The sequence below is a fragment of the Poromitra crassiceps genome, assembly GCF_964638095.1.
Source record: "Poromitra crassiceps genome assembly, chromosome: 2".
NCBI classification, from domain to species: Eukaryota; Metazoa; Chordata; class Actinopteri; order Beryciformes; family Melamphaidae; genus Poromitra; species Poromitra crassiceps.
The window spans coordinates 109,629,539-109,773,717 of NC_139624.1; positions in this window are offsets into that span (position 1 = coordinate 109,629,539).

The following is a 144,179-nucleotide window of genomic DNA, read 5'->3' on the forward strand; positions in this document are numbered from 1 at the left end:
CCACAGGTAAGTTGGCCGGCCACAGTAAAAACGTCCAACTTTTCTTCCTCTCCTTTCCCGCACGACATACAGGGGCAGGAGGGAATGACACACGCAACATTTACGCGCGGTGCGACATTTTTTCCTCACATCGCGAGCAGCGCACGGCTTCTCTCCAAACATGTCCGCTTTCGAGCCACTGAACCCTGAACACTGAGCTGTGTTTTCGCCACATTTCTTGACCCATGTGGTAGGCTATAAACTTAGATTTGCAACTGTTCGTTTTTAGTCATTTCACCAAGTAAATGTGTTGTGTTGAGAGCATTATTGAGAGAGATTAAAAGCAGCACAGAGTAGTAGGCTATCAGGGCTGAGAAGTAAAAACGGCTTTCAGTAAAAACAAGTTTGGTGAGTCCTTCATGTGCTGATGTGCGGTCGTTTGAGAGTGAAAGCGCACTCAGTACTGCACAGAGTTTCATTGCGACTTTTCACGGGCTGTTCTCACCATTGTACAATACATGCTGATCACTTTCTGAGTATAATGGCATCACCCCCAGCGCGAGTCTGCACGGAGACTCACGGAGACTCGCGGGGCCCCACCCCCACGGAGCTTTGCTCGAGTATAAGAGCACCTTAAGGCGAATCCAGGGAGGGGGCCCTCATCAGTAGGGACCCGGAAAAAAATCTGACCTTTTTTGGACGTATTTTAGCCATATTTAGAGGCTGTTTGAAGTGACATGTCCCCTCAGAGTCAATGGGCATGACCCTCTGCATCCATTGTTCTCCCCATTTTTAAATCCTTATTTATCTAAGAAAGACCTACTTGTAACTTCTTCTTCTCCTCTCTTCACCAGTACAGTCTTCACCACACCAATGATGTCCTGTCCAGATATCTGGAATCACATCTGTAAAAACAACACAACAAAACATATTCAGTTCAACAAATGCACCCACTGTGAAATCTTATTTTCATAAACAATATGATCTCTGTAGGGTAAGATTGTACTTTATTGTCCATTCATGTGGAAGATTATTGGTTGTCATCATTTACCTTGAATTTCAAGCAGGTTCTCTGATAGTTGAATTTAGCATGGTCATGTCTTCTATCTTGTGACACACAAGATAATAAGAGGTCAATTATGGAGACACAAAAACAAACAAAATATACTGTTAAAAATGTTTACCTTTTATCTTTGGCTTTGGCTCATCCTCTCATTCTCTTTGTGACTGTCTCTGTATCCTTCCTCTTATCTTTATGTCACTATCCTTCCTCTTATATTTGTGTCAGTGTATGTATTCTACATCTTATCTTTGTCTCACTGTAGTCTTCATATCTTTGTGTCACTGACTGTATTCTACATCTTATCTTTGTGTCACTGTATTCTACATCGGTAACGCTTTATATTAAGGTTCTATTAATTAATAGGTAATAAGGCTCTTATAATGTGCTTATTAACACTATTATTATGTTAATAATACTATATAAGTGTTAATCACGTTGTGTGAGTCAGTGTTTGCTCGTCGAAATGAAGGCAGCTTCCCAAGCGGGCGGGGTCAGGCGTATTGAAACACCCCCCCCTTCGGGAAACGAGAGTGAAACTCACCGAGTGTCCCCGAGAGTGAAGCGTCCTTTTCGTTCTATGACTGACTGAGTGTGAGTGATCCCATGATCCTCATTGAACTTCTGGCGAGTTGACCAACGTGCGCTGGCCCACGTGGTAACTATGGGAGTTCATTACATGGAGACTTTACACCTGAACTCCCCAATCTTCAATCTTTTCTTTTCTCTCCCCTTTGAAATTTATTTGTCTTTCTCTCCCAAATCCATGGTGTTTTCATTATGTATCTTAAGGACATGCAGCAGGTTTACAGCAAGAAAAACAAAAGATGGAGGGAGAGATGCAGACTTTGTTCCTATTACTTTGAATTGATCTCAGTCAAAGATTTAAAGAACATTCTGGTCCGAAGCAAAACTCTTTCCACAGTGAAAAATGTTAGGGTTGTGCTACAACCCAGGTTTTACGAGTGAGAACGAGGGCTCTCACTATTGCCATATAGCAGCGCCACTGGATGAACTCATTTTTACTATTTTTTTTTTAAATAAAACCAACCATCCACCAGTAGGTGGCATGGTATGCATGAGAATGGCGCGGCACCCACTAGCAATCGCTGTGATTGCGTCAATATCGCCCAGCTGCCAAAGCAATCGCCTCCACTATCCAGTGTGATAAGCGATCCTTGGAAAGGATCGCAGATACCCTGGGCTATCTGCCCGAAACAGACCAACAACTGGTTCGAAGTGTGTAACGAACGCGTTCTCGCCACTGTTGCGTGTGGCCATGAAGATCTCACATGGCTGAACACCTGCAGACCTGATTGCTGATGCAGCTCTGCTTGGTATATAAGCTGGCTTGCTGCTGGGACACGGCAGTCTACCTCTGAATCCAGCCCAGCAGCACCTGCAGTTTGCTTGATCTTTTTTGCCCATACCTTTACTTTCTTAGGTCCTGGCACAATAGGTGCCAGGCTTTATTGTTTTAGTTTAACCTGGTAAGTTTGGTAGTTATGTTTTCGTTCTTAGTGTTAGTTTAGTTTTCCTAAATTATTCTTTAACATTTTGAATTGTTAGTTTAAGGAGAGGGGCTGGCTTCGACGGCCCTATATGGGCCAGCCCAGACCCCTCTCCCTTTTGCTTATTTTGGCCGAACTGCCAGGTTTTCTTATTTTATGGTTTGGGCTGCTTTTTCTTTCAGGAATTGGGAAATAAATAAAAACCCTATCCTTTTTGATCTTTGTGTTGGCGTCCTTTTATGTTATGTTCTCCACTTGAGCCTGTTTTGATTTATGTATTGTGGAGGCCGTAACATAATGGGGGCTCGTCGATCGCGAGGTTTTTTTTGTACTGAGAGTTGTGTGTTTTGACCACCTCAGTAGTATAGTAGCGTGCTTTGAGCAGTTTTTTTCTGTAAGCACGTTTACTTTATTTTGATCTATGGCACTTTAAAAATTTTGGATTTGTGATTGAGACAGCAAGTGCCTGAGTTTGGTGCGGTGTTTTTGCGCACCTGTTTTGGACGCCACAGTTTGTGTGCTGCTGAGTGGGCAGTGTGTTTTTCTAGTGCGTGGTGCTGCGCTTTGGCTGTGAGCTTTGTCTGTGTCGTGTTTGCGGCGGACCAGTTTTTTTGCCTGTTGTCGCGTTTGCGATATTTCTTTTGTTGTCTATTGGCAATTTGATTGACATCTCCCTTTAAGATGGAGTTTAAAATAGAGGATTTTGTGGCACATCCTTCTCTTGAGGTATTTGATAAATGTACAAAAGAGAACTTGATTTCCATTGCGGGTCATTATAGTGTAACTGTGTCAAAACAATCTAAAAAGCAGGAAATTAAATCTGAAGTATGGTCTGCCCTACAGGAGAAAGGAGTTTTGTTCTCCGATGGTGGAAGTGCGTCAGAGTCAGCTGTAAAGCAGACTCCAGAACACTTGATTAGAATGAGGGAGATTGATCTAGAGATGCGACGTATGGAGCTCCAAGAGAAAGAGCTAAATGCAAGGATGCGGGAAAAGGAGCTTGATGCCCAAGTGAATATACAAGAGATAGAGGAGAGAACTAAATGAGAAATTCGGCTAAGAGCTGGAAGTAAATCAGTCTTCTCCTGACTCTCAGAATGTGGCTACTCCCCGCTCAGAATTTGATGTCACAAAGTGCATCCGTATGATCCCTCCATTTAGTGGAAAAGATGTTGATAAATATTTCAACTTGTTTGAGCGCGTGGCGACGACCTTGAAATGGCCAAGGAATGTTTGGCCTTTGCTTCTCCAGTGTGTGTTGACTGGGAAATCCCAGGAAGCATATGCTTCTTTGTCAACAGATGCGAGTCTGGACTACGATCAGGTGAAAGTCGCGGTGCTTAGGGCCCTGGAATTGGTTCCGGAGGCCTACCGGCAGAAGTTTCGTCGGTTTAGAAGGAGTGATGATATGACTTATGCTGAGTTTGGCCGAGAGAAGAAAGCACTATTTGATCGCTGGTGTAACTCTAAAAATGTCACTGATTTTGACCAGCTGCGTGAGTTAATTCTTATAGAGGAATTTAGAAACTGTCTGCCAGATAGAATTGCAACTTACATTAATGAGCAGAAGGTGGGTAAATTGTCTGCAGCTGCTATCCTTGCTGACGAGTACGTCCTCACTCACAAGGACAGTTTTGATAGCTTTCATTCATCTTTTTCAGAGCGTGGCTCTCATTCCTCATCCTGGCGCAATTTCCACTCCAATTCGGAGAATAGTGTCCCGGTCAAGAGTTTTACTCCACCCAAGTCAAGTGTTGAAGCGGAGGAAAAGTCTGGTGGTGATGGGGCTAAGGAAAGGCCCATTTGCAATTATTGCAAGAAACGTGGTCACACTATGAATAATTGCTTTGCTCTAAATAACAAAAATATGTAGGTGTTTCTTTGAATTGGAGACGGTGGTCTCTTTTGCTTCAGGCTTTCAATTTGGAAGTCAGACATGTCCGTGGAAAAGACAATGTCCTGGCCGACACTTTGTCGCGCTCTTTTTTCTGACGACTGAATACCTCATGTTGCACTCCCGGTATTCGCCATCATAGGGTGGGGGTGTTGCGTGTGGCCATGAAGATCTCACATGGCTGAACACCTGCAGACCTGATTGCTGATGCAGCTCTGCTTGGTATATAAGCTGGCTTGCTGCTGGGACACGGCAGTCTACCTCTGAATCCAGCCCAGCAGCACCTGCAGTTTGCTTGATCTTTTTTGCCCATACCTTTACTTTCTTAGGTCCTGGCACAATAGGTGCCAGGCTTTATTGTTTTAGTTTAACCTGGTAAGTTTGGTAGTTATGTTTTCGTTCTTAGTGTTAGTTTAGTTTTCCTAAATTATTCTTTAACATTTTGAATTGTTAGTTTAAGGAGAGGGGCTGGCTTCGACGGCCCTATATGGGCCAGCCCAGACCCCTCTCCCTTTTGCTTATTTTGGCCGAACTGCCAGGTTTTCTTATTTTATGGTTTGGGCTGCTTTTTCTTTCAGGAATTGGGAAATAAATAAAAACCCTATCCTTTTTGATCTTTGTGTTGGCGTCCTTTTATGTTATGTTCTCCACTTGAGCCTGTTTTGATTTATGTATTGTGGAGGCCGTAACAGCCACGTAGACCGAGAGCGCCCTTACGGGACACAGCATGTGCAAATGTCGCTCCTTGTCCGAACTGAATGGCGGGGGACAGAAAGCTGACAAGTCTATGACCATAGACCTAAAGCTGGCAATAATATTCCTAGGTTGGTACGCAGGGTTAGGCCGCAACGTCACCCTGCGTCCATCACCAGCAAACACCATGCCGGACTACTGCACCGAGAGGGCAATCTTTTTTTTTTTCTTTTTTTTTTACCAACCCTCTTTCCTGACGACAAGGCCAGCAGCAGCGCACTCTTCAAAGACGGAAGCTTCAGATCGACAGAGTCCGGATGACCCGAGAGCTCGTCCAACACCGTCTCATTTGGGAAAGACGCACCGCGATGGTGAGCGCAACCTACGCCTTCCATGAAGCGCAAGATTGGTCCAAAAGGTGGCCACAAAAAAGAGCCGCAGGCGCTGTTCCCTCACCCTGTCCAACACCTGTCGAATCAGGGAGATTGGGGGGAACGCATAGACCCCATCCTGGGGCCAAGAAGCGTGCGCCTGAGGGTGGAGGCATCACTCTGTCCGACACGGGTTGCCCCGAGACAGCAGGTCAGCCCCGAAATTCAGCCGGCCTGGCACATGAACCGCTGACAGCGAAAGGAAATTGGGATATGCCCACAGGTGAATCCCCGGCGCTAACTGGTTCAGCGCCGCGGACCATGGGGGAGACATGCCAAACATCTCCCCAGAGGGAGACATGCAGGACGCAGAACTCGTAAGTATTTCCCAGGAAGGAGAACCTCAGGTATTTCCTGTGCCTCTGAACCACGGGGACATGGAAGAATGCATCCTCCAGATCCATGGAAGTAAAGAAATCCCCCGGCCTCAACGCATTGAAGGCGGGGAAGGGAAAGCATACGGAACGGGAACTTCCTCAGCGTCCCGTTGAGGCGCCGAAGGTCCAGAATCGGGCGCAAGGAACCGTCCTTCTTGGGTAAGGCAAGGTAGAACCCCGAGCGCTCCTCCACCTTGGGGACCGAGCGTATCGCCTCCTTGGCGAGCACTGCGGTTGGGGGGAGAATTTGGGGGGAGCAGGGTGTGAGAGGCTGCGCCCACCTGTCACACGGCTAGCTCCGCAGATGCTAGGCATGCCGGGGGAAAGTCCTTCACGCAAACTCTGACTATAGACGCACCCCGGGGACACGCCAGGTCGGGCTGGTCCTCGCGCCCTGCGGCTATCGCGGGCCGGGGAGACTACGGGGACAAAGGCCTCTTTTGAGGCCGAGTCCGAAGACGGGCGTCGTACGCCATCGACGGCCTGCTCGCAACTCCACTCGGCGGCCTGAAGCGCCGTGGAACACCCTGGAGGCCGCACACGGATCCCATGAAGGCTCCCAGCCGAAGTCGGGCCCTGGGCCCCCGACGATGGGGAGCCGGTGTCCGGGGGCGTGGTCCACAGGAGAGCTCCCGCACGGCGCCGTCAAGAGCTGGGCGGACGTGATGCAATCACAGCGATTGCTAGTGGGTGCTGCCCCATTCTCATGCATACCATGCCACCTACTGGTGGATGGTTGGTTTTATAAAAAAGTTAATTTTTGGAGTAAAAATTTGTTCATCCAGTGGCGCTGCTGTGTAAGTAAAACACACCATCTGATTGATCAAATCATCTGATAAAACACAGTGAAAAACACACCATCTGATTGATCAAATCATCTGATAAGACACAGTGAAAAACACACCATGTGAGACAAACAAAGAGGCTCTCCTCTACTGCCAAACAAACCGGAAAGTAATGGGAGTGATGTAACTACTGTAAGTAGTATTGACAGCAAGTTATCCAGGACATGTAATTAGTTACTTATTACTCATTTAAAAAGTAATACAATTACTTTACTTAGAGTATTACTTGGTATAAAAAGTAGTTAGTTATGTTACTCATTACTTTACTATTACTTTCGCTACCCCCCTTCTGAAAAAGTGTTTAGCCAGCTCCTTTTAGAACTGAATCCATTTTATTGGAACAATAAATTTTAACCTTACAGGAGTAGTCAACAATCAGCCAAACTGCATACTTCTTATTATGTAGGACAAAAAAACGAATCACGTTCTGGCAACACAGTAGTCTTGAATACCCAGACCTATCTCCACTTCATTTTAGCACTGTGCCGGTTCTGGAGAAAGTAATGCAGTAACTTGAAGTAACTGTAATATAATTACACATTATGTTACTATACTGCATCACTAATAATTAATGCTCCTGAGTAATTAAAAAAGTGATGTGATTACTATTTAAATTAGTAAAATAAAGAGTAACTGATGATGATGACTGAGCAGCACAGGTTGAGTCTTGCTCATGGATTCATGCCTTTTACAGTCAAACACACAATGTTTTATTATTATTATTTTTAAAACTGCGATCTCCCTCAAACCACTAGACCACCCTGCCATGTTATTACAGCCTCCCCACCCCACCCCTCCACCACACCACCTACACGCCCCACACATGTCCCTCACTCCAGAATCAACCCGATGTGCCCCACTCTGAATGCTCACGCCTCTTTGGTCTGCCCAGCTGCTGCTAGGGTATTAACTGGCAACCCTGGGTCAAAACAGTGTGTTGCATGGAGAGACTGGAAAAACAGACAGACTTCTGAGAGTGTGGCTTCTGAAGGGCCGTTTTGAAGCCTGAAGATGGTCGCCGCCATGTTGATTTTTATTTTTTTAAGCCAGCACAGTCAAAGTGAGGCAGATAATCATCTGCAGAGCCCTGGCTTTGCCTGCAAAATGATTGACTTTATATTTTTAGCAGAATTTGGGTTGTGGTCCCATTGACCCACATGGAGTTGGGTGGTTGGGAGTCTTTTTGGAGCTGGACTTAGTGGTTGTTAGAGGAACTGCTGCCACTTCCTTATTGGCTTCAAAAATTCACCCGTTGTTTTGGCCTCTTGATTGCATGTCATTTTCAACATTTGTTTTGTCAACATTTATCCGATGCGTTGGGTTTAGCGAATCAGGGCAATTTAGGCAATTCCAGGTGCATTGTCAATTAGGATTAGGCTGATTCATCGGTTTGCTTTTTAATTAAAATCAGATATCGGAGTGGGTTGGTGTTGTCCACTGGAGCGTGATGAAGGTGAGGATAGGATGGAAAATTCTGGATCTTTATATTTTGGGGGATTTTTTTGATACCATGAAAGTAGTCAAATTTAAAGATACTGAATATTGGTAACAATTTCTTGGCAGCAGTTTCAGTTCAAAAATACAAAAAAACAACTCTGTGTAAATCATCCTATTGCCAGTCACACAAAGGTATACAGAATTGTCTCACAAATACATTCCTGCAATAGTGTAAACAACATTGTGTGTGATAAACCTTAGCATTCTGACATCAGCGTAGGCCACAACAAGCTATGGAAATATGTGCGGGTTCTATGTGGCAGATCTGGTATCAACATACAGGTAAGTACGAGACATGTTGACACCCAGGACAGGAGGATATTTTTAGGGGGAAATAAATAAATATGACATGGTTCAGTCTGCATGTCTGGATGATGTGGCAAGCTAACAGGAGGATGGGGTAAAGCCAAGGTGGAGTGAAATCTTCTTGCCTCCTACTTTAGATGAACATATTCACATCTCACACAAACATGCTCACACCTGCCACACTCTGTATTATTTTAGATGTGATCCTGAGGCACAAATTATTGTAACAACATGTCACAGGAAATAGCTACACCTGCTGAAAATAATGCTTTTTCCAAGTCAGCTGACTTACATGCCTCAGTACAGGGGTGCCCAATAGGTAGATTGTGATCTAACGGTAGATCTCGGCCATCAATAAGTAGCTTGCCAAATAAATCCAAAATGTTTTTTTTTTTTTTTTTTTTTATTGCATAAACTAAATCCCATTCATGTAGCTAACTCGGTATCTACAGTATTTTGTTTACATTATAAACATCATTAAATAATGTTAAATAAATAATATAATACTATTACAATTGCTAAATATACTTCGGGGGGACAAGGGAAAGAGGAGTAGCTCGCGACTAATAAGCTCTCATTCTAAAAAAGTTTGGGCACCCCTGCTTCAGCACATCATGAGGAAGAAGCGTGTCCAACTACACTATATTTACATTTGTCACTTTGATGATGTCACAAAGGAAGCAGGCCAGCACTCTAGATGTCCTTTAAAAGGAAGCAGGCCAGCACTCTAGATATCCTTTAAAAGGAAGCAGGCCAGCACTCTAGATATCCTTTAAAAGGAAGCAGGCCAGCACTCTAGATATCCTTTAAAAGGAAGCAGGCCAGCACTCTAGATATCCTTTAAAAGGAAGCAGGGCAGCACTCTAGATATCCTTTAAAAGGAAGCAGGCCAGCACTCTAGATATCCTTTAAAAGGAAGCAGGCAAGCACTCTAGATATCCTTTAAAAGGAAGCAGGCCAGCACTCTAGATATCCTTTAAAAGGAAGCAGGGCAGCACTCTAGATATCCTTTAAAAGGAAGCAGGCCAGCACTCTAGATATCCTTTAAAAGGAAGCAGGCCAGCACTCTAGATATCCTTTAAAAGGAAGCAGGGCAGCACTCTAGATATCCTTTAAAAGGAAGCAGGCCAGCACTCTAGATATCCTTTAAAAGGAAGCAGGCCAGCACTCTAGATGAAGCAGGCCAGCACTCTAGATGAAGCAGGCCAGCACTCTAGATATCCTTTAAAAGGAAGCAGGCCAGCACTACATGTCCTTTCAACATTTAATTTGCATCTGGGACAGACAGCACAGTACAACAGATGCATTTCAGCACGACGCCTACATCAGCGTTACTCTTATATGCAAATGTCAACATCATAGAAAAGCAATGGTCCATCAGATTTTTAAAAGGCCCATCACCTACTAGAAGAACCACTTTATTTAGTATGTAGTTATTTATGTTCCTCATAGTTCTTTTGGGATATTAAAAGATCAAAGGTCTTAATTCTTATTTATTGGGTGTTGGCATAAATGTGGAAAATAACAAACTCCTCCATAGTATATTGTACAATTGCAAATAAGGCTAGGGCCGATAAACAAAAACACAATGCAGGAGTCTAAGCAAAGTTGTGCAGAAATGGTTCTTTAAAGGGATTAAGTCTAGATTACAGGAGGAACAAAGCCCCACCTTCCCCCATCACCCTGGGTGACTCCCCAGTCAACACTGTGGAGTCCTTCCGCTTCCTGGGGACGATCATCAGTCACAACCTAAAATGGGAGCTGAACATCAGAGCTCTCACCAAGAAGGCACAGCAGAGGATGTACTTTGTGCGGCAGCTGAAGAAATTCAAAGTGCCAAAGGCAACGATGGTGCACTTCTACATATCCATTGTTGAGTCCATCCTCACCTCCTCCATTACCATCTGGTATGCTGCTGCCACTCTCAAGGATATTAACAGACAACAGTGCATCATCCGCTGTGCTGAGAAAGTGATCGGATGCAACCTGCCATCCCTTCAGGACCTGCATGCAGCCAGAACGCTGACGCGGTCTCATAAGATCATGGCCGACCCCTCCCACCCTGGCCACGAGCTCTTCAAAGCACTCCTCGGCAAGAGACTGAGGTCTGTGAAGACCATAACCTCTCACCACAAGAACAGCTTCTTCCCAACCGCCATCAGCCTCACCAACAAGGCCCTTAGCCCCTTCCACCAAGGACCACCCACACCTCCCACAAACCCCACTACCTCCTCCTGAACTCAGCTGAATCCCCCTCACTGACATGAGCCCCACCCAACAAACGTCATTTTGCAGCTGGACTGCACTCGTCACTTACAGCTGCTGCTTCTAGCAGAACTTTACACCATTAGATTATTATTGCTAACTACATTGTGCACCGCTCTTAGACTGTAACTCATATTTAATTTAATGCCTATTTGACTCAGACTCTAAATTCATGTAAATTCACTGCTTATTTAACGCCTATTTAACTCGGACTGTAAATTCATGTCAATTCAATGTAAATTCATATTTATGCCTACTGAACACTCCTCCACTCGTGTATATAGTATATTATATAATGGATTGCACTTGCAATGTTGTGATTGTCTTTTTGTTGTTTTTCCTATTTCTTTATCTCTGAATATTGACATGACCGCTACGCTGCATAATGGCAAATTCCTCATATGTAATCTTGCATATTGTGGGATTCTGATTCTGAACTAACCCCTAAAACAATTTTTTTCAGCTTTTAACCAAGGCTATTGCTTTTCAGGTGGTGTGTGAAGGATTCTGGTCAAAATCTCCACATTTGAGACTAAACTGTTAGAATTCTACTGTATCATTTTCAGGCAGCGAGAGCCGAAAGTGCCCTCTATGGGTTCAAACCTGCTTTTTTTTGGCCCTCCAAATTGGCAGATTTGGTTCACCATCACGGTGAACCCCCCCTTTCCCACTCATGTGATTATTAGCTAATGCCAGAGCCATATAATAGAAGAGTTGTAACATCTCCATTCACTCCAATGGACCCGTTTTTTTTTAGCGAGGATTAAGCCCATTTGTGATGTACTTTTGAAAGGTTAAGACGTTTAAAGAATGAAATTGTATATTCTCAGCTTTATTTTATGCATTCAAATGTAGCACAAGCCCCCTTCCTGGCTAATAGAGCTGGGGCAACGCAAGGCATTGTGGGTAATCATGATCCGCTCTGGTACTGTGGCTAATGCTAGCTGTTAGCTGTGGGCTAAAGTTACTTACATGGCAGTAAAACGCCACTGAATGACCAATTGCAATTTGATATCACTTTTAACCATTTTGTCACACTGTTTCCATACAGCCCACCAGCATTGGCTAGTTGTTGATATTCATAACGATATTGTAGCTCTAATATAACATTGTTCTCGATTCGGGCAAACTGTCATGTTTGGCGCTGTTTCTAGTAAATATTTTCGGTCTGAGCGCAGACAAAGAGTATAGTGAGACAAGAGGAGACGCTCTTCTGCTTCTTTCACAACTGTGCGCCTGCAGTAAATTTGCATTGGAACAAATTAGCGAGTGGAATCTGCTTCCTTTCTTTTTTTAAATCAAGCAGCATGCCGTTTTGCCAGAGATCTGTGGGGTAAGTCCCCTTTAAAGAAGCACAAAGAAAGCTCTTTGTGGAAGCAGAAAAGGCTCTTCTATGGCATTCGCACCTTTATTACCTCCCCCAAGGAGGTATGTTTTTCGTTTGTCTGTCCATTAGCAGGATTATGGGGGGAAAAAACTACTCCGCCAATTTTCATGAAACTTATGGTGGAAGGGTGTAGCATGGGCCAAGGCCAAAATGTAACCCATTACATTTTTCGAGTGGCTCCGATCCAACTTACAAAATTTGCATATCAGTATTGGACTATTGGCCTTGGCAGAGGTTTGCGCTCTCTGAGTGCACTTCTAGTTTTTATGTGTCAGTAAAGGATAGTGATAGGCTATTTGCTGCATGAGCTTACAGCGAAATCGACAAGCTACAGCAAAACACTCTCAACACAAAGTGGCATCGTCGATAGCCTTAATGTCTTCTTCGTCCCATATGCATGAGAAAGTCCTCTAAAAAACATGGATCAAATGCACAGCCACAAGTTTCCACTACATCGCCTGCACTTCCCCTGCAAACCGAGATCCCCCTCTTTGCAGGGTCGCATCATTTGAAATGTTGTTGCTGTCACCAGTGCTTTAAATGTCACCCGGTGTCGCTGCCTAGTTGGGTGTCAGGCGAGAAAGGGTAGCAGCAATAAGAGCAGAGCTACCTGCCAGCTTTCCATATACATTCTCCTGCAACCAAGCCCCAAAATAAACCTTTCGCTGATTAATCTTTGCTTCACCTCTCCAGGGAACTATTGTTTTGAACTGTTTTGAAATACCTGAAAATGAACCTGCCGCGCCTCTTCTTTTAGTGCTCCTGCCAGTGTGTGTGTGTCTGTGTGTATATGAGTTTAACAATGCGGGGGCTGCGTCAGTTATCGTTTCATTAATGCCAGACGGCAGTGCACGCGTTACTGACACAAAAACACACACACACACACACACACACACACACACACACACACACACACACACACACACACACACACACACACACACACACACACACACACACACACACACACACACACACACACACGTGCATTTTGGCAGGCTCCCTGTCTGCGGAGCTGGGAGCAGGCCCGGAGCTCTCACCTTGGCTGCTCGCTCACTGAGGCTGCTTGTTAATACCGCTCTTGGGACGCCACCTCCCCCCTCCCCTCCCCTGCCCCCCCCCCCTCCCCTGCCCTCCTTTGGTCCAGGTGATTAGGAAACTCATAGAAGTCCCTTGTTCTCTTGACACTTTCTCTTCATTCCCTCACCTCTAGGCATCAGGGAAACAACTGACTGACTGGATCCACTGACGTTTGCCAGGTGAGGAACAATGGGGGAAAGGAAGTAGCGGGAAGGTGGATGCGATTCATCATGCACTTCCTTTCATTTTGCAGGAGTGCGCCTGGCACAGCTGTTTGAAATGGCACCCCTCGCCTGCAGACTTTGGGGAAAGGGTGCGTTATGAAGATGCATGAGTCGGAAAACAGACTATTAAAGTTAGTGAGAGTTCATTAACCTTGTAAAAGTAGGCTCTGGCTCCCATAAAGTGCCATATTTCAGGCTTTTGCCCATCATTTTTTATCGTAAGTGCTCTCGATAGCCTTATAGTTCATTTCACACGTGACAAGCATTAAATGAGACAAAGACAATAGAATTTGGGGCTCTGCACGCTGCCGGGTAATGATTGATTTTGTGGTCCGTTATCCAAGAGGAATTAAACTTGGCTGCGGAGGTTTTTTTGACACTATCCTCTGAAAGCGCATTTTTCATTCCCACACAAACCGAGCGACACCGCAAGCTGTGTGTAAATTAGAAAACACAGAAGGTAATCACAATTAAGCGGGTTGTTTCTGTGCTCGCATGCGTCATCGTGGACAAGGCGGAGGGGGTCCTAGCCTCCGTGACGCGGCGCTATCGGTCCACAAGGAAAGCAGTTCAGAGGAAATGGAAGCAATGAGACAGCCAAAATGGCAGCTTTGACTCGGAGACAGAGCGATTATCGTTCCTCTACCATCTGGGTGAGTCATCTGCTCCCGCCCAGCACTTTATTCCAGGTTCTCATAACCATCATCATCACCATTCACACCGTTGGATGTTTCCCTTTGGGCTGACTCGTTGTCTCACGTCCCCCCTCACAACATCGCTGTCACTGCTTCTGCTTGACATGAAATAGTACACCATCAAAATAAACATGGATGCCATAGACGCCAGCGGGCCCAGAATTTCCCAGAGCTTGTCTGTGCGTTCGACATGATTGTTTTGAGGTTTGGCATTTGAAGTTGATTCTTATCTGGCTGTTTCTACTCTTGTCGTCACTTTATAATGGGTGGGGGTAACCCTTTCTCGTTGTTTTTTCACTGAGAATGGTTACGATTTTTCGCAGTGGGAATAACGAGATTTCCGCCTCATCGCCCGTTCGCTCAAGTTGAAACTTTTCAAGTCGAGTGAATAATACGCGCGCAGTTAGGGTGAAGGGTGAGATTGGCAGACCTGGTGTGTGCCTTGCAACTTTGTCATCAGGCGGGAGCCGGTTTAACTCCTACCATGTGCCGGTTTTTGTCATTTTTCCCCCCCCCCGCTGTGTCCATTTTTTTAACCCAAACCATAACCCTAACCTTAACTTTAACCAAGTTGTTTTAGTTGCCTAAACCAAACCAAGTTGCTTTACTTGTGGCACAGTGTTCTCTCTGTGCTGCTGTGCTAAACACTCAGCCGGCCCGGTCTCTCTCTGTGCTGCTGTGCTAAACACTCAGCCGGCCCGGTCTCTCTCTGTGCTGCTGTGCTAAACACTCAGCCAGCCCGGTCTCTCTCTGCACTGTGCTAAACACTCACTCAGCCTGGTCTCTCTCTGCACTGTGCTAAACACTCAGCCAGCCTGGTCTCTCTCTGCACTGTGCTAAACACTCACTCAGCCTGGTCTCTCTCTGCACTGTGCTAAACACTCACTCAGCCTGGTCTCTCTCTGCACTGTGCTAAACACTCACTCAGCCTGGTCTCTCTCTGCACTGTGCTAAACACTCACTCAGCCTGGTCTCTCTCTGCACTGTGCTAAACACTCAGCCAGCCTGGTCTCTCTCTGCACTGTGCTAAACACTCACTCAGCCTGGTCTCTCTCTGTGCTGTGCTAAACACTCAGCCAGCCTGGTCTCTCTCTCTGCACTGTGCTAAACACTCACTCAGCCTGGTCTCTCTCTGCACTGTGCTAAACACTCAGCCAGCCTGGTCTCTCTCTGCACTGTGCTAAACACTCACTCAGCCTGGTCTCTCTCTGCACTGTGCTAAACACTCACTCAGCCTGGTCTCTCTCTGCACTGTGCTAAACACTCACTCAGCCTGGTCTCTCTCTGCACTGTGCTAAACACTCACTCAGCCTGGTCTCTCTCTGCACTGTGCTAAACACTCAGCCAGCCTGGTCTCTCTCTGCACTGTGCTAAACACTCACTCAGCCTGGTCTCTCTCTGCACTGTGCTAAACACTCACTCAGCCTGGTCTCTCTCTGCACTGTGCTAAACACTCACTCAGCCTGGTCTCTCTCTGCACTGTGCTAAACACTCACTCAGCCTGGTCTCTCTCTCTGCACTGTGCTAAACACTCACTCAGCCTGGTCTCTCTCTGCACTGTGCTAAACACTCACTCAGCCTGGTCTCTCTCTCTGCACTGTGCTAAACACTCACTCAGCCTGGTCTCTCTCTGCACTGTGCTAAACACTCACTCAGCCTGGTCTCTCTCTCTGCCCTGTGCTAAACACTCACTCAGCCTGGTCTCTCTCTGCACTGTGCTAAACACTCACTCAGCCTGGTCTCTCTCTGCACTGTGCTAAACACTCACTCAGCCTGGTCTCTCTCTGCACTGTGCTAAACACTCACTCAGCCTGGTCTCTCTCTCTGCACTGTGCTAAACACTCAGCCGGCCCGGTCTCTCTCTGTGCTGTGCTAAACGCTCACTCAGCCTGGTCTCTCTCTGCACTGTGCTAAACACTCAGCCAGCCTGGTCTCTCTCTGTGCACTGTGCTAAACACTCAGCCAGCCTGGTCTCTCTCTCTGCACTGTGCTAAACACTCAGCCAGCCTGGTCTCTCTCTGCACTGTGCTAAACACTCAGCCAGCCTGGTCTCTCTCTGTGCTGTGCTAAACGCTCACTCAGCCTGGTCTCTCTCTGCACTGTGCTAAACACTCAGCCAGCCTGGTCTCTCTCTGTGCACTGTGCTAAACACTCAGCCAGCCTGGTCTCTCTCTCTGCACTGTGCTAAACACTCAGCCAGCCTGGTCTCTCTCTGTGCTGTGCTAAACACTCACTCAGCCTGGTCTCTCTCTCTGCACTGTGCTAAACACTCAGCCAGCCTGGTCTCTCTCTGCACTGTGCTAAACACTCAGCCAGCCTGGTCTCTCTCTGCACTGTGCTAAACACTCAGCCAGCCTGGTCTCTCTCTCTGCACTGTGCTAAACACTCAGCCAGCCTGGTCTCTCTCTGCACTGTGCTAAACACTCAGCCAGCCTGGTCTCTCTCTGTGCTGTGCTAAACACTCAGCCGGCCTGGTCTCTCTCTCTGTGCTGTGCTAAACACTCAGCCAGCCTGGTCTCTCTCTCTGTGCTGTGCTAAACACTCAGCCAGCCTGGTCTCTCTCTCTGTGCTGTGCTAAACACTCAGCCGGCCTGGTCTCTCTCTGTGCTGTGCTAAACACTCAGCCAGCCTGGTCTCTCTCTGCACTGTGCTAAACACTCAGCCAGCCTGGTCTCTCTCTGCACTGTGCTAAACACTCAGCCAGCCTGGTCTCTCTCTCTGTGCTGTGCTAAACACTCAGCCAGCCTGGTCTCTCTCTCTGTGCTGTGCTAAACACTCAGCCGGCCTGGTCTCTCTCTGTGCTGTGCTAAACACTCAGCCAGCCTGGTCTCTCTCTCTGTGCTGTGCTAAACACTCAGCCGGCCTGGTCTCTCTCTCTGTGCTGTGCTAAACACTCAGCCAGCCTGGTCTCTCTCTGCACTGTGCTAAACACTCAGCCGGCCTGGTCTCTCTCTGTGCACTGTGCTAAACACTCAGCCGGCCTGGTCTCTCTCTGCACTGTGCTAAACACTCAGCCGGCCTGGTCTCTCTCTGTGCACTGTGCTAAACACTCAGCCGGGCACTCCCATCCCCGCTGTGCCACTTCCTGAGGAACCTCCCACTGTGGCACCGAGCAGCCGGCAGCTGCATCCATCTGCTGTGGAAGACGCAGGCTGGCCATCCAAACTGCTCTGACTGAACAGGCAGAGCTGCTAAATATACACACTTAGCCATCATTATGAGAACTGTGTATGTGTGTGTGTACACATGGAGGTGTGTGTGTGTGTGTGTGTGTGTGTGTGTGTGTGTGTGTGTGTGTGTGTGTGTGTGTGTGAGAGTGAGTGTGTGTCTGTGTGTGTGTGTGTGTGTGTGTGTGTGCGCCAGTCATGGGTGCATGTGTTTACGCAACCCGAATTAACACCAAAGCGTGTAATAAACCCACCGGGGCAGCATGTCATTGTTTTGCCTCGATTTGAAAACATTGAATTACGTCGCAGAGGTTGGTTATGGTTATGGTTATGGTTAGGCAGGTAAAACAACTTGGTTAAGGTTAGTTACAGTAGGGTTTGGTCATGGTTAAACAAGAAAAACATTTGTTAAAAATGTAAATGGGGCTTACATGTATGCTGGGAATTGAACTCAGTGAAAGTAAGTATACGGCCGTCTGCCGTCTGCCACAATGCCCTTAGTGGCCACCATTTTGTATATTGCTGGTACTGCACCTTCATACACGCATGTACTTTTCACGCCTACGTCAGGCCAAACATGACACGACATTGACACGGTGCCCCGCTTTGGTGTGTTAGAAAAGATACACTGGCACAATTATGTGTGTACACATTTGTGTGTGTGCATGTGTGTGTGTGTGTGTGTGTGTGTGTGTCTGTGCGCGTGGGTGTTTACTATTTGTGTGTGTATGTGTGCACTGTGTGTGCATGTATTTGTGTGCTGTTTGTGTTTTTGTTTGTTTATGTTTGACATTCAATGAGTTCATTATGTTTGTGTGGCCTTGAATGAGTGCATGTGTGCATAATTATGTATGTGTGTGTGTGTGTGTGTGTGCGTGCATGCTATGGAAACTAAAAGAAGTGAATACCTAATCAACACCTTTTGCGGGTTAATCCAAATAATATTTAAAAAAGTCAGTGATGCTGCTGAAAATGTCCATTGAAGAGCTTCTTCTTAGGCACTCATGGATATCTGGCAGAGATTTACAGTAGGCCTACATAATAACTGGAAAACTTCTTATCCGCCGGACAAAGTCAATCTTGCAGTAGCACTGTGCCTGTCACTTACTCCCTGTTAGCTGTGGATGTTTGTCATTATCCAAACCCCAAAAGGAACTTTCACTTTGTTGATATGGGAGAATAGTTTCTCTTCATCGCTGGTCCAGAGACACAGAGTAAACAGCATGTAATAAGCTGCAGTCCACTCTATTCCCTTAAATCATTTAGCATTCCTTCTTTTTTAATTGAAAGCTTATACATGAGAGGGAGTGGTGTTTGTTTGCCTCTTCAGTGAGTCGCCTCGCTGGTATTCGTGACTCAGTTCTTTGCTTACCTAGCCAACGCTGGAAGCCAGCTCGTTTTACACACATCTCTCACACTCATTTGCGTGAAATCGGAAGATGAGAGGAATTAGTTCCTGTCTCTTTTTACCCCCCATCCTCCTTTCTCCCCTTCATCTTCCTGTAAGAGTGCAGATGTGGTGGCTCCTCAGCGGGCCCATCTGTTGTGCTGTGGTAGCTTTGGCCCGGCCAGCATCTGACTCCGAGCCAGATGATTAGGCTGCCGTCCAAGGCAATCCACCCAGGTAAGCCATGGCTTCCTCGCCCTGACCGGCCCTATCAAGGAGAGGCAGGAGATGGGGGAGGCGGGTGTGGATATGGGAGGGGAGAGGAGGTGGGGTTAGAGCACATATTTCACATCATACAAAGTCCCAGTTTCAACTAAGACCTGAAGAGGTTCTTATATGGATATACAGTACAAGTTGAAAAGTTGAACAAAAATCTGAAAACCATCAAGGTGCACCATCTCCACTCATTTCATTTCAAGTTCAAAGAACAATGTTTTCCATGTGTTTTCCAACAAAGGCGATATCTTACATAGGTGACGGAATCAGGAAACGTAGAGAGAGAGAGAGGGAGAGAAACCAAACCACTGCAACCTGCCGGGACCCAAACCGTGGCATTTGATTTGTGGCTGTGGCGTACGGCGAACAGCAAGCATTCTGCGCTTCACAAGCTGGGATGAAGTTCTGAAGCTTTCAAAGCTGAGGGGAGAATCGTATGTGTACCCAAATAGAGTAAACAAATGAAATGAAAGCTTAGAACAATATTAATGCCCCATATTATTGCTGGCTACTGTTCCCTTTTATTTTTTCCCTTCCAACTGTGACCAAAAGAAACATTAGTAACCGAAAACATGCTATTCATCATCATAAGGGCTAAATGGCCAAATGACAGCCTGTTTAGAATAACAAATGAAGGGGCTGCTTTGAGTATTACCAAGCTAATGTGACCTTGGTTTGTTCGTGGAAAACATTCTCTTCTGTGACTTGTGTTGGCTGCGGGTCTCACAACCTTGACTTGGTTTACAAGGTATTGAAAATCAGAATCAGCTTTATTGGCCAATGATGTAGACATACAAGGAATACTATCTGGGTATCGCTTGCTCTCAATGTACTTACACAGGGAAAAGAAAAGGTATGCATACAAACTAAAAAGAAACAAACAATGACAGGGATCAAAGGTCATAGAGCAGGGGTGGGCAATTATTTTTCATGGGGGGCCACATGAGAAACCCAGATTGTTGCCGTATTTTGCCCATGTGTGTCATAGAGGGAGGGCTAAAAGCAGAACTAAAGGACAAAATAAACAAAAACAAAGGAGAGAGAGAGCGCGCCATAAAGAGGCAACCCTCAGTGGCGCCATCTTGGTTGACCAAAAAAAACACACAAAACAAAACAAAACTCGTCGATACCCACTGATTATTGGAATGGGTGTGTGGCTCCTCTGTCTCTTTACATCACGGTTCGATGCAATGCGTGCATTACTGCAGCGGGTACCCAGCCCTCTGCGTCACGAGGCTCTCTCTCAAAGGAGAAGAGTATCCATTAGTTGCTGCTCAGTCTTCCTCTCTAATATAAGACCCACGTCAGATCCGGCGGTGTTTTCGCTTTGTGTGTGGCAGTATTCCCCCATACATGGTTTTCTTTTATATGGTATTAGTTAATTTGTGGAGCTACATAGCTAGATAACTCGCATAACTTACTATGATGCCTGTTTTCAGAGCAGAATTGTTTTTTGGAGCACAGAAAAGTTCCGCATCCGCCAGATCTGCAACGCCCGCTTTTTTACTGGATGACAAGATGCCAAAGCTTTTGGCCTCTCAGACTACATCTGCGGATATAGCTGCTCACCTTGTGCTCAACGCCTTCCACTACAGTCATGGGGACTTCATAGATGAGCAGGGGCCAGAGGATTCTTTCTGGAAGTGTCCCATGCTGGTCAATCAGGGAACCGATCGGTTAAACACATTTCCCCCCCCTCTAACCTCTGGGGGCAGCCCCGTTTCAATGTGGTGCAAAAAGAGGCTCCTTCGGCAGCAGAAGAAAATCCCTTTCCGCTCCTTGCAAGCTCTGCCATTGGCTCCAACCGACCAGCTCTGACCATTTATGGATTTCCTTTCCATTCCCTGCGTGTCGCTCTCAAATCCTTCCGTCGCTATGAAACAACAATAACAACTCTTGCTACATGCTACAACTTGCTAGCTACACGCTGAAAACGGTACGTTTTGACTCCACACCGGTCACCTCCACTCCATTTTGATCGGGTAAAGCGCAGCATGCGAGCCTGCACCCTGCGAGCCTGCACCCTGCGAGCCTGCACCCTGCGAGCGCTGTTGCACCCCTTTTCACGGAGCTTGCCGATCAGTTTTTCGATGCAAGTCGAAAGTCTGTCTTGAGAGATTACATGCTGGTAGACCCAGGCCTAGCATTTTCCATGGAGCACAGACTTGTCCACAGCTCTCAACCAGCCCTCCAGGTCGGCACTGGTACCCTTGATGAAGTCTGTGTCCTTCAGACTGCACTTCACTGGTTCTCTGTGATGGACAGGATCTGGTCTTTACCCAAGCTGAAAGACCGGGTCTTTGCAGTCTGATCCTATTTATAGACAAGAAGATAGCATGGAAATCCACAGAAAATAGTGCTGGAATTTGTGGAAACCGGCACAATAAATCAATTTTGAGCATGGATGGGTGCAGCAAACATGCAGCAACATTTTGGTTTTAATGAACTGTAGAACAAGTCTTGCTTTTTGTAATGCTACGTGGTTTTCTCTTCTCCCTGTTATACCCCTGAAGGTATTCTTTTTTTTTGATTGAAGGTCTTAGTAACTATTAGATTGGGAATGTTTTAATATTGTATTTGTTGTGAATTCTTCATGTCGGTCTGTATTGATCTGCATTGCATCATGTATAAAGTCTATCTTGTTAATTGGACTTCTCGCAGGTAGAGGCCATCGATCTGTATAGTTGTCCACACATGGACAGCTGCCTCAGCCAATCAACTCTGGGCTCTAAGCTGTTGGCCATCCAATAGAGGTTGTAACCAGAGCATTGACCCGATGGACTAAAATGTTTGCTTAAATTTTGTCTTTATTTTTCATTTTTGCACCATGTCAAATTCAGAGATTTTTTTCCCTACTCTCTCAGCTTTAAAGCAATATTCCACTTAACATGATATGAAAACCAGAATAGTCTACACAGCAGTGGCGAACCGTGCCTATCAGAACCGGGCCTTCTATAAGTAACCCCCACCCCCAACCGCCCACCCACCCACCGCACGCACGCACACAGGCAATAAACCCAAATGTAAAATATATATTATACATACTGATCAAACCTGGTCCAAAACCGAATAACTAAAAATCATGCAATGCTGGGATCAAGTGAATAAAACAGATTAAAAAGAACGTCCCACTCTGACACACACACACACACACACACACACACACACACACACACACACACACACACACAAACTATACCCTACTGTACGTACAAGTCTGAGGTCTCTCTCTGTGCGCACTGCGTGCGTCTTTACGCATTGGTGAGGGCGTAAACAGGCTATTGGAAAGACTACATGCCCAAGATCTATGATGAGTTGTCTTCCACAGCCAGCTTAGGTCGCTGTATCGTTACACACAATAATTACTCCACTACTCCTCCTCACCTATGAAAATTACATAAGCTACATAAACAAGTGGCTGTCACTGTCAATAACACAACCACAGTTTTAACAATTAGCTCAACACACAGAAAGACCAGGTGAAGACTCAAGACAGACTGAGGCGGGTTTGAGGAAACTGGTGGCAAGCGAAATGAAGCGAGACACAACAAAACCTGTGTGCGGGTCCAAAACTCCCCCTGCACACCGACAGCAAGCTGCCCCAGCGACACCACCAGCAATCAAATCAAATCAAATAATAACTTACCAATGACGTTCACAGTGGTTCACGTGAAGACAAAACCCAAATCCACCAAAAAGAAACAAGCAACCCACAGCACAGCACAGCACAGCACCGCAGTAATATAGCCTCTTGTGCTCAACTGCATGTAAACTAAGGGTAAAGTTCCCAGTTGCTAGCGTGGAAATGGCGAAAATATAGCTTTTTGCAGGTTGATAGCTCTAATTTTATCCTTTGGTTTGAACCATGGATGTATTAAAAGAACGGTTTGAACAGGCATCTTGAAAACTCCGCCACACTTCCTAGTTGCCCGAAATCTCCGAATCATCATTAACTCCTCCCTCCTTGTCGTCCGTCTCGTCTCCTGGTTGGCTTGTCTTCGCGAATGCCTCGAATTATCCCACCCACAACTCAACTAATTGTGATTGGGTAACCCCACAACTCAATGGAATTCTGATTGGTTAAAACACCTGTCATCAAAATTGTCTTCCCCATGTCATGACTAGAGTCGGGTCTTCGCGAAGGGTTGCTGGCTTGCTGTCAATCAAATATAATTTGCCTGTGGGGGCTGGTCCAAATATTTAACCCCATATTTGCTGAAACAAAGTGAGTGCAAGATCATAGCAATTTGAGGACATATTACTGTTATTTCAGTGAATAAAAACAAATAGATAAATACAAATAATTTATTAGGGGGGAAATTCTTTTCTTTTCAATTTCTTCTTGGGCCTTCACTGAATACCTAGAAGGCCCAGACGGTTCGCCTCTGCTACACAGTCTATTTTTGTGGCTCATTCAAATGAATTGGACATAAAAATACGGACTTGGTGAGTAGTTTATATTCTGGTTTTCATGGCGGTCTGGTTTTCATGGTGGAAATAAATAATGTGGAATATTGCTTTAAAGTCCATTTGAGGCATTTTTGATGCTCGATGTCCTAACAGGCTGGTGTGTCCTTTCGCTTCAGACAGTGATTTGAACTAGTAGCAAATGTCTTTATAAGCATAAAATGTCTTTATTAACAATTTAATGAAAAATTACCCAGCTCTGATGATGGAGGACAGATGTAAGGACAAAGACTTGCCTTGTATTCACCGTAATACTATTTAACGTTGTTTTGCATTAAGTATAGTCAGTAACACTATAGAAGGTTTAAAATTCTAACCATTTTACGCAAAGACATTGTAGCTTACGCCATAGTGGGGGACAAAAAAGTTTGGTATAAGTGAAGCAATTTTAAGAACTTTAAGAGTTCCGAAAATGAATGTCCCCCTATTATTATCATTAACATAACTTGTTAGATAACAGCTACGCCTCACCTCACTGTAAACTCATTGGTATGGTCTCTGCTGATGGACAGAATCTGTGATCTCAACACACTTCAGGATCCATTCAGATGTAACAAAATATCAGACAAGTTTGATCCGATCGGGGCTCAGATCAGCCTGTGAGTCGATCACAGTACCAGATAATCTGTTTGATCATTCTCAATCAAGCCTCCGATCACAGCTCCCCCTCTCACCTGTCAGGATATAGGCAAGCACGATGATAATTAGCCTGATATTCATCAAGTGTGTCTGCGGTCCTGGAGATAAATTGAAAATGAAGCATTTTCATCTAATAAGTAGAGTAAGAGGTAGAGATTTGAGAGGAGACTTGTTTCATGTCAAGCCTTTGGCATTTCTTGCAGTAAGCCCACGTTCACACCATACACCGATGCAACGCTCAAGCCACACTGAAGCTACGCTGAAGCCACGCAGTTTCATTTCAGTGTCCTTTTTAACAGGCGAGATCGTTCACACCAGCCGCACGCCACGCTCAAGCTACGCTGAAGCTGCGCTGGTCCGGTTTAGCATGAGCTCAGATTCAGTGTGGCTTGAGCTTTGCTTCGGCGTATGGTGTGAACAAAGGGTAAGAGTTTTGACTTTTCTGCAGGTATGGACACAGTGGATATCTTTGTGGATAGGATGGTGTGTGTGTGTGTGTGTGTGTGTGTGTGTGTGTGTGTGTGTGTGTGTGTGTGTGTGTGTGTGTGTGTGTGTGTGTGTGTGTGTGTGGATGGATGTGTATTGGCAATGGCATACATCTGAAAGACCCTTTCATCTCTGGTCCTCTGGCAGATTGTGTGTAACACATTCCCCAGCTAAATTACACCTGGTATTCCAGCAGGGCAATCTCACTTACATGTTTGCAGCAACAGAAGCAAATACATTTTGAGGGTGAGCTGCGGTGCCCAGGATGGAAAGCCGGACCTTAAAAGCAAAGCCTCCAGGGGGGAAAAAGTGTAGAAACAACTTTTCACTTTACCCACACTGCCTGATAAATATCTTCTTCTGCTATATCAGTTACGATATGGCAGACCTCTCCAGCTCATGGATTACCAATAAATGTGTGTTTCGGTGTCTCATGGTTATCTGGGCGAATTCATTGGCTCAGTGAGTTGATGAGATGAAAATACAAGGGCCGGGTTTCCAAAAAGCTTCTTAGCGCTAAGAAGCTTCTTAACCCTTCTTAAGGCTCCCGTAAGAAGCAAACGCGTTTCCCGATTGCTTCTTAGCCTAAGATGATCTTTCGTTAAGAAGGTTTTGTAAGAAGGGTCCGGGGCGTTCTTAACACCTTCTTATCGACGAAACGCTCACAGATCCAGCCGCGTCAAGCAAAAGGAGATATTAATACAGTGGGCACTGTTCGTCTTATTGTGTTTTCCCCTTTTTCCTTTCTTTCATGCACCCTTTAGTGTTTAAAATTGGGGAACACTTGAAAATCTCTCCTCTATGTAATATGGTTACTTGTGTTTTAAATGTTTTACCATAGGCTATATTCCTCTAATCAGAATGGATTCCTTTATTCCTTTTATAATAAGAATGTTGTGGATTTATATAGCACCTTTCACAGAACCCAAGGTCACTTACATTTTAATTGTGATGCTGCTCTGTAGTGTTTCTCGCATTTTTTCTTGGTCCTACTTTACCCTTTGTTGTATGCTGTGTATATAAAGCAATTTGAACTGCAGTCCATGTCTGAAATAAATAACGTTTAATAAAGTTTAACATGACCATGATTAGGTTATTCTACAACCATCCCACATCTGCATGCACAAACAGTATGAGATAGGCCTACAGTAGTTCATCCCCATCAAATGCACACACACAAACAATGCCGCGCGGCACATCAACAAATAAAGCCACTCTCCAACTCAGGGATACTTGACAGAGACAATCAATCAGGGACTGATTGACATCAGGCAATTGACACATGTAGACATGTAGTCAACTATACTGCTATCCTTGCATATCTATTTTCCCCATTCACGGCACCAAGTTATGTTATATGATTTCATTTTATGTTTTCATATTTGTCTAATTTTATCCAGGTCAGTTGACGTTTTCAGATATTCTTCTGCGTGTGTAATGCTACTTTTGTGGGGAACCTGGTGTTTCATATTTGTAATGGGCAATGTGAGCAAGGCTATTTAATTTGTTTAGCACATTACATACATTGCAAATTAATGGTACATAACGTTATCCTACTGGGAATAGGTAGGCAGAACAGCAGGGAAATGGGATTCAGCCCGCAGTTAGTATTATAATCGTGTTTGGGCGCCTCGTTTCCCCGCTTATTCATTTTTAGCGTTATTTATTGATGGAGGTGAGTAGGACGCCACTTGTTACATCAAAACTTCATTTGGGAACTTTTCATTATGTGGAACAATTGATTAGCCTGGCATCGATTGATTTGTTTTCAGCACCGAGATGTTGGACAGCTCCAGTTAAGATGCTTCTTAAGAGCCTTCTTTAGCGATGTCTTAAGAAGGGCATTAAGAACGTCTTTGGGAAACACTCTTTTCTTAAGGCTCCTTCTTACCTGACCTCTTCTTTGGAGCCTTCTTAACTCCTTAACCCTGTAAGACCCGCTGTTGCAGAATTACAAATTTTTTATTTTATCTAAAAAAAGGTATAAATGTTTGTTTTTTGTGCCCCCCCCCTCATAAACATAGTCATTTGGTCCTATTGTTCAGTCTACCAATGCTATTGGATAGGACATTTGTATATAAGCCCCGCCCACAAGGTCATGATGTATCACAACTTCCAGAACTTGGCTGAGAATTAACCACCCTTTGTTTCATTGGACTGGGTTTATCAATTCTAAGTAAGTAAAATGCCTTTAATTTTTTTTGTGATCAGTAAAATGACTAGAACATGTACATATGTTGTTATTGTGAAATACATTCCCCAAATATTATATTATATTAACACATTCACTGCCAGCCTTTTTTTTTTTTTTACTGTAGGTAGGTTCTGCCAGAGGGTTTTTTTGAGGATTCTGGCTCATTTTACAAGAGCCGAGGATTATTTTCTGCTTGGACTTTGTGAACACAAAGTTCACAAAAGTACTAATAGAATGTGTGCTTTCTCTGTCTAAAAGAGTTAGTTTGTAGAGTTAGTAGTTATGTAGATATTAGCCGTTGAGTACAGCATGGTTTCAGCGTCTGAGACTGAAAGCTGAGATAATCGCAGTTTTGTGAAATTCAATCAAACAGGCAGAACAGTCACTTTAACCATTTATTTTTGGCATCAGTGAGAGATCAGACATCTAAACAATATAGTTCTGAACGCCCTCTCCTTCAAACTCCTCCCTCCGTGGGCGTGTCTGGTGGCTTTCAGCAGCGTTGTCACAAGCGAGTGTTCTGCTGCTGCTGCTGCTGCTGCGAGTTTGAGCAGCCTCCCTCCCTGGCAGCGAGTGTGGATAGGGCTCACTCGTTTCTTGGGTTTGAGAGCTTTGATGAAGCTTTGTGCGATTCTAGGCTTTATGCTGCGTGTTTCAAAGTGTGTTTTCCACCCAGTCTATTTTTGGAATCCCCCACCGCCAGCTCCCAGCGCGATAATGCGCGAAAGTGAAAGCGTTTTCGCCAATCCATTTTACAGTAGAGAATGGTTTCCTCGCGCGTTCCCCTACAGTTTTCGCTCTGCTTTTTCTAGTGTGGAGAGCACTGTCGCCACTTAGTGGGTCCGTGGAATGGGTTGTACACGTTCGCTGACTCCAATATTTTTATAGGAGACGTGGGGAGCGTTGATCCACGTCCCACCGTAAAAAAAAAAAAAAAAAAAAATTTAAGCCGAGATATCTCGTCATTGGCAGTGAACCGTTGGATTCTGTAAGCCGAGATATCTCGTCAATGGCAGTGAACGTGTTAATATAAATATTATATAAATATTATTTCCATAAAACCTTACAAAAACATGTTTGTTTTGCAAACACTTTATTATCATCTCCAAAGACCTCCTACAACACCATCTGAAAGGTTTAAAAAAATGTTTTTATGTTTTACTATGTCTGGGTTCTACAGGGTTAAGAAGGTTCTTATTTGGGAAACGCAGCCAAGATCGGTCAGGTTTGCCGTACCATGACGCTACTTAACTTCTTACCAAGATAGATCACCATAGCAACTTATGCTCTATGGCTAACCTGCTTTGTAGCAAGTAGTAAGTTCAGAGGATAAGATCAAAACCCATGAAAGACCCACCTTCTTACCAATCAGCTCTCTGGAAACAGCGTGTCGCCATTATGGTCCCCATATGAAAAATACATTGCATTCAAATGAAAAAGAAGAAATAAACTAGAACGACCGCACCGCAGATTTATGCCTCCGCCATAAGCTCATTCTTGAGTCCAAATCGCCATTTGAGGCAAATTGGAAGAAATTCCGTCAAGGCACTCTTGAGATGTTGCGTTACAGAGCTTGGAAATTGGGTGTGTGAGGTCACAGTGACCTTGAACTTTGACCTTTAACCATCAAAATCTAATCAGTTCATCCTTGAGTCCAAGACGGACGGACGGACATACGTACGTACCCACGGACGGACGGACATACGGACGGACGGACAACCCGGATCCATAATGCCTCCGGCCTGGCTATCGCCGGCGGAGGCATAAAAAAAACATGGCTCCCGTTGAATTAATTGAGGACTGAATCCTTGTACTTGTTGCAGGCTACATTTAAATTAATCCCTACTTACCACTTTGGAATATGTTTTTATATATTCATTTTTGTGCTCCCAAGTAGGCTAGATACACTTGACCCCGCCGATCGATTGCAGCTGAACGGGTAGTGAACGGGTAGAGAAATATCACTAAACCGGTGTAAAAAGGTTACATAAATGTCTCCAAAGCGCACGGTGCCGTGTGCACAATAGAGATGAGGCTGACGTTGGGTTGGACATGGTCGTACATGCTAGAATAGCCTACTACATCTAAGCAATTTAATATGGGATCGCCTGCACACAGATGATTAATATCTAGGCTACTCCTGCATTTTGCAGCTGCAAAATATGGAGATATGCGACTCTGCTGCCAATAGCCTATAATGTGACCACAAAATAGGCTATTTTTTTATAAATGAAATCTATGCCCGCACGTAGCTTGTCGATTCAGTTCAGCAGCCTTTTTAAATGTTATTATCATTGTTTTTTTATTGATAGCCTATAGGAATTATTCCATCAGTGCGACAAAACACATCACGAGATCATTATTATTCATTGAGCCTAAATGGTCTAAATACACCTACGGATTTTGGAAATTTAGACTGAGATAGATTACACATTACTTCCACTCGCAAAAAAGACATGCAGGTTTTATTGAGTTTATTGAGAGGGTGAATTGAGCTGCTGTAGGATACAGTACGTGGAGGCAGAAACCGCTTTTCAAAGAAATGACTGATGTGAATAAAAGTGGTAACTTTAGACAAGCATTCGGGAACAGACTAATAATATCCAATGCGGACTTTGATTCTGACATATATAGTAAAGCTTCACGATTTGCGCTTTGAATGAATGAGGAAATAGGCGTGTCTGGCGCTGTAAAAGCTGGAGCAGTCCATATTGCATTGTGATTGGCTAATTGTTAAAAACCACGCCTCTTTTGCGGGCACGAGCTCCTGTGCACCGGCATTTTCATGTGCACGCACTCTCAACTTGATTAGAAAAACCTGGATCCACTTAACGAGTTGAGAACTACATTCGTGGTATGACTTAACTAGAATCATGCTAGATGGCAATTATCTGGTTAAGCCAAACCAGATCAAGGGACAGATCTGCTTACCCAACATTCGTGGTATAGCCCTCAGATAAACTTTCACAGCTGAACAGCTTGAAGTAACCATGCAGGATGTTTGTGATTGGAGAGAAGACAGCAATTGCATAAGGGAAACACATTCATTGAAAGCAAGAGATGATCCGGCCTTTAGGGCTCCTAGATTTCAGAACGACCTGCCCTATAGGAGCTTAGGCCGGCTAAGTCACTATCATCAGTTTTGTAGTTGTTCCTTAGGGTTATACTGCATTCTGACATTATCAAAATTGATTGGCACAAGGGAGACTCACTACATTGTTTGCTCGTCCATTACCTATGAGTCACGCTCAATATCTCAGACACCACCAGGGGGATTTTGACAGTATTTGTTATTTACAGTACATTTCACTGGTGCATTCCAGTATTTTCAAAATGTACACCAAGGGGGCTCTACAATTACAGCCCAAAACATGGTGATATATGTGTTAATTACTGGCCCTGCAGGGGACCCCAGCATTCATGGGGGACATCATGTTTAATGTTGCCTTTTTGTGTTTTGCTTTCATGCTTCTTGCTTTGCCTAAATTTCTTTGGAACCCTATAGCATTTTTGTTTTTAATTACTACTCTTATAATAAGACCCAAACAACTAATGTGAGTCTCTGTGAGAGTCTTTTGAATAGTCTTGTGTCCTGTTCCTATGTGTGTCAGTGTGTATTGTTATTGACACTGATTGCACCAGTCCCACCAAGACAAACTCCTGTAGATTGAGGATTTTTGACAAATAACATCATTCTGACTTATTGTTTCATGTCTATTGACGCCCTCATTGAAGAGCTCCAGCGGTCTGCACATGCTCAGTACAGTAGGTGTGAGCAACTATACTGTCTGCAGGCACACAACAGACATGAGACAAAGTGTGACAATTACAGACTATATCCACAATAAATTATTCACCTACTGTGCCAGCTGTGCATGTCCTGCTGCATGTGACAGGTAAATTGACAGGTGAATAACAAACATCAGCAGTGAGACTTGATGGACCCTCTTCCTCTGTGCTTTCACCCACCCAGGCTCATATCACCACTGCCAGTGTTGCTAGAAATGTTGAAATTCTAAGACACCAACATGACTGTTTACCTTCTCTGGTTGCAACTGGCAAGCAATTGTTTATTTATAATAGGCAGTTTTGGGGAGAAGATTTAAGCTGCATAAATGCACGCGTGTTAATACCCTAAAATATTGTATTTTGCGTGCTCTCTTGAGGTTGCATGCAATGCATAGACACTCAAGCATGCATTATGCATAAATCTGAGCTCCTCACCTTAGTCATATTCCCTTAGCTCAAGCATTCACCATCAGATAAAGCAAACAATAATTCACGGGTAAACATCTTGGTTTACAGTGATTTCTGGAGCGTTTTATCCTTTCTTATCTGAATACAGAGGGGGCGGAATATTTTTTCTGGTTTTTGTCGGCGGTTGCATGCGCTTAGAGGGGTTCAATCATTCCCATGATTCCCTGTGAATATACCGTCTCTCCTCAGCGACCTGATTTGGCACAACTCCTGTGGAGTAGAGCACAGAGGTGTTGACGCTTGTGCTTGTGAGGGTCTCTGCAGGCTACGTTCACACAGCCATCCTTAGTGCTTGAATCTGACTTGATGCTCACATCTGATCTTTTTGTGTGGCTGTTCACACAGACTTTTTAAAAGTGGCCCATAGCCGACTCCAGTGTGACCAGATCACGGACATGAAGTGACCCGTATGCGCAGAAGAACAACAATAACTTCACACGCAGCACACTGCTGTTCTACGTAAACCCGGAAGAAGACAGCAGTAAACATGGCGGTAGATGTTGTTTCATCTGTTGTTCACGGTTTAATTTCAATGCCCGCGTGTTGGTCCTCCCCCTCCCTCCTCCCGCCAGCGCAGAATAGTGACGAATGTCGCTCTGGAATGATGTAAAAGTCACATTGAAGTGGTGGATGCTGCCAGGAAATTTTAGGATATTGAAGACATTTCGGGAGATGACTTGACGAAAATGCTGAATGAAGCGTTCGCTTCGGCCTAGACGACTGGTCTGGGCCACAGTATGGATATTGGGGTGAATGGGCGCATTTTGGGTGGACACTTTTTATTGATATTGTATTTGCACTATAGTTTTAGCAATACAGTAGGTGGCGGTAATGCACCATTTAAGGATGCCAACTGCCATAAAACTCAACAGAAGAAGAAGTCACATTGAAGCATTAAGTCAGATATGGGCCAGATGTCTGTTCACACCGGAGTCACTTTCAAAAACATCAGATGCAAATCTGATGTTTTACCACATTTGAAAGTAGCCCAGGTCGTCTTTAAAAAAGTCACTTTCAATGTGACTTGTACTGTTCACACAGTCATGAAAAAGACTGATCTGAGTCACTTAGGGGGGAAAAGATTAGATTCAAGCACTAAGGATGGCTGTGTGAACGTAGCCTTTGTTGAGCCCGTGGGAGTCTGATTCGCCGCAGGGTAGAAGATGGAGCGTTCCAAAGGGAATGAGGCCCTGCCCTGATTGCAAAGCATAAGCTCTAAGCGCAGCCAAAGGAAATGGAGGTCAGATCGATACATAGCTTTTCACATTGGTGTTAAACATGTCAAATACGTATGTATGGCAGCTTCTCCTACGCTGCCTTTATCGCCCTCTTCATTTCCTTGATGAATGTCCTCTTTGATGGCGAGCCCTGCCGCTGCTCCCATGTGCTCCCACAGTGACTCTGGTTAGTGCTGAACATATGTGTGCTACAGTAGGAAAGCCGAGATTTGAGATTTGAACACCCACAACACTGCAAACAGCTGAGGCATCTCATACGGAGTCAAAATATGCAATAATATTGCATATTTTGATTCAGTATGAGATGCCTCAGCTCAGAAATATCCCATTCTACTTAGACAATGATGTCATATTATGACATCATTGACTAAGTAGAATGGGATATTTCTACTGGATAATTCACAAAACACTCACACACCAAAGCCGGAGTGCCATTTCTCTAAAGAAGCACAACTTTAAAAGCCTGAACAATAAATGCCAAACTTTCTGCAGATTAAAAGTACTGTAAAGGCACAACAGCAGGGATGGAATTGGGTCAAACAGTGTGGGAGTCTCCACTATTTTGCTATTTTCTTCTGTCCTAGTCACCCAGCTACAGAAAGTCTGTAAAACCTCCAATGAAATGTCATTTTCTTTGCACATTTTAGTTACTAGAATACCCGTCCCTATGTGACCATTTAGTCAGGCCTTGCTCACAGAGTTGGCATGCAGCCTCTCCTCTCTCTCCCCCCAGAGGCTTTTCATAGTCCACTGATTACATCACCTGTGGGCTCCTCCACTCTGGAGCTCTCCATGGTGCTGAACCTGTCTTGAGTCATTTTGGCCTTGACACACACACACACACACACACACACACACACACACACACACACACACACACACAGACACTTCGGATTCTTATTATGGACCCAAGTACACACTCCTGTAATTATGAATTGAAAGTGCCAGCTCCTCCATGGCCCTCTGGTCCCGTGGGATGACTCTTTCTCTTGGCATTAAAACAATCAACCTATGGGAAACATTCAATATCAGAGGATTTACAAAAAGAAAACACCCTCAAGTCTCACAGCGTCATTTGCAGCACTCATCCCTCATCCTGCTATTCTCTCTCATCTCCAGCTCCTCCCGATGGTGCCCTGGGCTTATTAATAATTGAATTAATTATATTGACATTGTTGTCTATCCTCCTCTAATTGTAATTGGATCGCTGGGGCGATAAGAGGCGCTCATCAAGGAACCCATCAGGAGATGAACTGTCACTATGTGAATTTGCTAAAGTAGGTGTGAGAGAGGCTGCAGTCGCATCCAACAGTGTCATATTAAATTGAATTGTGCGAGAATAGGAAGAGATCCCCGCTGTTTCTGTGGGTGTGTGCAAACAATCTCCTATTCATTATTCTTATATTCATTCCTTATTGTAAACTCCACCATCTGCTCTGTGTATTACACCCCACACTGAAATAAACAGTGAACAATACCACCGGTCACACCATATATCTCTGCAAATGACCTACCACCTGTTTTCCCACTTCCCTGATCTATAGGCTATATCACAAAACAGGAGAAAACAATACATTTCACAGTTGCTGTTGTTGTCAACTTAACATCCCCAGCCTCTCCCAAATATCTTGACCCATCCAGATCTGTACTTGTGTGAAGATGCATATCATCCGGAATAAATGCACTTCTGGGATTTCTTAAAGCTCAGTAAATCAGCAATGATTCTTTTTAAGACGTCTGCAGAGGGAAGGCATTATTATGGTGCTGCAACACCTGTTGTTTGTTTTCTTTGGTCTCAATCAATCAGACAGGTTACACAGTCGCTGGTTTTGTCTCCTTGAGTATTGTTCGGCAGTTTGGTTAGTGTGGCTAAAAGAGATTTGCACAAGGGCGAGTGATGGCATGCACAATGCTCTTTCCTAGATAAAAGTTGAGAAAATATTATTTTAAAGCAGTCTCTTGGTTTTCTTTTGTAATGTCTATACTTTGTCCAGGCCTATCTGGACCAGACCAAACAGCCAAAACTTGGTCTGATAAAAAGAGCTGGTCTCGAGCCGGATCAAACTGGATCATAGTTCGGTTCTTTTTTGTTAAGTTTTTTGTTAGTTTGTTTTTGTTTTTTGTTTTTTTGGCGGGGGGGTTGGACTTTCAGACCAATTACAGGGAGTGACCAATTACAGGGAGTTCCAGCAGGCCATCAGACATGGAAAGGGGAAAAATGAGCCGCGGTAGCACGTGAGGAGAGGATACAACCTCACAGTCCGACAACATTATCAAAAAAAGCTAATGGAAAAAACTCTTAAAATGCTGAAACATTGTAGGTATTTTTGGAGGAGAGAGAACAGCTTGGCCGAGAGAGCAGGTATGAGAGAATGGGAGAGCATTGCCACCTGAAACTGCAGCAGCAGTATACAAAGATGGCGATGCCATTAGAAAAAGTGTGCGTCAACCAATGAGAAGGAGATGGCCATTTTTATGACGACCTGGATACCCAACAAACAGCTAGGGTGCCACTGGAGTCTTCCCCAGCTTCAACTCCAAGTGCATCTACCGATGTGCCCAGTGCCACAGAAAACACCTATATTATTATTATTATTATTATTATTATTATTATTATTATAGTGGCAATGAAATTAAAAAGTAATTTTTTTTCATTAATTCAAATTGCGATAGAAGGCTACCCGCCCAATTGACAACACACCAACATCAGATGCATGCCACACCCGTCTACAAACCAATCACTGTCAAGTATAGGGAGATGCAGCCCATGTAGGAGACAACGACAGGACGTAGGTATGTAAACGACAGGATGGATGTATTGTTTTTACAGTCACGGGTCTAGTTTGCTGTTATAAGCTGTCATTGGTTAGTTTAACTGTCAACCATAATACATAATTAGGTGAATGGACTAAGGTTATTGGCTAGCTCGGCTTGGTGGGCGGGTCTGATCACCATTTAGATTAATGGTTTCAGGTGTGCACAAGACACCATTGAGAGCCGTGTGCAGCTGAAGAGGCAGCGTGGACTCGGACATCACATCGGCATGGGTCTGGACATTAAGTGTAACTTCTATCAGTCTTGGGAAGAGAGACTGGTGAAGCATGACTTTTATTTACAGATCAGGAGGTTTCTGACACTGAGAGTCAACTTTGACAGCAGCTTCTTTCTTGCTCAGTGCAAGCAGAGTGACAGAGTGAGAGAGAGAGAGAAAGAGAGAAAAGAGAGAGTCAGAGAGAGAGAGAGGGGGGGGGGGGGGAGAGACGAGAGAGGGAAGAGAGGGGGAGAGAATTGGAGGATGAACCAGTTCGGATTGTAACAAAAGTTTATGCTTTTGTAATTTAGTAGCCTATTAATTAGTCGTTTCGCTCATATAGGCTATTGTTTCTTTAATAGGGTAGGGATGTGTGAGAATTTAATTCTAGCCTATTTCAATAGCCTATACCAGAATTGTCCACTCGGGTTAAGCAATTGGTGCAGGGAGAGAGGTTACTGTATAGCCTACTGGCCGGTGTTGTGTCAAAAAGTGATTTGCTGCCAGATATGATTTCGATCCGTGGGACCGCGCACCCCTCCCCGCGCTACACACAGACTCCCGCCCCGCCAGACCCTCGTTCCCATGGTAATCCAATTCAAAACGCAAATCACTTCTTGGCACAAAACCATGACAAACAAATTCTCATTTTTGAATCAAGGTGTGTTTTTTTCTGCAGTGTAGGTTAGTTGAAAATCAACGTGGCATTCTGAGGAGGCAAGTGTGTCCGCGCGCGAGCAGTGCGTAATCTAGGCCTATCCAAGCGAGGATTTCCTGCACTGCGCGGAGAATACTGTCTGAAAGCCCACTTTAATGATTTCAAACATGACGTTGCCTCCCCTCACTGGTAGTGAGGGGAGGCAACAGAGAGCATTATTAAAAACAAACAAACAAACTTATAAAATCCAACCAAGGGTATGAATGGTGAATTTATCCTCAATAATGCTGTACACTTTATTTTTGTATTTTCTGTAACCAATATTAATGATTCAAAAGATGATGTTGTGATTGGTTATTTGGATAAATATTGACAATATTTTCGTTTTTGGTATTGAAGTCTACTACTGCTAACCAACCGTGATGATCCAAGGAACTATGCTGTGATTGGTTAATTGAACTAATAAACACATTGTATCCACCTGTGCATGGAATCTTTCTGTTCTATTTAGTCCGGTCTTTACCCTGAACCTGCCAAGGAGATCTGGAAGTTGTACAGATAGCTTGACCACTATAGGGTTAAGATCCATCCATCCACAAACCATTACTTTCCACTGAGCTGCTTCAAGTTCAAGTCTACTTACTGTTACGGCCGTGCGTCGATCCTTCCTGTAACCCTTTTGTGCTGGGGACACAGAATTCTCTAAATTTTCATGCTCAGAGCACATATATTAGCATTTTATGACTCTTATTTCACAAAAGCAGACTGGAAAGTAGCTGAATATATTAGCTGCCCTGTTCATTTTTTTATGTTAGGCTTTCCCAGCATAAGGAACCACCTGATGCATCAGTATGTATCTGACAATATCACATGTCAACACCCGTCTCCAGACCCGCAGTTGGATTCCATTCACATTCCTAACGAACCACACCACATTTGGAAGAAGACCGGGATGCATTTCCAGGCATCTTGGCGCAGCATGGTTATTTGGTGCCAAGGCTGGATGCCACCTTTTCTGAAGCAGGCTAAAGGCGTAAACACTTAAGTTGCTCCGAGCACGCTTGTATAGTGACATTCATCTATATAAAAATGACCTCGTGGAGAGGTTAAAGAGGTTTGTGTTCAGCCACGGGGAGGAGAGGTTAAAGAGGTCTGTGTGCTTGTTTGTGGGAGACAAAGTGTCAGGGTGCGTCATGTCCAAGGTCCTGGGGAGAGGAGATTTATCAGACACCCAACTGTAATGGCCTGTAATTAGAGGGTTGATTAGTACAAGTAATGACCCAATAAACGATCCGTCTATCATATCTCAATGTCTTTGGAATGAGGCTGGAGGGTGAGAGGGGGACATACAGCATAGCTGGACAGCAAGGACGGCCCTTTTCCCGTTCGCTTAATTAACATCCATAAAGGTGAATAAGTAACGACTGGAGATAACGAGGCGGTCAGGAGGTCCATGAGAGATTTCGGGTGACAGCTGAGTAGAGCTGAAAAAGCTATTCCTCTCAACATCTTCAATATTCTCATAACCGGGCATCCGGGTAGTGTAGTGTGTTACTTGGTCGGGCGTCTGTAGGCACAATTGGCTGTCTGCAGGTGGGAAGCCGGATTGGGGGTGTGTCCTGGTCGCTGCACTAGCGCCTCCTCTGGTTGGTCGGGGCACCTACTCGAGGAGGGAGGGAAGACTGGGGAGAATACTGTAGCGTGATCCTACCGGTGAAACTCCTCGCTGTTAGGTGAAAAGAAGCGGCTGGCGACACATGTATCGGAGTTAGTTGGGCTAGTTTACAACTTTACCCAGATTAGCAGAGGGGTGGAGCAATGATTGGCCAATTTACAATTGGGGAGAGAGGAAAAAAGAAGGGGGGGGGGGGGGGGCAGAAGATGATTTAAAAAAATCTCATAACCAAAGCCAACACACATATGGCGGTCTTGTAAGACATTGCAAGGGGTCAGGTGTACGGCGCAAGCGCTAGCTGCGACGTCACGGTCGGTGCGTTTTTCCTCTGTACCCATTTATGTCCCTAATGTTTGTGTTTCTGTACGCACCGCCCGTGAAAAAGAATGTCCTCTTTGAGGACAATAAAGCTATCTATCTATCTATCTATCTATCTATCTATCTATCTATCTATCTATCTATCTATCTATCTATATTTCACCTTTTCTTCTTGTTCTTTTGTCTCAGCAACGTCTCCGCTTCCTCCTAGTCAAGCATGCGTAGAGACGGAGTTTTGCACACCCACCAAAATCTAGTTCCCGTTCTCTGTCTTGGGCGGAGAGTGCTGCAGGCCACGGGGTAATAGGTGGCTTGGGGCACATCAAATGAGGAATAACAGAGGTGATTATCTTCTCTACCTCCTTGATGTAATAGATGAAAGCCTCGCCATCATGTAATAGGCTACTTAAGTCTGTCAAGGTGGGAGAAATCTTTACCCCGTCCATATTTGCCTGGCTCTTCTCTTCCCTCTCTTGTGCGAAATGCGCTTTGTCTGAATGCCCCTGATAAATAGCACAGGGCCTTTTTCTCCCTCTCCCTGACACGAGAATACAAAACCATGCGGGCAATGTGCTTTTAGTACCCTTCAAGCTAAATCCTCGCAATCAAGAGTCATTTAAGATATGACGCATATAGATGGTAAATAGCAGTCTGGCCAGGCAGGAGTAATCGTGCCGTTATCCCTACTTTGACATCGTTAATGAGGCGGAAGAGAGGGCCAAACCCCAAGGTGAGAAAGAGCAGAACAAGGGCTTGTTTTTCAGGGAGATCATATCAGATGTTCTCTGCGTGATCATATCACTTAGTCCTTCGCAGCGGGAGGCATGTTTGGCACTTTTGGACGGGAAAGCAAAAAACAGGATGTTAACTGACACCTACCATGACACCTACAGCTTTTTCCCGCAGTAGTAGGCTATTGATCGGAAGCGGCAGGTTATCTTGTTGCAGGTATCGTCTAACCTCATCGTACTGCTGATGTGGAAGAGTAGTATGTTAATTTGCAAAGCACCGCACACCAATATGGTAATCATCCAGATGTCCTTTGCATATTTCTGCATTAAATCCTTTATCTTACTCTTTCATGAGATGTTGAAATGTCTTTTAATGTTCTCATTGAGAGGACAACGCATTGGCATAAACTCTTCACGGCCAATCTCCAGCAGATAAAACCATCTAAATGCAAATAAAGAGAATAATCACGTCACGTTCAGTTCCTGGGTTTGTCATGCGACTTGCTGCTGTGAGGCAAAACATTGTGAATCGCCACGTCCTCCTTTGGTCGTATGATAAATCCTATTCCAGCGAGGATCACCCTCGGCTTGACCTAACCAGTTAACCCATTCACAAGCATCTGAGGTCCACTTTCCCTCTCAGCCTCATTGTGTGGGAAAGCACATTTCTTTAGGTAATAATGTGGCGTGCACTGGAGTGTCACTGTTACGCAGTTTCCCCGAACCTGTAAGCAAACACCGTTCAAACTAGGATCCTGGATATTTCCCCAAACTCTTGTACTCACAGCATACCAATAACAGCAGTGTAAATCTGTAGCTGTTCCATCCATCGCATCTACTTTACGGATTAGGTGAGATTTTCAACCGCACCACCCGATGGATCTCATATATACGTCTAATTAAACGTAAGACAGTGTTTCCCCACATTGTGTTGGCTTTTTTGTTGTTTCATACTGTAGAGCTCAGCTTGTGCGCGTTTGATACAAAATATTGAAATTTATTTTCCCAATGCTTCTGTGAAGGGAGAGCTTTAATAACACAGTTCAGCATGCACATTCAGACAGCAGGGAGGGGAAATAAGGCATAGAAATGAAATGAGACAAAACAAATGTAACTGGCAAAGCTTTTTGTTTTTGTACGCCGAGGGCCTTCCTTCACAAACCAAAAGCATTACTGTAATTACCTGAATACAGGAGCCAGCGTGGCACTTTTTAAAGCCCCATTCAGTAAGTTTTCCAAGCTTTGCTATTGGAGAAACTACGCCCTCTGGGTCCAATAGTATCGATAACGATATCGCCGTTCAAAGTCAACAAAACACAGCGCCAGAAAGCTCTATGTACATGTTGTGACATCGGGTACTCACCACGTGATGAAATAATAATCCATAGTTCCGTGAAACATCATTTTCGTAGCAAATCCGAATCGAGTTACTTCCTTGTTTTACTGAACACAGCGCTTCCGCTGTACAGCGCATGCGCGCATCCTTTTCTTTTTTCTTTTTTCTTGCCACGGGACGTGGCAGACAACTTGCTTAGTCCCAGGGCTGGCCAATGGAGGGCGGTGTGGGATAAATAAAGGCGAGAGTCTCCCTATTACAAGTCAATCTACCATGTCCTGTGACTAAAAAGCTCTTATATTACAGTAAAAAATGTCAAAAATCTTACTGATTGGGGCTTTAAAGACTGCATCCTGTTTCAACCTATGTATAGGAGCAAGTCACAAGAGAAGGCAAGCCAGGAGAGGAGACTTCAAAGCTTATTGGGGAGGGGAGCGAGCCATTTAATGTAACTTATCAAAGCCATTATTCTCTCTATAGCTGACAGAATGCAAGATGATTTGATTGAAAGGAGGGACCAGTGCCTCTTTCAACAGTCCTCAGTCCCTCTCTCTTTTTTTCTTCTTTTTTTTTCCTTTTAGCAATGCAACAAGTAGTATTTCTATTGTCGGACTATTGAGCAATTTGCAGTTGTTACAGATCATACTTGTGCATTCTGACATTATCTCATGCTAATAGGAGTTTATGATTGCTTCTCCAGCCTATTAGTTCTAGTCAAATTGATTTTGCAGTGTTGCCTCCACTTCCTATCTTGCAGATGACTATTTATTCCAAAAAGGCTCTGTATCCTTCTCAACAACCAAAAGAAGGCAAATCCAAATTTGCCAGTCAAGGCGTCTGGGTAGAGCAGTGGTTCTCAACTGGCGAGTCGTGGGGCCGTTTTGGGTGCATATGTGCATGAAATAAAACAGTTGTTCTGCTCCTCCAGCTGACATTACTGTGTTTCAGAGGCTGTAGGGGGCTCATTTTTAAAGCTACAGGGAAGATACTGGGATCATATGAAATTAGAAGGCACCCATTGGCAACCATGCTTGTCAAGAAGGGGGCTACAGTAATTAACGCTCCAAACTTACACTCCATTTTGGTGAGGGAAAAACTAAGATGGCCATTTTCAAAGGGGTCCCTTGACCTCTCACCCCAAGATATCTGAATTAGTTATATGCGTACCCGTGAGTCTACTCTTTACAGACATGCCCACTTTATGCTAATCCCATGAAGTTTTTCGCACAAACCATGCAGTTCTTTTATGCAGTATAAATGTGTTATTTCCTATTCTATTTGAATATTTATGCATATTGGGGTCCAGTCTAGGAATTGCATACATTGGGTATGACTTGAAAGCTGAGACTGCTGTGGATTCAATGAGCCTAATTGTATTTGTGTGAGATGATTTAGTCCCCATAGTAGCCATTTCATTTTGTAGTGAGAACATTTTTTGAAACTTGATACTGTATAAATTAAATGACCTATTGTGACCTCTAGTCTAGGATAATCACACCTCATGAATCTTTACAACAACAAACGAGACCATTCCAAAAAGAACATCACCAGCTTATATATAAGCATACATACCTGTCATTCAAGATAAGTCTGCCTTTTTGTTTAATAGAGGGAATGCACGTGACGTCACGGACGCGACAGTCAGTGCGGGTACGCCCACTCAGCTGCAGTGAGTGTCAAAACGTCTAAACAAGCCAGGTGGCGCCGCCGGGTCACGGTGTTTAGCGTTCAGCTTCCGCGAGAAAACAACGAAAATGGGAAAGTGCTGTTGTGCCATTGACTGTAAAAAATAGATTCAACAAGGCGTCGGAGGTATCTTTTTACAGGCTGCCGAAAGCTAATGAAACGGTCCCGGTCTTCTCTGCAGCTATCCAGGGTTTCAATGAGGGCTCATTCATTCTCTGGCTGTGTTTTACCTGCACAGATATAACGTTACATGAGTGACAGTGTTCACTATGAACAAAGCTAGCGTGTGTTAGTGACAGCGTATGCTATATTTTTCTTAATAAAAGTTGTAATAAAATAAATATGTACCTCTCCACATACAACCAGAATATCCATTGCTGTCCTCGTTACTTTAATGTCGCCAACAAATCCAGCCTTGAAGTACGACCACGCGTCCAGGCTCTTGTATGCTTTCATGCTTTGGTTTGTGTATTTCCCCGGCGTCGATATTAAGTACATATAAATGTCAGGAAACCCTATTCCTGGCCACCCTATTCCTACGTCCATGGACCACTGGTTCTTTGGCAAGCTGTAAGGGTCACATTCGAGTCCAACTGCCTTTCATTTAAGCAGATAATCGTTTATATTAGCCGTGGTTTCGCTACTACCCCTGGCGGAAGCCACGTTTGTTTTGGAAATTTGACACTCAGTGCTGCTCAGTCCGGCTAAGGGGGTGTGTTCGGGAGGGGGCGTGGCGTCGGTGCATTCCCTCTATTCAAGAAAAGTCTGCCTCTTTATTTCATATTTCATACAGTTCAATTGAGATTCTTGAAACTTGATGAACACACCAGAGTTTTACAGTGTAGGTACATCTGTCAGGGTTAGTGCAAAGTGTTCAGAATAGTGATTCAGGTGATAGGAGGGCAGGTGCCAATAATCTGGGATGATTTATTGACTATGTGCTGCAATTTTTTGCACGTGATGTCCGTGCTGCCATACCAGACTCTAACTGTATACTGTGTGTTATACTCTGCTCACCCAATGGGGGTCCGGGCGCTAGTCCAACCTCCCGCTAGTCCGACTCTGCCACGACCTCCCACTAGTCCGACCTACACTGCTGTCGCTGTCCATCGGTGGTGGTGCTGAAATGGAGGCGTAAATGTCCATATAATCTCTGGATTGCGGCCATAAATTCGGCTGTGTCAACCAAGCTTCAATCACATGTAAATGGGAAGTGCACACAAACAGCCACATATAATTCTGTTTAGGCCTGTTTCGCACAACACACACACACACAGGCATGCATGCATGCACACACACACACACACACACACACACACATAGGTGTGTATACACACACGCGCACACACACACACACACACACACACACACACACACACACACACACACACAGCCCAGCCCAACTCAGCCCAGCTGACATGTACCTTTTGAGTGAACTCTGTCCCTAAAATGACGGCATCTCAATGATGGCCGTGTAAAACTGAAGGTTTTGTTTGACTTTGGAAAACCAGTCTTGCTGGGCTTATTTGGTAATGTGGTATGTAGGCTATTGATGTTCCATTTAGAGTGTGCTGCTGATGTGTGTGTCAAGTCATTTGAATGAGTCAGTTAAGGTTATGGGTTCTCCAGAGACGTGAATGGGGGTTTTGGGGAGGGGGCTGTGCCTGAAGTCTATTGATCTATGTTGTTGTTGGTTATGAATCCAATTATGGTTGTGTCAGACTCAACTGCATATTTAAGATGGTGACTGGTAGGATGTGAAGTGCTTATTATAGAGGGATAAGAGTCAGGGTGACAGGAGGCAGCCTGTGCTGAGGGTCAGCGGTCATCTTAATGCTCTGTTGCCTTCTCCACAGGAAGCTCCATGATCCAGTGGCATATATGCAGGGCATCTGCAGCTTCTAGGCTGCACTGTTCCCACTGTGTGTGTAAGCGCTCATTACCTGGACTGGCTTTCAACAGGCACCTGTAGACAAGACACACTGCCACAGTTACAGGGGGTGTAATGGTGAGACTTGATAGGACTGAGAAAAATACTGCTTTTACATGTCGTGTCAATGTGTTATATATTTGAGAGACAGCCAGGAATTACATGCATGCAGTACTGTTTAATGAGCAGGTGTGCTGTAGAAACGACTTGAATTAGAAAACTACAAAGGTGGACGTCGCTAATTACTCTGATTTTTATGTGTGAATTTGTAGCTACTTTTCAGAGTTTTGAAGTAAACAATTTTACTTAACTACTGTATGTGTTGACTGAAGAAATGTACCATGTGGAGTGTTTGTTCCGATAAGGATTGCATCAGAAACGGGCAAATAGACCCTTTTCAGGGGGGCCATTTTGTGTCGAAAAGGCAGAATAAACACAGGTCAAGTAAAACACTAATGAGGGTTTCCAAATTCCAATCATGGAAGTTTGAAACCCTCCTTAGTGTTTTGCTTGCACCTGTGTTTACCCTGCCTTCTCGACACAAAATGGCCCCCGTTAGAAGGGTCTATGTGGTTATTTACTGTCTGCATAAAGCTGAGACATTAAAGCTCCTAGAAACCCACAATATCATTCTAACTATGTAATGTAAGGTCTTACATAATATAAGCATCAAAAGGTATTAGGAATTAGCGTCAATCCAAATTTGAAATATTGTAATTTAGGTAATGTTTTCTGCATTGGGGTTGAATTGGGCGTGGTTAGCTCGAGACTTATGCCACCTTCAAATGGGACTCATGAACTCGTATTTATGATCATGATCGCCAGTAAATGCTGTTTCAGAAGCTCACCACCATCTAATAATTGTCAATTCAAACACTTTGGCTTTAAATACAACTCTTCCAAAGTTTGGTGGGTGGAGCCTATTTCACAAAAAAGTCAAACTATAAACCATCGGGGTCCACCCGCTATGTCGACCACCCGCAGTGCCGACGTTAGGTTTAGGTGTGGGGGGTGGGAGAGGTTAGGTTTAGGGTTAGGGTCTGGGGGAGTTTAGGTTTAGGAGTGCGGGGTGGGAGAGGTTAGGTTTAGGCGTGGGGGCTGGGAGAGGTTAGCTCCAGCCGGTCCACCGACACGCTGCACGCCGCCTCGCTCAGCTGGTTCTGCTTATGGGCTATCGGCATTGCAGCCTGTCGGCACTGCGGGCTGTCGGCACATAGACGGGCACCATAAACTATCACATATGTGTTGTTTCACCTTTGATTGAAAAATGCTTCCACAACATTAAACACACCACATTACGTTATGTTGACTCATGTTTTTTCTCTCTAAATGTGCTCCATGCCTAACAAGGAAAATAACTAACGTGCACAGTGCAAGTTAGTTATTTTTCTTGTTAGGCGTAGCGGTGCCTGGGGGAGATCTGCACATCTACTGAATGCACTTTTCTAGTTTCAATGTCAAAAGTGTGCCTTGGCACAACAAGGGCAAATTCGGCCCCAGACCACGTGTGGCGTGTGGCAACCACGGGCGCAGGCATCCCTGGGTTGTGGCTAGATGGGGTACAGCCACAGATGGAGTGATGTAAAATTGTGGCAATTGTTATTATTCCATAATGTGTGTTACTTATTGTATAGTGTCATGAGGAAAGCAAAGATACATCAGGGTGAGATAAAGGATCCACCCCGCCAATATTCAAGTAGCGTCTAATAGTGGGTGTGTGTGTGTGTGTGTGTGTGTGTGTGTGTGTGTGTGTGTGTGTGTGTGTGAGTGAGTGAGTGAGAGAGTCTCTCCCTCCAATGATGATCACACAGGTACCCAATATGTTGCATGCATTTCCGATCACCAATACCACTATTATTCTTTTTTAGGGCTTTATAGCATGAATGAGAGATGAATAGAGGGGGGCAGCTATTATTGTTTTTGTAAAAAAATAATAATAATAAAATAAATAAAACAAGCAGGTTGCCTATGCGACTGTGCGCATTTGCCACAGATGCTACTGGTACGCAAGGTACCAGTAGGGTATGCTTGGCGTCCAAACTACAGTATAAAGACAAAGCTGTTATGAAATTTTATCCTCTTTCTTTATTATGCCTCCGCCGGTGATAGCCAGGCCGGAGGCATTATGGATCCGGGTTGTCCGTCCGTACGTCCGTCCGTACGAGGTTCGTTAACGCGATATCTGAGGAACGCCTTGACGGAATTTCATCAAATTTGCCTCAAACATTGATTTAGACTCAAGGATAATCTGATTAGATTTTGGTGGTCAAAGGTCAAAGGTCAAGGTCACTGTGACCTCTCCAACGCCATTTTCAAGCTTGTTAACGCGATATCTCAGGAATGCCTTGACGGAATTTCATCAAATTTGCCTCAAACATCGACTTGGACTCGAGGATGAACTGATTAGATTTTGGTGGTCAAAGGTCAAGGTCACTGTGACCTCTCGAACACCATTTTCAAGCTTGTTAGCGCAACATCTCAGAAATGCCTTGACGGAGTTTCATCAAATTTGCCTCAAACATCGACTTGGACTCAAGGATGAACTGATTAGATTTTCGTGGTCAAAGGTCAAGGTCACTGTGACCTCACGAATGCCATTCCCAAGTTCGTTAAAGCGATATCTCAAGAACGGCTTGATGGAATTTCTGCCAATTTGGCTCAAACGTCGACTTGGGCACAAGGATGAATGGATTACATTTTGGTGATCAAAGGTCAAGGTCACTGGGACCTCTCCAACGCCATTTTCAAGCTTGTTAACGCCATATCTCAGGAATGCCTTGACGGAATTTCATCAAATTTGCCTCAAACATTAACTTGGCCTCAAGGATGAACTGATTCCATTTTGATGGTCAAACTTCAAGGTCACTATGACCTCACGAACGCCATTCCCAAGTTGGTTAACGCAATATCTCAAGAACGGCTTGATAGAATTTCTTCTGATTTGGCTCAAACATCGACTTGGACGCAAGGATGAACTGATTCCATTTTGGTTATCAAAGGTCAAGGTCACTGTGACCTCTCGAATGCCATTTTCAAGCTTGTTAACGCAATATCTCAGGAATGTCTTGATGGAATTTCTTCGAATTTGCCTCAAGCGTCCACTTGGACTCAAGGATGAACTGATTACATTTTGGTGGTCAAAGTTCAAGGTCACTGTGACCTCACACACCCAATTTTCAAGCTCTGTAACGCAACATCACAGGAGCGCCTTGACGGAATTTCTTCCAATTTGCCCCAAATGGCGATTTGGACTCAAGAATGAACTAATGGCGGAGGCATAAGTCAGCGTTGCGATCGTTCTAGTTTTCTTATGTCATCCATTTTATGTGAAGCACTTTGAACTGCATCTGTGTATGAAATGTGCTATACAAATAAACTTGACATGACAGGGGCGAGAGGGGATCATGGGGATGAGATGGAGGCACACCTCGGTGCTGCTGAAGTGAATACAGTGATTAATAGCTGTACATGTTTCAGGTGCAATGTCACACCAAATGGCCCTTTTCACCCCCCATCAAATCGGACAACTTTTTTTCTTTTGTCCTCTGTCGCGCTCACTGCATTCACCACAGCCAGCAACATGTTGCCATTCTCAATTTATTTTTGAAGTGATAATCATTGGTTCGTTTATATGCGTGTTGTAACGTAATGTGGTGCTTTGTATTGACTGATTACATTTGAGAATGCAGGGAACGGGATATGGGGCAGATCCCCGTGCGTAATGACTGTGGCAGCTGCGTTGCTGTAAGAGGGAATTTCGTGGAGGTAGGAATGGTTAGTAGGGATTGTACGCAAGGTATGATAGATGAAACCCCAGCACAGCGTCAGCTTGTTGTGTTAGCTGCTGTGAGGCTGCCTGTTGAAAGTTATGTTGATGGTAAACGCGGTTAACTAATATAGATAACCGATTAACACCAAGAAGCTCCACTCGTCTTGTGTGGATAATGTAACAGTCGTAAATATGCGTAACTGCTACTGGCAGCTGACATCAGGGCGAGGCATTAGACTGTAGCATAGTATCCATTTCCCCGCAGGCAATTAAGGCAAAACACGACCAAACATACCACAGTAACGTCCGCTATTTCATCAAGAATCCTTCCTGGTGTTGGCTGAGCTCAGTGCAGAGAGCCGCAGCGAGAGTGATGCAATGTTTTTTCTGAAATGTTGCCACAAACAAATTCCACACTACCAGAGCATCCAGAGTTCTTTGTATCGACATTAAACAAAACAAAAAAGAGGTTGACGTTTATTTGTAATGTCTGGTTCATTTCTGGCTGATAAATAGTGGTTTTCTTTCAGTCCTGTTTTGCAGTGGGTCGACTCTACAGGTCTGTGTGTGTGTGTGTGTGTGTGTGTGTGTGTACTAGTGATGTGCGCGCAGGGTTTTTTAAGGCCCACCCACCCCAACCCAACCCGTCATTGGAGCCAGCTCGCCCCGCCCATCCCGTTAAAATATCTGAAAATTCCGAACCCAGCCCAACCCAGCAGCCCGCTTATTTAATGTAATATGTCTCCGGACTCAGGAGGATCATAGCAGAGCTCTCAAGGTGTGCGAAGTGGCTAATAACTCTGCCCCCCCCCCTCTCTCACACACACACAGACACTCACATGCGTGTGCGACAACAGTTGTACTGCTCTGGATGCTTCTTTCATGTCGTTGATTTCTTTCTGCTTTGTTACAAACTCTGCTATTATCGGTCTTTCTTCAATTAATCCAAGGTCTTCAAATGGAGGTAGCAGGTAGAGGTAGGCTACAGAAACAGTTCTTATTCTTCCCCATTTCTTTTAATTACCTCATGCGCTCTCAATTGGTCACGTTTGCAGCAGGTGCAGACGGCTTGCAGATACGGCTTCAGACTCCCTGTCAGCGAATAATCCTTCCAAAATGTTTGTTTTGAGAGCACATAGGCTACCTCATTGAAACGTTTCTTTACTCCATGTAGGCTATAGAGAGGGCTTCAGAGTCTGATTGTGTGTAGGCCTACGTGTGTGTAGGCCTTCACGTCTTAATAAAGGGTTACTCTGCGTGTTTCACTGCTCTAAATTATTGAATAATGTTGCTTTGTCACGTTCTGAGCCTGCCCCGCCCGCACCCGCGATATTTTCATAATTTGCCAACCCAGACCGCCTGCGGGGCGGGCCAGCCTGCGGGACCCGGCGGGTTCTGGGTGACCCGCGCATCACTATGTACCGTATGTATGTAGGTGCGCTCCAAGCAGGCGGGATCAGGCGTATTGAAACACGGGGTCCTCCCGCCATTCCGAAGTGTCGGCATTCCGATCATTGACTTCTATGCTTTCAGAGAGGCGGCCCTTTTTATCTCCAAAAAAGGTTTCGCCATTGCGAAAGATATTAGGTCCGCCATTCCGACATAGCATCTTGAGTTATTTAGCATACAGGGGTGGGAGAGGTTAGGTTTAGGGTTAGGTTCTGGGGGAGGTTAGGTTTAGGCGTGGGGGGTGGGAGAGGTTAGGTTTAGGGTTAGGGTCTGCAGGAGGTTAGGTTTAGGCATGGGGGGTGGGAGAGGTTAGGTTTAGGGTTAGGGTTCTTTCGCAATGGCGAGACAGATCTCCATTCCGACAATTTTGTCGGAATGCCGGTATTTCGGAGTGCCGACATTTTGGAATGCCGGGGTGTCCCCTTGAAACACACCACCCCTTCGGGAAACGAGAGTGAAACTCATCGAGCATCCCCGAGAGTGAAAAGCGTCCTTTCCGTTCCTATGACTGACTGATGGTTGAATAAGTAGCCTCTTGACCAGCGTGCTATCGCACGTGGTAAAAAAGGTTGGAAAACACAGGCTTATTCAGCTGTTACCTTGCTCAGATAAACTAATATGTAAAAGTTATCTTCAATTTGTGATGAAACATACATTTGTAATTAACAATTAACATGGACATAATGGGCCCTATCTTCTATGGGCCCTATCTTTTATTGCTATCTTCCCGTCTTAAAGCTATCGTCTGCCACCACCGTCCAGTTTTGCGCTGTGATGACACAGGTGTAGGCGTGGCCCAGGCGTGTCCATGGGCCTCTAGCCTATCATATGTCTCGCACAAGTGTCATTTAGCGCTGTGGCGAAGATACCGTCGGTTTGTTCCGAGCGCAAAGAGAGGTTTGGCCGTTGACCGTGCCAAAGTAGGCGTTCCAGCGCAATGTGTTAGAAAAAAAGGCCTTGGGTGCAATGCTCTCAATTTTAACGCCACCAAATAGCTGGTCTTAGCGCAAACAACCCTCTACGCCAGGTGTACGCCTGAGCGCAGACAGCTATTCTCCGGCGCAGTGCAGGAAATCCTCGCTTGGATAGGCCCATTACGCACGGCTCGTGCACGGACACACTTCCCTCCTCTCTACACTGCAGAAAAAAACACACCTTGATTTAACAATCAGAATTCGTTTGTCATGGTTTTGTGCGAAAAAGTGATTTGCATTTTGAATTGGATTACCAGGGGAACGAGGGTCTGGCGGGGCGGGAGTCTGTGTGTAGCGCGGGGAGGGGTGCTTGGTGTTCCTGGAGGGTGAGTAGAGGCATCTTTCGTGACGGTTTCCCCGTGGTGAGTAGGCTATTGGAGTCGTAGCCTACTTCATGTGTTTTATGTAAAAACTGATCGACAACACTATGGTCATTTTCCCCCTTACAGTGAGGCAGCGCTGTGCGCGGTCCCGCCGATATTTCTGGCAGCAAATCACTTTCTGACACAACACCGGCCAGTAGGCTATACAGTAACCATTGATCAGTCCCTCCAGGAAATTGCGATTTTGCTAACACAAATTCAACCAAACGCCGCAAAATTTGCGGGGCATGGCAATTTTTCAAAATCCCTGCGATTTCGCCGCAAAAACGTAGTAAAATGCTGCATCTTTTGCAATTTTTCAAAATCCCCGCGATTTCACCACAAAAACTTAGTAAAATGCCGCATCTTTACCTGGGTTTGAGATATATGTACGCTGCCATTTGCCTGTAACTGTAAGTTCTCGCAATTTTACAGCAAAAGATTTTTAAAAAAATGTCGCAAATTGCATCACAAAATTTGAGAAAACCCTCCGCAAAATCAAGCATTTATGATCGCAATAATCACAAAAAAACTCTGCAAGATCCTGGAGGGACTGATTGATAGTATACAGTAACCTCTCTCCCTGCAATTGCACCATGCAACAATAGCTTAACCCGAGTGGACAATTCTGGTATAGGCTATTGAAATAGGATAGAATTAAAATCTCACACATCTACCCTATTAAAGAAACAAATATTTTTAGATGTGTAGGCCTATGTTATAGCCTATATGAACAAAACGTCTAATTACAGTAAGCGCACGCTTTGGGACATCAATGCGTAATTGTGTGGCGGCCCTCTCTTCCCTCTCTCGTCCCCCCCCCCTCCCTCCCTCTCTCCCCCTCTCTCTCTCTCTCTGTTTATCTGCTTGCTCTCAGCAAGAAAGAAGCTGGTGTGTGATGGCGGTAACGCTGTGGCTTTTAAGGAGAGTGATCTCACCTTGTGAATCCTATATGGGCATAAACACGCCTATGGACGTTTGCACCGAGATGCGCCGAGATGACGTGAAGCGCAGCGGGCCAACACGCCCACAATTAGGGCTTTGCACGGGGCTATTCCAGTGGAAAACGGGCGCTAACGCAAAATTACCGCCGTTGCGAAGATAGGGCCCTAAGAGTCAACAGCTCGTAAAGTAGGCTACTGCCTAAAATACTGATTGATACCATACAATATTTTGACCTCTATAGCCAGTTGAAGCTTTTCCATTTGCTGTTCTGTCAACACAAAGTAATGTTTTACAAATGGAGAAGCATCCGGAGTAAAAGCTTGATATTGGATAGTGGTTTTCTGTGGACATGTTTTCTCAAACATTAAAACCGGGCGGGGGTTGTAAATTGTTATTCCTCTTCCACTTATGACAAATGCATCATCATTGTGGTTTTATTTGTTTACTTCACAAGTCACTGAAGGTGGAAAAACGAATATCCAGTGAATATCCAGTATGCTTTATCAAGCTAATTAAGGCTTTTGCATGTAGGTGGAGAGAGCATTAGCGGTAGCTGTTGTTGCTAATGGAGAAAAAGTGGTCAGTTTCCCTTTATGCAAAACATATCTTGTGGCTGCACTGGTCTCTCCTGCTCCTGTGGGTGGAGAAACTGCTCTCTTTCCTCTTCTACGATGGATTTCTCCCTGTCTGATTGTTGAACGTCTCTCGGTGCGTTTACCAAAGATGTTTTACATCTTAACATTTTCTAATATCAACCTCCATTGTAGCTAGGAAATATCTTATTTTTGTGTGTGTGTAACATTGCATTGTTTACATTTTACCCGTTATCAACAGGAACAAGAAAAATATACCAAACAAGAAAATCTGTGGCGTGCACAGATATTTTGGGGGGCAGGTGCTCAAGTGAAAAAAGGGAACCCCTCTCATAATTATTTATGTAAAAATATAGCCTACAGTGTGGTGTCCCTGGGTGACCACCTCCTTCCAATTTACATGTATTTTTTTTTAAATAAAATTACTATAGCAATAAAGACGATTAAAAGGACCATTTGCATGAACTTATTGCTAAAGTAGGTACAGGCTCAACACACATACTACAGAAACACAACCAGCTCAGTGGCCTTGTGGTTAGAGTGTCCGCCCTGAGACTGGGAGGTTATCCCTGGCCGAGTCATACCAAAGACTATAAAAATGGGACCCATTGCCTCCCTGCTTGGCATTCAGCATCAAAGGGTTGGAATTGGGGGGTTAGATCACCAAATGATTCCCGAGCGCGGCGCTGCTGCTGCTCACCGCTCCCCCAGGGGATGGGTCAAATGCGGAGAACAAATTTTGCACACTCAGGTGTGTGACAATCGTTGGGACTTTACTTTGACTTTACTTTACATGTAAGACACAATGTAGTAAATAAAAAAACATGTCATTTTATACAGTGACGTCAAGTAAAAAAAAAATTGTCTCACTAAAATCACACATGAATACAAGTGAGCTCATTCAATCCACAAGAGTCCTACCTAAATTATGTAATTCCAAGACTTGTTAGGGACCCCATATGCAGAAATATTCAAATAGAAGGAAAATAACAAATGTATAGGTTACTGCATGCATGGGATTAGCATAATGTAATGGGCATGTCTGTAAAGGGGATAGAATGCCGATAGCCCACAAGCAGAACCAGCTGAGTGAGGTGTCGTGTGTCGGGGGACCGGCTGGAGCTAACCTCTCCCAGCCCCCACACCTAAACCTAACCTCTCCCACCCCCCATGCCTAAACCTAACCTCCTGCAGACCCTAACCCTAACCTCTCCCACCCCCCACGCCTAAACCTAACCTCCCCCAGACCCTAACCCGAAACCTAACCTCTCCCACCCCCCATGCCTAAACCTAACGTTGGCATTGCGGGCTGTCGGCACTGCGGGTGGTCGGCATAGCGGGTGGACCCCAGGACTCAAGCAAGGGTGGCACTGAGTGCGGCATTTAGGAAGGATGTAGAAAAGTTTTCCCTCGCCAAAATGTAGCCTAGGCCATGTGTCCATATAGCTTCTTTTTCTGACAGTTATACGCTGGAAGAACACTGGGGAGTGGTGATCCCAGAGCACAATGCAATCAAGCAGATTGAAAATAACGTTAGGAAGCTAGCTTGATAGCCGACAGCTAACTCTGAAAATAGATGCTGGGCGCAGCGCACTTTCTCTAGACGTCCGTATGCGCCCACATACGCTCTCTCCTCATTGGAAACAACAGAAAAAAGGAGCTTAGGAAAAGAAGCCATATGGACACACAGCCTAAAACCTTTTACATGCGACAGTGTCAAAGCCCTCGGCAAATGTGCCATGGCTGGCAAGCTTGCCGGCAGCTGGCGTACAGCTCCCCGAAAATGTGACTTGACGCAGCTAACGCAAACAGCGCAAGTATAACATGTAGCGATCATGGGTCTGGGTGGATAAAGCGAGCACGTTGGTCTTTGGCCAAAGGGATTGTGGTCGGATGGTCAACGTGTTGGGCTTGTAAGTTGGAGACCTCGGGTTCGAAACCAGCCTCGCCTGTGCCGTTACAATAATATGGATGAAGAGATAACAGGAGAGAGTGAAAGCTACCAAGTATATGCACTACATTATCTCCTAACTTCTAGTCATTGAAATCCTAGTGAAATCACACAGTTTACTCATTTTGCTGGGGACTCCCCTGCAACCACCTCATCAAGCTGACGTTCGAGTATATAGCTCTAGATGCCGCCGGCAAACACCCAAGTCAAGGCTGATGCACAAGTATGTTTTCTGCTTAACTTTGGAGCCTTAAGGCCATTTCACACCGGTGCGGATCTCTGTGCGAATAATCGGCATTGAAAAATGTTTTAATTAGTTGTAATTTAAGCTTGCACACCATGGCGCATTCGTGCAGCATTTTATTTTTACGGATCGACCTTGACATCCGCGGATTTTCGCCTGCTGAAAAATATGTTTGACCAATGAAATCCTTTGTTTACAGATGATGTCATACTTCCAGTACTGTACCTAGCTTCCTGCTAAAATGGGGGAACCCGGCTCATCAATTTGGTTTCTCAACATCCAATTTTGTATGACAAACACTGTGATGATCAACACCGAAATCAAGTACAATATATGGCTTCAGATCGCCCAGCAGCTGGGATTCGCTGAAGATGGTAATGTAGCTGTTATGTAACATAATTTACTTGCTAATGTTGTAACCCACTGTTGTAAACGGATGGAGCTAATGTTAGCCACTTGTATCCAAATGCTAACTAGCAGTTTAGCAAATTTGGGGTCCGCTGCTACTGCTTGACTCCATTTTGTCTTCTCACTGTTTTTCCGTTCACAGAAATTGAACGTTTGAATGTGAGTAATTCACACCTGACCTGTGTGTATAGGTTGCAATGCGGAAAATCTGCACGCAATTTCGCGTTTCAATCCACAGATCATTCCGCTCAGCATCTGTGTGAAATGGAATTCTTTAGCCCCTTTCCCAAGCAGCTAGAATGACATGGTTGCTAGCAATGGATATGCCTTGGGTCTAGTTTAATATGATATCTGTATCTTAACTCTAGCATTAAAAATGAGCCCGCTACAGCCTCTGAAAGACAGTAATGTCGGCCACAGATGCCAGCACCCTCAGGATTTTGGGGTGGCCAATTAGATTTCAGGGGTGGCCAGTGCCACCCCCTAGAAACGCCCCTGGCAGGGTGGCGATATGGGAGAGGGGAGTAAAAAAAACATTGAATCTTGTGGCCCACTGAGCATCAAGCTGCTCTCACAGATATTACCCGGAGTGCCAGGGGGTCTCCAGCAAAAAGGGGAATACTTTATTTATTTTCACTATAATTCCAGCCATGAGTACTGTAGAATGTATGACTATTTTGATGAAACACTTTCTATAATAAAACATCTAAAACATATTGTGTCATTTTAGGGGTCCTTGACATGAAAAACTTTGAGAACCACGGTTTTAAATCATTTGACAACTTGATGCTTTGACATACAGTATTAATACTTACTTGCCAAAAAAGCAAATTTGAATTTGAGAGACAAGAGAGACAGAGAAAGAAGTTACGCAATACAGCTCACAGCAGAAAAAGTGAGTATAATACCTTTTGTGACATACAAAGAGAAATGTATCCAGGCAGCTACAGTACAGTGCAATAAGAACATGAATAGCAACCAACCACTATTCTGACTAAATACAGAGGGCAAATTGGTGCTAACAAAGTGGCTCGACAAACCCAAGGGACTCTGTGATGATGTCAGATCTGGTTACATAGCAAGAATCAAGAATCAAGTGAGCCTTCAGCAGAGGTGAAACTAACTCAATCTCGAGTGAGTTTCAAGCACAAATCAGCCTTTAGCAGCAGGCAGCCCTGTTGCTCCCAATTCCTGTAATAAAAGCTTTTTAAATGACAATGTCTTGAGAGATAAGCTGTTTTCAAACATTGCCATGGATCAAATGGGCAATCTTGATTCAAGCCAACTACAAAATTAGCCAACCAGTTTCAGTTGATTTGGTTTTTTGTTGTTGTCGTTTTTTTCCCTTCCAGAGTGCCCAATTTAATTTCACCCTGGGTGTGTGCAGAGAGGTGGTTCAGACACTGTGATCAATTGATAATAAGAATATGGGCCAGACGGAATAGAAGTTTCATTATTTTAATTCCTCTGTGGCGGCCCTGCAGCACAAAGTCACATGAATGTATTTGTGACCAGATTAGAGGATTAGTATATTGATTACATACATGATTAAATATAGCAAACACTCGTAATGAGGGCCGCGGGGAGGGGAACTGAACAGACGGATGTGAAAAATGACTGTATGAGATCATCTGAATTTTGGTGTGTTGTTGGTGTGGAGAGTCACTTTCTAACTTCCTTTGTATTTAGCTACTGCATTAGAACTGTCTATATTGACCTGTATATATTGTGGTAGAGGAAGTTATCATTGTTTATTATTAGGATCCCCAACAGCTGTTCACGATGCAATAGCTCTCCCTGGGCTCCACACAAAACATGCTTTTGCATTTGCTTACATTGTCCTTTCTACATGATATTTCAGTACAGTCAGTCTCTTGACATTGTTTATATTCTGGAACAGCCTCAGAAAGAAAGAAAGAAAGAAAGAAAGAAAGAAAGAAAGAAAGATATCACAATTGACAAAAGCAAAAGAAGATGGAGAATGAAGGAAAATAGATAAAGTAACCTAATGCTGTGATTCTGGTTCTGGTCTCATCCCATCCCAAACACTTGTGAACAATTATTGTTATTAGTTTGTATACTGTATATTGAGTAATATGTGAGTGCAGAGAGTTCTATGCTCTGAATTATTAAAATTGTCGATAGCTATTATCTGAATCAATGCTAAACATGGCAGCAGTAAACATTTTGTCCTCCATGATTGTGTTGTTCCCCTCTGAGCCAATCAATAGATAATGTATGGCACCTTGTTTTCATGTGTAGCTGTAGCAGCCCATTGAGCTAATCGGTGTACATAAAAAAATGCTGGGAAACAAAATATGGTCAGCATCCTACTTTATTTCCTACTATCCTATTCACCTTATCTAGCCCTGCCCACTTGACCCATTAGGCTCGTTTGAGATGAGCAAGTTCTGCGCAGATTTGACCAGCGCCTTGCTTGCCCCGTTGCATGATGGTTAGAAAAGTTGTCCGACTTGCTCCGCCTGCGTGAGCTACGGGTCTCTCGTGAGAGCGAGGCGGGCACGGATTTGGAGCGAGGCGCCGCAGTTGCTCCCCACCAACTGCGCCCGACTGCGGATGACAGAGGATGATGAGAAACGCATCAAGCTGAGCGCCCATTGGTTCAACGGGGTCGCATCACAAACCCACAGTGAAGTGTAGAAAGTTCAATTTTATATCTATTCCAAGCTGTCACTCCATATTTTACATAAATACCACCTGTAATGCCTACATTAAAATAAAAAATAAGTAATCTGAAGGGCTGGGTCATTTGAGCAGTGAGTGGCGCTAATGCATCTTTTAATTCGTTTACAAACCGCTGTTAAACAAAACTGTAGAAGAAGAAAAGCAGCAGTGAGTGTGCCGTTGGGGGTGTTCGACTTGTTGACGCCTCGCCTGACTGCACTCCCCTGCTCTCGTCTGCTTTCCAGGCGAGGCGGCAGTCAACTCAAACGAGCCTATTGTGTCACGACTTCCTGTTCAAAACGTCGGCTGTTTTACCTGCTCAAACTAGTCTGACTCACCTGGTCAAACCTAGTGTGGCAAGGTGGTGGTGTAATTAAACCAGAAGATATAAATGACCCGACAACGCCACCTGGGGAATTTCACCCCAGGAACTATAAGATGAAAACCTAGGCTAAATGAAATACAAGTCTCATAGGCTACACAAGTTCAACACCTTAAAGCAAGACAGAGACGTGGTTCCAAAAGTAAATGTAAATTTATTGAATGAATGATGACTGGAAGTGTCTGTGGAGGAAATAGAGGTTAGTAGAGAAGTAGAGAAAATCTCAATGTTTATGAATGTTTAGCAATAGGTTTATTACAATAGTTTAGATAACAGTAGATTAACTCTTTTTAATAACACTTCCAATACTTAAAAACCAAACTACAAAAGGAGGGAGGGGGAATGTGGGAAAAGACCAGCAGTGGGGAGGCAGCCTACATAAGGGTGTGTTCCAGGAGTGCCACAACTTACCCACCACTCGTGTACTCACAGCAAACGGCAATCACTGCAAACAGGTGAAATATATGGTGTGTCCCAGTGCGCTTAACACTACAATCTGGTGAAGGGGACCACACTAGAGTGCCTAGCCTCCACCGCCGCCAGCCAATGCTCCACTAAGGAGGGAGGGGGGGGGGGGGATAATCAATTAACTCATTGAGTGCCAATGACGACAGCTGTCGTCAATTCAAATACTGACGTAGAGTGCCAAAGACGACGATTGTCGTCAATTGCGTTTTTTGACGGTGGGACGCGGACAGGGTTGGGTAGGTTACTTTTAAATAGGAATCCCTTAAAGTTACTTGTTACTTGTTAAAAATTGTACTTAGTAACGTAATCCGATTACCACTATTTAAAAGTAAAGTAGGGATTACTTTCAGTTACTTTTGGATTACTTTTTTTTTTTTTAATCCAGGAATGTCCCATTGGGATACAAGATCTCTTCTTCCAGGGAGTCCTGGTCAAGAGTCCTGGCTAAAACCCTTATTTAACTAGATGAAGCATGTTTTACCATTGATAACCAGATAAGAATGTTTATACCAACATGAAGTTAAGGAGAATACAACAAGAGTTATTTTTAAGACCACTTACGTTATGGGTATTTTTCATGATGTGGAGTGGAAGACGCAGCTTGTTGCTTTAATCTTGAAACACGACGTGAAACACTAAGTGAAAGTAAAAACCTCTCGCCCCATGCAGATTTTCCACTGCCTGGCAGCTCGTAACGTTCAGCTGACAGCCCCACACACAAGCGCCTTCCACATGGATTCTACTGAAAATATCATTTTCAGTAGAATCCATGTGGAAGACGCTTGATCTGTCTAAACACTGAGCAAACGTAAAAGTGAAATGCTTGTTATATTTCCATGACGTGGTGAATGCACTCGTGGGAGGAGGCACCACAGGCGCGGGTGCCTCTGTCATCATGTTTGCTGCCTGCAGCTGCTGCTGTTGCTCCGCCTCGCTCGTCCTCATCTGTCCCAGCATGCATTGGGCTTCTCCATTTCGCTACTAAATAGCAACCAAATGAGCCGAAATAAAGGTCGATCTAAATAATGTGTAATGGTAACACAACCTGCAATTGTAGAACATTTCAATATTGGACCAAATAAAACATCGAAATGAAAACACCACCCTATGTGAAACATATATGTCATCCTGGGCCTATATATATCCCTCGTCGATTTAACGTGATTTAGATAAGTGACAGCGTAACGCGCTTCTACTGTCATGTGCTATACTGTGATGTAGACAACACCGTTTTTTGTTGTTATTTTGTAAAATTAATGAAGAGGCAAGGGCGAATGTAATCCCGCCTGTAACGCCGTTACTATACCCCCGTTACTGTAATCTAGATTACACATCTTAAAATGTACTGTGACAGATTACAGTTACCGTTTTTTTGTAATCAGATTACGTAACGGCGTTACATGTAATCCGTTACTCCCCAACCCTGGACGCGGATCAATCCCTGATACATCTCTGGTACAACTATTGTAGCTATTGGAGGTCTATAACCTATTTTACAGAACCCTTAGGTGGCGACAGTGCTCTCCAGGTTAACAGAAAGGCAGAGAAAAACAGAGAATAAGTCGTTGGGGAAACCGCGGATCGCATCGCATCCGTATGCATCGATATGCATGAAGCGTTTTAACGTTAGATGCGCCTGCAGCAGCCAATCTGCTCCCACAATTGAGCTCCTCCATGCCCGCTGCGACAGCCCATTCGCATGATCAGCCGTGGAGTTGTTTATTATTCTCAACTGGAAGCATAGGAGCCGGTGACAAACACACGCGGAAACGCTGTAAAAAAGCTGGATGTCGCGCATAGATGGTCGCGCACCCTTCACAGTGCAGAGCAAACTCAGCAGAGAGCCACCTCCCATAAGGAGGAGTGTGCAGTTGAGGCGGGGCGGGGGGCGGGGCGGGGGGGGGGGGGGGGGCGCACGCAGAGCAGCACACAACACTGACCCAGACAGACCCAGGCAGCAGGACAGGGTTGGCAAACGCAAGCCAGAATATCCGATGCCCACCAGCAGCAAAGACCAGCAAGAAGCTGCAACCAGCAGCGCACGCAGGGGCCAGCGCTGCTGGTTGCAGCTAAAAATATTATTCTGCCAAACAAAATTCCCTGGCCTTCACTGTTTTATTGAAGGAAATTATTTTTGAGGTGTGACTACATCAGAAAATTAGCTTCAGAGTCAGTGATGTGTTTGAAATGTTTAATTTCACAAAAGGGCCATTATCTCAGCTTCTAGAAAAAAACTGCTCTTTTTTGTTAAATCAAGCTATCTTCTCCGGCTGATAACGAAAGAACGGAAAATGATATCAATAAACCTGTTTTTGCTGATGATAGAAAAGAGTCTCATCGTTCTTTTTGCGTGTTCATTGTTTACATAGTAATATCACACAATATTCTGTGGGCCTCGAGAAATCACTGAAAAAAGCTCTGAAACTCTGGCACTGGGAGCGTCCGTTCTCCAAAAGTGGCTGGCACTCAATGAGTTAAAAGAAGCAGCAATAAAAGACAAAGTACAAAAGTTAAAGCCAGTTGGTTCAATCTAAAACCAGTTACCCAATACGAGTGGGACTCGTGATAGTAAAAGTGAACAGGCTAAAACAGTAATTAATCAACACAATATAAGCAAAACACTAAGGCAAAACAGCAGCTGATTAAGACCTGGACACAAAGTGTATTGTCTAGGACTCAGGTTAGGACTCATTGACGATCCACAACACAAACGGGTAGACAGGAACTCAAGGAAGATACATCAAGTCAGGCCTAGCAGACACCAGTACGGCCAGGTAGATGAACACAGGGGACTCAGAGTAAGAGCAGTGAAACCCACACAGCATGGCAACCAGGCAGAGAGACGGCCATGATGCCACAGGTTTCTTAAATACCCTCACTAATTAGGGGGGTTGGGCTAGGGAGGAGTCAACCTGAGTCCTGCAGGGGTGCGTTCAAGACTGAGGGAATGTCTCCCAATATGAACACAAGTGTTCCCACTACACTAGTTTGACTCACATATGAGTCAGACTAGGTTTATGAGTGACAGGAAGTGGAAACACAATCAGAACTTCAGATTGTGTTTACACTTCCTGTTAGTCTCTCAAGCCAGAATGTCTCTTCTACATAAGGTGAATAGAATGAAGGAATCTGTCGTCTGCCTGTGCAACATTTATCTCCCCAGTGAGTTGGCCAATCAATCTGAAACTGCACATGGGTATTGAGTATTGGTGCATAGGCATAGCCCCCCACACACACACACCCACACACGTAAACTGTTTATGAGCATTTATGCCTTCGCCATCCTGGGGAAAGGTGGGACATGCCATCGCCATGCTGGGAACACACAAACACACACACACACACACACACACACACACACACACACACACACACACACACACAGCAAATGGGGGTGCCACTGACTATGTTTACATGTACACAATATTCCGGTTTTTGCCTGTATTCGGAAAAAGAAATATTCCGACTAAATGAATAATCCACTAATATTCCCATTTTGTTACAGCCAAAGCTCGCCCTCCCCGACACGTAATGGAGGGGGGGAGAGAGTGAGATGCAGGTAGCAACAGCAGAGTTTTTCTGTTGAGAATAAACAGAGCAGCCCTGACTCAGCCTTGACTCTATTTTTACCAGGATCATCTGGTCCATTTCAGGAGCTTGCTGCCGAAAAGTTTGGCGTTGCGTTGCGATATTTGCACATATCCAAAGACCTGATATCCAAGTTTTTCATATTTCTTTCAAAAGTAGGACCCGTCTGTTGTTGTTTTTTAACCTCGCAAGCATTTTGGACTTCCGTGTGCGCCACTCTCTCTTTCACTCTGGGTTAGGCACCTTTCTCATCTCCTCCCGATCAGAAAAATGGCTTTTCTTTTCGCATGCCAGAGATGATGGATGATTATATCGCCTCTTTGTTTCTAGCACACATCAGCTGACCGCAAACAGCCAAGATGCATCGCAAACTGCGGTAAACCCTGATTGAGACGCATATTCCGAATGCGCTGTATACAGTACACCATCAAAGAATCGTCCTAAAACCCAAATAATAGGGCTACTGGAATATCCCACGTCTTAATTGGAAAATGCGAAATTTGGAAAATGCAGCTGGAATCTGCTGTTTACATGACCCTTATCAAATTCAGAATATTGTCATTTTGCGAATAATAGTGGAATATTGTGTGCATGTAAAGTTTCGTAGTCAGTTGAGAACAGCTATACATGTGGCACTGGTCACACCTGCAGCACATTGGCTAATCAGGGAACAACAGAGGGAGTCTGGTAACACCTGCAGCTGATCAGGTAATCAGGGAGGCATTTACTCACCCTGTTTCCACGCAGCACAGTGAGTCAGAGGCCATGTCCACATGGAGACGAGTTAGGTGTATCCGCTAAAGTTTTTTCTCGTATGGACGTTTCCTCCAGATGGAACCAGCGTTCTGGGAGATGGGAGATGGAACCACCCTTGCATTTCCGTGTTTACAACCCATACGCATCTTTCCTAAACCGATGACGACATAGCCCCACCTCTCTCTGCCAGAAACGCTAGCTACTGAGCCTCAGGGCTCCACAGCTGACTCTTCCCATCCACCCCTCCCCTCCCTTCATCGGATATCTCCCAGAAAGCTTAGCGGCGACTACGTTTTTACAAGGACACAAACAAAATCAGGCTAAACGTGTTAGATAGAAATAATAGGCTATTTATTTTTAATACAACATCATGCAATTCTGGAATATTTGAATATTGGACAAAATGAAATTAAATGAAATGTAAACCGTGAGTGTAACACACATACTCGGGATACTCTATATATAGCCTCGCAAATACAACGTGAATAGTGAAGTGAGAGGTTTGACGACCACATGGTTGCACTGTGATGTCCACTGTGATGTCAACTTGTGTCCACTCCAACAAGACTTTAGCTTACTTGACGCAACTTTTTCAATAAAAACACATTTATGCAATGAGTTTATATAATGTATATTTATGTTGCATCATTTAGCCTGTGCTGTGATGTGCAGGAGCGGCCAATACGCTGGGATGTGTTTGCAACGTCTAAAGATCATGGAAGTGTATGATATCAGGAACGTTACCGATAGTTAATGTTCTATATTGTAGGCTACAGGGAGACCATCAGCCCTGCTGAACAGCTCTGCATTTGCCTGTATAGGTTTAATCATTTTATTCATCGACATAGCAAACCTCCCCGCAAAGCCAAGGGTTTAAGCTGCTCGCTACAGTGAAATACACATTATAGACTGTGCGCCCCTAGTGGTTGAATGCCATTATTGACGAGATTGTCTTATTCTCTGTTTTTGGTGTACTTTGTGGCAGCGTTACAGCGACACTACTGGCCTGGCATATATACTACAGCGGTTTCAGTGGTATTCAGTGGTTTCATGTGGATACACACATTTCTTGAAACGATTCCGTGTTTATGGAAAACTTTTCTTAACACATTCACTGCCAGACGTTTTTTTTTTACTGTAGTTAGCTTCTGCCAGAGGGTTTTTTTGAGGATTCTGGCTCATCTTTCAAGACCCGAGGATTCTTTTCTGCTAAGATTTTGTGAACACACAATATCTCAAAAGAACTAATAGAATGTGTGCTTTCTCTGTCTAAAAGAGTTAGTTTGTAGAGTTAGTAGTTATGTAAGCATTAGCAGTTGAATACAGCATGGTTTCAGCGTCAGAAAAATTATTCAGAGATAAACGGCTTTTTGTGAAATTCGATAGAACAGTCACTTTAACCATTCATTTTTGGCATCAGTAAGAGTCAGACATCTAAACAATAGTTTTGAACAGTAATTTCCTCCATAACAGCAGGAAACCCCCCTCTGCTTCCAACTCCTCCCTCCGTGTGTGTTCTCCTCCTGCCTCCCTGGCTCTCCAGCGGGCGTGTCACAACGAAGTTGCTGCTGCCTGGCTGCTGCCTGTTTGAGCGGCCGCTGTTTGAGGAAGTCTGGGTGGACTCGCTCGTTTCGTGGAGTTTTGGTTGAGAGCTTTGATGCGATTCTGGTCATATTTATGCTGCGTGTTTCAAAGTGTGCATCCAATCTATTCTTGGAACCCCCCACCGTTGCCACCGCTGTGCATCAGCGCGAAAGTGAAAGCGTTTTCGCCATCAATTTTACAGTATGAGAACGGCTTCGTCGCGCTTTTCCCTCCAGTTTTGGGTCGCCTCTTTCTACTGTGGAGAGACATGTCGACACTCAGTGGGTCGGTAAAATAGATTATACACATTCAATACCTCCAATTCTGGTGTAGGAGACGTAAAAGGGTTAGATCAACGTCCCACCGTCAAAAAAAAAAAATCGATTCTGAGAACGTGTTAACACGTCCTTGGCAGTCAACAGCTGGATTCTGAAAACGTGTTAACACGTCCTTGGCAGTGAACGTGTTAAACAGGAAAAAAAAATATCAGTTCCGTCTCCGTGTGGACATGGCCTTCAGTTAGGACCAGAGGAGCGAGCAGACATCATCTGCAGATCATTGTTTGTATGTAAGATACAAAATAAAACAAATTGTAATGCAGAGGACATGTAACTGTTTAGTTATAAACTCGCATTCCAGGAATATTGTATTTACTGTGCTGCTCTAAACATAACGTGTTTCATCCTGGAAGCCAACGCCAACGCCAGTGCCCAGAACTGTCAAATCAAATCATCGACAGAGACGCTATGGCCCGCCTCCCTGTATTTTCAGTGTATCAGAGATAGAGAACGATAAATGATAAATATAGCCACATTATAAACAACAAACTAACGCTGGTGATCTGTATGGAAACAGTGTTACTCAAAATGGTTAAAAGTTATATTAATTTGGTCATTCAGTGGCGTTTTACTGCCATGTAACATAACTAGCTAGCCGCTAGCATTAGCCACAGTAGGCGATTACACCATGATGCATTGCTCTTAAAGGGCTCGCGCCGCGTGAACTACAGTAATAATCACATGGGGGAAAAAATTCACATGTGCAAATATCACCGTGATGTAATGATGTACCAAATCGCCCATTCATTTGAGGGCACAAGAAAAAGCAGGTTTGGACCCATAGAGGGCACTTATGCGGCTGAAAATGATACAAATGGTACAATGGTAACAGTTTGGTTTCAAATGTGGAAATTTTGACCAGAATCCTTTACACACCACCCCAAAAGTCATATTGGTTAAAAGCTGAAAAAAAGTGTTTTGGGATTTACTCCTGCTTTAATAAATGTTTCATGGGAAAGGAGTCTGAAGGTTAATTGATGATTGCTCCCATCCAGGGTCTCTGGTTTTGAGCCTTTCCTCAATAAAGGGCACTCTCACTGTCTGGGAAGAGCAGAGCGAGAACGATGCCTTTCTGGGCACCTTTGAGGGACCCAGATTTCCCCCAGTGATAATGGAGACTCACTTGAAATACTTATTGGCCAAGTTATGATAGTTTATTCTGCCAGGGTACAGAAGGGAGTATAGGTGGCCATCTTGTCTGCAGTTTTTAAATCAAGCAGCATGCCGTTCAGCCAGAAATCTGGGGGTTTAGTCCTGCTTTAAAGACACTTTGTTTAATGTCATTTCTCTGTGTTTCCTATTTTATTGTGAATTCTGCCTCCACGTTGTGGCGATCGCCCAAAAAACTAATAATTTATGAATGCCGTTTCCAGCATCACTGTTGTCTTACACACCACACACACACCTATTGGTGTTGCCAACCAGTAAAATGACGCTGACTTGGGGTCCACCCGCTATGCCGACCACTCGCAATGCCTGCGTGGGGGTGTGAGAGGTTAGGTTTTGGGTTAGGGTCTGGGGGAGGTTAGGTTTAGGCATGGGGGGAGGTTAGGTTTGGCGTGGGGGCTGGGGGAGGTTAGGTTTTGGGTTAGGGTCTGGGGGGAGGTTAGGTTTAGGCATGGGGAAAGGTTGGTTTGGCATGGGGGCTGGGAGAGGTTAGCTCCACCGACACGCTGCACGCCGCCTCACTCAGCTGGTTCTGCTTGTGGGCTATCGGCATTGCGACCTGTCGGCACTGCGGCCTGTCGGCACATAGACGCGGCACCGCTGACTTATCCAAGTCCAGCCCATTACGTTTCCACGTCCCTTTATCATGTCAGGAAAACAGTATGGCGTCAGATGCTTTTGACGAGGAGCCGGGAGCGGTCGCAGGAGCTGGGCCTCCTTTGTGCTGTGAAGCTTCACTTGCCGAACCAGGCAATGCGCTACGTTAAATCCACATTATAATCCGTGTGGCCCAAGCGTCATCTTCTCTTTGAAGAAGAACCAGCGGACCCGAATCTCCAGAGACTCTCCAAGTTGCACTCTTCTTCCATTGGCAAACGTGAGTCAGCCAAAATGGCATGCTGATACATTTTGACATGACTTGATTTATTTGACTGGTTGCCTTAATTTTGTGGTGTTTGTGCTGAAGGATTCTGTGATAAACTGCTGTATCGCACATGGTATCGCATAATTGGCTTAGTATTTCCGTGTTTGTTCATGCAGGGAGCTGGGAAATCGCGAAGTGGACTTTTTTTCATTGGATTGGGATTCAGATGAACACATTCTGAACACGGTGCCTGGGAAAGCCCGGCTTGGTATTTTGTGCTCGTTTCAAATGAACTGTGGATCTTGGAACGGACTGAAATATCTGTTGATCACATGTTTTTTTTTCTAAATATACACATTATTGCATTTGAGCTGCCTGGTGTTGTGTGCATTCATTTGTCGGTGTGTCTCATGCTGATTTATTGGTTTAATGATATAATTGAGGGTTCATGTTTTTTATAGGCTAATCCATGCTTCCTTTGTGGGGTTGTGACTTAACATACAAGACTGGTCAAACTGCTACAACGTCCCCAGGTTTGCCACAGTGTGTCTATGTCGTTTTAATACCCCTGTAAAATGAGTTAATGTTCTGTATGTTTATGGCGTAGCCACGGGTGTGCCTGTGCCACCCAAAGAGGCAGCTGGCACACCCAAAAAAAAGGGGGGAATAAAGTTTTTTGTTTGTTTGTCTGCAAAACACATCAGCTGTCAAGTGTCGGACTGTCCGCTGACCTATACCTCTGTGCCCCAGAGCATCATGGGAAACTAGCTAAGCTGTCTAGTAAAGTAAACAAATGCAGCACCAAATCAAGAAGACATGAAACAGAGCTCGCTTTTAAGCTTTTTCGACAAAGGCAAGAAACGTCGTATTGACGAGGAAGATGACTCGTCAAGTCGTCGCCCTCCCCCTCAACAAGTGCGGCTTCACGGCTTGTAGTGCACCCGTTCCCGCACCTGTATTGGTGGTGGACAGTGGAGAGACAGACGATGATGAAGATGATTCAGCCGAAACAATGACGTTAATAACAGCGGGGGACGCAGCCAAAAACACACCGGTGGTTTGTGCAGCAGCAGAGCCAGAGGACACTAATGCTACAGATCTCTCTGCAGTATAGACGAACCTGCATGCCAACCAAACTTGCGTTTTTTCCCGACACTCTTTGGAAAAAGTAGGTGAGACTTTTTTGAGATACCAAAGTGGTTTTACATGTTGCCAAAAGATACAATTTAATTGACTGCTTCTATCTGGTAATAATGAGTGCGAAAAGGAGCAAATATTGATGGTTATGATTATATGGTATGAAAATGTAACACAAGCTTTTAACACACAATCGATTTTTAAACATTTATTTCAAAACATCATTGTAAAATTGAGGCCTTTAGCCAAAGCCTCAATAACAGAGCTCAGCTGACAGTTTAACCTGCAAATGAAACATATAAAAAATATAAAATTAAAAATACAATAGGCTACAGCACATAGGCCTAGCTTCCACCCCCCCCCCCCCCCCCCCCACCCAGTCTAGCCATTTGTTCCAGGCCAGAGAAGTCCCAACAATCTACTAAAACATGCAATAATATAAAATCACAGATAAAAAGTTGAATCATACACAATAAATAAAACCAAAAGTAAAGGGTTAGTGTTCCCAATGGCCAAGGGCAGCATCTGTTATTCTGGCCTCATAATAAGCACTGATTATGAGGCACTGGTCAGAAAGTCAAATAACTGCAGTACATTGTATGCTTTGGTGCGATGCAGGATTTTGTCTTTCAATATCCTCATTGCATTCTCGCTTGGTGTTGTTGCTTCTCACAGGAATGGTGTCCCTGTAACAGAGAGCCCAACATGAGCATGAGCGCCTGGCCAATCCCGGCCCTTGACAGCTGCGTAGGCGGGCACAGGGCGTGGTTTTGGCTTAACCACGGTGGGTTTCGAAATAATGCCCCCCCCGACAGAGCTCTCTGGACAAAAGACAGGGTGGTGAACTGATAGTAATGCTCTAAATGTTCCTTTTCACACCGCACCCGGGCATTTGTCAATTAAGTGTGTGTGCATCCAATGGGATGAATAATGTGCGCGTTAAATTGTCCATTTCCATATCAACAACACAATCCATGTGTACGTCAAACAAAGAGCAGTAGGCTAGTTGGGAAAAGTTGTGTCGGTGAACGGGTCTGTTTAATGATGGAGGAAGACAGTTTCTTCCAGGTTAATTCTGCGTTCTGGGCTTCTGGCTGCACTACTAGGTCGCTCATGCTGCTGCGTCAAGCTAGCGACGACAACTACACAACACCTCCGGCTGGGATTTTCAAAATAAAAACCCACCAGTGCTAAGGGTTGTTAGTGATCTGAGACATTCAACCTTGAGTAGGTAGTCATATTATAGCAAAGTTATTCGAAAGTTATTTTTCAAACAATCTTTGGCATGTGGAAAAATGTTCTATTAAAGGTTTTCATAATTAAATTAGTTTGAATTTTTGCTCATCCAAAGATGGTGTGAAGGGCTGAAAGATTTTAAAATGGTTGTTATTGGTTTATAATTTATTTTGTTTCCCTGTCACAAAAGGGGGAATAAATAACAAATCGGTATCGACCCAGAATTTTTCAATTGGTGCATCCCTAATTTTAATTTTGTCATATAAGTCTAGATCAGTGGTTCTCAACCTTTTGGCTCATGAGCCCTGAAAAACTGTTAGGCCTATCCTCATTTATCTACCTTTCCATTACAGGTGTTCCATTCCTGTGTTTTATCTTTTTTCAGCTTGTTTCAATGAAACTGTTCTATTTAGCTTACTTTTAGAAATAAAATAAGGTTGGATACGAGTCATGCAACATAGAATAACTACGGTAAGGTATTTCCCAATATTTGATAAAAAATGGTCTTGGAATTTATCATAAATGCCCCCGAAACATATTTCACAGGGCCAAAAAAAGCCCTAGTTAAAAAAAGTGAATGTCCTACGCTGGTATGTACATCTGTCTACGGGTTTGCCAATCCATCTGAAACTGCACATTGGCCTTAAGCATGGGCTTGGGCAGGGACTGATAATTTATTTTTCCCAAATGTAAGCTGTTTTGGTGCACATCCCTGGAAGTCTGCACGTACTTTACAGTATGTGGCAGGCACATTCCCGGCGGGTATATGGACTACTAGTGTACAGATGGAAAAACAAGCAAATTGGGTAGAGATGATTTCTTTGTGGGATCAAATTGGATGTCTGAAGCGAAAAGTTAGTGAAAATCAGTCAGAAAACTCAGTTGAGCTTGAGCACCACTGTAATGCTAACTTCACTTTCCTCTGTCAAGATGTTATTTTTTTGCTTTCAACTTCTTGGGTTTGAACACCGGAAGCTGGAAATGTCAGTTTGCCTTTTTCTGTTTCCTATCTCATCTCGCATATGCCCCTGGGATGCTTAATTTCACCACATCAAAAGAGACACAGACACTATGCTGCATCTCCATCTGAGGGCAAAAGTTTCCCCTCATACCCTAACAATCTCACCTGAAAAGTTGAACAAGATGTACGGCTTGGAAAATACAGTAGCCTATGGTAATTAAGTTAAGTTATCCTTTATTTATCCCCTTGGGGAAATTCATCCTCTGCATTTGACCCATCCTCTACTAGGAACCTTCCTAGAACTAGGAGCAGTGGGCAGCCACTGTGCAGCGCCCGGGGACCAACTCCAGTTCTTTTGCCAGTACCTTGGTCAGGGACACTGACAGGAGTATTAACCCTAACATACATGTCTTTCTTGATGGTGGGAGGAAACCGGAGCACCCGGAGAAAACCCACAGGGACACGGGGAGAACATGCAAACTCCACACAGAAAGGACCTGGGACGGACCGGGGTTCGAACCGGGACCTTCTTGCTGTGAGGCAACAGTGTTAACCACTGAGCCACCGTGCCGTCCAATTCAATAGTTATGAGGTCTGCAGGGTTCAAATAATACTTAAACGTAATACTTTGTAATCACTACATACTCCATCTGCATGTGGATTCAGTCACTTGAAGTTGATATAGCGAAATGGTCAACTTTCAAAATTGAATCACTGTCTATATATGGTACATAAATCACTGACAGGAATAGCTAAACTGATAGGAATAGCTCAGCTATTATCTGCATGGGAATTAGCACAGTTTGGCAAGTACTTAGATGCATAAAGAAACCTAATTACATATCCAGGGCTGTTTTCATATATAGCTACTGTAATGGACAAAAGTGATCTCATCCAACCTCTAAACAATCAACCAACATTGATAGTAAGTGCAGGCAGTTAGGAAAGCTTGGCTAATGTTTGAAGTGTTAGATCCAGCAATCTGCCATAGGTTCTTATTGTGCATGTTCTGTTCACTTCTTCACTAGTCTGATGGTTACACCATCCTTTATCATATACTTAATTACAATAAAATCTCCATCTTATAGCATTTAATCTAGCATTGAGTCCTAAAATCATAATTTTCTTAAGTGATCAAATCTGCCATGTGGTTTGATAATTTCACTTGTTACCAAAACAAATCAACTTGTTTCAAGAATTTTGTCATTTTCTGATCTGCATTATTCTGACTTATTTCAAGATATTGACACGAATTTCTAGAAAACTTCTGAAACTGCATCAGGAACAATTGGAGTTATTACAACCGGATGGACAACCCCCATCTTTATTTTGTCACAGACAGCATGCACACGTGCATGGCAGCCAGTACACACGCACACGCACAAACACACACACGCAAGCTTTGGAGGCACCGTGAAATGTGTCCTCTGCATTTATCCCATCCTGGCTCGTCCTCCCCCATGATTCAGGCCAGGTGGGCAGCTGCAGAGAAGCACCAGGGCACCAACTTCTTCCAACCGCCGCTGGTCAGATGATGATCTTCTGCATGTTTTTAGTGGGGGGTTCTACAGTATATGGAGGAAACGCCAGAAGAGCACGGGGAGAACATGCAAACTCCACACAGAAAGACCCTTTTGACGAGATAGCCCACCTTGGCACTATAGGCACCGAAGGCATGGGGGAAGACATACCCCTAGTGCCAACAGCGTCCCAGGCGGGAATCGAACCCAGGACCTTCTTGCTGCAACAGTGTCACTGTTCCCCCTCTCTCTCCTCACTGGCAGAATGTTTCTCTTGGTTTAAGAAAAATAAGATTTGAAGGCTGAGACTATAAGGTTGTGTCTGTAATGCAAGGAAGCTTAATATCATCTACTGTACTTACCTAACTAGATTATTGTTTAATTAGGTATCTCATTTTAATATAGGTGATTAAAAAATAACTTGTTTCAGACGTCCTCATTCTTGAAGGTTGTATCGCACGCAACAGGTCGCACTGGTGCTGTTTCCATTGAATAGACACCTTTTCTGACCAAGCTTGATTTGTTGTTTCCCAAAGCATTTGGCAATAAATTAGTATAAAACTGCATGGCTGATGGCTGTTTTCTCTAACTATAATCCAAACAGGTCGAGGCTTCACAGGCGAACGTTTCATTGTTTTTACACTTTTAATTTGAAGGCGAAAAAGGGAAATGGTACGTGTGAAATGATAGAATTACCAATAGACAGACCAGTGTCAATTCAATCTACTCAAACCATTTCCCGTTTTGGCCGTCAAATTAAAAGTGTGAAACCAAGCTAACTTGGAACGTTGCATTTGACAAACAAATTGGTAACGTTAGTTAAGCAATGACAGTTTGTCATTTAATAAAGCACATAAAACGAACTCCACTTACACTTGAAGGTCTGCCATGCTGCTATCCTCCTGGCTGTACAGTGTAGTCCTGCTTTGGGGCACGCAGAGCGGGTTTTCTAAACTAACGTTAACGTTACAGTAGCTAGCAACCTAACTAGCCGGCTGCTGTCCACAACAGATTCAGGTAAGATGCTTCCTACTGATGTTCAAAAGTGACTTTCCTGACACTGTACAAACATCTGACTGCACTGAAATTAAGTAAAGGTTGACGTTATTGACTATTCTAGAATAAAAATGAAAAGAAAGTGACAGATGTTTGTTATTTAGCCAATGTTGTTTCACTTTTTTCTGATGCGGTTGGCTTTGTGGGCGTCGCCATTAGGGGCTCGCTCGGGCTCGCTTCATTCTTCTTCGTCGATTGCAAGGGGCGCAAGGTATTATGGGATACCCTAACCCACAAAAGTGTGCATGTTATGGTTCCTCGAAAATTATCCATAACTAGGTACCTAGAAAGGTTGCAAATTCAGTGAACTTATGTATCAAACTGGTTTCAGACAGCCTAATTACAACTTCTTACCTAGAAATGCCACCTATAAAGCTTGTTCACTTAAGAATCAGACAGGCCCTAAATGTTATTTCAGGATGTGATAGTTCCTCAGTGTTCTTGGTTTTCTAACCCGGTCTCACTCCCAGGACATCAAAATGTGTCGATCTGTCACGCCCCCTTGGCGACATTATTGCTGACACGGTTACCCCAGCTCCAGTCCCCACATCGTGCCGTTTGTCCCGTCCCAGAGTCCTTGAAGTGTCTGGGCCTGCTGACTCATACTGGGCCTGCTGACTCATACTGGGCCTGCTGACTCATACTGGGCCTGCTGACTCATACTGTGCTCTGGATACTGTCTGGGCCTGCTGACTCATACTGTGCTCTGGATACTGTCTGGGCCTGCTGACTCATACTGGGCCTGCTGACTCATACTGCGCTCTGGATACTGTCTGGGCCTGCTGACTCATACTGTGCTCTGGATACTGTCTGGGCCTACTGACTCATACTGCGCTCTGGATACTGTCTGGGCCTACTGACTCATACTGCGCTCTGGATACTGTCTGGGCCTGCTGACTCATACTGGACCTGCTGACTCATACTGTGCTCTGGATACTGTCTGGGCCTGCTGACTCATACTGTGCTCTGGATACTGTCTGGGCCTGCTAACTCATACTGTGCTCTGGATACTGTCTGGGCCTACTGCCTCATACTGGGCCTGCTGACTCATACTGGGCCTGCTGACTCATACTGCGCTCTGGATACTGTCTGGGCCTGCTGACTCATACTGGGCCTGCTGACTCATACTGTGCTCTGGATACTGTCTGGGCCTACTGACTCATACTGTGCTCTGGATACTGTCTGGACCTTGGCCTGCTGACTCATACTGTGCTCTGGATACTGTCTGGACCTGCTGACTCATACTGTGCTCTGGATACTGTCTGGGCCTGCTGACTCATACTGTGCTCTGGATACTGTCTGGGCCTGCTGACTCCTACTGTGCTCTGGATACTGTCTGGGCCTGCTGACTCATACTGTGCTCTGGATACTGTCTGGGCCTGCTGACTCCTACTGTGCTCTGGATACTGTCTGGGCCTGCTGACTCATACTGCGCTCTGGATACTGTCTGGGCCTGCTGACTCATACTGTGCTCTGGATACTGTCTGGGCCTACTGACTCATACTGCGCTCTGGATACTGTCTGGGCCTACTGACTCATACTGCGCTCTGGATACTGTCTGGGCCTGCTGACTCATACTGCGCTCTGGATACTGTCTGGGCCTGCTGACTCATACTGTGCTCTGCTGGATACTGTCTGGGCCTACTGACTCATACTGCGCTCTGGATACTGTCTGGGCCTACTGACTCATACTGCGCTCTGGATACTGTCTGGGCCTGCTGACTCATACTGGACCTGCTGACTCATACTGCGCTCTGGATACTGTGTGGGCCTGCTGACTCATACTGTGCTCTGCTGGATACTGTCTGGGCCTACTGACTCATACTGCGCTCTGGATACTGTCTGGGCCTACTGACTCATACTGCGCTCTGGATACTGTCTGGGCCTGCTGACTCATACTGGACCTGCTGACTCATACTGTGCTCTGGATACTGTCTGGGCCTGCTGACTCATACTGTGCTCTGGATACTGTCTGGGCCTGCTGACTCATACTGTGCTCTGGATACTGTCTGGGCCTACTGACTCATACTGGGCCTGCTGACTCATACTGGGCCTGCTGACTCATACTGCGCTCTGGATACTGTCTGGGCCTGCTGACTCATACTGGGCCTGCTGACTCATACTGGGCCTGCTGACTCATACTGCGCTCTGGATACTGTCTGGGCCTGCTGACTCATACTGTGCTCTGGATACTGTCTGGGCCTACTGACTCATACTGGGCCTGCTGACTCATACTGGGCCTGCTGACTCATACTGCGCTCTGGATACTGTCTGGGCCTGCTGACTCATACTGGGCCTGCTGACTCATACTGTGCTCTGGATACTGTCTGGGCCTTGGCCTGCTGACTCATACTGTGCTCTGGATACTGTCTGGACCTGCTGACTCATACTGTGCTCTGGATACTGTCTGGGCCTGCTGACTCATACTGCGCTCTGGATAAGATCCACATATCTATCTCAAATGTCTCAATATGTCTCGTAAGAAAATGGCTTTATCTGTAGCATGCCTGGCGCGTAGCACACAGAAGCGCTGGTCACACACCTTCGCAGTCTAGACTCACAAGTGGAAGGACATTCATTCATTTCCACAAGCCCAGGGGGAGGCTGCAAAGCTGCTTTCAGGAGGGTTATTAATATCCATATCAGATGGATCCAAATGACACTAACCCCACACAATAAATAACATAAAGTCCCAGAGACACATTCACTCGATAAGTCGCAAAAATAAAGCAGGAACAAATTCATTCTTCAAATAGGTTCAGTTTGTATACGCTGGCATTTTTCAAACCACTCCCTGACAATACTGTGCTGCTGACAGCACCGATGCAATGCCTCTGGGGAAATGTTTGTGTTCAAGGGGTGTTACAGTCCATATTAGGGTGAATCACTTATAAGTCTATTCTTTTTTTGCATTGTTCAGCAAGAGACTGCATTGAGACTGCTGTTAAGTGTCGTCCCAACCGTTCTGTCTTTCAATAACACAAGTCAAGCAGGCTGCTAGATACAAATGAAACACAGATGATTGCCAAGCCACCCCAAATTAGTCACTCACTTAGGCAAATGGCTTTGTCACCCAATTTTACCCTCTCGGAAAACAGACTGGGAATATTGAGGAGTTAGTAAATTAAGAAGAACAAATAAATAAAAGATGGCTATCATTTTGAATCCAAAATTAATTAATTTCGCAGAGACAGCAGGATCCAGGGCTGCAGCAAAAACATGTGGGGAAGAACAGATATATCAGAAGACATATTATGGCCAAATACACAGGTCAGTAGGCTACAGTGTATTCTCTTCCAGTTTATGTCAAAATCTTCAAGCACAGTGGTCAAGACAGTTTATGCTACATTATGTCAAATTGCATAAAATTGCCCCAAATCACTGTCTTTTGTGATACCAAGTGGAATTACCCTTAAAAGACTCAATTTGGGCTTTTTAAAATGCATTCTTATGTCCTGGAACAGCTTGATCAATGTTACTGTAGACCCACTATTGTCTCCCATAGCCTAATGGTAGGCCTGGGTCTACCAGCATGTAATCTCTCAAGACAGACTTTCGACTTGCATCGAAAATCTGTCGGCAAGCTCCGTGAAAAGGGGTGCAACAGCGCTCGCAGGCTCGCAGGGTGCGCTTTACCCGATCAAAATGGAGTGGACATGACCGGTGTGGAGTCAAAATGTATGGTTTTTAGCATGTAGCAAGTTGTAGCGTGTAGCAAGAGTTGTTATTGTTGTTTCATAGCGACGGAAGGATTTGAGAGCAACACGCAGGGAACGGAAAGGAAATCCATAAATGGTCAGGATTTTCTTCCGCTGCCGACGGAGCCTCATGAGTTCCTGTTGCACCACATTGAAACGGGGCTGCCCCCAGAGGTTAGAGAGAAAAAAGTTTTTTTTTGTTTATAACCGATGGGTCCCCAGATTGCTCATAGCCAGAAACAAGAGATAAGAGTTTGCACAGAGAAGTACAGAGAATGAAATGCAATAATATATTTTTATGTCTGCCTTCTATTGATCTGAAGAAATTTCAGATGCATGATATGTATGAAAGATGCTATATAAATAAAATAAAAAATATGTTTTATTATTATTAATATTATTATCATCATTATAATAACAGGAATGAAAAGTGCAGCTATGACACCCCCCGATGGTATCTTACTATGGTAAGATACCACTTTGCATTATCACTGTAAAAAAACATGAACTCTCAGATGTATGTTTCTAGTCGAAACATGCATAAGCCTTATGAAGTTTGTTTATTTACAGTATATCGTCCTCCAACAAGCGTGTCTCAGAGAATGAGTGGTAGTGCCATGCTTTACTAACTGCTGTAAAGGACAATATCTCATTGGGATATGAAGGTTGGACTCGCTCCAGGCCCAGTGTCATAGTTTTCATCTTCTGTCTAGTTTGAAGAGATTTGTTTATTGTTCACAAACACTAACTGGGCTGCCCGACTCACTATTTTGACAGCATCATTTTTTTTTAACTCATTGAAAACTTCACTTAAGCTGTTTTTGATCATCACAAAACAAACCTCTTCCATCTTTCATCCCCTACTTTCATCCAATCATCCAAAATTTTGATACAAGGTTTGCTGCTTCGTTCATTAATACCCTTTTCTCCACCAACGTGCATCAATAGTCTATTTACTTTTGTTTAAATGACATATTGAAGGTTTTAACCGCAAGTTTCCGTGTGTGTAAATGTGTGCGTGAATATACCCATATTTAAAGAGATATCACCTAATTTGCATTAATATTTTTTAAGACAAAATGTAATACCAAAAAATATGTATCTTAATGTGAAGAAGAACTGGTAGAAATTCACGAGAACCCCAACCCTAACCCTAACCCTTCACCTGTAGTGTCAAAAGGGCATGGTCATTTTGGGCTTTTTTTGTCCTGTATGAAGATTTTGGCACACATCCCAATCCCAAGTTGTTCGTTGGGGTCATTTTAGCCTATAACAGTTGGGTTATTCTCTCCTAAATTAAGTGCTTACAGATCTAGACCAGGTCCCTGGCTTATTTGAATGTCACAATCCCACTTCTGTTGGACTACCCTGCCAAAATGACCCAAAAAAGGGTTCCTTTCTACTTGATAGTCAACATATGAGTGGGTAATGACAATGGGAAGGTATATCTAGCAAGTCACTGCTGATGTGTAGCTTTTCAGACATGAATGCTGGCTGTGATTCTCTGTCAAAAGGAGGTGACTCACAGGTTATCCATGCATATCCAAATGTAGAAGATAGGAGGACATGATGCATGCAGCAGATTATAGACTGTTACTTGAAACAAAATGTATTACCACGGAGGTAGTCTGACTGGCTTGAAGCAGCCTGGTGGACTTAGCTCTCCCATTGGTGCCGACCATTTCAGTTGGTGCCGGATGGAAATCCCATTCCGCTCCCTGCAAGTTCTGTAGGCCTAATTGGCTCCGACCCGCTCTGACTGCGGCTGACTGCGACTGTCCAGTCGGTATGCCTAGCTGCTGCTAGGGTTGCCAACTTCTTGAAATGGAAATAAGGAACGCGGGACGTGTCCGGCTGGGGGGATGGGGGACTGTAATGGCTTCGGCTTCAACCATTTACCCATTAATACAAGCAAACAGTTTACAATACAAGTTTTTGCGTTTTTTGCGCGATGGAAGAAAAACAATAAACAGTAGTGCAAATTACATTTTGATATAATTTATCTTCACATTGGCATGTAGCCTACTCATTAAAGAAATTTCGTTTAACAGAACAGTGCAAACAGCAATTTTACACAGCTATTATTTTGAATAGAACAGACCTGCAAGAGTTTACATCATTAGTGCAAAACATTTTCGATTTCAGATTAAATCTTCTGAATAAAAGGACAATTATTGAAAAGTATGGATTTAGACTGAGGATATTACTGTTACATACTGTAGCCTATAACAAGTCTTACACCTGCAATAGCCTACTGTTGTAAGCAGGGTTTGTACAGCTTTTAAGAGTAAAATTCAAGCACTTTCAATGTACCTAAACGAGGCTCTTGAAGCCTTTATTATCACATCTAAATATATTGACAATGTGAAAAAACAATGGCATTGTGATGCCTGGTGAGTGAGGAACTCTGAGTGCTCCCTGTGTCCTGTGCACTGTCCACAGCCTCTTGCTCAGGCTGCTGTAACATGACACCGGCTACATAGGCCAGGGAAGGGGCAGCGGTGCCAGCAGACTGAATGGAGACTCCGCTGCAAAGTTTACTCGCTCATACAAATAGCTTTGTACTGCAGTGTCTCTCGAATACGGGACAAAGCGCATCCCGTATCAGTTCAATATGGAACACGTCTTTTTGTTTACAAATACAGGACGATTCCCTGCTGCTGTACGTGTAGAATCTGCTGATCTCAAATGCCTGCGCCGCTGCCTTTGAAACAATACCAACAGCAGCGCTACCCGCTAGCTCGTTGCTACACGCTGAAAACGATTGATGTGGATTATGTAATGAAGCCAGCCTGCATGGTACTTTCGATGGATGGCTGTAAAGGTATTACAGAGCCTTTTCCCCCGCTAGTCCACAGTGCTGCTATTACTAGCCAGACTCTCTCCCGCTGCAGGGAGATAGTCTGGCAAGCGAGACTACCACAGAGGAGATAATTTAGTTAAATTAGGAATTAAGCAGAATGTTGCTTTGAAGATTCTTATTATTGATTAAACATAAGCAAAATGCAAATGAGAAGTAATAGGAGTGTAACAATCATGAACACTGAGATGGATCAGTCTCTTTCCTCAGGAGAGATCATAGGAGAACTTAAATGTACAGATCTTGAGAAGCATCTCCTTCCCAACACTCCAGTGGTGCCCCGTGATCCTCTCAACTCAAATTAGATGTGAAACCCCCTTCTGAGAATCACACCCACTTCACCTGATGTTCATTGTCTATGCAGGCAGTGTTTTTCCATTAATCTCTATAGTCCCCACCATCTTTGTTAATTACCCCTTGTCTCCTGAGATTCGAGAAGGCTCCCTTGCCCATCTCCTCAAGTAAGATGAAATGGAGGGAAAAGTGCACACCTTGAGATTGGCCATTAATCCTCATTCTGTTCAAGTACCACCAAGTACTGTACATTCAACTCAGTAAGAAAAGGAGTCAACAATTCACTAGTTTGTTTAATTTAGCTTTATTTATTTAAGACAAAGAATTAACGCAATATTCTATGACTATGAAATACCAGATATCGGCAATATGATGAAGGTCCCTCCCTGACCGTAGCTACTGTACATAAAATTAGTCCCTAGTAATAATCCATAATTTAATATGATCCAAATGCTAATTCAGAGGATTACCCCTGCTGACAAGACTAGTATTTTGGGGAAAACACTGATTTTTGCATAAAAATTGTTAAATGTAAAAAATTGTTAAATGTAAAGATGTTCATGAACTGGGTATGCGTTTAATTCATACTATGTTACATAATTTGGCAATAGACAGTTACAAAACAAACAGAGACTTTATTCACATAAAGATGTCACTATCCAGAATAACAGCACACAAAATTTTCCTTTTTAAAAAGGACATTTTTGTGTGCTGGCTTTTTCTGCTGTGACTTGATGCTGCATGTGCCCTGCACCGGAGTGTGCTCGCTGTTCACTTTTTCCACTACCCAGAATAACCCTGGTAGTTCATACTCGACTTTGAGATCTTGCTTAAGAAATGGGGGGAAAAAGCCAGCATTCATAATGTCCTTTTGTCTGTTAATAAAATGGGAGCACAAACCGCAGACGCTGCCCATTTTATTAAAAGACAAAAGGACATTATGAGTTTGGGCTTTTCTTTCTCGATTGATTAGTCTTTGGCCGTGCTTCTAAGGTGGATTTGTTGATTGAGTGTGCACACTTGGTGGCGTTTAAACTCGGTTAAGAAGCCTGCCATTACTCTAATATGTTTAAACTCGGTTAAGAAGCCTAGCTGCCATTACTCTAATATGTTTAAACTCGGTTAAGAAGCCTAGCTGCCATTACTCTAATATGTTTAAACTCTGTTAAGAAGCCTGCCATTACTCTAATATGTTTAAACTCGGTTAAGAAGCCTAGCTGCCATTACGATAACTCGGTTAAGAAGCTTGCCATTACTCTAATATGTTTAAACTCGGTTAAGAAGCCTAGCTGCCATTACTCTAATATGTTTAAACTCTGTTAAGAAGCCTGCTATTACTCTAATATGTTTAAACTCGGTTAAGAAGCCTAGCTGCCATTACTCTAATATGTTTAAACTCGGTTAAGAAGCCTAGCTGCCATTACTCTAATATGTTTAAACTCGGTTAAGAAGCCTGCTATTACTCTAATATGTTTAAACTCGGTTAAGAAGCCTGCCATTACTCTAATATGTTTAAACTTGGTTAAGAAGCCTGCTATTACTCTAATATGTTTAAACTCGGTTAAGAAGCCTGCTATTACTCTAATATGTTTAAACTCGGTTAAGAAGCCTGCCATTACTCTAATATGTTTAAACTTGGTTAAGAAGCCTAGCTGCCATTACTCTAATATGTTTAAACTCGGTTAAGAAGCCTGCCATTACTCTGATATGTTTAAACTTGGTTAAGAAGCCTGCCATTACTCTAATATGTTTAAACTTGGTTAAGAAGCCTGCCATTACTCTAATATGTTTAAACTCGGTTAAGAAGCTTGCCATTACTCTAATATGTTTAAACTCGGTTAAGAAGCCTAGCTGCCATTACTCTAATATGTTTAAACTTGGTTAAGAAGCCTAGCTGCCATTACTCTAATATGTTTAAACTTGGTTAAGAAGCCTAGCTGCCATTACTCTAATATGTTTAAACTCGGTTAAGAAGCCTGCCATTACTCTGATATGTTTAAACTCGGTTAAGAAGCCTAGCTGCCATTACTCTAATATGTTTAAACTCGGTTAAGAAGCCTGCTATTACTCTGATATGTTTAAACTTGGTTAAGAAGCCTGCCATTACTCTGATATGTTTAAACTCGGTTAAGAAGCCTGCCATTACTCTAATATGTTTAAACTCGGTTAAGAAACCTCGCTGCCATTACTCTAATATGTTTAAACTCGGTTAAGAAGCCTAGCTGCCATTACTCTGATATGTTTAAACTCGGTTAAGAAGCCTGCTATTACTCTGATATGTTTAAACTTGGTTAAGAAGCCTAGCTGCCATTACTCTAATATGTTTAAACTCGGTTAAGAAGCCTGCCATTACTCTAATATGTTTAAACTCGGTTAAGAAACCTCGCTGCCATTACTCTAATATGTTTAAACTCGGTTAAGAAGCCTAGCTGCCATTACTCTAATATGTTTAAACTTGGTTAAGAAGCCTGCCATTACTCTAATATGTTTAAACTCGGTTAAGAAGCCTGCCATTACTCTAATATGTTTAAACTCGGTTAAGAAGCCTAGCTGCCATTACTCTAATATGTTTAAACTTGGTTAAGAAGCCTCGCTGCCATTACTCTAATATGTTTAAACTCGGTTAAGAAGCCTGCCATTACTCTAATATGTTTAAACTCGGTTAAGAAGCCTGCCATTACTCTAATATGTTTAAACTCGGTTAAGAAGCCTGCCATTACTCTAATATGTTTAAACTCGGTTAAGAAGCCTGCCATTACTCTAATATGTTTAAACTCGGGTTAAGAAGCCTGCCATTACTCTAATATGTTTAAACTCGGTTAAGAAGCCTCGCTGCCATTACTCTAATATGTTTAAACTCGGTTAAGAAGCCTAGCTGCCATTACTCTAATATGTTTAAACTCGGTTAAGAAGCCTGCCATTACTCTAATATGTTTAAACTCGGTTAAGAAGCCTGCCATTACTCTAATATGTTTAAACTCGGTTAAGAAGCCTGCCATTACTCTGATATGTTTAAACTCGGTTAAGAAGCCTGCCTTACTCTAATATGTTTAAACTCGGTTAAGAAGCCTGCCATTACTCTAATATGTTTAAACTCGGTTAAGAAGCCTAGCTGCCATTACTCTAATATGTTTAAACTCGGTTAAGAAGCCTGCCATTACTCTAATATGTTTAAACTTGGTTAAGAAGCCTAGCTGCCATTACTCTAATATGTTTAAACTCGGTTAAGAAGCCTAGCTGCCATTACTCTAATATGTTTAAACTCTGTTAAGAAGCCTCGCTGCCATTACTCTAATATGTTTAAACTCGGTTAAGAAGCCTAGCTGCCATTACTCTAATATGTTTAAACTCGGTTAAGAAGCCTAGCTGCCATTACTCTAATATGTTTAAACTTGGTTAAGAAGCCTAGCTGCCATTACTCTAATATGTTTAAACTCGGTTAAGAAGCCTAGCTGCCATTACTCTAATATGTTTAAACTCGGTTAAGAAGCCTAGCTGCCATTACTCTAATATGTTTAAACTCGGTTAAGAAGCCTGCCATTACTCTAATATGTTTAAACTCGGTTAAGAAGCCTAGCTGCCATTACTCTAATATGTTTAAACTCGGTTAAGAAGCCTGCCATTACTCTAATATGTTTAAACTTGGTTAAGAAGCCTAGCTGCCATTACTCTAATATGTTTAAACTCGGTTAAGAAGCCTAGCTGCCATTACTCTAATATGTTTAAACTCTGTTAAGAAGCCTCGCTGCCATTACTCTAATATGTTTAAACTCGGTTAAGAAGCCTAGCTGCCATTACTCTAATATGTTTAAACTCGGTTAAGAAGCCCAGCTGCCATTACTCAAATATGTTTAAACTCGGTTAAGAAGCCTCGCTGCCATTACTCTAATATGTTTAAACTCGGTTAAGAAGCCTGCCATTACTCTAATATGTTTAAACTTGGTTAAGAAGCCTAGCTGCCATTACTCTAATATGTTTAAACTCGGTTAAGAAGCCTAGCTGCCATTACTCTAATATGTTTAAACTCTGTTAAGAAGCCTCGCTGCCATTACTCTAATATGTTTAAACTCGGTTAAGAAGCCTAGCTGCCATTACTCTAATATGTTTAAACTCGGTTAAGAAGCCCAGCTGCCATTACTCTAATATGTTTAAACTCGGTTAAGAAGCCTAGCTGCCATTACTCTAATATGTTTAAACTCGGTTAAGAAGCCTAGCTGCCATTACTCTAATATGTTTAAACTCGGTTAAGAAGCCTAGCTGCCATTACCTAATATGTTTAAACTCGGTTAAGAAGCCTAGCTGCCATTACTCTAATATGTTTAAACTCGGTTAAGAAGCCTAGCTGCCATTACTCTAATATGTTTAAACTCGGTTAAGAAGCCTAGCTGCCATTACTCTAATATGTTTAAACTCGGTTAAGAAGCCTAGCTGCCATTACTCTAATATGTTTAAACTCGGTTAAGAAGCCTGCCATTACTCTGATATGTTTAAACTCGGTTAAGAAGCCTAGCTGCCATTACTCTAATATGTTTAAACTCGGTTAAGAAGCCTAGCTGCCATTACTCTAATATGTTTAAACTCGGTTAAGAAGCCTGCCATTACTCTGATATGTTTAAACTCGGTTAAGAAGCCTAGCTGCCATTACTCTAATATGTTTAAACTCGGTTAAGAAGCCTAGCTGCCATTACTCTAATATGTTTAAACTCGGTTAAGAAGCCTAGCTGCCATTACTCTAATATGTTTAAACTCGGTTAAGAAGCCTAGCTGCCATTACTCTAATATGTTTAAACTCGGTTAAGAAGCCTCGCTGCCATTACTCTAATATGTTTAAACTCGGTTAAGAAGCCTGCCATTACTCTAATATGTTTAAACTCGGTTAAGAAGCCTGCCATTACTCTGATATGTTTAAACTCGGTTAAGAAGCCTGCCATTACTCTGATATGTTTAAACTCGGTTAAGAAGCCTGCCATTACTCTAATATGTTTAAACTCGGTTAAGAAGCCTCGCTGCCATTACTCTAATATGTTTAAACTCGGTTAAGAAGCCTAGCTGCCATTACTCTAATATGTTTAAACTCGGTTAAGAAGCCTGCCATTACTCTAATATGTTTAAACTCGGTTAAGAAGCCTGCCATTACTCTAATATGTTTAAACTCGGTTAAGAAGCCTGCCATTACTCTAATATGTTTAAACTCGGTTAAGAAGCCTGCCATTACTCTAATATGTTTAAACTCGGTTAAGAAGCCTGCCATTACTCTAATATGTTTAAACTCGGTTAAGAAGCCTCGCTGCCATTACTCTAATATGTTTAAACTCGGTTAACACATTCACTGCCAACAACGTGTAAACACGTTTTCAGAATCCAGCTGTTGACTGCCAACAACGTGTAAACACGTCCTTGGCATCGATTTTTTTTTTTTAACGGGGGGTTGTGCATCTAACCCTTTTACATATCTTATATAAGTATTGGACGTGTACAACGTGTACAACCCATTCCACCGACCCACTAAGTGGCGACAAGGAAGTAGGAAGGCAAGCAAAAAGCAGTGTGATCCATTTCCATTCTCATGAAAATGGATTGGCGGAGGCGCTTTCGTTTTCGCGTTGATTGCTGGCGGTGCGGGATTGCAAACTTGCATCGTGGATTGCGGATGGAGCACAGTTTGAGGCACGCAGCGTAAATATGACCAGAGTCGCAGGGGCTTCATCGGAGCTCTCGGCCAGGGCTCCGGGAGGCGGGCGAGTCCAGCCGGGCTTCCTCGGGGAGCGGCCACGCAGACAGGCACAGCCAGGCACAGCGGCAGCGGGGCAGTGAGGCTGGTGACAAGCAGCAGGCCATTTTGCCTTGCAAAATAGCACCAAATTGGAAACAGCCATAAAAGGCTTTTAGAATGGGATTTTCAACCCATTCTTTTTTGTTTCTTTTTCGCTCTAATTTAGAGTAATTTAATTTCTATTCAGAAATTTATTTGAGAGGTCGAGAGTATGAGAAAGTGAATTTGCACAGGTAGGAAAGTGCTTGTTACACGGCGCTGCAGCCAAGAAGAACGCCCACGGAGGGAGGAGTTGAAGCAACTCTCCCTCTCGCTCTCTCCCTCTCTCTCTCTCTCTCTCTCGCTCTCTCTCTCTCCCTCCCTCCCTCTCTCTCTCTCTCTCTCTCTCTCCCTCTCCCCCTCTCACTAGGATTAAACCTAGTGCGTCTCCCTCCCGAGAGGGAGGGAGAGAGAGAGAGAGGGAGGGAGAGCGAGAGGGAGGGAGAGAGAGAGAGAGAGAGAGAGAGGGAGGGAGAGCGAGAGGGAGGGAGAGAGAGAGAGAGAGAGAGAGAGGGAGGGAGAGCGAGAGGGAGGGAGAGAGAGAGAGAGAGCGAGAGGGGGAGGGAGAGAGAGAGAGAGAGAGCCAAAAATGAATGGTTAAAGTGACTGTTCTATCCAATTTCACAAAAAGCCGTTTATCTCTGAATATTTTTTCTGACGCTAAAACCATGCTGTATTCAACTGCTAATGCTTACATAACTACTAACTCTACAAACTAACTCTTTTAGACAGAGAAAGTACACATTCTATTAGTACTTTTGAGATATTGTATGTTCACAAAGTCCAAGCTGAAACGAATCCTCGGCTCTTGTAAAATGAGCCAGAATCCTCAAAAAACGGCTTGGCAGAAGCTACCTACAGCAAAAAAAAACGGCTGGCAGTCAATGTGTTAAGAAGCCTAGCTGCCATTACTCTAATATGTTTAAACTCGGTTAAGAAGCCTGCCATTACTCTAATATGTTTAAACTCGGTTAAGAAGCCTAGCTGCCATTACTCTAATATGTTTAAACTCGGTTAAGAAGCCTAGCTGCCATTACTCTAATATGTTTAAACTCGGTTAAGAAGCCTCGCTGCCATTACTCTAATATGTTTAAACTTGGTTAAGAAGCCTAGCTGCCATTACTCTAATATGTTTAAACTTGGTTAAGAAGCCTAGCTGCCATTACTCTAATATGTTTAAACTCGGTTAAGAAGCCTAGCTGCCATTACTCTAATATGTTTAAACTCGGTTAAGAAGCCTAGCTGCCATTACTCTGATATGTTTAAACTCGGTTAAGAAGCCTAGCTGCCATTACTCTAATATGTTTAAACTCGGTTAAGAAGCCTGCCATTACTCTAATATGTTTAAACTCGGTTAAACTCGCTGCCATTACTCTAATATGTTTAAACTCGGTTAAGAAGCCTGCCATTACTCTGATATGTTTAAACTCGGTTAAGAAGCCTAGCTGCCATTACTCTAATATGTTTAAACTCGGTTAAGAAGCCTAGCTGCCATTACTCTAATATGTTTAAACTCGGTTAAGAAACCTCGCTGCCATTACTCTAATATGTTTAAACTCGGTTAAGAAGCCTGCCATTACTCTAATATGTTTAAACTCGGTTAAGAAGCCTGCCATTACTCTAATATGTTTAAACTTGGTTAAGAAGCCTGCCATTACTCTGATATGTTTAAACTCGGTTAAGACACCTCGGCCGTCTGCTCTCTGTGTCAACACCCTGATGCCAAGGTTACGTGCTGCTGCTCGATTTCCTTCTTTCCTTCTTCTTCTCGCCGCCATCGTCGTAACACAGCCAGTTCTCCATCTTTTGAAGCATGATGTTAGATTACAACGAGCTAGTTGTGTGGCTTAGCCTTCCAAAATGTTGCCGTTAGTTTTTTAGAATGTAATACATAGAATTGGGAATGTTACATTCAATTTCATTCAGACTGTCTTTCAGGCTCAATCGCTGCCATTTTCCCCCCGGAGCGAGGGAGGAGGGAGGGTGTTTTACTGTAGTGGCTGAGAGAGAGTAGTGGCACAGTGCTCCAATCAGGTCGCGAGGCACATTTTTTGCAACATCATCCAATCAGGGTCTCGCTCTCGTAATGTCTGTCTTGCTCTCGTTCTGCCTCATACCAACATCCATAGATTTTGGAGGTTCCCGAGTGGCCGTTTGCTGAAAAAATCCATAGATAAGCCGCACCGTTATATAAGCCGCAGGGGCCAAAAAAGGCAAAAAAACGGGAAAAAAGCCGCGGCTTATAGTCCGGAATTTACGGTACTGTATTCTTTGCTGGCAATATCAGTCATTTTCAAAGGGTGAGTGCGTCACAGCAGCCATAGCCTTGACATCTGTGATTCATTATACTGAGAAGTATCATTGCCTATAACATGGGGTTATTTATCAGAGCTTCAAGGAAATTGGACAGATTACAATAGGGATCTTTATTTCTTTCCTAATACATGGCTTTGTTGAATACTCAATTCTAATTGGCCAGTGGATGCATTCTGAGGTCAGATGTTTCTGAATAGCCGGCTGTTTCACATCTAATCATATGTGACAGGGACTGGTGTTTGGGTGTAGGCCAAGGTCATTTTCAGTTTTATACAGATTATGAAAGTGCAGATTTCTAAACTTTCAAACGATGTGTCACGCAGAGCAGCACACAACACTGACCCAGACAGACCCAGACAGCAGGACAGGATTGGCAAACGCAATCCAGAATATCCGATGCCCACCAGCAGCAAATCAAGACCAGCAAGAAGCTGCAACCAGCAGCGCACGCAGGGGCCAGCGCTGCTGGTTGCAGCTAAAAAATATTATTCTGCCAAACAAAATTCCCTGGCCTTCACTGTTTTATTGAAGGAAATTATTTTTGAGGTGTGACTACATCAGAAAATTAGCTTCAGAGTCAGTGATGTGCTTGAAATGTTTAATTTCACAAAAGGCTCATTATCTCAGCTTCTAGGAAAAAACGGCTGTTTTTGGTTAAATCAAGCTATCTTCTCCGGCTGATAACTAAAGAACGGAAAATTATATCAATAAACCTGTTTTTGCTGATGATAGAAGAGAGTCTCATCGTTCTTTTTCCGTGTTCTGTGTTTACATAGTAATATCACACAATATTCTGTGGGCCTCGAGAAATCACTGAAAAAAGCTCTGAAACTCTGGCACTGGGAGCGTCCGTTCTCCAAAAGTGGCTGGCACTCAATGAGTTAAAAGCATATATTGCGTCGCTTTTATTTTGAATGCTAAACGTCAAAATTCTTATAGTATATTCACTAGCGTTCGGGACCAGAACTCTATATTCACTGGTACAACAACAGAGCGGCACTGCGGTCAAGATTTGCGCTGTACAGGAAGCCTAAAAAAAAGGTACGGCTGTTCCAGAGTCTATTTACGTGCCGAAATAGACTCTGGGTTCCCAGATTACATATTTCTAGACTGCGCTCTGCAACTGAACATAATAGACTGCGCTCTGCAACTGAACATAATAGACTGCGGTCTGCAACTGAACATATTTCTAGACTGTGCTCTGCAGTCTAGAAATATGTTCAGTTCCATTTGCTTTATTTCTGATCAATCGTTTGGCAATGTGCTCTCCTCTTTTTTGTACTGCTGAGACATGTATTCGTATTTTATTCTTTGTCTACTGTGATTGTCCTTACTGTTTACCATTGTCTGTTTGTCTTGCATGTACAGTATGGTGGCACTCAGTTTCCCCCCTGGGGGATTAATAAAGTATTTTGTATCGTATCGTATTAACTCATGACACCTTGTGACAAAAAGACGACACTTGGTTGCATAACAATCCTGCTGGACAATTCTTTTACCCATGGTGCTTGTACTTCAGCAAGTAATAAACAGATTTTAAATCAATATTTTGAGTTGAATGATGAATGTGTTTGGTAAGCAGCTTTATAAGATAAGGTAATGTGCAGTGAGCCGTTTATTATTGAAAAATAAACTCGACTCAATAAACTTGACCTCGGCTTCATGCCGGGGTCCTGAATCAGCTGGTAGATGCTTATTTCGTGAAATCTACATTATGTACGTACATGCTCTCTTACGTATCAGAAGTAATCCGTTATTGGTCAATCAAACAGGGAGGAGCTGGCAGGCATGCTCACAAGTCATTTTTTGAAAGTCCAAGTCTCAAGTCTTTGGCCACAAGTCCAAGTCAAGTTTCAATTCTCTTACGGATGAGCATTCTATCATCTGCTGGATGCCATCTGATCTGCTTCGAACACTGCATAGCTAAAACCAAGGAATTCAAAGAATACAGTGTATTATCCTCACTCCTTTATCTATTATAGCATGCATTGATTAGTTTACTATTATTAGTAGACATTTCCTTAAAATAAAGATTGTTCACGAGTCCCAAATCTCCAAAATCCAAGTCAAGTCTCAAGTTTTTACCAAATTTCAAGTTTCTCAAGTCTGTGTGTGACTTGAGTCCAATTCGCAAGTCCAAGTCCCCATCTCTGCTGGCAGGTGCACACGAATATTCTGTTCAGGGCATCAAGGGCTCACATAAACAACAACAGTATGACCAATAGGCTACTCTGTGCATGCCAACATTACAGAGTGATTTGATAGGTTTATGGGTATGAGTATATGGGCATAATATGTTCTGGCTCATAACAGTTAGCAGAACTACAATAAATCTGAGAAGGATGTTAAAGCTAAAATAAATAACACCAGGAAGGAACAAACGTCCTCTGCCAAAGTGGAGCAATTCTCCAACTTGCTGTTACACCCAAATACATCATTCCTATCACTTACATTTTAAATTCACTTTTATTAAATGACAAATACGATTTGCAATGATCTCTATGTCTCGGACCCAAGAATAGCTGTAGCATTTGCTGCAGCTAATGGGGATCCTATTCAACTGAATAAATCTCCATTCGTTTTATAGCTATGGCTAAACAAGAAAAGGGTTATTGTCCATTGGCTTTGGACTGCCAGAAATTACACATCCAGATCACCACCCAAATGTATTCTTCCTCGACTCAATGCTGAACAGTTCACAACATTTCATGGAAATCCATTCATGACATTTTGAGATATCCTGCTGACAGACGGGCAAACAAGCAAACTAGTGTTGGGGGGATGGGGGGGTATGGGCTCATATAATCATTGGCGGAAGCAGGGTTGGGGAGTAAGGGATTACATGTAACGCCGTTACGTAATCTGATTACAAAAAAATGGTAACTGTAATCTGTCACAGTACATTTTAAGATGTGTAATCTAGATTACAGTAACAGGGGTATAGTAACGGCGTTACAGGCGGGATTACATTCGACCCTTGCCTCTTCATTAATTTTACAAAATAACAACAAAAAACGGTGTAGCCAACTGGCGAAATGATCTTGTGATAATAAGAGCGGTATGTCAGCTTCATGTGTGGGCGTGCCGATTTCCCCCTCTCCCCTCTCTGCTGCCTGCTCACTCTCTGGCCAGTCCTTCAGTCCTCCTCCTTCAGTCAGCAGCCCGACAGGGACACAGACAGCTCTGAGCCTTGCAAGCCGCCCAACGCTTGTTGAGAAAACAAATGCACGAAGCGAAATGTGGAAGTATTTTGCTTACGTTGCCGACAGCGACACATGGAGCGCTCAGGTGTGAAGGGAAATTCCGGGAAATGGCCGATATTGATTTACAGGTCATTTTCCTGTAGGCATGCAAACGGCTTTAGTGTTTCACGTCGTGTTTCAAGATTAAAGCAACAAGCTGCGTCTTCCACTCCACATCATGAAAAATACCCATAACGTAAATTAAAGTGGTCTTAAAAAGAACTCTTGTTGTAATTCTCCTTAACTTCATGTTGGTATAAACATTCTTATCTGGTTATCAATGGTAAAACATGCTTCATCTAGTTAAATAAGGGTTTTAGCCAGGACTCTTGACATTCCTGGATTAAAAAAAAAAAGTAATCCAAAAGTAACTGAAAGGAATCCCTACTTTACTTTTAAATAGTGGTAATCGGATTACGTTACTAAGTACAATTTTTAACAAGTAACAAGTAACTTTAAGGGATTCCTATTTAAAAGTAACCTACCCAACCCTGCCGCGGAAGTAATAACATATGAATTCAGGAAATAAATCTCCACTCACCAGCATCTGCAAAAGTAGGTTGAAAACATACATGTAGATGGAGATGCTGCATGTGCTGAATATGTAGACTGTTGGCTATCTACTGTCTTGTCTTGTCTCCATTGCATTTGAAGTAGCGAATGTTAGAGTGCCTTGGTTTGCTGGTTTCTCTTTCTCTGTCTGTTTTTGTTGTTCATAGATCTGAAGCAGCAGCAGATCCCTTTGAATCACACCTGATCCTGTGCACTTGTGAGTGAACGTGGACAATTCTCCCGCTGGTGTTAGATCATTACAGGATGGATTTACACTTTAACCGAGCCGAATGGTGCCTTGAGTTTGAAAAATGTTTTTATTATGAAAATGCCTTTTCATCTCCAATGAGGAGAAGTAATTTGACTAATGAGGCTCTGGTTGAAGTATAATTGACAACTGCCAAACACCAGGTGTTTCCCGTATTTGAATTTCAAAACTGGTCTGGGTGGATGTTTGGTTAAAGCACGCATTCAAATGCTGAGTATGGAGATGAAGGACCAGCTTTGGCACCAGCCGCCTGGCACTAGGAGTCTTTGAGCATGGCAGTGGGGCGATGTAGCAGCTGAAATACTGTGTCCTGGGTTAACATGCTTTGAGGCCAACAGCTCCAGTAAAAATCTCCAGCTGGATCATGACTTTACTCAATGTGTGATGGAGAGTAGGCGAGAAGAGGGCTGCAAAAGAAGCAATCCCAGGCAAGGGCATCTGCTAGGCCAATAAATAATGGGGTGTGTAAGGAGCTGGGGTGATGCTAGCTGTAGTTACTCACTCTCTCTCGGCTCCTGCTGACAGCTCTGTGGATGTGCTGGGCTGTTTTTTTCTATTTTCTTTTCTGTTTTTAAACTGTCTTGCCTGCAGAGCGACAATTAAAGCAGCCCATGGTGCGCTCTAGACTCTGCAAAGGATTACGGAATACTGATGAGAGGTGAGGGTGATGGCCCAGCCAATCCTGACGGAGTTTCACTGCTGAGTCCTACATTGATTTGTTTCTGTTCTCCTGATCTTTTTTTGTTGTTGCTTTTTTTCCTCTTTCTTCCCCCCAGACTGGATGAAAAAGAGGCTTCGCCGGCTGACAGATTGATAGAGAGAAATGCATTTTGGTAGAGCCTGCGGTGAGGTCGAGGTGTAGGAAATTCACACAGATAACGGAAAATGCAATATTTTGCTCAGGTATCCGAATAGGTGATACATTATGGCACAGCATTTGCATTTCACATACAGTACAGCATGCTTAGTGTTTAGTCTAGCAGGGTTAACTAAGGTAAGGCAGATACCAATATCAACAGCACTGGAGTGGGATTAAATGTTACCCTGACTGACCCATCACCACAATTTTCACAATATGGACTCATGGAACAAAGAATTATTAGAGATAACTCTCTCGTAACGGGACAAGCCCCGTCTTTTATTGTCACACGAACACCACAACACATGCATGCGGCCACAACACACTCATGCTGACGCTGGCCGGTGAAAAGTGTCCTCTGCATTTAACCCATCCAGGCATGTCCTTTCCTCCGAGGGGCAGGCCAGGAGCAGTGGTCGCTTTCTCGTACAGCGCCCGGGGACCAACTTTGGATGTTGTCGTCACTGGTCGGATGACGATGACAATCTGATCTTCTGCATGTTTTTAGTGGGGGGGTTATATACGGAGGAACCCCCTGGGGGAGCACGGGGAGAACATGCAAACTCCACACAGAGAGAAAGGCCCTTACGACGAGATACCCCACCTGGGCAGTAGGCACTGAAGATATGGGGGGGAACACAACCACAGCGCCCACAGTGTCCCAGGCGAGAATCGAACTCAGGACCTTCTGACTGTGAGGCGACAGCTCTACCACTGAGCCACCGTGCCCCCAAGATACAGTATAACGTTAATGATAGAATTGAAAAGAATGTATAATAACAAAGTTTCCATGCTTTCTTTCGATAAACATCACATCTCAGGGCATCAGGGTTAGAAGGTAGGGTTGCGTACACGAAATTGATTTTCCCAGGATCTGCCTATGATTGGGTTAGGTTTAGTCATGAGGAGTGACGATTGGTTAGGTTTAGGCATGGGGGGCTTTATTCTCCCCATGGCCTTAGGCGCTAAACTGGCCTTAACCGCAAAAAAAAACACTTTACGCCTGCCTACCGCTGACTCTGGAAGTTAGCGCCATGTTTTTACGCCCCGAAATGCGCTTTATGCTGAAGAGGCGTGGCACAGTGCCAGAATAGGCCAGAATGGGCGTTTCGGCCTTAAATACCAGCCTAAAGCGATCTTCCCAACTGGCGTTAATTTTGCCGTTAACGCTATTCAAAACCAGGCCTTATTCAGTGTGCCGGCTCCCCTACCAAACGCCACACACAGACATACATTTGCATCTCTCCCAGCATGCATTGAGGCTTAATACATTTTGACAAGAAAAAGCAACCAAATCACCCTAAGTAGGCTAAGTGGTAGATATAAATAATATTTATGTTAATACAACATGCAATTGTAGAACATTTCAATATTGGACAAAATAAAACATATGAGGGAAATAAAGAGGATTCCCGCACACTGCCAATTAGTTGCAACAAACTTTAATCAACAACGTTTCGGTCTATCGACCTTCATCAGGTTAAAATCTTTAACCTGATGAAGGTCGATAGACCGAAACGTTGTTGATTAAAGTTTGTTGCAAGTAATTGGCAGTGTGCGGGAATCCTCTTTATTTCTCTCATATGTACTGCATCTCCGACGCACCTGCCTTTGAGGGACTGAAGGTGTGCATCAGCTCCTTCTGACAAAATAAAACATAAAAATCAAAACACAACCCTATGTGAAACATATATGTAATCCAGGTCGTATATATATCCGTCGCAAATACAACGTGTTATAGTCGAGTGACAACCGTAACACGACTGTGATGTCCGCTCCAACAAGACTTAGTACTTTTTCAATAAAAACACATTTATGCCATGACTTTACATAATGTAGGCTATATTTATGTTGCATCATTTAGCCTGTGCTGTGATGTGCAGGAGCAGCAGGTAGCCTACAAGTTATAAAACTAAGCCTGCCCTGAATGAGCCGAGTGAGACTTGAGACTTGACTCGAGTCAAAAGCGTTAAAATCCTCTGTGTGACTTAGCCTTTAGTTATTAAAACCAATACTGTAGGAGAGTCATCCCAATTCGGTCATTCAGCCAGCGTCTTTATTGTCCCGTTTAATGATGCGGTTCTCATCTAATCTACACAATAGCACTGTAGTGCTGTGCTGATTATGCTTGACCCTAAAAGTAATTGCCAGGCTGCTTGCCAAAGCAGGGAATTAATCTCGTGTTTTGGGAGCAATGATGAATGAAAAGCTCAGTCAGATAAATCACAAGAGGCCCAACAAACAAATGACATGAGTGTAATTATCAGGAGGAAGTTGTTTTGCAACTTACCTACAGTAAGTGCTCAGTGTGTGAGGGAGAGGAAGTCAACACAGCTTACCTAAGTGCTCAGTGTGTGAGGGAGAGGAAGTCAACACAGCTTACCTAAGTGCTCAGTGTGTGAGGGAGAGGAAGTCAACACAGCTTACCTAAGTACTCAGTGTGTGAGGGTCCGACGAAGTCAACACAGGGTCCACCCGCTATGCCGACCACCCGCAGTGCCGACAGCCCACAATGCCGACAGCCCAACACATTTCTCACTCCCAACTCATCAAGCGCCTGATGTTAGGTTTAGGTGTGGGGGGTGGGAGAGGTTAGGTTTATGCGTGGGGGTGGGAGAGGTTAGGTTTAGGCGTGGGGGGTGGGAGAGGTTAGGTTTAGGCGTGGGGGGTGGGAGAGGTTAGGTTTAGGCGTGGGGGTGGGAGAGGTTAGGTTTAGGCGTGGGGGGTGGGAGAGGTTAGGTTTAGGCGTGGGGGTGGGAGAGGTTAGGGTTAGGGTCTGGGGGAGGTTAGGTTTAGGCGTGGGGGTGGGGTGGGAGAGCTTAGGCTTAGGGTTAGGGTCTGGGGGAGAGGTTAGGTTTAGGCGTGGGGTGGGAGAGGTTAGGGTTAGGGTCTGGGGGAGGTTAGGTTTAGGCGTGGGGGGTGGGGTGGGAGAGGTTAGGTTTAGGCATGGGGGGTGGGAGAGGTTAGGGTTAGGGTCTGGGAGAGGTTAGGTTTAGGGGTTGGGGGTGGGAGAGGTTAGGTTTAGGCGTGGGGGGTGGGAGAGGTTAGGTTTAGGCATGGGGGGTGGGAGAGGTTAGGGTCTGGGGGAGGTTAGGTTTAGGCATGGGGGGTGGGAGAGGTTAGGGTCAGGGGAGGTTAGGTTTAGGCGTGGGGGGTGGGAGAGGTTAAGTTTAGGGTCTGGGGGAGGTTAGGTTTAGGCATGGGGGGTGGGAGAGGTTAGGTTTAGGCGTGGAGGCTGGGAGAGGCTAGCTCCTGCCGGTCCACCGACATGCTGCACGCCGCCTCGCTCAGCTGGTTCTGCTTGTGGGCTCTCGGCATGCATTAACGGCTGTCGGCACTGCGGGGTGTCGGCACATAGTCTCTCCCCAGACTCAAATACGTTGAATCGCTGCGCTCCGAATACTACATAAATGAGTCTGTACCACTTCACACTGCTGATTTTTGAAGGCGGGTTCAAATTGAATGAGTGACAGGTACGTAGCACCGATGAGTCGTTACTGATTGGGGAGGACTGAATCCACCACTGGCATATCACTGTCCAAGTGAACGGTTCCCTCCCATAACAGCTGGCTGAGGGAAAGTGTCCCAGACCCAGAGAGAGTAATGTAGTGCAGTAACGTAGTGTATCAACGTAAGAACTCTCATGGGTCTGGCGTTGAGACTAGTCGGCACATAGACGTGGCACCATCAACACAGCTTACCTAAGTACTCAGTGTGTGAGGGAGAGGAAGTCAACACAGTCTCCCCAGCTGTCGTGTAAGTTGAAGCCTGCCAATGACTTTCACACTCAGCCAGGATCAACACAAGTCTCCTGGGGCTTGCTGGAGATTAGAGAGGTGTGGGCAATGGGTTGCCTGTTCAAATGCTGCACCGTCTGGGGAAAATATGGAATGTTCTCCCCTCCATCAAGATCTACCATCAGTTCAGTGCCTTGAGCAAGGCACTACAGTAGACCTGCTCAATGCAGAAGACTGTGGAGCGCATTCAGTCAAACTTGGAGGTAATACAGATATTTGGGGAGACTGCACTTATGATTTTCTCTTTTAGATCACTTCCTTTTATCTCTGAATATTGATATGACTGCTACGCTGCACACTTACACTAAGACAAATTCCTCGTACTGTATGTAATCTTGCATATTGTGGTAATAAAAGATTCTGATAATGGGACCCCACTTTGAGAACAACTGGTCTAATCAATACATGTCCAGATGTTGTCATCATCCATTCTTTTGTGGTTTATTCCCACTGAGTGGAATCTACTGGCGATTCTGTATCCTATCAAATCAGACAACATAAGCCCCTTCTAAACATGCAGTGGAATCCGGATTATAACCAGCTCCTAGCCGGTTGGCCTGCATGTTAAGAAACAATTAGCCGGCTTATGCGCACTCCCGCGAGTGCGGATCATGACCATCTGATCCCCTAGTATAGGATCTGCATTATTGGAAAAGCTGCTGTTGTTTAACAGTGGCAGCTCATGATCCGGAGTACAGCATGTAGCTGTTATGTCTGAGTGGGCGGGTGGTGGCACTTTACAAACCATTAATGTCCCAGTGATCATTATTTTCATGAATGGACATAGCGTTACGTGGCTGGATTATTTGGAAGAGAGCCAAATTAGGTGCGTTAAACAAGTAAAAGTTGAATCGTTTCTTTGTCCCCCATCTGCCAGTTTAAAAATGCAACAAGGAGATGATAGCCTACTACTAGAGTTAGATCGTCAATCGCCACCCTTTGACATCAATACACGATGTCATCGTGCAAGCACATGGCTAATTAATATGGACGTTAACATCCATATTAATAATTAGCCATGTGTTTCAGCTGCACTCGGGTACTTTGCTAACTTAGCATCGATGCTAGCGGGACTTACCCAGCTATCGTCATTGCCTGCTTACTGCTGCTTGCTGGTAATGTTAATCCCATGTCAGAAAAAGTCTCCAGATTTGTCTTCTGAGAAAGATTGTCTCCAGGAGGGTCTGAAAAGTTGTCTCGAGTTGGATTGTATTGTGAGGCAGCCAGCCAGTGTTGTGACTGTGAGTGTCCAAGCTAACACAGCTGCGGAGAGGAGCTGACTGACTGACAGCCTATATCGAGACATAGGCCTAGCCTAACTTTTGTGGGGAGAAATAAATTGAAAACTAGTCAGATATGACTTGAATGCCACTTGTAAAATCACCCAGTGATTGACGACAGTGCGACCACTATTTTGACTGGGCGGCTTTTGGCCGATGTAACAAAGGCATTTTTGGCACATTGCCACCCCTCGTTATTGCCTGAATGGTCGGAATGGATCCTCCGTTAAAATGGCATGTTTTTGAATGGAGTTTGGTTACATATTCGCTAAAGCTGTTTCCATATCACATTTCTTGTTATCGATACAGCTACCGCACCCCCTCCCCCCGCCCACTGGCAAAGAGAATACGGACCATTTCCAGCTGTTTCTAAACACAGACTCCTCATGTCTAGAAAGGTAAAACCGGAAAATATCCTGTTCTGGCTAGCCGGACATGATCCAGACTTCATGTTTAGAAGAGGCTATAGATTGTTTCAAACTCTGGCTATGAAAGGCCTATGATAGCCCCACTCAGGCTCTTCGGCATTCGCTTGACGAGCAAGCCCGGGTCAGGCCGGGCTTCTGTATACCCTTTTTTTTATATAACTTGAAATCTTGCACGCTACGTGCGCTCCATTGCTAGGCTCGCCCGCTGCATGGGCTTGCCCGCCCTCCAGCTCGCCCGTTATGCGGGGTCGCATATGCAGTTCACCCACTGCGTGGCCTCGCCCGCATGCTCAGCTGCCGTGCAGCCTCGTATGTTTCTTCTGCTGTCACAGCGCAATATCAGTGATGTCACTCGCTTATATAAGATGATTTTGGTCAATAATGATGTCACTGATGAAGTCACAATGTCTATGACATCATCAGTGATGTGATAAGATGATTTCTTTTTTGTCAATAATGATGTCCCTGATGATGTCACAATGCCTATGACATCATCAGTCATGTCACTCGCTGATGACATCATCCAATGTGGGACAAAAATTGAAACAAACAGACAACATGGATAATAGTTTAGATAAACAGCCAACTTAATAAGAAAATTTCGGACCGGGCAAGGGCACATAAATGGAGCCAATGGGAGGGCCGGGCTGGGCCGGGGTCAGATAGAACGGGCTCGGGTCTGGTCAGGCCTGTTTTTTGGGGCTCCAACACGAGGCGTGAGCACACACCAACACTGTCACCTAACCAAGTTAGGCTATGTATCGAAAAAGGAAAAGAGCAAGCTCTCCCCCCTCAGAACATAGATTTTATCGGTTTGTCTCTGCGGTCGGTCAGCTTCACAGCACACCTCAGCGGCGCACGTACTGGGGACCCTGAACACGGATACAGACCTGATCTCCAGGGGTAGGCCGATTTACGGGGAGTGGCATCTCCACCCCCTAGTCGTGGAGCAGATATGGTCATGCTACGGCAGAGCCATGGTGGACCTATTTGCGACGAGGGAGAGCACTCAATGCAAGTTGTTCTTCTCAATCTGCAGTAGGGATGCGCCCGCGGGCACAGAGGCCTGGTCGCACGAGCTGCTTTACGAGTTCCCCCCACTGTCGCTGATTCCTCCCACTCTGTCCAGAGTGAGAGAGGATGGGTACAAACTCATTCTGATTGCCCCACTGTGACCAGCAATGCACTGGCTGGTGGAAATGTATCTGATGCTGTGCTCTCCGGCGTGGAGACTCCCGATGCACTGCAACCTGCTGTCTCAGGGAGGCGACCGTGTTCCACCCATATCCAGAGAGCCTAGCTCTCTGTGCCTGACCCCTGAGTGGCTAGATCTCCCCACTAGGGTGCTGGGCGCTATTCGGAACCAAAGGGCTCCTTCCACCAGAATCTTATGGTCACTGGTGGAAGGTGTTCCAAAATTCCTGCCAAAAGGAGGGCCATAATCCTGATCTGTTTTGAGAAGCCATTGTGGTTTTTCTTCAGAACTTAATTGATGAGGGCAGATCCTTTTCCACATTAAAGGTCTACCTGTCAGCCTTGTCAGCTGGCCATTTGGGCTTTGAAGGTAAAACCGTCAGCCAGAATGATCTGGTGCGCACTTTTATGAGGCGGGCCCGCAGGGACCTCCATGTATCCAAGACCCTGGTGACCCTGGTGCCTTCGTGGGATTTGGCTGTGGTTCTGCAGGGGCTTAAAGCCCCCCTGTGTGAACCACTACAGGAGGCAAGCTTAAAAGACCATCTTTCAAGACAGTGCTGTTGCTGGCTCTGGCCTCAGCTAAGAGATTATGGCCTTACACACGCTGCCTGTCCACCCCTCGTACACTCAGTTTGCTCCAGGGGATGGAAAGGTGACTATGATCCTTAACCTGGCGTTTGTGTCTAAGGTTGTAGGTTCGTGTTCTTCTAATACTCTAGTGGCCTTTACTGCTTCTCCTGGGGAGCAACAGGCTCAGAGTTTATGCCCAGTCCGTTCCCTGCGCACTTACATGGACAAGACAAGGGTGCTCAGGAAGAGCGATCAGCTGTTCATCTCCTGTTCTAATCCCTTTTTTGGCAGGCCCATCTCCAAGCAACACCTCTGGGTGTGGGTTGTGGAGGCTATTAAATGGGCTTATACAAGTCAGGCTCCTCCAGGGCTCCGTGCATACTCTACTCATGGGCTTCATCCTGGGCCCTCTTCAGGGGAGTTGGACCTTGCCCCTCGCTTTTGTTCAGTTCTATAAACCGGACGTCTCAGCCGGGCATGGCACAGGTGGTTTTGGGACGCAGTTAAGGAGCCTGGCAACTTCTCTTCAGGTCGGAACGATGAGCTGTCTGGCATAGGGGAGCTCCAACATCCCATAGTGAGTCATCTCAAGATTATTTGAAATAAAACTTAAGGTTATGAATATAACCCTGGTTTTATGAATATGAGTGAGATGACTCACCAGACAGCCCTTCTTGCCAGGGTGGGCGAGAAGAATGCTCATCAAGAATGGCGTTATCTAACCCTAACCCCCAAATGACCCCAAAAATATGGATATTTGGTGTAGAAATAATAAATGTGCTTCTGTTTAGGGCCCAGAGAGGATCTGGTCACATAGTGAGTCATCTCACTCATATTATTCAGAAAACCGGGGTTATATTCATAACCTTAAGATATTCATGGACTCTAGGAAGCATGCTAAATCAGAGTGGAGCTGTCCCTCACCGTGCCTGAAACTGTCACAAAATACCTCAAATTAAAGGATGGAGGGCCAACAGTTGTGTGGGCAGAGAGGGTGCAGACGGGACAAGGCGGTGAGGTGGGGGAGGGGGGGTGCAGAGCGAGGCTGCATGCCAGTCCTTTCATGTCCTTCCAGGCCTCCCTCCTCTCACACAAGGGTTTGCGCTGTGAAATCTGCTGCCTGTGGTTTCTCAGAGAGTTTTCAATTGGCCCTATCGGTGGGATTTGTTTGCACCAAAGGGAGACATTTGGACTGAGATTATCACAGGCCCAGACCTCGCTGTGTTAGAGACGCTGCCTCTCGCCAAGCCCCCACAAACCCCGAACCGCACAATTCCTACTCAATTCCTACAGAGATTAAACCAATTCTAATGGCCAGAGAATGAAGCCCCCTGTCACCCATCACCACTCGTTCATTACCATTACCATCCTCTCTTTTGGGTTTTACCTCAAATTAATTCTCAGTAGCTCTTTCTTTTTTAAACTGCAGGAAGAATTGATGTTTGCAAAAGACATTAAAAACATCAGTGTTTTCCTTAGATAGCTGATGCCATTAATCGCAGGATTAGTGTCAACATCTTCCTTTGCAGTTGTGTCTCAACCATCTGCTGCATCTCATGACGCACGCTGCGCACACGTAAACAAGTCAGGGAAGGCGCTGATTAAAGGAGATTTAGTCAAAAAGAAAGTTCTCATTCATTTGAAGCAGTGGCAGGGAGCTCTCCCTGTGTTTCTCCAGTGAACATGAAAACGCTACAGCTGCTTAGCCAACTAGAAAAAAAAGGCATAAAGATTAGTCTTGTGAGATCGTCTCAATCAGATTTCCCTTCAGAGGATGAAATGGTGTTGCATCATATCTCTTACAGAGGCATAGAAATCTTCACACAACCTCTGTTGGTGTGTATTCTAGGGAAAACCCATAGTAGATGTGTCAGAAGAACCATCTATTCCATTGAGAGACAGAAACATCAAATGAAACTGTGATGATTATGGTAAGCGGGAGACAAAAACAGGCGTGTAGCTTGAGAAGCGAGAATACAGTGTACATGACCTGTGTTTTTGAGGCACAGCTACAGAGTACAGTGTACATGACGTCTGTTTTTGAGGCACAGCTGCAGAATACAATGTACCGTACATGACATTGTTGTTGAGGCACAGCTGCAGAATACACTGTACATGACCTGTGTTTTTGAGGCACAGCTGCAAAATACATTGTACATGATGTGTGTTTTTGAGGCACAGCTGCAGAGTACACTGTACATTATGTCTATTTTTGAGGCACAGCTGCAGAGTACACTGTACATTACATGTTTTTGAGGCACAGCTGCAGAGTACACTCACACTGTACATGACATCTGTTTTTGAGGCACAGCTGCAGAATACACTGTACATGACGTGTGTTTTTGAGGCACAGCTGCTGAGTACACTGTACATGATGTCTAATTTTGAGGCACAGCTGCAGAATACACTCTACATGAAGTGTGTTTTTGAGGCACAGCCGCAGAATACACTGTACTATACTGCAGACTGTAATGTCTGTTTTTGAGGCACAGCTGCAGAATACATTGTACATGACATGTGTTTTTTAGGCACAGCTACAGAATACATTGTACATGACGTGTGTTTTTGAGGCACAGCTGCAGAATACACTGTACTATACTGCAGAATACACTGTACTGTCTGTTTTTGAACCACAGCTGCAGAATACACTGTACATGACGTGTGTTTTTGAACCACAGCTGCAGAATACACTATACATTAGGGCTGGCACGGATCAGAAAACCCACGGATCGGATCGCTGTGACGGATTTTGAGCCACGGATCATGGATTTTTCGGATCAGCAAAAAAAAAAATATATAGGCTATATCAGATTTTTTCTCTCAAAATTAGATTTTCGATTTGAATTTTTAATACTATACTCTACTTCTCTAACCATTTGTTGCCCTGCACAGCTCAAAAAATATTTTTTTCTCATGACACAATTTATGCTTTTACTCTGAAGGCAGAACAACCCAACTTCCTGTTTTAGGTGGCACTGCGCCTAACTTCCTGGCTGTTGCTTGCTAACGTAGTCACTTGACACGGGTACAGACCAGACCGGGTGAGTCTGGAAACATAATGTTGATGCGACGTTATGCTACTCGGTGGCCCCACGTGTTGTTTTGTTGTGTCCAAGGCAACATTTCACCGTCCGGTGATAATGTGTTCGTGAAACGTGTGCGCGCGCGTGTGTGTGTGTGTGTGTGTGTTGTGGCTCTCGTTATCTTGTGCAGCCCGCAACACACTGCTCGCATTCCTGTGCTTTTTCAGAGGTGTTGAAATAAGTTTGTTGTCTTTATAGTAGCCACTAGCCACAGCCTTCAGAGAGACTTTACAGCGGAGACAAGGGATGAGGAAGCTCACTTGTGCTTGCCATGATGCCTGTCTGTGTCTGGCTGCGCTGCAGGCGTTCTCATACACTAACGTTAAACGTTAAATGAAACGAACGGGGGGGGGGGGGGGGTCCGCGGACCATTGACATTCCGAACCGCGTTCCGAACCGTGGGGGCTGATCCGTACGGGTCACGGATTATCCGTGATCCGTGCCAGCCCTACTATACATGACGTCTGTTTTTGAGCCACAGCTGCAGAATACACTGTACATGACATCAGCTGCACCCAGAAGACCCCCAGTTAGCATGATCTCATGGCTCTGTACCTTTACGAGAACCATACAAAAAAAAGAAAGAAAAAAAGCTCCTTGTTCTTTTTAATTTCTGTTCTTTTTTTAAGGGGGAGTGGGAGGTACTAGATTTATCCACGAAATATACTCACTAAACAATCACTATTTGGCTGCTCAGAAGTCGCCAGATGAGGTCATTATGATAATTTGTGTATCAATATATATATATATGGCTGCACTTGTTATGCATGCAACGGCGTAGCCCGCTTTTAATATTAAAGTCCCTGGAACCAAAAAATAAATGTGTTTTCGAGTATGTCACATCACAGAAAAATTTGTTATTAACCACCCAGCCAAATTTGAATTATTAAATATGTCACCAAAGTATATCAAATTTATGAATGTAAGAATATCTCTGGACACACTTATTGTGATTTTATTTTTGGTTATCTGTGCTAGTTGGATTTTTGTTTGTAGGTTTGTTTTTGATGCCGATGTGCGGCTGATTTTGTTTTGTTCATACCTATGTGAAAAACGAATACAAATTTTAGTGGAGAAAAAAAAAGTATATCAAATTTGATTTCAAAATCATGAAAAAAGAAATACCTCCAGCTGGGAGGAGACCACAGGGCAGACAGAGGGCTAGGTGGAGAGATTATCTCCACGCTAGCCTGGGAGTTGGCCAATGTGGCCAGGGAAAGGGAAGTTTGGGGTCCCCTGCTGGAACGGGTACCTCCGTGACCCGATCCCGGATAAGCAGTTGGAGATGGATGGATGGATGGATGGAAAAACTAAGCAGTATTCTCTGCTCTGAAACTGTGTGAGTGTGTCTGCTGAAGTGCTCACAGTGCTCTCCCCCGTTCCCCTTCCCCTCCAAAGCTGTGCAACTTTCATTCATTCATTCTGATGCATTTTTTGAAATTCCAGCAGGGTAGAGGCACTTCAGTCTTTATATAGTGTTAGGGGAGGGGCCATAAATATGGCTCCATTGTATCACCGAGAGACCTCTCACTCAGGCCTCACACCTGCCCAAAAAATCCTGATCACAGAAATGGTGAAAAACTGGAAAACGGTCTAACTCCACAATTCAGGACTAGATGTGTTACAGTAAGACTCTTCACATGTTTTCAGCAACTCATTTCTAACATGTGTAATTGTGTTTAGAAACAAATCTCTGAATTTGGTTTCCAGGGACTTTAAGTGCTGACTCCGCCCACCCTGGCCAAATTGGGCATACGCTGGTAACAATTACACAACTGTACCCTATCCTATAGTCCCTGCTCTCAGTAGAGGGAGGGGGGCTGTGTGTGGGAAACACTGTCAGATCAGCAGACCTCTCTGGATTAGACAAGTAGAAAACCGGCATCAAGCGTCATGATTTATGGCAGGCAGTGGAATTTGTGCACAACGATAAAAAGAATGGCTCCTAATACATTTGTACCAGAGCCATTGAAAATAATCCTATCGTTCGCGAATGTCACATCGCACCACCCTATGCCACTCTCATTATTCTCCACCTCACTGCTCATCTCCTCTCCAATTCGCCACCCTCTTCTTTGGGATCCAGCGCTCATCGCTGCCATTGTGAACGCAACCTCTGGCTTCATACGCACCAAAGAATATATTTAAAAACATCGGAGGGAGAGAGGTATGATGAAGGGGAGCGGGGTGGGGAGGAGATATAGGCCCCACAGATGTACAAGGGGAGATGCAATCGCCAAGGAGCAAAGACCCCGAGAATATCATGTGTGCCTCATTAAAAACGACAATCTCTCTGAGGTGAGCACCAACAAACAGACAATGGGAATTATAAGGCGCCCTGCAGCCTTTATTCGCATATCCAAATGAGTAGGATGTATGCAGATTTGCACTTAATTATTTAAATATGTTCCACCCATACTCGCTAAATACAACCAGCCATCAGGATAAAACAAGCAGAAAAAAAATCCAATTCCAGAGTAATTCATGGTTGCGAAAGCCATTAGGCCCTAGACAATTAGGGCACGTGTATTTAGCATTGTGTGTCGTCTACAATATGAAACAGAATTACCCAAATGCAGCAACTCAAAGGTGAATTAATCAGTTAATTAATCAGAGGCTTTTCAGAAAATTACATAAAAAGTTTCTGCAACTCAAAGGAGATGAAAACAGATAAGAGAATAAGAGTTTGAACCCCTTGATATATTGCATATGCATGCTCATCTACATAAGGATTAGTCATTGTTCTACAGTAGATACACACACACAAAATACTTCATTAAAAGTTTACTCCCACAACTGCTAAAGTTCTTCACCGTCATAGTCGCAAAATGTATCTGAGACCATCTTTATTTGAGATAATACTGAGATGATTTTCTGACCCACTCCATCTTCTCGTTCAAACTGTCATTCTTCAAGCTGTACTTGTTGATAATGAACTCTGGGATCAGGATTGCATCAGAAATGTAATATAAACTGTGCTGAGATTCCCCAATGATGCCTCCAAAACCCTCCTGTCAAAACCTATTACCAGCAGAACTCGTATACGTTTATTTATTTTTTTGCCACCAGATTTCTTGCTCAATGGTTGTGAAAGCATATTGAGTCACTACTGTGTTCAACCAGTGGCAGTGATAGCGAAAAAATGTGATCGTAAACAAATAAATGGACATTTATCTATTTAAAAAATGTTGTGGCTTATTACTTTTAGAAACATATTACCTTTGCTGACTTGACAAAGTCAGAGTGAATCTAATTAGAATCACTGCTAAAATCCATTATCCCGAATATCATCCTGATGAGCCCAGAGACTGGTGGTGGTCACAGTTGTAAACAGTGTTGGGGAGAGTTAGGCCCCTATCGTTGCATCGGCGCAGTTTCTAGGCCGAGCGGCAGGCGCAGATCAAAGCAGTGGGCGTGGACAGGCGCACTTGATATCGTCGTGCTGGCGCTAGATGCAGCCCAAAGCATTACAACCACGTAAAAGGCGTAAAATTATGCACCGTCATGCTCATTGGATAAGTGCAATAAACGAATGGCACGCTTGCCTTTTTAGCTCCAATTCCACTGGTCCCGCAAAACCAGACGAAACCCAAGCCTCTGATCCCCCCCCCCCCCCCCCCACCTCCCTTCATCCCGTCTGTCTCCATATATCGGCTATTATTCCATATTATGATGCTTCTCAAACCAATCTAACTGCAGTTTAAATAGCCTACTGCAAGCATGTAAATACGCTACACTATAGCAAGATCAAAGTGAAAATAATGTTCTATGCATCAGCTAGAAAAATATAGCCTATTAGATTGGTGAAAGTTTGTCCAGAAAGATATCATTTTCTCTCGCCTGCTGCAGGAAGGATGATGCACATAAATATACCCTACATTATGTCAAGTCATTGCATAAATGTGTTTTTATTGTAAAACTAAATGTGAAATAGGGCCAAGTTATTGGAGGGACATCACAGTATAGCAGATGCCATTAGAAGCGCGTTCCGAAGCGCGTTCCGCTGTTACTTCTCTAAATCACGTTAACTCGACAAGGGGTATATATAGGCCCAGGAGGACATATATGTTTCACATAGGGTGGTGTTTTCATTTCGATGTTTTATTTGGTCCAATATTGAAATGTTGACAATGGCAGGCTGTGTTACCATTACACATTAATTTAGAACTACCTTTTATATCTATTTTGGCTCATTTGGTGGCTATTTAGTAGCGAAATGAAGAAACACAATGCATGCTGGGAACTCAGAGAGAGAGAGAGAGAAGGGTGACAGAGAAGAAGCAGTGAAGGCACAGAATAGGCCTGCTTTTCAAAAGCGCAAAGCGCTAAATGTAGGCCAGGTCCCAAGATATCACTAGGCTGGTATTTAGCGCCGACACGCCCACTTTGGGACTGCGCCACGCCCATTCGGCCTAAAGCGCATTTGGCAGCCTAAAGCCTATTGCTATCTTGCCGAAACAGGCGCAAGGCACGTTTTTTTGCGGTTAAGGCCCGTAATAGCGCCGATGGCCTGTGGGAGAATAGAGCCCTTAATGTCCAAACTGACTGACTGACTGTCTGTCTGTCAAGGCAATACTGTATCAGCATTATGTACATAATGCATTTGACATAGTAAGTCAATCCAAGATATACGAGGGATCAGCCATTTAAAAACTGCAACAGTTCACACAACTTTAAGACGACATGCATATATTATACATCAAACTCTTGAGCTAATTCTGCTCTCACTCAGAAAAAAATATAAGCGATGTGATGTATACTTTTTGAGATATTAACATTTGTTTGGCACAACTCATACTAGTTAACTGCCGCGGGGTTACGCAATTTTGGGTGGCAGTGATGTCACTCACGCTGATTTGTCCTATATGTTTATATGCGGGGATATGTGATCAGCCCCATCAGAAAGTCGACAAAAGAAAATGCTGAATTATGCGAGTTTCCAGCCATTACGTTTTGCACGTAATGTTGGAGTTGGTTGAAGGGGAGGCGCATTGATTGATGTGATTAAAACATGACCAGACACCAGTCAAACCCTAAAACGAGGGAATTAATCTCGTTCCCCAAATAAATCTGAGGTAGTCTAAAGAGAAAACATGATGGAAAAAGTGGTCTGCTGTAGGCTATGCCTCTCCTGATCTGCTACACCCATGCCTGCGTGCTGTTGTCTCGCATGAAAAACATCGACACTAGTTTCTTGATTATACAGAGGTAGGCCTACATGAAACAGATTGCCAGGTGCCACTCTTCAATTCGGCATATATATAATCCACGGAGAGGTTACTCAAGTGAATAAAATATAAATTCTGGATGTCAGTCGCCTGTTATCCCCACTGGTTATCTCGCTGTCTTCCTTCGTTAAAAGTGCATATTTGGTTTGATTCGCTAAAGCCGTTTCCATGCACTTATCTAATTTCTTTTTATCGATAGCTTTAAATGTTGTACATCGCCCTCCATGGCGTAGTGAAGTACTTTATGATGGCTTCTAGACAATATCAGGCCTCAAAAAGTTGTTTAGAGCCTCTTGGGATATAACTTTGACAGTGACGCCTGCCATTTATTCTAGACAGCCTGCCTTGTGCTTGTCCGAGTGAGGACGGGGGGTGGGGCTTAGCGGTAGGTCAATTAACACAATGAGTATTCTCATACATGATATATGTTCATGCAGTAATGAACATACTGGGCTCTATCGTTGCAACGGCCTTAAAACAGTGCTTAGCGCCAGGCGCAGCGCAGATTAGTGGGCGTGGACCAGCGCACTCGATATTTTGGTGTCGGCGCTACACGCGACCTTAAGCATTATAACCATGCCTTTTAAGCATAAAATTATGCACAACCTGCTCATTGGAGAAGTGCAGTAAACAAATCACAAGCTTCCCTTTTAAGCTCCAATTCCACGGAGCGATCCAGTCCGGCTTCAGAAAAGCCGAGGCGCTCTGAGCTCCCCCCTCCCTCCCGGCTGTCTCCATATATATTATTCCATATTATTATGCTTCTCAAACCAATCTCACTGCAGTTTAAATACTGCAAGCATGTAAATATGCTACACTATAGCAAGATCAAAGTGAAAAGAATATTCTAAAGACATCGGCTAGAAAAATATAGCCTATCCCTATGTCATGATGAGATTAGATTGGTGAAAGTTTGTCCAGAATGATATCGTTTTCTCTCCCCTGCTGGACAGGTAGGATGATGCACATAAATATAGCCTACATTATGTAAAGTCATTGCATAAATGTGTTTTTTATTGTAAAAGTAAATGTGAAGTAAGCCAAGTCTTATTGGAGCGGACATCACAGTAGAACGTGTTATGGCTGTCACTCATCTAAATCACGTTAAATCTGCGAGGGATATATATACCACCTGGATTACATATATGTTTCACATAGGGTTGTGTTTTGATTTCGATGTTTTATGATTTCAATGTTTTATTTTGGCCAATATTGAAATGTTCTACAATTGCATGTTGTGTTAACAGAAACATTATTTCTATCTACCACTTAGCCTATTTAGGCTGATTTGGTTGCTAATTCTTGTCGAAATGTATTAGGCTCAATGCATGCTGGGAGATTTCACATGTGGCTCAACAGCCTCTGAATGACAGGGGCTCAAAACTACGATATAACAACTTTTTTCCATCGGTCTTTGTGCCTGTCTGACGCACAAGAGAGAGGGAGTGAGAGAGAGAGAGAGTCTGAGATCGGCAGAGGAGAGCTGTGCGTAAATACGCACAGTAATATCCGCGGCGCACTGAATAAGGCCTGGTTTTGAAAAGCGCTAAGCGCTAAATTAACGCCAGGGGGGAGATATCGTTAGGCTGGTATTTAAGGCCGAAACGCCCATTCTGGCCTATTCTGGCACTGCGCCATGCCTCTTCGGCGTAAGGCCCATTTCGGGGCCTAAAACCATGATGCTATCTTCCCGAGGCAGGCGCAAGGCGCGTTTTCTTGCGTTTAACGCCAGTTTTAGCGCCTAAGGCCAGTGGGAAGATAGGGGGCATAGAGTTATTCTTACATATGTCTACATATATACATATAAGCAATGAACATAAGGTTATTCTTACACGTCAGCATACATGCTACTATATGCAAATTAACACAAATGTTATTCTCAAACATGTCAAAAATAGATGTTGTAAGCATTTAACATAGTTATTCCCACATATGTCAGCATATATGCTCATATAAGCAATTGACATATATGAGTATTCTCATACTGTACATGCCATCATGTAAGTCAAGAACACACACACACACACAGTCACACACACACACACACACACACCTATCTATCTATCTATATATTAGGGCTCATGAACACACACACACACACATCTATCTATCTATCTATCTATATATATTAGGGCTGTCAGCGTTAACGCGTTAATCGCAATGCGATTAAGGGCCGACCATAACGCGTTTTTTTTTTTTTTATCGCATGCCGCTATTTTGTCCCTTCGACGCACCTGTATTTGTAGTCAAGCCAGTCGCAGCGGTTTCCTGTCTCCTGCTGTTGGTGCAGGCATGGAAAAGAAAGAGCAACATGCTTCTAAATGGCTCGTTTTACTTCTTTTTTTAACTCCCAAATGGCACAGTGGACAAGTCAACAGTAGTTTGCACCTTATGTAAAACGGAATTAAAATATCACCGAAGTACATAGAGTTTGAGCTATCACCTAAAAGCTAAGCATACCGGAGCAGCTAGCGTCGCCGTAGCCTCAACGCGAGACTCATCATTACTCATTCTTCCTTCAGAGTCCCGGATGCGCGGGTCCTCTAGCCACTGGGAGGTCAGCTCCAATGGCTTCACGCGATATACACGTTATCAATCACAATAAAACTGTACCTACTGTATCATTATTCACATGAAAGTGCCAAAGTTTTTAGCTCAGACACAGCCTTCTTCGGTTGTGTCATTTTGGGTTTCGACTGCTCTACAGCGCCGCCACCGGACGTATCGGTTCTGGAGCGTGTACTGCACTGTTTACAATTTATTTTTTAATTTATTTTCTGTTCAAGATATATTTTGTAGACTGTAGTCAGGTTTCCATCCACCTGTTTTGATGCGAAATTTCAATTTGCGCATAAAAAAACTGAGTGGAAACGCCTAATTCGCAAAAGCCTCCAAATATCGCAAAAACGTTTTCACGCTTGAGGGAGGCGGAAAAGTCGGGTGTATCGATAAAAGGAAAATGCGAAACGTGCGGTGGAAACAGATTAAGCGATATTCCATTGTCTCTCAATTCAAAAACCACGCAGTTTGCCTTGATCACTGCAAAACATTACATGCTGTTGTCACAGTTCGTTATTATGATGTTTGCCGGTTACCCGTTATGTGATTTATGACGTCGCGTGAGGCTGTCATGGGAAAGTGGGAGTTGACTTGAGGGGGTGTAATCTATATGACATAGCAATAGGCTGCGGCGCTCTCTCTGCCACTCCACACCTCCAAACAAGGAAGACATGTTGTCTCTCCTGCCTCCTGTTCTCTATTGTCTTTATTCCTTTCTTTTCATGTATGGGTGTGAGTGTGTGTGTGTGTGATACTTGTTTCTGTTAGCGTCTAAACTAATGAGCGGAAGCTAGTACTACCTAGCCTCCACACCCCGGCTTGGGCTGTCCGGTAAAGCTGTCTGCCTCGGGGGCCATGCGGTCTGCGCCCTGCGCCATATGCCGGGCCTACATTCCACTAGGTCCGTGTTCGGTCCGTCTGCGCTGCAGTACGGCATCGGAGCCGATACGTTTCCACTCTAATCATTGTGTCAACTCCCACCTACTCCGCTGCGTTGCGTGTCTACTCCGTCCCAGCTCCGACGATCAGGAGCTCTCCGAAAGAAATACGCAAGGCTTCTATTTTTCACGGATGACGGAGCAAAGCTGCAGCAAGTTGGGCGGAGCCAGGCATGAAATCAACAGGGCAGAGGTGTTTACAGCATTCAATATCAAGCCAGAGGACAAACATGTATGAGGAAAAGTTCATAATTGAAGTGGAAAACCACAAAATAATTTATGACACGACCCATCCTTTTTACAAGGACAACACCAAGCAAGTCCACCCCTCCTCTGCTTCTCCAGTTGGGAACAATGATCTTCTGCCTGTTTGTCGTTGTATTTATCCCACATACAAATTGTCCCGCGCGATTTTACCATGAGAACCTGTCGGTCTCGTCACTCTAGCTGTCTGGCGGAGCGGCGCCGTGACGGGCTCTGCACCCAGCCGGTTACTGTTGGCGCAGCACAGAGCACGGAGCAAAACCGGAGAACAGCCGCAACGCAACGCAAATGCAACCAGTGCAATCCCGGCGAAGTCAATCTCCCTTTCACAAACTTTCCACCTGACAGCCTTGTGGTTATTTCGTTCTACCGTGGTGTTGCGGGTCCAGTTAACCTAGACATGAGCTTATCTCTTTTTAGAATGGAACCCGTGACACCGTGTAGCCTACACACAATAGGGCTACACATGGTAAATAATGGTAAATACACAGCACAATACCCGCCGTGGTAAACAGAAGAAGACTGGGATATTAACTTTAAGGCGACTCACTTCTAGAATTGAATGAAATTGTATTCACTTACTATCTGCTGTGTGGATTATAACGTTATGCTTGCTGAGTCGCACCTGGTAATCCAGAAATGGCGTTATAGCCTACCTTTGTCTACTTGTAGATCATCAAGAAACTTTAAATGAATAACGTTAAATGTGTTTAATAGAGCTGTATATCAGGTCTAGCAGCTGATCAGCAGCTCAGACAGCCTCAAACATTAGGTGAATGACAGCTCTATAATTCGCAAAATAGCAGTGGATGGAAACGTGCATTATTTAGCATTTTCTTTTGCCGACTTTCTGAAAATTCGATTAAAAGTTGCCATACATTTGGATGGAAACCCAGTTATTGTTACCTCCTGTCTACATGGCACTTCTATTCAATTGAAAATAAATCTAAAATTCAAGATCACAAAGTGCATTTATTTGCATATTTGATTCCCAATCCGACACAATGATTAATATCGAATAAAAAATGCTTTGAAATGCAAAATAATGGCATTTTAAACATGCGATACAAACATGCGATTAATCGCGATTAACTATAGTTAATCACAAGATTAATCGTGATTTTAAAAAAAATCGTTTGACAGCCCTAATATATATTAGGGCTGTCAATCAATTAAAATATTTAATCGCGATTAACCGCATGATTGTCCGTAGTTAATCGCGATTAATCGCAAATTAATCGCAATTTTTTTTTATCTGTTCTAAATCTACCTTAAACCGATATTTTTAAAGGTTTTAATACTCTTATCAACATGGGAGTAGACGAATATGCTTGCTTTATGCGGATATGTTTATTATTATTTATATCAATCATTACAGCTCCCGTGAGGTGGCCGTGGGGATGCGTTTGGCTGCTGCTGGGCGGGGGTGCAAAACTCAGCATAACACCTGGACACGTGCGCAAGGTGGACTGCTATCTTCCCTGCCTTAAGGCACGCAGACAAAAACAGGGGATATCGCCTGTACCAAGACAGGGCCCGTAGTCTTTAGCCATTATGTTAATTTCCACCACCCAGTTGAAATATTGAAGGGGAAAAGGATGTTTTACCTTGTACTGTATTTCAGTCAATATCCATCCGTTCAAGATGCTGTATGGATCAGCCATAGGTTTCATGGAATTCATACAGTACAGTAGCCACCCGCTATGTCAACGTTAGGTTTAGGCGTGGGGGGTGGGGAGAGGTTAGGGGCTGGGGGCATCTTGGGGAGGTTAGGTTTAGGCGTGGGGGGTGGGAGGGGAGAGGTTAGGGTTAGGGGCTGGGGGCATCTGGGGGAGGTTAGGTTTAGGCGTGGGGGGTGGGAGAGGTTAGGGTCTGCGGGAGGTTAGGTTTAGGCATGGGGGTGGGAGAGGTTAGGTTTAGGCGTGGGGACTGGGAGAGGTTAGCTCCAGCCGGTCCCCCGAAACGCTGCACACCGCCTCGCTCAGCTGGTTCTGCTTGTGGGCTATCGGCATTGCGGACTGTCGGCACTGCGGTCTGTCGGCACATAGACGTGGCACCGCCTATGTATGGTATGGGGATATGGGGAAATATATTTAATAATTAATTACTTCCAATATTAAATCAATTTGGTGCTTTGGAGGCACAAAAATAGCATTGCCATTGAATATTAGGTTAGAAAATACTAGATAAAATAATAAAATTTGCCCGATTTAACGTGACTTCTTGTATAAACCTGTGAGTGAAAAATGTGCAGGTGAAAAAACACCCACCACCAGTCTTCTATCCGATTACAGATATGGGTACTGTACAGATAATGATGTCTCTGTACACCATGTGGCTCCGTCTTGTCACTGGCGCCGGAACAAGGGGGACATTGGGGACATTTTGTCCCCCTTAAAATTTGGTCCCCCTAAAATTTTTTTTTTTTTAAATCTGAGGGGGCAACTGCCCCTGACGCTTAGAGCCCACTACACTGTTTACACAGCCTGTGATGCTTGTTAAAGCCGTGATCGTTGTGGGATTATTACACCTGAGACAGACAGACCCAGGGATCAAGTTACAGAGAGCCCACTTTACACTGTTTACACAGCCTGTGACTCTTGTTAAAGCCGTGATCATTGTGGGATTATTACACCTGAGAGACAGACAGACCCGGACTCTGTACTGCACTCACTGTCATTGGCTGCTGCTATAATCGTATACGGTTATTGTTATTTTATTTTTGTGTTGAGATGACAAGTTTTGCACTGTGTTTCAAAGTGATAATAATAATAATAATAAGTTCAGTGTTTCTGCCTGTGTTGCTGTCTGTTGTAGTGTAATTATAAAATGACCTAAAGGGAGAGCAGGTCACCAAGTGAGTGAGAAAAGGAAAAATACTGAATAATTACATCACTACAGTATAATCCTAATGTTAATTTAAAATGAGATATTCATCTAAATATGGCTAAAAATCATCCAAACGTCCATAAAAACGTAAATTTTTCGTCGAAAAAACGTCGCCCTTAGGGCGCCGGTAAAAAAATTAAATAAAAAAATTGTGTGCCCCTTATTGCAAACTCGTTCCGGCGCCACTGCGTCTTGTTACATAGGTAGTTTGATGACACTTTGCAAATAATTATGTGAAGAGAACTACTGTATGTTGAGAGAAACATTTGCTTTGCATAAGTTTTGCTGCACCTCAAAGACTGGGCCATAAGGGCAAAATCTTTGCTATTTTCTAGCACTCAAAATCTCCCTTTTTGCTTTTAATGTGGTAATTAAAAGAAGAAATGGAGATTTTGAGTGCTAGAAACTAGCAAAGATTTTGCACTTGCACTGACTGCTCCTACAATTGGTCAGGTTAATTTTGACATTCTCTAAAGTCAATATGCCTTTTGAAAGGATTCTGGCTGTTCATATTCAACTGCAGTGAATGCAAAGCCCTGGGACAGTGGATAAAGGACAAGTAAAATGCATGTTTGAACTGTGGTGCGTCGAAAAGCATTATGTGCGAGGGAAGTGTTGTGAGTACAAAGCACAGAAAACAGGTCCTCAAATACTGGATATTATAATAGAATTCTCTTCCACTCAATATGCAATTTATCGCCACATTTTCAAGGAAATCTGAAGTATGTGCAGCCCATGCTGTTGCTTTTCTTGACATGGTCTATTATTTTTATTCAAAACTAATTCCAACACTTGAAATGTGTGTTTATTTTTTTTTATTTTTTATTTTTTACTCCCTGCAGTTTTGCAGGAGGAAATGGATGTATTTGTTTATGACACAGGAAAGACAACAGCACCACAAATATGGGATTCAAGGAAGTAAATGTTGGCACATCATAATTACTTCCGCAAGGACTGGAGGTTATGTTTTTGGTACCATTTGTTTGTTTGTCAGCAGGATTACAGAAAAACTACTAGCCCGATTTTCAGGATTTTCAAACTTCATGGAATTGTGTAGCATAGGCGAACAAAGAACCCATTACATTTTGGAGCAAATCCAACTGACTAACACGCCTTAAGAACAAGCGAGGTTCAAGGTTGTCTTTATTATCCCAGAGGGGCAATTTGGTACAGCAGCAGTAACAACAACATAAACAATCAAACATAAACAATCAAATATGAACTATTGGCCTTGGCAGAGGTCTGCGCTCTCTGCGTGCCCTTTAAAGTCGAGCTGTGAACCCAAAAATTCCAACTTCCATGATTGGAAGTTGGAAACCCTCATTAGTGTTTTGCTTGCACCTGTGTTTACCCTTCCTTTTCGACACAAAATGGCCCCCGTGAAAAGGGTCTATTGACAAACACAATACATTGCATTAAAGATGAGTTGATTTCACTAAATTGCACTATGAGGTATTACAGTGTAAATTTGTTGACTTTAGCGCTGCTCTCCTTTAAGAGAAAAAATAGACCTTAACGAAGTAAAATCCTGCGAGTACTTTCCTCCTATATCCTATGATCAACTGTGAGATGACTTTTGATCAGGAAACTCTTGTGAACTTGTGACAGTCTGCTGAACACCTCAGTGGGGATGGAGCAGTCACAGGAAAGAGTGTCATTAGACTGACAGGAGAAATGAACAGTCGGATTCAAAAGCTTCCTTCCTGTGTAATTAAGGGGAATTATCCTTAACAGTTTTGGCAGAGCAACCGGCTGATGAAAATCTGCTGTCACTGGCAGGCAGAGTGACTGCGCAGAGGATCGTAAATAGCTTCTGCATTGAAAGATGTGGCAGAATGACTTCTTAGACCACCTAATGGTTTAAATGGAGGCCTTCCTTTCAGTTAAGGTGACATTTAAGTAACTTTGAATCATGTGGCACAAATGGACTGCATGTCTTCTCCAACATTTCCTCCCAAAACCTTTTCAAACTGCAGTTAGCCGGGATTGACACATCATCTGGAAATCTCCTCGCCTGCTGGATGAATTGATACTACAAACACGGGGTGATTTTACATCATCTTCAATCTTACTTGTAAATCTACCAACAAGGTGAGATAATTTCACTCGTTTTCAATGGAGATTATAAATATTATGTAATAGTTCGTTTTTTATTGGAAAGTGAAGTGAAAGCCATGTTCTGATTTGTCAAATTGCATGAAAAACGGCACTGCTGTTTCATGGGTCCCCAACAGTGCCCCTTCCACGATTGAAGTCGATCGGTCGAAGGGCACACGAGATAAACCACTTTTTGTGTTGCCAGTAAATAAATGAATAAATAAATAAAAACACGAGGAAAAAAAAATCTAAATTTTTCATTATTTTTATTTTTTATTTTTTGCTCCAAGTGAAATATTTTATGGTCACTCACGATTCAGTAGGTCACTGGTTGGCATGGTTCCAGCCTTAAAACTTTTTTTCTAAATGTCTATAGAGAAGATAAATGGGGAAGTCTCTTCCAGGGCTGGAGACATCACATGACTGTTGAGCTCTATTGTCTCAGAGAGGTTAGACTCTGTTCCCAAATGATTGGAGAGCTCCGCCTACCATTGTCTGGGAAGTCCTTGTCAAATTTTTTTTGTTGAATGGCGGCGAGAACGGCCACTACCAAACGGCCCTTTGTCAAGTTACCGGAAATGACGCCCCCCCCCCATTATCCTCTGTAGTGACACAAACTGGAGATTATCCTTTTATAAGCACACGACTTCACCACTCACCGCCCCTTCTGCATGACCCTGAAGACTCCGATCTGGTTCGGCGACGCAGTTTTTCTTTTTTACTTTCAACTCTGTTCCACCCAGTTTCAACCACGAAAGCAGGGAGAAAGTTCTCCTTCTCTAAAGCGGCGTGGATAGAGACTGAGAACTGCAACTACGGAGCGGTAGGTGGAGGTGTCTCCATTGCTTCATTTATTTTCTTAAAATGAACACACGCAGGCACGTGCACATGCACACACGCGCGCACACACACACACACACACACACACACACACACACACACACACACACACACACACACACACACACACACACACACACACACACACACACACACACACACACACACACACACACACACACACACACACACTACCTTGCTCCCCGATCCCACCTCGCTTCCTTTTGTCTTCCCAACAATACTGCCTCTGGCATTTTGATCACGGCTTCAAGGTCCCCGTTGCTGCCTGAGCTTAGGTTGAAAGCAGCGAGAGAAATGAACTACTATCCAATTAGTTTTTTTTTACCATAATTAATTTTCTACTGAAACAAAAGCATTATACTGTCCTTTTAAAGAAAGGAGAGGACAAAACCTGTGCTGGTTTTTGAGCTCCTAGAGGTAATTTGACATTCTGAGTTTGACAATTACCTCCCACACAAATATCGGCAGAATACTCTCCAGCCTTTGTGAGCCGTATTCCATTGGCATTATTATTTCCCATCCCCGTTAGTTGTGATGCACAATTTATCAGCCTGTTTGCCAGGGGGAATCTGCTGCAAGGAATCAAGCCCAAGGATTCCCAAACTGAACCAAATTAAACTGCAACACGCACTAGTTTATTGTAGCCGTGGCTATGTAGCCTATTTATTTTATTGTTTTTTCCTTTCCAATCTATCTTCATAGCTGATTTCACAATATATGTCTGTCTGTCCTTCACATAACTCAACGAAGAACCATTCGAATCGACTTCAAACTCGGGGAGTGGGCTGTTGGGAACCCGAAGGGGGGCAATACCAAATTCTGTGCAATTCGGACACATGCAGTCATAGCGCCACCGACTGCCAACACAAAAAGTGTTTTCTCTCGAGAACCGTTCGTCCGATCAACTTCAAACTTGGGGAGTGTGCTGCTGAGAACCCCACGGAGTGCGGTGCCACCAGATCACGGCTTTCATGTATCTCTGGTTTATACTTGTGAATTTGTCCTCACTGTATTATGTCATGTCCCAACATCCTGTTTCAGCAGGAAAGGCATCAAATCCAGAAGTAAAGATGCTATTTCATAGGTCCTTAAAGGTGTGACCCATCATCCCAGTGAAAAGCATGCAGCCTTTCTGCTGTTACTGCTGTAATAACACCCACTGACGCTCTGCTGTTACTGCTGTAATAACACCAACTGACTCTCTGCTGTTACTGCTGTAATAACACCCACTGACTCTCTGGTGTTACTGCTGTAATAACACCCACTGACGCTCTGGTGTTACTGCTGTAATAACACCCACTGACTCTCTGGTGTTACTGCTGTAATAACACCCACTGACTCTCTGCTGTTACTGCTGTAATAACACCCACTGCCTCTCTGGTGTTACTGCTGTAATAACACCCACTGACTCTCTGGTGTTACTGCTGTAATAACACCCACTGACTCTCTGATGTTACTGCTGTAATAACACCCACTGACTCTCTGATGTTACTGCTGTAATAACACCCACTGACTCTCTGGTGTTACTGCTGTAATAACACCCACTGACTCTCTGCTGTTACTGCTGTAATAACACCCACTGACTCTCTGGTGTTACTGCTGTAATAACACCCACTGACTCTCTGGTGTTACTGCTGTAATAACACCCACTGACTCTCTGCTGTTACTGCTGTAATAACACCCACTGACTCTCTGGTGTTACTGCTGTAATAACACCCACTGACCCTTTGCTGTTACTGCTGTAATAACACCAACTGACTCTCTGGTGTTACTGCTGTAATAACACCCACTGACTCTCTTATGTTACTGCTGTAATAACACCCACTGACTCTCTGATGTTGCTGCTGTAATAACACCCACTGACTCTCTGGTGTTACTGCTGTAATAACACCCACTGACTCGCTGATGTTACTGCTGTAATAACACCCACTGACTCTCTGGTGTTACTGCTGTAATAACACCCACTGACTCGCTGATGTTACTGCTGTAATAACACCCACTGACTCTCTGATGTTACTGCTGTAATAACACCCACTGACTCTCTGGTGTTACTGCTGTAATAACACCCACTGACTCTCTGGTGTTACTGCTGTAATAACACCCACTGACTCTCTGGTGTTACTGCTGTAATAACACCCACTTACTCTCTGGTGTTACTGCTGTAATAACACCCACTGACTCTCTTATGTTACTGCTGTAATAACACCCACTGACTCTCTTATGTTACTGCTGTAATAACACCCACTGACTCTCTGATGTTACTGCTGTAATAACACCCACTGACTCTCTGATGTTACTGCTGTAATAACACCAACTGACTCTCTGGTGTTACTGCTGTAATAACACCCACTGACTCTCTGGTCTTACTGCTGTAATAACACCCACTGACTCTCTGGTCTTACTGCTGTAATAACACCAACTGACTCTCTGATGTTACTGCTGTAATAACACCCACTGACTCTCTGGTCTTACTGCTGTAATAACACCAACTGACTCTCTGGTGTTACTGCTGTAATAACACCCACTGACTCTCTGATGTTGCTGCTGTAATAACACCCACTGACTCTCTGGTGTTACTGCTGTAATAACACCCACTGACTCTCTGATGTTACTGCTGTAATAACACCCACTGACTCTCTGATGTTACTGCTGTAATAACACCCACTGACGCTCTGGTGTTACTGCTGTAATAACACCCACTGACGCTCTGGTGTTACTGCTGTAATAACACCCACTGACTCTCTGGTGTTACTGCTGTAATAACACCCACTGACTCTCTGGTGTTACTGCTGTAATAACACCCACTGACTCTCTGGTGTTACTGCTGTAATAACACCCACTGCTACACGCTGGGCCCACTTCACTATCAACTCTTCTTTACCTTTTACAGCGGCGTTTTAAAACACTTTATTCCATTTATTGTACAATAAACACATCTCCAATTGCCCCTCTCTCTCTTTACATTTTTCCCATGGCGCTTGGAGACGGAGAGAGAAAGCAGGCTGGAGAAGTCCACGCCAATCAGTGTAACTCGCTTCTTCCCTGGCCTGTTCAGTCCCAGGTAGCTGGGAAAGCTGACAGAGTCGATCACCATCAAAAGGCTATACATCCCCCCCCCCCCAGACCCTCCCCCATGTTCAGGCAGCTGCAGTCATCTCACATTAACCTCGAAAGACGCGCACACACTTCCTACCAACCTGTGTCATCTGCAGTCTACCTTCATTTGAGGAGAGCTTTCATCGGCAGGAACACATAGCTCTTCAGCCTTGGGGGCATATAGTCTGTAACTCAGGTGAATGACTTTGTTAGACAGTCAAGCCGCCTCAAAAGCGGTAATGTCACTCTCGAGATCGGCTAACACAAGTGTCCTTCATGTTTTCTTTCTTTTCTCTCTTTTTTGACAGCTGAAATTTGTTTTTTTGCATTGCTGCTGTAAAGAGCTTTTCAAGGAGAACAGTGAAGAACCTACTTTAGAAGATAAGATGGACCTAATTGATCTTAATGGGGACATTATGTTGCAGAAGCAGCAGCAGTAGCCTAATAGGATTCAGCAGGGAAAATGAAAAACACACAAAAGCAGAATATGAAAATAAGCAGGATGAATAATGTTACATTTTAAAACATATGGTACAGTGTCAATTTCAACAAAGTAAACTGTACATTAAGAGAAAAGGAAATATGGGAAAGAGTATGGAATATTAACATTTGGATGCAATTAGTTGTCACTTATACAGTAATGTTGCAATTAGTCTCAATAGCATGCTTAATTATGGATTATTACTATATTTGTAGTGTTGAGTAAAGTTATTGTTAAAGGTAATTACTGTATTTACTTTACTTTGTTACTTACCTTAATCATAAGGGGTAAAAAAAACACATTATGGAATAATTTTATAGGAACCTTAAGGATTCCTCGAACACACACACACACACACAGGGTGGATAGCCACCTCACGACATCACTCATTGTTTGTGACTGGTAGGCAGTTTCTTCCTGTTTAACGATGAGTTTTTCTTGGTTCTGTAAGTGTTTTTGCATCCTTGCGGAACAGAGTGGTGTTTCAGAGACAAAGGTCTCTTTGAAAATCATCTCACTTTACTCACGTCAAGTTTCCCCCTCACTGTATACTTCTCATGATGTTCTCTTCACTTCAAAGGCACTGAAAACCAAGGAGGGTAATTCTCAATAGTGTGTGTGTGTGTGTGTGTGTGTGTGTGTGTGTGGTGTGTGTGTGTGTGTGGTTGCCAGGTTTTTGATCACCTAAAAAGGTAGAAAATGAGCTCACTCCTCTTTATATCCATGTAATCCACTCAGCTCTCACTCTCTTCCATTCACATCCTTTAGGACAACACCGGCTCTTTGAACGGGAACTCCGACACGCAGATGATGTGTTATGTCCGAATTATGTGAAGACAATGGGCTAGCTCGTGGCTCCATTCGTGAAACCAATGCAGAGGTGTCTTAAACCTGCATTCTTTCAAATGAACAGCAGGTGTGACTCCAGATTGTATAGAAGTCAATTCGGAAATGATCCTACTTCTCAAATGATTTATGGCCTCAGTAAACACTTTCCTGATGAGTTTATGGTTTCAATCGTTAGTTTCAAGTCTTCTTCAAAACAGCATGATGTTCATTTAGTCATTTATGGTCCCATTTAGAATAAAATAGACAGTAAAGTAGACTATGCTTTGGGGTGTGACTGACAGGTCGCCTGTCCAGTGATCACGCAGCTTGCCGATCACATACCAATAGCAGGCCATGCTGCGGCTCTTCTCGTCCAAATTTACGTCACCTCTGGCTCCAAACAAAGATGGCGACGGTGAAAATGCCAACCTTGAGGCTTCAAAACGGGAACGTAAAAACCAATTGGTGATGTCACGGCAGCTACATCCATATTTATTATGATCTATCTGTGAAGATACTGGGCCCTATCTTCCAACAGGCGCTATCCCCTAATAGCACTTGCGCACCCGTTTGCGTGTGCCTTAAGGCAGGGAAGATAGCACTCCGCCTTGCGCCGTCCGCCAGGTGTTCTGCCGAGTTTTGCTCCCCCGCCCAGCAGCAAAAAAAAGCATCCCCACCTCACGGGAGCATACTTGTAATGATTTATACAGAAATGTAGCTGTTTAAAAGTGATATAATTGTCTGGTAGACGTAACCGTAAATAGCCTATGTCCATTGTCCAACAAGTTTTCTCAATTAATTTCCCTCTTTGCGATGTGATAAAAGTTTCTCAGTGAGTTATAGTTGATTGCCTCAATGAATTATCTGCTAATACCCAATTTTAGCACCATAATTTGATGTCCTGGTATGGCAAGGCTGTGCGTAATGACATATCCAAAAGGGATTTTACTTGCGCTGCGCTGCACGGAGATTATGGTGCGCAACCCAGCGCAGAGAGGTATTTGCGCGTAAGAGGTCCTTTTGAAAGCTCTTAGCGCAAAGTAATTGCACGCTGCTGACGATAGCATAATGCCATCTATCACCACATTTTAGCGCTGAAACGCCTGCTTTGGCTTGTGGCAGCCAATTAGCCTAGGTAAACCCAGCCCCCACGTGACCTGCTCTCTCAGTTCCCAGTCACTAGCGACTGAGAACAGGTCTGAGAGCAGGTCACGTGGGGGATGGGTTTACCCAGGCTAGCAGCCAATGCCCAGTACAATTATCACAGGCATGCGCTTGTGTCCGCCCCAATTTGCATTGGCTTCCGGTTTTGGTCGTGTCAAGATCTGTTCCTCAGTTTCCTGCATGGTCAACCCTTCAACTGCCCAGTCCATGCATGCTTGCCTTTAGCCACCCAGTCTCATTCCCAATGCCTCATGTGTTGACAATTTGTCAAGTCCTGTGGCGTCACTGAAGCATAGGCATATACCGTTTTTCATTTTTGGTCAAGCCGAGTAGTCCAGCACAACTCCCACAATGGCTGTGCTTGGTTGGGCATCCATACAGGCAGGATTGGCTGTGCCTGAGGGTGGGAAGCCAGATTGGGGGTATGTGTCCTGGTCGCTGCACTAGCGCCTCCTCTGGTCGGTTAGGGTCGTCGGGGTGGAAGGGAACTGGTGGGAATAGCGCGATCCTCCCACGTGCTACGTCCTACCCGTGAAGCTCCCCCTGTCAGGTGAAAAGAAGCAGCTGGCATCTCCATCACAGAGACACTGGATTAACGAGTTCGTGTCTTACTGTACTCCAGAGAAGATATTGTATAATGTAAGAAAGAAACCTGCAACCTTCCAGAAAATTTGGGGGCCCTTTATCGATATGCTACCGTCTCTAAGAACAGGTGACCATAGCTAATTAGCATCTCTACCTGGACCAAACCTAAACCTAATTTTAGTGAATGCTAGAAAATGTTTGTATGTACGTATGTATGTATGTATGTATGTATGTATGTATGTATGTATGTATGTACTGTATGTATGTATGTATGTATGTATGTATGTATGTATGTATGTATGTATGTAGAGATCCATACAAGGGAGATGGGTGGGGGGAGGGATGGGGTTGGGATTTATTTGTTTATTTTGTTTGTTTTGTCTTGTTTTATTTTACGCAATGTGCGTATGCTCAAGCAGAGATGTTTATGGATCTGTAATATTGTCAACGAATGAGCAACTGTACGAAAAATAAAATAAATCTTGAAAAAAAGAAGAAGCAGCTGGCAACTGCGCATGTGTCGGAGGAAGCATGGTGCTAGTCTTGGCTCTCCCCAGATCTTCAGTGCCTACTGCCCAGGTGGGTTATCTCGTCGTAAGGGCCTTTCTCTCTGTGTGGAGTTTGCATGTTCTCCCCGTACCCCCCAGGGGGTTCCTCCGTATATAACCCCCCCACTAAAAACATGCAGAAGATCAGATCGTCATCGTCATCCGACCAGTGACGACAACATCCGAAGTTGGTCCCCGGGCGCTGTACGAGAAAGCGACCACTGCTCCTGGCCTGCCCCTCGGAGGAAAGGACATGCCTGGATGGGTTAAATGCAGAGGACACTTTTTCAGCATGAGTGTGTTGTGGCCGCATGCATGTATTGTGGTGTTCGTGTGACAATAAAAGACGGGCTTGTCCGTTACGAGAGAGTATTTATTTATTTTAAGTGGGACTTAAAAGAGCCACAACTATCCATAAAGGAGCCGCATGTGGCTCTCTAGAGCCTCACGATGAGGATCACTGCTCTAGAGCGTCGGGTTGAGTATCACTGCTTTAACGTTGGTACTGTATAATCACGTACCTTTAACGTTGGTATAGTCACGTCAATGGACTTGACAAATAGTCCCCATAGGACACATTGGGAATGAGAACGCATTGGCCATCCACGGGTGTCCCCAGACTTGCCCTCCTTTCCCCACCATCCATCTGACTGCCCCACCCATCTTCACACCTGTCCCCAATTCCCTCTGCTCTGCAATGGCCTGGCCTTCCCTGCCCACCTCCTCACCTGCAGCTCATTCCTTATCAGCCACTCTCATAGCAATCCACTTCCTCTGTTCCTCTTCCAGTTCGTCAATGTTGCTCATGTCCATGCTTTCAAGCCTGTTACCCTGTATCCTGCTCTCTGGAATCTGTAGCCGAACCTGCCTGCAAGCCTATACACAGCATATACCTTCACTTCAGCAATAACTCACTGATCTGTCACATTTTGCCTCAACTGCCTGCATTTGGGTCCTAGTCTCTGTTCCTGACAGGTCATTAAAACAGATTAAAAAAGTCAAACTTTAGCAAAAACATCGAAAACTTTTGGCACGTTCTCTAACATTTTGACATGGAATAGCCAAGTTTTCATGACTTTATACAGAGGAGATGCCTTTGATGCCTTCTTCTTTTTCCCTCTACACATGGACTCCGCATACTTCCAATGAAAATGTTTGAAGCTTATGCAGCGTTCCTCTTCAACACTCAACTTTTTGTATGAGTTTGTAATTGAACCCCGCTTGCTGGAGTCGAAGAGAAATGTACAGTGGCAGCCACCTTGAATTGCTGCTCCCAGCCGGCTGCCATGCCAAAGGACTGAATTATGTTACATAAGGGACATTGCTTGAGTGAAACTAAAGATATCTATGGTTCATTAAGATGTTGAATTGATTTAAAGTTATGATTATGTTAAAGGAGAATTTAGTTTCTCTTTTACAACCTGGACCTTATTTTCACCTTATTTTATGTTAAACTAGTCACCCAGAACAGAAATGTCTGAAAATGATGCAGTATTGAGCAAGAACACACGGTACCATGGCCTGGAACAGAGGCTGATGGGGCATGTGGGAACCGTGCATCTACGTCCTGTAAAAAGCTTATTTTCTGCCAGGCACTGGCTCATATTCTTATTATATGATAGAGACAGAACTGGGAGCGCCTCAATCAACCTCCATCTACCTGCTGATCCCAGCCTGGGACTGTGTGGGACCTGAGTCTCGCCAGAGTCTCACAAGACTTGCGTTGTTGCAGGGAAACTAGTGGAGCAAGCCGCCATGTTTCGCTTGGAGTAACCAAACAGCGTAGCTGAAGGATTTTGAAAGTTATGGCTGAATATTTACCTGATGATGATGCATTTTAACTTGATGGCCGCTCGTGTTTATTTGAGCCGGAGTAACGATATATGGATACATACTGACGCGCCGGACATGGAGAGAGGATCAATAGGCTGAGAGGAGCTGGGTGAATCACAATCACAAGCAAGGTAAAATCGCAAGGTAAAACAAGCGTTAATTTTCTCTCTTTTACAATAACAATCTGAGCCTGTGTCCTTTGCATAAATAAGTTTGTTTAGTGGACGTACGTGCAGGCTGTCGAGGCAGGAGGGGCATGTGGGAAAAGCGACTGAAGCAATACGCACCAATTTAAAAGAAATTTGCTCACATGGCTTAGTTATACATAAACAAATATGAAAATATGGTCCAGGTTGAAAAATACAGAAATTCTCCTTCTTCCTCTGTGATGTTTTATGGCAGTTGACATCCTTTATATTGCATTACCGCCTCCTTCTGGATCCATCCACTGTTTCCCTACATTCTGTCTAAAGATGTTTTTGATATCTCACACGTGATCCTTTCATGAAGAGAAACTGTATTTATCTCACTTTTCCTGCATGGAGCAGATATTTGCATTTGAAGATATATGGCTGTTTATTGAACAGAAGTCTATGGCTCCATAAGCATGTTATGGAGCTCTGCAAACAGCAATATATTTTCCACTTCATTAAAAGCAGCGTAGAGTAAGAGTGTGTGTTAATAAGTGACCGGGCAACAGAAAGCTCTTTTGATTCTTCTCTTGTTTGTTTTCGAGAAGCCTTGTTATTGCAGCGTCTCGACTTTGAAATGTGAAAGCCTCCCTCCAACAGCGTTAAGTCACAGCTTCCTTACATTTGCACATTAAAAGGCCTCACAGTTTCCACCTTATTATTATTCATTTTATGTACAACAGTGCAAAAATGTCCCCTGCAGATGTTCCCCTGGCTTTTATGTCAAAAGCTATCTGACTAATACGAGGAAATGTCAGCCGAATCCAAAAGCAAAAACAACCATTATTCCTTTCTGTGAAAGGTCACCTGTGACACAGTCTCTCTCAAATGTAAGATGAATTTGTACAACATTAGGTGTACCCAGCCACTTGTGTCTGTCTCCACTTAGCCAAGGAAGAAACAATTGGCTGTAGACACACTCAACTTGAGAGACTGACTCATCGCAGGCTTTTTTTTGGGGGGGGGGGTGGGCAGGGGGTGGGAGCGTTTGTTTATCAAATCCACGGTCTTCTTCTGATCCATGTAATTCGACAGCAACTGCAACTCATAAAAGTGCTTTCGCTATGCCTTGAAACTGTTCAGCGTGAATGTGTGCACTTATAATAGTTGACATGCGAGGGTATGCGCACAGCGAAACATGATGTCCTCATCAAACTGATGGGTTTGTTTTGTAGCGCAGGTGACGGCCCTGTTCACTCATACAGCCGATGGAAGATGTAAGAAGATTGCTTTTATGGATTGCATTCTAAAGGGTGGGGAGTGGTTCCTTTCTGTGCCGACCAAGGTGCTACGACAACATGTGTGATAGAGATGCTTTGCATTGTGCATTGGTGCAATGCCTCCCGAGATTGTTCTCCTCAGAAGGCGCAGGCAATTTCAAGCTGGAGACACATCTATCTTGGCAGGACAATTGCAAAAGTGAGGCACTATTCTGTGATTTACTTTTGAATGATTTACTGTATAATGTAGGTGAGGTGTGGTAGCCTACAATAGGACCGGGGCAGGATGAGACCTCATGTACCATAGGACCGGGGCGGGATGAGACCTCATGTACCATAGGACCGGGGCGGGATGAGACCTCATGTACCATAGGACCGGGCTGGGATGAGACCTCATGTACCATAGGACCGTGGTGGGATGAGACCTCATGTACCATAGGACCGGGGCGGGATGAGACCTCATGTACCATAGGACCGGGGTGGGATGAGACCTCATGTACCATAGGACCGGGGCGGGATGAGACCTCATGTACCATAGGACCGGGGCAGGATGAGACCTCATGTACCATAGGACCGTGGTGGGATGAGACCTCATGTACCATAGGACCGGGGTGGGATGAGACCTCATGTACCATAGGACCGGGGCAGGATGAGACCTCATGTACCATAGGACCGGGGCGGGAGACCTCATGTACCATAGGACCGGGGTGGGATGAGACCTCATGTACCATAGGACCGGGGCGGGATGAGACCTCATGTACCATAGGACCGGGGCGGGAGACCTCATGTACCATAGGACCGGGGTGGGATGAGACCTCATGTACCATAGGACCGGGGCGGGATGAGACCTCATGTACCATAGGACCGGGGTGGGATGAGACCTCATGTACCATAGGACCGGGCTGGGATGAGACCTCATGTACCATAGGACCGGGGCGGGAGACCTCATGTACCATAGGACCGGGGTGGGATGAGACCTCATGTACCATAGGACCGGGGCGGGATGAGACCTCATGTACCATAGGACCGGGCTGGGATGAGACCTCATGTACCATAGGACCGTGGTGGGATGAGACCTCATGTACCATAGGACCGGGGCGGGATGAGACCTCATGTACCATAGGACCGGGGTGGGATGAGACCTCATGTACCATAGGACCGGGGCGGGATGAGACCTCATGTACCATAGGACCGGGGCAGGATGAGACCTCATGTACCATAGGACCGTGGTGGGATGAGACCTCATGTACCATAGGACCGGGGTGGGATGAGACCTCATGTACCATAGGACCGGGGCAGGATGAGACCTCATGTACCATAGGACCGGGGCGGGAGACCTCATGTACCATAGGACCGGGCTGGGATGAGACCTCATGTACCATAGGACCGGGGCGGGAGACCTCATGTACCATAGGACCGGGGTGGGATGAGACCTCATGTACCATAGGACCGGGGCAGGATGAGACCTCATGTACCATAGGACCGGGGCAGGATGAGACCTCATGTACCATAGGACCGGGGCAGGATGAGACCTCATGTACCATAGGACCGGGGCGGGATGAGACCTCATGTACCATAGGACCGGGGCAGGATGAGACCTCATGTACCATAGGACCGGGGTGGGATGAGACCTCATGTACCATAGGACCGGGGCGGGATGAGACCTCATGTACCATAGGACCGTGGTGGGATGAGACCTCATGTACCATAGGACCGGGGCGGGATGAGACCTCATGTACCATAGGACCGGGGCAGGATGAGACCTCATGTACCATAGGACCGTGGTGGGATGAGACCTCATGTACCATAGGACCGGGGTGGGATGAGACCTCATGTACCATAGGACCGGGGCAGGATGAGACCTCATGTACCATAGGACCGGGGCGGGAGACCTCATGTACCATAGGACCGGGGCGGGAGACCTCATGTACCATAGGACCGGGCTGGGATGAGACCTCATGTACCATAGGACCGGGGCGGGAGACCTCATGTACCATAGGACCGGGGCAGGATGAGACCTCATGTACCATAGGACCGTGGTGGGATGAGACCTCATGTACCATAGGACCGGGGCGGGATGAGACCTCATGTACCATAGGACCGGGGCAGGATGAGACCTCATGTACCATAGGACCGTGGTGGGATGAGACCTCATGTACCATAGGACCGGGGTGGGATGAGACCTCATGTACCATAGGACCGGGGCAGGATGAGACCTCATGTACCATAGGACCGGGGCGGGAGACCTCATGTACCATAGGACCGGGGCGGGAGACCTCATGTACCATAGGACCGGGGCAGGATGAGACCTCATGTACCATAGGACCGGGGCGGGAGACCTCATGTACCATAGGACCGGGGCGGGAGACCTCATGTACCATAGGACCGGGCTGGGATGAGACCTCATGTACCATAGGACCGGGGCGGGAGACCTCATGTACCATAGGACCGGGGTGGGATGAGACCTCATGTACCATAGGACCGGGGCAGGATGAGACCTCATGTACCATAGGACCGGGGCGGGATGAGACCTCATGTACCATAGGACCGGGGCAGGATGAGACCTCATGTACCATAGGACCGGGGCGGGATGAGACCTCATGTACCATAGGACCGGGGTGGGATGAGACCTCATGTACCATAGGACCGGGGCGGGATGAGACCTCATGTACCATAGGACCGGGGTGGGATGAGACCTCATGTACCATAGGACCGGGCTGGGATGAGACCTCATGTACTTGCAGTGTTTCCTCTCCTCACACAACCCAATCGCCAGAATAAAATGTTGGCGTTTTACGCGACTGCAAACCAGGGATACCAACATCAATTTGAAACAAAATGTAAACTAAATACATTTCTATGTGGTATTTTACATGTCTGCAATATACAATCTCAGCGTATGTTTGAAAAAAATGGCGGTTAAATGCAGAAACGTACAATGCAGACATTTGACTCTGGCGACCAGGCTGCCTCACATCCATGCCAATGCCTAATGAAGCAAATTATTACAATTATTTTCTTCCACAGCCTATTTCATGTATTTCCTCCTAGAAATAATGGAGGAATCTTTTTATGTTTTCAATTAGTTTTTTCACCCTCCCTGGTTGACATTCACTCTAATTGCTAAAGATTCATCCTTCGCCTGGAAACGTTGCGGGGCATCACAATAACAGCCGCTTTATTTTCCCTGTCAATCTTCTGCAATGGGCAAGAGGGAGTTTACAAATAATTACTGGAAGAAAAACATTTTCTTTTTTTTTTTTTCTTTTTTTGCCTTTCTGCTTCAGAAAGAATACACACACATTCCTCTCAGGGAGTAATTATGGTGAATATTGACACAGAACAATTATAGAATGATGGTTGTTTTCAGGAAGTTTGCCCCCACTCGCTCGTTGATACACATAAATCTCTTCTGCCTACATTTAACCTCTCTTTTTATTTTCAATACTCAATAAAAGTAAAGTCCCCTGCATCACTTTCTCCATCTTTTACGGCACTGTAATATACAGGACTAGAAGAGCTGCAGAATGGCTTTGTGCTTCAAGAGATGGTTCCATGACCAGATGGTTGCCAGTTCAATCCCCACAGCAGAGTCATGAGCAAGGCACTAAACCACTCTCTCAGGCTGGATGAGACAATCACAGAAACGCATGAAATGTCAATCACAGAGATTGACTGCTTTCATATCCTTGCTAATGCTCTTTGTTGAGCTTTAATAGTATACACTACAAATGATACAGTCTGTGATTCCAACCGGTTTTCGTTAAAGACCCCATGAAATATGAAATGGCATCTTTACTTGACGGTGTTGAAGATGGATAGAGCACACACTCCGCAAACCGACGCAAACATCACAAGACAACCCCTCAAGTGGAACTCGCTAGAGACAAGAAAGAGAGGCTGACCACCAAACACCTGGCACCAAGACTTGGATGTAGATGCCAAGAGGATGGGCCACACCTGGGGACAACTGAGGGTTGGAGAAGCCTTGTTGACGGCCTATGCCCCAGGAGGGGTAATAAGCGTAAGTAAGTAATCTTTACTTGATTTGACCTAGCTGGATTTGATTTATTTCCTGTGGAAACAGAATGTTGGAGCGGGACGGAATGCAGTGAGGCATTGAAAATTCAGTTAGACATTTAGGTTAGACTCTAACACCTAATGGATCAGTTAGGGAGGGAAACGACAGTTTGGTCTGATGGGAGGGTTGCAGAGGAGTGCAAAGTGCAAATTTTGGTGGCTAAATTGGTTAAAAATGTATATCCACGCCTACTAGTGCACTGTGTTTTCCAGGTAGTAAAAGTAATGGGAGATCATTTCATGGGGACTTTAAAGATAAACTGAACCCCCCCACCACACACACACACACACACACACACACACACACACACACACACACACACACCAGTTCGTTCTCCTGGGCTCTGTCTCAAGTCAAGCCAGCCCATGGAGCTAAAACCAGCCTGGGCTAATCCCAGTGGAGCTCAACTCTACCGCCGGCTCTGGCCCTCAAATCCTACTGGGCCAGAAGATCCAGAGAGGGGGTTGGGGGGTTGTAGGAGCTGCCATAGAGTGTTGTCCCTATGGAGAGAGAGGGAGGATGGGGGGTTGTAGGAGCTGCCATAGAGTGTTGTCCCTATGGAGAGAGAGGGAGGATGGGGGGTTGTAGGAGCTGCCATAGAGTGTTGTCCCTTTGGAGAGAGAGGGAGGATGTCATATAGTGTTGTCCCTATGGAGAGAGAGGGAGGATGGGGGGTTGTAGGAGCTGCCATAGAGTGTTGTCCCTTTGGAGAGAGAGGGAGTATGTTTGCCATATAGTGTTGTCCCTATGGGGAGAGAGGGAGGATGGGGGGTTGTAGGAGCTGCCATAGAGTGTTGTCCCTATGGGGAGAGAGGGAGGATGGGGGTTGTAGGAGCTGCCATAGAGTGTTGTCCCTTTGGAGAGAGAGGGAGGATGTCATATAGTGTTGTCCCTATGGAGAGAGAGGGAGGATGTCTGCCATAGAGTGTTGTCCCTATGGAGAGAGAGGGAGGATGTCATATAGTGTTGTCCCTATGGAGAGAGAGGGAGTATGTTTGCCATAGAGTGTTGTCCCTATGGAGGGAGAGGGATGATGTTTGCCATGTGTTGTCCCTATGGAGAGAGAGGGAGGTTGGGGGGTTCTAGGAGCTGCCATATAGTGTTGTCCGTATGAAGAAAGAGGGAGGATGTCTGCCATATAGTGTTGTCCCTATGGAGAGAGAGGAATGATTTCTGCCATATAGAGTGTTGTCCTATGGAGAGAGAGGGAGGATTTCTGCCATATAGTGTTGTCTCTATGGAGAGAGAGGGGGGGTGTCTGCCATAGAGTGTTGTCCCTATGGAGAGAGGGGGGTGTCTGCCATAGAGTGTTTACCCTATGGAGAGAGAGAGGGAGTATGTTTGCCATATAGTGTTGTCCCTATGGAGAGAGAGGGAGGATAGGGGTTGTAGGAGCTGCCATATAGTGTTGTCCCTATGGAGAGAGAGGGAGGATTTCTGCCAGATAGTGTTGTCCCTATGGAGAGGGAGGATTTCTGCCAGATAGTGTTGTCCCTATGGAGAGAGAGGGAGGGTGTCTGTCATATAGTGTTGTCTCTATGGAGAGAGAGCGAGGATGTCTGCCATAGAGTGTTGTCCCTATGGAGAGAGAGAGAGAGGGAGTATGTTTGCCATATAGTGTTGTCCCTATGGAGAGAGAGGGAGGATGGGGGTTGTAGGAGCTGCCATAGAGTGTTGTCCCTATGGAGAGAAAGGGAGGATGTCATATAGTGTTGTCCCTATGGAGAGAGAGGGAGGATTTAGAGTGTTGTCCCTATGGAGAGAGGGAGGATGTCGGCCATATAGTGTTGTCCCTATGGAGAGAGAGAGGGAGGATGTCTGCCATATAGTGTTGTCCGTATGGGGAGAAAGGGAGGATGTCTGCCATATAGTGTTGTCCCTATGGAGAGAGAGGGAGGATGTCTGCCATATAGTGTTGTCTCTATGGAGAGAGAGGGAGGATGTCTGTCATAGAGTGTTGTCCCTATGGAGAGAAAGGGAGGATGTCTGCCATATAGTGTTGTCCGTATGGGGAGAAAGGGAGGATGTCTGCCATATAGTGTTGTCCGTATGGGGAGAAAGGGAGGATGTCTGCCATATAGTGTTGTCCCTATGGAGAGAGAGGGAGGATGTCTGCCATATAGTGTTGTCTCTATGGAGAGAGAGGGAGGATGTCTGTCATATAGTGGTGTCCCTATGGAGAGAAAGGGAGGATTTCTGCCATATAGTGTTGTCCTATGGAGAGAGAGGGAGGATGTCTGCCATATAGTGTTGTCTCTATGGAGAGAGAGGGAGGATGTCTGCCATATAGTGTTGTCCGTATGGGGAGAAAGGGAGGATGTCTGCCATAGAGTGTTGTCCATATGGGGAGAAAGGGAGGATGTCTGCCATATAGTGTTGTCCGTATGGGGAGAAAGGGAGGATGTCTGCCATATAGTGTTGTCCGTATGGGGAGAAAGGGAGGATGTCTGCCATATAGTAATAATAATAATAATAATACATAGGTTTTATATAGCGCTTTTCTGGGGAACTCAAAGACGCTTTACAATACATAGAAAAGTAATAGAGTAAACAAAACTAAATAACAAGAACGAAAACAAATACAAATCAATAGATTGCAGAGATGGAATGGTGGTTAGAGGTAGAAGTCAGATATTGTAGGCTGTTTTGAAGAGGTGGGATTTGAGTTGGGTTTTGAAGGAGGTGAGTGAGTCAGAGTTTCTGATATTGATATTGAGGGGCAGAGAGTTCCAGAGGGTTGGGGCAGCGATGGCAAAGGCTCTGTCCCCCGTGGTGCGGTGCTTGGTTTTGGTGATGGGGGTGAGGAGGTTGGCATCAGCAGAGCGGAGACGGCGGGTGGGGGAGTGGCGCTGGAGGAGATCTGTTAGGTAAGAGGGGGCCAGATTATTGAGGGCTTTGTAGGTGATGAGCAGGATTTTGAAGTGGATGCGGTGCTGAATGGGGAGCCAGTGGAGATGTTGGAGGATGGGTGTGATGTGTTCTCTGGAGTCGGAGTGGGTGAGTAATCGGGCAGCTGAGTTTTGGACATATTGCAGTTTACAGAGGACAGTGGAAGGGAGGCCATAGAGGATGCTGTTGCAGTAATCTAGTCTGGAGGTGAATAAGGCGTGGATGAGTATTTCGGCGGCTGAGGGGGGGAGAGTGGGGCGGAGTCGTGCAATGTTTCAGAGGTGAAAGAAGGATGTTTTGGTGATGTTGTTGATGTGTGACTTGAAGGAGAGTGTGGGATCCAAGATGACGCCGAGATTTCTGACCAGAGGGGAGGGGGTGACTGTATGTCCATCAATGCAGAGTGAGAGGTTCTGGGAGGAGGGGAGGAGGGATTTTGGGCCAAAGATCATGATTTCTGATTTATTGCAGTTGAGTTTGAAGAAGTTGTTGGTCATCCAGGTTTTTATTTCAGTGAGACAGTCAGTGAGGGTGGTGTGAGTGGCAGGGGTGATGGTTTTGGTGGAGATATAAAGCTGGGTGTCGTCAGCGTAGCAGTGAAATTGTAGTCCATGGCGGCGAATGATGTGACCTAGGGGGAGCATGTAAAGGATGAAGAGAAGGGGACCAAGCACCGAGCCTTGGGGGACTCCGTGTAATACTGGGGTGGTGTGGGATTTGCAGTTGTTGATGGAGATGAAGTGAAAGCATATAGTGTTGTCCCTATGGAGAGAAAGGGAGGATGTCTGACATATAGTGTTGTCCCTATGGAGAGAGAGGGAGGATGTCTGTCATAGAGTGTTGTCCCTATGGAGAGAGAGGGAGGATGTCTGCCATAGAGTGTTGTCCGTATGGGGAGAAAGGGAGGATGTCTGCCATATAGTGTTGTCCGTATGGGGAGAAAGGGAGGATGTCTGCCATATAGTGTTGTCCGTATGGGGAGAAAGGGAGGATGTCTGCCATATAGTGTTGTCCCTATGGAGAGAAAGGGAGGATGTCTGACATATAGTGTTATCCCTATGGAGAGAGAGGGAGGATGTCTGTCATAGAGTGTTGTCCCTATGGAGAGAGAGGGAGGATGTCTGCCATAGAGTGTTGTCCCTATGGAGAGAAAGGGAGGATTTCTGCCATATAGTGTTGTCCCTATGGAGAGAGAGGGAGGATGTCTGCCATAGAGTGTTGTCCCTATGGAGAGAGAGGGAGGATTTCTGCCATATAGTGTTGTCCCTATGGAGAGAAAGGGAGGATGTCTGCCATATAGTGTTGTCCGTATGGGGAGAAAGGGAGGATGTCTGCCATATAGTGTTGTCTCTATGGAGAGAGAGGGAGGATGTCTGCCATATAGTGTTGTCCATATGGTGAGAAAGGGAGGATGTCTGCCATATAGTGTTGTCTCTATGGAGAGAGAGGGAGGATGTCTGCCATATAGTGTTGTCCGTATGGGGAGAAAGGGAGGATGTCTGCCATAGAGTGTTGTCTCTATGGAGAGAGAGGGAGGATTTCTGCCATATAGTGTTGTCTCTATGGAGAGAGAGGGAGGATTTCTGCCATATAGTGTTGTCCCTATGGAGAGAGAGGGAGGATGTCTGCCATAGATTGTTGTCCCTATGGAGAGAAAGGGAGGATGTCTGCCATATAGTGTTGTCCCTATGGAGAGAGAGGGAGGATGTCTGCCATAGATTGTTGTCTCTATGGAGAGAAAGGGAGGATGTCTGCCATATAGTGTTGTCCCTATGGAGAGAGAGGGAGGATGTCTGTCATATAGTGTTGTCTCTATGGAGAGAGAGAGGGGGGATGTCTGCCATATAGTGTTGTCTCTATGGAGAGAGAGAGGGAGGATGTCTGCCATATAGTGTTGTCTCTATGGAGAGAGAGGGAGGATTTCTGCCATATAGTGTTGTCTCTATGGAGAGAGAGGGAGGATTTCTGCCATATAGTGTTGTCCATATGGAGAGAGAGAGGGAGGTTGGGGGGTTCTAGGAGCTGCCATATAGTGTTGTCCCTATGGAGAGAGAGAGGGAGGATGAGCAGCCCATGTCGCCAGAATACATTGTCGGCATTGTACGTTTCTGGAATTGAAATGTAATATATGATAATTTCTGAACCAAAATACGTTGCTTCAAATGTGAATATTAACATTATACATGTTAAAGTTTCTCATGTTGATGGCGAGGTTTTCAAATTAACTGTCGTTTTGTTTCAAATTTACATTGATATTATGTCCCTGGTTTTGACATGTAAAATGCTGTTTTATTTTGCCGATTGGGTTGGGATGGGAGAGCAGGCAAGAGCCTGAGAGAGCGAGGATGCCAGTCGAATGCAGGGGCCCTTCGTGACTTCCTGCGCCCCAGCTGTGAGCTCGCCTCTCACCCCCTTACACACACACACACACACACACACACACACACACAAACATCCTCTGCTGGGGTTTAGCAGCACGCCTCACACCCTCGCAGCAGAATTGACTCCATCAGCCATGATCACGTTGTCCTCCAGCTCATCATGTCAGAGCAGGAGGGACGAATCACCCCAGACGCCATCATCCGCGGCTTTCTGGAAGCACAACAATCACTTAAAGACTGATCCGACAAAACGCCACAGTTATGTCATGGGGAGCCCTTCAAACATGGCAACCGAAACACCAGCGCACCAGGATGTCGAGCCTGTCGAACAAGCCAAGATGAAAAAAGCCCATCTAGAGCTGGGGGGCAAACAATAATTTCCCCCTTTCAGATACATACTGTATGTAAGAACTTGTCAATAGCGCTATGGGAGCTCCGCTCCCAAACTCTGGAACTCTCTCCCCCCGGACATTAGAGAATCAGACTCCCTCACTGTCTTCCAATCCCATCTCAAAACCCATCTCTTCTCCTCTGCCTTCTCCTAGCTCCCCCTGCCTATCCCTGTGTGCCTGTGTCGTGTTTGTCCATTGTCTGTTGCACTTACGTCGTCCCCGCCCCTTTAGTATTTCTTTTTGTAAAGCGTCTTTGAGTCCTTGAAAAGCGCTATAGAAAACCCATGTTTATCATTATTATTATTATTATTATTATGGGGGCAAAACAGTGAGTATTGTAATACCAGTTATTGAAATAATGATCGTTAAATATGTAACATGCAGGAATTTCTTGTTTTGCTGTATAAGTAGGGATGTCACAATATATCGTCCCACAATATATCGCGATATCAAAAGATGACAATATGTATCGTTGAGATGAAATCTCATATCGCGAGAAAAAGAAGAACATGGTGGCACTGATCTGCATCTGATTGCATGCTCGCTCTCCTTTTCATTGCTTTGTTTGAACAGACGAGGGACGTTACAGACACGGAGGATGAAAATGGTGAAATTACTGAAATTAGTGTGGAGGATGCCCCCTCAATTTACAAATCGATCGCAAAAACATATTGTTAAAATATCGTATCGTATCATTATCGTAAACCCAATATCGTGTATCGTATCGTGAACTGAGTGTATCGTGACACCCCTATGTAAAAGTAACTCATGCTACTGCCAGCAAAGGAAGTGATGCCTTTACAATCTGCAGCTCCATGGTTATGCTTTCATTCTTCATTCCCTGTGAAAAAAGAAAAGAAAATCAATTTAAGAAAACTTGCAAGTTTGTTGAATCATTTATTTTACCATTTTAATTAAGAAAATGCATGCATCTAAGGTCGCTGTCACATAATGTGTTTGGTCCGCTTTAAACGCGCCAGAGTTTGTTTCCTCGGATAGTTCGTTTGGGGTGGTGTGAAGCGCAAACGAACTCTGGGACGGAACAAACAAGCGAACTCTGGTCTGCTTGAAAACCTAGGTCTCGGTTCGCTTCCAAGTGAACCCTGGTGCGGTTCGTTGTCTGAAAGCAAACCCTACGGTGGCCCTGAAGTGCAAAACAACGACATTAACCAAAACACAACCACATTAACCAAAACACAACACATTAACCAAAGCACAACCACATTAACCACAACACAACACATTAACCACAACACAACACATTAACCACAACACAACACATTAACCACAACACAACACATTAACCACAACACAACACATTAACCACAACACAACACATTAACCAAAACACAACACATTAACCAAAGCACAACCACATTAACCACAACACAACACATTAACCACAACACAACACATTAACCACAACACAACACATTAACCACAACACAACACATTAACCACAACACAACACATTAACCACAACACAACACATTAACCACAACACAACACATTAACCAAAACACAACCACATTAACCAAAACACAACCACATTAACCAAAACACAACGACATTAACCAAACCACAACGACATTAACCAAACTTTTTTTTTTTTTTAACTTTTTTTTTTTTTTTCTTAAACCAATTTTTTTTTTTTTTTTTTTTTAACCAAACTTTTTTTTTTTTTTTTTTAACCAAACTTTTTTTTTTTTTTTTAACCCAACTTTTTTTTTAACTTTTTTTTTTTAACTTTTTTTTTTTTTTTTTTTTTACAATTTATTTAGACTTTTCATTTACAACTGTAAGGCAATCATCACAAGTGTATACAACTTCGACAAGCATGAACAGACACATTCACACATAATACAGGACAGACAGGGGGAAACACAAAAATACATTTTTTTAAATACAATTTAAAATAAAAAAAACATAAGATGGCTAGAGACTTATTAAAGATAAATAGAGGTCTTTGGCAAAATTCGATTTAATTAATTTCAGGGACTTCATGTAGAGTTGGGTTTCATTAAAGTAGCAGGTAAAGATGGGTGGAGTTTTGATAAATTTGGCCTTATGAATAAAGAATTTAGCTAAGAGTAGTAACACATTGATCATTAGGTCCAATTTTTTGTCTTGTTTATTTGCTTATTCGTTTCCTACTGCTCATGTCGTCCTAGCAGGAGCTCATTTAGAGGCAACGCTGGTAGCTAGAGGGGCTCTCTGGCTCCCATTATTAGTGAATGTGGGTTAGTGCCGGCCCATAGTTTGGAGTGGTCCTGTTTAAATTGTGTGCAGTGGTTTGCTGTGCTCCTTGTTGATGGCCCTACATTTTTATACTGTTCTATAGTGTGCAGTGGGTTGCCGTGCTTTTTACTGTGTGCAGTGTTCTGATAGGCTGTGCCATCCTGATCCACGTGCAGTACTGGCTATTGGGAGGAAGGGGGGCCGCTGGGCTTACTGGGAGTTGACCTCTGGGTGGGGACTTTTGCTGGGGTGTTTTAATGAATTAGTGTCTTAATAAAATCTATATGATTGTACCGTTATCTGTTTCCAGTTGCATTCTCTTCATCTGACACCGGACCAGACCGGGAAAAAAAAGGTGGTGGCAGCATTACGCTATCTTTACAAACTTAACAAACCAGGTTTATTACAATAGTATTGTTTTTGGTGTAATATTAGAAGACAAAAAATTGGACCTAATGATCAATGTGTTACTAATCTTAGCTAAATTCTTTATTCATAACAAGGCCAAATTTATCAAAACTCCACCCATCTTTACCTGCTACTTTAATGAAACCCAACTCTACATGAAGTCCCTGAAATGAATTAAATCGAATTTTGCCAAAGACCTCTATTTATCTTTAATAAGTCTCTAGCCATCTTATGTTTTTTTTATTTTAAATTGTATTTAAAAAAAATTATTTTTGTGTTTCCCCCTGGCTGTCCTGTATTATGTGTGAATGTGCTGCCATGTGTCTGTTCATGCTTGTCGAAGTTGTATACACTTGTGATGATTGCCTTACAGTTGTAAATGAAAAGTCTAAATAAATTGTTAAAAAAAAGTAAAAAAAAGTAAAAAAAAAAAAAAGTAAAAAAAAAAGTTTGGTTAAAAAAAAAAAAAAATTGGTTAAAAAAAAAAAATTGGGTTAAAAAAAAAGTTTGGTAAAAAAAAAAAAAAAAAAAAATTGGTTTAAGAAAAAAAAAAAAAAAAGTTTGGTTAATGTCGTTGTGGTTTGGTTAATGTCGTTGTGTTTTGGTTAATGTGGTTGTGTTTTGGTTAATGTGGTTGTGTTTTGGTTAATGTGTTGTGTTGTGGTTAATGTGTTGTGTTGTGGTTAATGTGTTGTGTTGTGGTTAATGTGTTGTGTTGTGGTTAATGTGTTGTGTTGTGGTCAATGTGTTGTGTTGTGGTTAATGTGTTGTGTTGTGGTTAATGTGGTTGTGCTTTGGTTAATGTGTTGTGTTTTGGTTAATGTGTTGTGTTGTGGTTAATGTGTTGTGTTGTGGTTAATGTGTTGTGTTGTGGTTAATGTGTTGTGTTGTGGTTAATGTGTTGTGTTGTGGTTAATGTGTTGTGTTGTGGTTAATGTGGTTGTGCTTTGGTTAATGTGTTGTGTTTTGGTTAATGTGGTTGTGTTTTGGTTAATGTCGTTGTTTTGCACTTCAGGGCCACCGTACAAACCGGATTAAACACAAGAGCAAATAGGAAGCGCCAGTGCATCTAATGCAGGGCTATTCAACTGGCGGCCCACGGGCGGATGAGTTCTTTAAAAAAAAATCTAGCTAAAGTGAGCTAAACAAGTCAGATCCACTATAAATGTTTTTCAGGAGATGCTGTGATGTAGCCACAAGAAAGGTGCAATATTAATGTTTTTCAGGTGATGGCGCTGTAAAGGTAAAGTCCCACTGATTGTCACACACCTGAGTGTGCAAAATTTGTTCTCCGCATTTGACCCATCCCCTGGGGGAGCGGTGAACAGCAGCAGTGCCGCAGTCGGGAATCATATGGTGATCTAACCCCCCAATTCCAACCCTTTGATGCTGCGTGCCAAGCAGGGAGGCAAATGGGTCCCATTTTTATAGTCTTTGGTATAACTTGGCGGGGGATCGAGCTCACAACCTCCCAGTCTCAGGGCGGACACTCAAACCACAAGGCCACTGAGCTGTGATGTAGCTAATCAAGAGAAAGATGCATTATAAATGTTTTTTCAGGAGATGTGTGATGTAGCTAGCTAGGTTCTAAACAAGAAATATGGTTAAAATGTTTACAGTAGTTTTCGTTTCTTGCTGCACTACAATATCACAATGCTGTGAGACGTAGCTTAACACAAAAGATGCAATATTAATAGTTTTTCATGAGATACTCGGTATTTAATACTGTGCTAGGTTCTAAACAAGAACGAATGTTTACAGTTGTTTGCCTTTCCTGATGCACAAATGTTTACAATGCTGTGGTGTAGCTAAGAGAGGTCAGAATTGACCAAATTATATTTCAAATGGCTGTGTTGTAGAATACTTAGATTTGTTTAAAATGTGTTTACTTTTGGGGCTTTAACACAGCTTTTGTTGCACAGAAATGAAGCACATTTAAATGAAAATTAAGCTACTTTTGCAACGTAGTGAAATACAAGTTTTGAAAATTGTGGTGCCGCGTTGTGTCAAGTGTACATATAATGGGATTAATAGCTCGGGGAACGGTAAGGCCCCTTAGGTTTCTGACAATGTGGCCCCCTGAACAATATAGTTGAATAGCCCTGATCTAATGCATCTGATGCACTCATCATGCACTGCATCATGAGTAGAAGACGGTAGAAGGGAGCAAAGCAAACACTGCGGCGCACACACGTGTACAGTACCTGCGCGCCGCGTGACGTCATAACAACAACACGTACTGCCTCGCTCGTCTCATCTGCAGAATGAAATGTTCAACAGCTTGCTGCCTCATCTGCTGCTCATATTGGGCACATTCTTGTAAAATATTTATTTTATAATAACACCAAAGTAAGACCAGAAATCCCAATATTGCAGGTGGTGTTGCTCCATGGTTTGTGTTTTGCAGATTCACTTGTGTTGTTCAGTCAGCAGCCCTCAGCCAGGCAAGAAGCCTGCTGAAGAGGAGAGATTTCCCTTCTCTATTATGTCCAATAGACGAGTGACTGCTTCGACCATGTGACATTGTTTAGAAAGTTTGGTGCGCTTGACGAAATGCTGTGTGAAAGTGAACCGGATCAAATGAAAATTGCAACAATGAAAATTGCACATCCTTTGCATAGAGCAGGCTACATTAAACTGAGACTACTGACTCTTTCAAAGCAACTGACAGTAGCAGGCTGGTAGCAATTAAGGCACAGCTGCCAAGATGGCCTTTGGGATCTCAGGGCATCATGGCCAGAGGGCATGGCCTCCATGACCATAACCCTAACAACCAATGATTGGGATGTAATTCAACGTTTTCAAATCCATGGCATTCCGACAGTTGCTCCCAGAGCAACTGCCGGGCTCCATCTTCGAGGCAAAATGTGACCCTGATACACTGGGCAACATGTGACACTGACATGGGTCTATTACACACTTTGGCATGACACTGGATTGTAATTTGACCTAAATGGCCTAACACCAACATAAAAATATGCATTAACCAATCAGCCTTAGGGATATGACCATGTGCAGCATCAGTTACAGAACTAATATCCAATCTGTGGCCTGATGGAGTGGCTAAATAAGACCTCGTTTCCCACCCTCCCTGTGCAAAGCATCCAAAGGTCAACATCTGCTCTCTCACCAGTCTGGAAGGCAGTGGGAGGTGGGCGAGGACTGGGAGGGCAGAATGAGATCTTTAATTGGCAATCTGAATCTAAATCCCAATTACTTTATTTGCTACAGTAAGTTCAATTCATGTACAGGATTTTGTTTGTGTAATATTGGTGCCGCGATATGACAGCATTTTACTGACATAAATGTATACAATAATAGATACTAGATTACACACATACAGTATCACTCTATAGTAAGTAGTTGTAGTTGTAAAGAGTGATGGGAAGAGTCCAGCAATGCATTGGACATCTGTAGTGCTTTATAGTCTGATGCTTTAACTGTGTAGTGGATACAAAGTATATCAAAGAGATGAGCGAGAGAGAAGATCTAACAGTTGTGAGTCCAGCAGGCTGATAAGACATGTTTATTTTTACATAATGCCACCGCAAACACACAACCCTGGGAAACATCTCGTTATTGTTGGGACATTCAGTCGTCGTGTCCAGTTCAGTCGTCACTTCCAGCAGTTTGTGAACATATAGACCAATTTGAGTGGACATCACAGTCACTGCAGTTGTGCGCACATTGTAGTGGCAGAAAATCAGAGCAAACAAGTTGGAGTGAAACTGGCGAGATCCCGGGAATAAGGGGAAAATATGGATTGTGCCGTATAGACGCTAGGCTTTTCCACTAGGAATATGAAGTAAAGATGTCTGGCCACTGTAACTTTGGCCATTTACTTAGCTTGTGTCTTATTTGTAACCTGTCTTTTGCTGGCAGACCATTAAACTATGTGGATAAGGCGTCCAGATGTTCTATATATATATCTTAGGGCTGTCAGCGTTAACGTGTTAATCGCGCATTAACGCGCGCCGATCATAACGCGTTATTTTTTTTAATCACGTTAATCGCATGCCGCTATTTGTCCCTTCGCGAACCCGTACTTGCAGTCAAGCCGTTCGGTTTCCTGTCTCCTGCTTGTGCAGGCAGGCATGGAAGAGAACGACAGCAATACGCTTTTAAATGGCTCGTTTTACTTCCCAAATGGCACAGTCAAGAGCCGTAGTTTGCACCTTGTGTATAACGGAATTAAAATATCACCGAAGTACATCGAGTTTGAGGCGAGCGATCACCTAAAAGTAGCTAGCAGCCAGCTAGCTAGCGCGAGACTCCTCACTCATTCTTCCTTCAGAGTCTCGGATGCACGGGTCCTCTAACCACTGGGAGGTCGGCTCCAATGGCTTCACGCGATATACACGTTATCAATACACAGTTTCCAATACCGAGCCATTATTCACATGGAAGTGCCAAAGTTTTTAGCTCAGACACAGCCTTCTTCGGCTGTGTCATTTTGGGTTTCGACTGCTCCACAGCGCCGCTGCCGCCGGAAGTATCGGTTCTGGAGTGTTCTGGAGTGTTTACAATTATTGTGCATTTATTTTCTATTCAAGATGCATTTTGTAGACATTTTGTGACCTCCTGTCTACATTGC